Genomic DNA, 121896 nt, shown 5'->3' with positions numbered 1-121896 from the left:
GCTTAACAAATGCCATAATCATCATTATTATTATTATTATTATTACAGTGCCTGGCACATAGTAAGCACTTAACAAATATCATAAAACGAGTCTAACACTTCATCAGAATTATACTATACTACTGCTCCTTCAAAGGATAAAGCACAGGTCTGGGACTCAGAAGGACCTGGATTCTAATCCCAACTCCACCACTTGTCTGCTGTGTGACATGGGCAAGTCACTTCACTTTTCTGGGCCTCTGTACCTCATCTGTAACATGGGTATTAAAACTGTGAACCCCATGTGGGATATGGACTGTGTCCAACCTGATTAGCTTGTATATACCCCAGCACTTGGTTGGCACATACTAAGTGCTTAATAAATACCATTGAAAAATGAAATAAAACAAGCTTTTGCCTGAATGTACAACAGGAATGTTGGCCGACACCCCTAAGAGGGACAGCCAAGAAGACTAATGGACAGGCAAACTCCTAAGATGGGCTTCTGATTTCCAAGACTGAAATATCTCTTCGTCCGGGGGCTACCTTTCCCCCTAAATCCTAACCCCAAGCTCGGCTCCAGCCCCCAGTTCCAGCCCTGGATCCAGGCCCTGATCCAGCCCAGGCCCAGTCCAGCCCTATCCCTTAGCCCAGCCCGCGTGGGGATCCTCCTCGAGGGTCCCTTTGGCCTCGTTAATTCCCCCCCTGGGAAGAGACTGGGTCCCAGAAATAGCATCAGCATGAGTTCGGGCTTAGTCTCCTCTCTGTCTTCATTCTCTCCCCTACCAGACCTCAGGATCATTTTCTGGAGAGAAGGGGACAAATGGTGCAAGGCGATTGGGAGCGGGAAGGTGTGGCACTGAGGCTCCTATTTGGGCACTCCAGTCAACTCTGAGGCTACCTACACCTTCGGGACCGCTTTGCTTAGAAGGGGGACATGATGAGAGAGAGAAAGAGAGAGAGGGGATTCATGCTAATTCGAGTCCCCACTCTCTCTTTTCCTCTCTTTCTCTCTGTCTCCTGTTCTGTCTCTCGGTCTCTATCCTGTCTCTGTTTCTCACCTTCCCTCCTTCTTCGCCCGCTGCCCCTTTATCGGGGAAGTATATCCCGGGAGGCAGGGGCCCGTCCCGCCAGAAGAAATGTCTATATTAATGAATTATTAACTCAGCCGCCCGTGACCTTAAAACTGGAACCGGGAGGGAGACGCCCAGGGCCGGGAGAAAAGCTGCTGAATCCTTTATCGGACTCCTGTCAAAGGCAACCGACCATTTGTCTTCCCCCCATCAGGAGAATTAATTAATATGAAAGGCAAACTTTTTAATTGTGTGTCAAACGAAATCAGATAGACGGCCTCCCCTCCGGCTCCGCTCCCCGCCGCCGCCCCGGGCTCCTCCGCCTCCGCCCGGCCCCTACTCCCAGCCAGCGAGGGACCAGCCTTTATTTGTAATTTTTCCCCGAGAAAATGATGAATTCGGGTAGTTAATTTATCGATCCCGACGGCTCCTCCCGCTTGCTTTATTTTAGAGCTCATTAATCAATGAAGAAAAACACCACCAGCCGTCCCCACTTATGCATTTCATACACTCGCGCGCCTTATTCATCCGTTTGTTTATTTATTTATTTCTGTATTCCTCGGGAACAAATTCCCGGCAAATACACGCCCATCGATTCCCGGGCGATGGATTTTTATACAGGTCTGATCGCTTCCTAAGTGGTCGAAGTGATTTGTTTCCGTGGTCTTCCTCGGAGTAATGAAAAACCACGGAGACTCGGCGAGACAGAGACATCCAAAGAGAGACGGAGCGAGACACGGACTCGAGGAGAGACAGGGATCCATGCAGAGAGCCGGGAATGGGAGTGGGGGTGGGGTGGGGCAGGGGGAGAGGAGAGGAGAGGGGAGGTAAAACAAGCCAAACAACTGGCAAAATCGGATTCCCTTCCTCTTAGTCAGTGAGGACAACAAGGGGTGATTTCATAGCCCCTTTGTCCCTAGCCAAGAGGGAGTCCCGCGGGAGCAGAGACCCGCAAGCAGGGCCGCGCCGCCCTCCAACCCTGCTTTCCCTCAAACCCAGTCAGTAGACACGAGTGGGCAACAGCGCCCACCCCTGACAGCAGGACAGCTCCGTTTTAAGGCCATCCTGGGGCTCAGGGTTTCAGTGTCCGCCCCCCGCCCCCGTCCGCCCCCCACGATACACACACGCACACACACGCGCGCGCGCACACACACACACACACACACTCCTCTTGCCCCGGTCCCAGCCCCTCCCCTTCGTGAAAATATCCCCTCCAGGTCCGCCCTCTCCGCCCACGGCTATCAGCTCCCGTCCCTGTCCTTCAACCCCTATTCCGCCGCTTGCTCAGATCTTTCCCTTCCCGCCGCATCTCTCTCTTCTCCGGTTCTCTGCCTGCCTGTCTGTCTGTCTGTGCTGTCTACCTCCTCTAAGTCAGCGTCTGTGTCTGAGTCGATATGTGTATATGTTTGTGTGTGTGTGTGTGAATTTATCTCTCTGTGGCTGCCTGAGCATCCCTTTGTGCACGTCTCCATCTCCTGCAATTGTGTTATGTCTGTATCTCATGAAATTGTGCCACGAGTTAAACTGGTTCCGTGATTTCCATCCGCAAAGGTCCGGTGAAGGAGCGTTTAGATGGAGAGGAACTGCATGCCTCGCTTCTTCCCAGCTTCGCCCCTCCCCGTTCCCCGGTCCGAACCGTCTCCTGTTTCCCCACTGAAGCTTGGACTCAGCCCAAGGCCCCGGCAGCGGCTGACAGAAGGATGCCAGCACTTCGAATCCTTAGTTCTTCTCCCTCCCATTTAAACTCCCTTCTCCTCTGCCCCGGAGGAAGGGATGCCCGCCCTCGTCTTTGCCCTCTCTGTGCGTCCTCCGCTCCTACCCTTGAGAACCGTGTGGGCGTGAGGGTCCAGGGGGCCAGGGGCGTTCTAGTCTCACAAAGCTTGGTCTAGGTTCTCGCGGCGCAGAGTGCCCGGACCGGGGAGTCCCGTGAGTAGTTCTGAGTTCCATTTGTCAGAAACTTCCCGGAGACACGGATCTGGGAGCCAGGATGTGCAGAGGAGATCCAAATGAGAAAGGCTAGTCGCCCGGCAACCCAGCAACCCGTTTCCAAGCCCGGGCTAGGAGGGCGGGCCGGGGCGGGGGGAGGGAGGGAAGGAGGGTCTCCCGGGAAACTGACCCATCTTTTGGAAAGGGGAGGACAGGAAAAACGACCTCTAATCTGTAAAAACGCAGATGTATCCCTCCGTCCCCTTACACCTCAGGTGAAGGGAGAGACAGAGACAAAAAAGGGAAACTTTTCCCCGGGAGAAATGGTGTCTATTTTTAATTCGCTAACCCCTCTCGCCCCTGTTCTTCGCTCCCTGGCCCTTGGGAATTACGAGTTTGCTTAACCCTGAAGTGAAAATGGTAGCCGCTGGAGCCTCGGAGGGTCCGCTCCGACCCGGGACCCTGCGGGCTACAGCAAGCCCGGGCCGGAGCCCAGCCTACCGAGCCCCTCTCGGGCCGCCCTGCGGCGGACACAGGTCCAGGCCAAGATTCTTCCCGCTTCCTACTCTCCTCCAGTTGGGGCGGGGGCGGGGGAAGTGTTAGGTCCCCTAGCAATTTAGGACCGTAGGAGAGAGGCAGACTAAGTCGGGGGTAGAGTTCGGTTCTGCGTTACAGCTGTCCTCCCCTTCCCCCCCACCGTCTCTCCTCTTTTGGCTTTTTTTATTCGGCCTTCCCCTCATCTCTCTCTCTCTATCCCCCCCATCTCTCACTCACTTACACACACACACACAGTCCCTCTTACACACATAGTTCCTCATTACACACATAGACACAAAAATAGAGTCTTGCTCATGGACACAACCCAGTCGCGCGCGGACACACACGCTCACACACGGTCTCTCTCTCTCTCTCTTTCTCTCTCTCTTTCTCTCTCTCTCTCTCTCACTCACACACACACAAAGTCGCACACAGTCCACTACCATACAGTCAGATACATGCATATGGTCTCCCAGGCGCACGCAAAACAGTCTCTCACTCACAAGCATAGGCATACGCGCGCGCGCACACACACATAAACACATTCTCTCTCACACACGCACACAGGCACGCAAACACACACACACACACACACACACACACACACAGAGCCCTGTATTTTGCGCTGTCGTAAAACCCACGTGTCCAGCCGGGACGCTGCCAGAGCTGCCGGAGGAACCGAGCCAGGACGCTGCTGCCGAGCGCAGCCCCACGGCGGGTCAGTCTGGGCGGCCCGATTCTCCCCCCGCCCCGCCACTGCCCCCTCGGCCCCGCCGGCTCCGCCGGCCCCGCCGACCCCGATCCCGCAGCCCATTGGGCTGTCTCCCCAGGTAAGGGGCGACCGACAGACAGCTCACTGAAGGTTGGGAACCTGGGTCTCCGGTGGCCTCACTCCTGGACCGGCCCGGCTGGCCCCTGGCGGTCGAGGCACCTGGTGGGGGCTGCAGGCTGGGTGGCTGGGAGACGATTGTGTGTGTGTGCGTGTGTGTGTGTGTGTGTGTGTGTGTGTGTGTGTGTGGCGGGGTGGGGCGGGGGGTTCTCACGGGGCTGGATAGCGGGTCGTGCGGGAAAACCGCGGCTCTGCGCTGCGCGGCTTCTCTCTCGGCGGAAAAGTTTCAGCCGCTGCCGAGTTGCGGTGAGGGAGTGGGGGGAGGGGTTGTGGAAGGCTGCGAATCCTCGGAGCTTCTTCCGCCCTCAGATCAGAGGGGGGTCCCGAGCCCCGAAGGCAGGATGCGGTGAAGAGGAGGAGGGCGCGCGGGAGCTTGGCAGTCACCCACCTTCCCGGGCTGGCTCCCTTCGGGGCGGGTCCCTCGGTCCCTCGTGCCTCACGCTGTCTCTGTGTGTGTGTGTCTGTGTGTGTGTGTATATGTGTCTGTCTGTCTGTCTGTGTCTGCGCCGTCGCTGCCTCTGCCTCGGTCTGTCTCCCGTCCCAGCTGCTCGATCGGACATGCTGAAGCCCGGGGAGCGCGGCGGGGGCTCGGCCTTCCTGAAGGTGGACCCGGCCTACCTCCAGCACTGGCAACAGCTCTTCCCGCAGGGAGCACCGCTCAAAGGCAGCGCGGGGACCGCCCCGGGCCCCCCGCCCCCGCCGCTCCCGGCCCCGGCCTCCGAGCCCCCACCGGACAGCCTCAGCCTCCGCCCGCGCCCGGCCTCCCTGGCCCCTGCCCCCGCCCCAGCCCCCATAGCCCCCTCGTCGTCGTCGTCGTCCTCCTCCTCCTCCTCCTCCTCCCTGTCCTGCCCCGCGGCTACCCTGCCCGGGCCGCCGCCGCCGCCGCCCGCCTTCGCGCCACTGCCTAGTGTCGAGCCATCTGCTCCCGAAGCTCTTCCAGGCCGGGATGGGGCAGGAGAGCGGGCGGCCCCCCGGCCCCGCTGTTCGGCTGAAGAGCTGGACTACTACCTGTACGGCCAGCAGCGCATGGACATCATTCCGCTCAGCCCCCATGCCGGGGACCCCAACACCCGTACGTACTGCCTAGGGGCTGGGGGCTGAGGGGCGGGGGCGGGGAGAACCGGTTTGCTGCCCGGATCCCTGGCCCGGCCCGAGGGGAAACGCTCTCCGCCGCGGGCCTGTGCTACCCCCTGCCCCGTCTTTGGACTCAGCCGGGGCCAGAGGGAGGGATACCCTAGACGGGGATGTGCGATGGAGGACGGAGAGGATGAAGGGGGAGATCTGTACGGCCGAGCCCGGGCTTAGAGCCGGTGGCGGCTTCTCTGGAGGCCTAGGGACCCAGGTGCGGAACGGGTTGGGGGGAGGGAGCGGTAACAGGGCTACCGTGGGGCGACAGAGAATCCCGGACAGCCGCTGATATGGCCTCGGGGCACATCCCTACGGGCAAGGTACTATTCTGAATCCTCTATAAGGAGGGAGCGAGGGAGGAGCGGAAAGGCAGGGAGAACGCTCACCGCTAGGCTCTCAGGCCGAACACAATTTTTGTTTTCGCCCGAACGGCTGCGATCGTACCCTACCCTCGCACCTCAGGATACCGCTCGCCTCGCATTCGTTGTGAACGGCTAGTTGTTATTATCTCTGGTGAGTAGGGTGGCAGAGTCTTTAAGCAGAAAACGTTTGTTCCGCTAGAATAGTGGTAGAGAGACCTAATCAGGTGTCAGGACCAATCTGGATTTCGGGTAGGCACTTTTTTTCTCCTGTTTTTATATTCTATTTACAACCAGTTTCTCTCCCAGTATCTCTACATTTTGAAATTTGGGAATTCAAATCTAAATCACGCCCCAAATCTCAATGGAAAGAACGCAATACAGGCTTTAGTTGGTTTAGAAGTTTTGCTTTGATTAGCCGACCCACGGTTACGGCCTTTAAAAGTGCTAAAGCCACTTTCAGTGACCTCTGGTGATATACTGAAATCGGATTAAGAGGGTGTCGGGAGAGGGGTTGAGGATCTAGCTCGTCCTTTCGTTACCTGCCGACGTTGCTGCTTTTTGAAACACGTTTGGAACGGGCTTTTGGAAAACCTTTTCTCTGCTGTTTCAAAATATTCCAACCAACCCGGCTAAAAGAACGGACCCTTACGGTTCCTTTCCCCAGAAGAAGCCACTTAGCCCCCGACTAGGTCGGGAATAGGGCGGGGCTGGACCCCTTCTCCTTCCTTGAGCAGGGCGGAGGTCAGGGCAGGAGGAATTGGTATTGTCCTTGTCCACAGAATCCCTTGCCAAATTCGTTTTTCAGAGTCGAGGTCTATATTTTTCGGGTGGTGGCGAACTCTGTTTGCTCCGCGAAAGGGATTTGGGCTTCCCGGATAGGGGGCTTAGTAAGACCGAGGGGTCCGCGGGCACGAACTCGAGGCAGGACCAGCTGTCCCCCGTGGCTCGGGCAAGATTGTCCACGGGCGGTGGGGGTGGGGGTTAACTAGCAAAGTGATCTAGAAGAAAAAAACCCTGGTCGGGTGGGGCCTGCGAACGGCCGCAGGGCCCCGTGGTTAAATGCCCCTGTTGAAGACCGAGACCAACCGGGCCGAGTAGCCGTCGAGTCATCTGCCCTTTGCCCTTTATTGTCGGCCCTGGCTGATGGCTGGAGAAAGGGTGGGTTTCTGGTTCTAGTACCGGCTTTCAAGATCTCATCGAAAGGAACGACCTGTCGCTACTAATTAATGACAATAAATTAATAGAGGAAGCGGGGATAGCGGATGCAAAAGGAAGGCTATATGAAGGCGCGGGGCATCAGGCCCAGGGATGGGGCGACCGAACGGAGCAGCTCGGGGTAAAGTTGCTCATCGCCCTGGTGTAAGGGGTTTTTTCACGGCCTTCTCCGCTCCGGCGTGTCCTCAGTGGCAGCCAGCAGTGTGAGCTGCTGAGCCGGCTGTGCCCGTGACGGTTTGGAAAGGGTGGCTGTTCACACCGGCCTTCCAGCCACATTCGGGATTAGCGGTGAACCAGGCCTTTCGGTCAAGCGAGACACCGCTCCGGGAGAGGATTGGTTCCCATTTTTTTCGGGGTCGGGGGTCTTGACTCGGGACCCTCAATCCTCGCCAGAGCTGGCCCATGGCCACCAGTGTCTAGGGCTCTGGAGGAGAGAGAGAGTCCCTGGGACTCGCCAGCAACAGGTTGCGGCTTCGCCGAGTGGGGACTTGGCCACCCCTCCGATTCCTTAGGAAACGAGGAAGATGCTTCCGAGTTATTCAGTCCGGAGCGGAAAAAAACACGGTAGCAGAAGTGCCAGCTGTTGGTTGTGAAAGCGGAGGGAAGTCGGGGTTGGGCGGGGCTTTGGTTGGGGGGAGCAAGCGACGGGGGTTTGGGAGTGGCAGGCAGGTTAACAAAAGCGAATTGTCAGAAGTGCTCGCTTTGGGTTCTTTTCCTCCCCGCTAGAAAACTCTCAGATCTTGTCCGAGACCCGAGGTGGGAGAGGCTGGGAGTGTAGTCGTGGGTGCAATAATAGTTTTATCCGTGTGGGGCAGCTACCCCCATCGCCCCAGTGGACTTGGTAGCCATGGCTAGAAGGCAACCCCAATCCAGCCCAGCTGCCAGTCTTGTCCCCGGGGTCAGGCCCACACATTCCGAGCCCGGAGCGGAGCGTTCAATTTCTAGCAGGAAAACCAGCCTGAGTACTTAGCAGGATAAGATCGGAGCCTGGTCACTGAGCCAGGAACCACCTCACCACTCAATTAGGGTCCGGCCGCCCCCTGGGAACATCCCCAAGCCGCAGCGCCATTCGGTCACTGCCGCCCCGCACGTTTTGCTGAGTGTCTGGTCTTGGGCAATGCGGGAGGCTCGACAGCCGCGTTGGGCTGTCTGCTGCTGCGATCCTCCCGTGTCTGAACCTCTGTCCCTCCGTCTCGCTGTCTGCATTTTCCCACCCACTCCAGATCCGGTCCCGGTGATTTCGCTGCATCACTTTGTAGCAGCGCCTCGAGCCCAGTCCCCTTCATCTGGGGCTGGGGCTGGGGAGGTGGCTGTTGGCGGTTTCGGGGGATAAAACGGTCCATCAGCAAGACTCCCCGTCGATATGTGCCAACAGGAGATGAAGGATGAACGGACGAGACACAATTAATTGCCTCTGGCTGGGTGGGAGAAGAGAGTCGGAGAGGACCCACCTTCGATCCCCTCCCTGCCCGATCTATCATTTCCCCGGCGGCAGCGACTCTGTTCGCCCAGGGGCAGGGGCCGGGACCCTCCCGGAACCCAAATGCCCTTCATCCTTCCCGCAGTCGCCCGAAGACAAATGCAGTCGGGTCCCCCGTCCGGCCCGACGGCGGTTTTTCCCCTATTATCGGGGCCCTCTCGGCGGGGAGCGTGGTCGGCTGGGTCCCTCCCCTCGACCCTGGCCGGCACCTCCGAACCTACCTCATTCATCCCTTATAAGCAGACACCAGAAAAGTCCCCCACCCCAGGAACACGCCCAGCACACACACACACACACACACACACACACACACACACTTTTCATGTACACGTAGGGTACCCATTCAAAGAACATCCCGGGCACCCGGGACTCTCAGAGGACTCTCACACAGGGTGCCTACCCTGGAACAACACCACCGCAACACACATACCCTGTGTTCATACACCCATCGGTCCCCGCTGCTGCTTTTCACTTGTTGCAACAGCTTGTTTGGGGGTACTTTGTCCTCCGGGCTGGGACCGAGGCTGGGATTGGATGGACTCGGTGTTGGGTGGGAGCTGTTGCTGCTGCTGCTTACATGAGCTGGAAGAAAGTCCCCTCAACTACCCCCCCACCCCGGGCCCAGGGAAGGTATTTCTTGACGCTTCGGTGATCTGTAGCTCAGTTGCTACTCACCCCTCCCGCAGCCCAGTCCCTCGGGGAGTCCGCCCACTTGCAGCCAGGGGCGGGGTGCAAAGGTGTGTTGGGGGGTTCCATTCCCGGAGAAAGAGACTACAGCTGCCGCCCACTCCTAAATGTCCCCCTCGCACTGCTCTGGGCAGCTGCGAACTCCCTCACGGAGCGGGAGGGTGATGATTTCGGAGGGGGGTGCGGTCCTGTATGAGTAAGTGTGCATCTGCGTCTGTCTGAGCGTGCCCCTGAGTGTTGTGCCTGAATGTGGGCACTTGTACGTTCACACACTGTAGGTTTTTGGGTGTGCACGGGCGCCTTGCACGACAGACAGGACGCAGAGTGGAAGCTCGGATTCTGAACACGTTCTAGTTCGTCCCTCCCCTTACCTTCTTCAGGGAAGACAGAGCTCCCCGAAAAGGCCAATTGGGCTTTTTATGACACTTAGACAGCTAATATGGCTCTTTTTGAGTTGCGACCCAATTGGTTGAGGGGAATGAAGCTCTGCTAATCGTCCCGCCCGTTCCTGGCAACAGAAGGCGGGAATTGAGGTTTCTGTCAGTCATTAGGCCTCGAGATGCCTCTCTGGACAATGGGATTATTTAGTCTGATCTTGAGCCTTGTGATTTTAAAGCGCCAGGTAAATCTGTTAGCGATTGGCTCCTAGTTGCTTGGAGACCCCAGATGAGCTGTTGTGATCAAACGTTTCTAGTACCGACGGGTAGGGGGTTAGTGAGGAGCAAGCAATCAGTCAATCAATGGTATTTATTGAGAGCTCGCTGCGTGCAGAGCTCTATACTAAGCACTTGGGAGAGTTCGCTATAATAAGGTTGGTAGATACGATCCCCGCCTTCAAGGAGTTTACAGTCCAGTGGGAGGGTCAGCCCTTAAACTAAATTAGTCTTTTAGACTGTGAGCCCACTGTTGGGTAGGGACTGTCTCTATATGTTGCCAATTTGTACTTCCCAAGCGCTTAGTACAGTGCTCTGCACACAGTAAGCGCTCAATAAATACGATTGATGATGATAAATTACAGATCGGGGAAGCGGTTGGGGGTAGGGATACTGACCTAAATGCTGTGAGCCAAATGACTTTGCCCGCGGGGCCCGTGGGGACGGGCTAAATTGGTTTAGGCGCGCGTGGGAACGATGCGAGGGGCCGGAATGAGCCGATCCACCGGCCCACCCGGTCTCAGTAATGGCAGCGGACAGGAGACCCGGCGGGATTTTCTTTTATTTTCAGCGACACATTCACTGCTCCTCCATCTTGTCAAGACCGGGGCTATTTTTTGCTAGAGTGCTGAAAGGCCTTCGGATTTGGGTTCTAAAAAAATTAAATGCATTAATGGTATCTATTTACTTTCCCTTGGAATCTTCCCATCCCTGATGTGCGGGAACGAGGCGAATGGACTCTTGGGTCCAGCCGGGCTGCAGACTTTTCATTGGCTGGGGAGTGTCTGAATAGTTAGCCTCGAGTCCCAGGATCTGCACTACTCTCCGGGTCAACCGTCCACGACCTTCGTCCAGTTCTTCGATGGCCGAGGTGGTGTCTTAGATGCAGGAGAAGAGCGATTCTCTTGGCGCGTCTGCTTGGTCATAGCTGTAAACTCCAGGCCCACGGTAGAGTTTAGGATGCTGCTGAGGTTATCTACCTCTGGGGGGGCTGACTCCCTCCCCCCACCGAGTTCCCGATCATTAACTGGCCATCATCTGGGGAAAAGAGGAAATCCTCCGTCAGTCCCAGGAGTCCATCTTCTTGGGGCGGACTCCCAGGAGTGTAAAATTTGCTCGGAGCAGCCCAGCTTGGTCAGCTGAGAGCCGTTGGCCTGGAGCGGATCAGGCCATCGGTCTGTTCCAGCCGAGCGGCTTCGGTGCTAATGAGTGGACTCTACTCCTGACCTCCCCTGGAAGCAAATGTCTGAGGCTTAGGTTTTCCCACACCAGCTGGCCGTCTGGCGTGGTCGGATCCATACGGCCAGACGCGCGCACACACAATTCGGAAGGAAAGGGTGAGGAGAGGAAAATGGAAATTGGGCAGCTTTTGCATCTTCGGGAGTAAACGCCACGATCGTATTTTATTTACATCGTCGAGAGGAGACTGGAATGTTGTGGGGGAAAGGGAACGGGAGGAGGGAGTGACGAGGGTTAGGTTTGAATGGGAAGAGCATTATCCGGGAGCGTTGGAGGAACGGACCGTTGAGGGAGATTAGCAACGGGGCCAGCATTAGAGACTATGGAGGAAGGATGAAAGCTGGCCTGGCGGTAAAGGGTGACTCCGAACTCCACGATGGTTCTCTAGACTTGGGGGACCTTCCACCTCTCTTCCCAGTCAGCCGTGGCCTTCTCCAGGGGCAGGGGACTTTGGCACCATCCTCCCGCCACGGGGAGGGCGTTTGGACCCCTGGCGAGTGGCCTGCGGGCCCCGTGTGGGCATTGGCCTGGGTTCCCCGAGGATGGGTGGCATCTGGATTTAGTCTGGGGGCGGGACAGGGGAGGGTAGCCGGGCGCAGTGAAGCTAACCCTCTTTCTTTCTCGGTCCCTCTCTCCCCGTCCCACAGGCTGCGACATGTGCGCGGATCACCGGCACGGGGAGTGCCCCATGCATGGGCCCCTGCACTCGCTGCGCCGCCTTGTGGGCACCAGCAGCAGCGCGGCGGCGGCGCCCCCCACCGAGACCCCCGAGTGGCTGCGGGACCTGCCCCGGGAGGTGTGCTTATGCACCAGCACCGTGCCGGGCTTGGCCTACGGCATCTGTGCCGCCCAGCGAGTCCAACAGGGCACCTGGATCGGGCCCTTCCAGGGAGTGCTTCTCCCGCCCGATAAGGTGCAGGCGGGGGCCGTCCGGAATACCCAGCACCTCTGGGAGGTAAGTCTGCGTGTCCCCCCGGCCCCGTCATTTCCCGTGCACACCGGGGCGTCCGGCTGCACCCTCTCCCTGGCCGCCGCCCCCCATCCCCCCGGGCTTGGGGGGCTGGGACTGGGGCCTGCGTTTTTCTGGGGGGTTCCCTCATTGTAAGGTTTCTTGTGTGTAGGAAAACATTCCGGGGGGCGGGAAGGGGGGCGCGGAGGAAAAACCGATCAGGAGTAATTTGTAGAAAATCCACTTCAAAGAGGAAAAACGGGGAACACCTCCGCGCTCGAACGAATGGCCAGCGTGGGAGCAGGGTCAGGGCGAGGGGCTGCACCCACCCGGGTCCTCAGGCAGCGGAGTCGGGAGCGGGCGAGGATGCAGGCCAGGGGATTCGGGCTACTCCCCGTCGGTCTCTTAAAGCCAGTTGGTGGCCTCGCTATAGATAACCTACTGCACCTGCTCTTTCCCCCCCGGGTGCCGTGGGTGGGGGTGGGAGGGACGAGAGGCAGAGGGAGCGAGAGCCTTGCGGCCTGACCTGTTGCCCCCGGAGCTCCCTCTGGGTCCAAAATGCGGGACGCCTCTGGCTCTCTTGGAGCCCCCTCGGGGCTAGGCGAAATGCATGCCCCAGCCCCCGGATCTGACTTTTCGTAAATTCTCCGTGGTCGGCGAAACACTACTCATCAGGCCTGGACCCAACATCCTCGGAAGCAGGCGCGTATTACGGGTTTAGGCCACCAAATGGTCTTCTGCTCTACAGGATGCTGCGGCCAACTCTGGGACTATTAGAGGGATTTTGGAGGATGGGGGTGGACGGGGAAATTAGACCCACTACAGAGGAAGAAGTGACAATAAGTGGAAAATGATCGAACTGTCTGGTTTTGAAACATTTCCTTGGTTCTAGTTCCTGACTAATTAGTTGCAACCTCCACTTTGGCTTAAAGGTCATAAAACACTTTCTAGCACGCTTAATGTTATAGTGGCATCCACGAGGACCCAGATACTATAGTTAAAGGTCTGCCAATATTTTTTCGGAGGAAGCATTTTTAGTGGTAATAATTCAGCTAAACAGATTTGCCTCACACCGAAAATTGGCCTTTCCCTTTCACAGTTTAACGCACCGCGTCTTTGGTTCCCAGCTTTATTCTCAGCTATTTTTAGCAGGCCTGTGCAAAACAATAAGGACGAGACAATCCGAAGCAAAGAAGAAGTTGCTTATTTTTAGACAAGCCTTTTCAAGGAAAAATGCTGTATAAATCGAATCGGATAAATATTCTAAAATGCACCTCCTTCTTCCCATGCTTTTCCTTGTTAAATGAAATGAAGTTTTTTCTTCTGAATAAGAGAATGAAGGTTCTGTGAGTTTTCCGTACCATTCTTACTGGATTTTTGTGATACGACTGTGTTGGAGGGTTTAGAATTGAAATGGCAGCATGCGTGTGAGTGGGTGCCCCTTATTCTTAAATACTGTAGATATTTCTGGCACTTAATTCTTTCTCCCCGAGTAACAGTAAGACTAGCCACTCATTTTTTTGTGTTCATAAGGATAGCTATGTTTTGCAGACGCTGGAAGTAGATCTGTATGCGCATAGAAATGCTCAACAAATACGATTGAATGAATGAATAGAAAGGCTTAAAAATTCATTCATTCATTCTGAAGAAAGAAAATTCTGGGAGACCATGTAAAGAGGCAACCTACCCTGAGACTAACAGCATTCTCAGTTGTACCCGGGTGGTAAAATGGCAATAGCCAGTATTTTCACCACCCCCAGGGATGGTTGGGACTGAAGATAAATGTTATTTTCACAGCATACACCTGTTTCTAAAGTACCCTTTTAAACTAAAAAAAATTAGAACATTAGGACACTGAGACACTTTCTTGTCTTTTCTTCTTTTATTAGCCTGATGATTTCTGTACATCCTGATCATATGAATGAAGTTGTTTTTATGTTGGTCATCAAATGCCTTTTCCTAGGAATTTACTTCTTGTATGAAACATATTACATTGCAATAAAGAGGGAAGCAGTAAGCACCTGTAGTTCACTTTCAGAAATTTCTGCCAGCAAATAATAACTATTGAAATAATTCAATTTTAAGCATTTTTTAGGACATCTCCCAGAATATCAGGTCAATATTAGCAGACAAAAAAAATTCAAAGGAATTGGATCATGATTGCTTCCTTTTAAAAGTCAGGCCAGTAGTTAATTCCCTTCCTCACATTTTCTCCAGTCACTTGCAGATGAGAAAGCATATTTAAAGTACCAGTTCAATATTTAAACCCTGATATATCCTTTGGCAGTAACATATCTTTATTTCAGTACCATAAATGGATTTCAAATATTTTTTTCATCCAGTGTTGCAAAGTTGATAACGGATTTTTGTTTCAATTTACAGATCTTCATTGTTTTCAGAATGATGTGTTTGGTTACTTACATTGAGAAGTTATTGCAAATGTAAGCCGATTCCCTTTGGCCCTTTTCGTGTTTGCTTTCTCTTATTTTCCAGGCTGTGGCAAAAAATATTTATTTGACATAGGGATACAAACTGTGAAACCTCCTTGGGCTGTTTGAACTGATCATGCTCAGCTTACACACAATATTTTCTTTTCCTATAATCCTTGTGTTTAGCGAACAGCAATTTAGATAAATTAAGTACCATTTCATTACCTCACATCATGCCTTGACACCTATGGGTGTTCATAAGAAATTTTAAGGGTTTTTAGTAAGAGGCAAAGATCATTTATGGAGGCTTAGAAAGAGAAGTGAATTATTTAGAAAGCCAAAATGTTAGTCACTTGAGCTGTTTTTCTTCTTTTTTTCTTTTTGGCCCATTTTTATCAGAGTCAGGGTTTGCTTGTGTTTTATAAAAAAAATACAACAAACTCAAGATTGTTTAAAACAAAAACAGTACAGGGTGTATTAAGTAAACATTCACTTTGGTAATATAGGCATTTATTCCAACAATACTTAAATGTATGATAACATTTCTGGTCATTTGGAAGTAATGGGAACAATCTTTCCTAATGTTTTGCAAAGAAAACAGAGACTTTCTCAGCAATTAGGTCTTATTGATGAGAGTGAGATAATTTCCCCTTAATGTGTTTTCTAATAAAGAAGTGAAAAGGCACATTTGATTCCAACATATATGAAAACATTATCTCAATTATTAATGTGTCCTTATTCCCTAGAGATAAATTAATCTGGTTGCACATGGTTTCCCCTTTCTGCTTAACATCAGAATTTAATAAGACTAGACTTTAGGAATGTACACAGGGTCCATTAAATTCCACTGGAATAAAATATGGAAGTTTAAAATAAAGTTACAGTTTAAGATAGACTAGAGACATTGAATTTTTCAAACTACAAGTTTAGTGTAACAAGAAATTGTAGCAACTGTGAGAAAAGAAATTGCACTTTTTCACAATCAGAAATGTGGATTCTGTCAATGATGAGGAAGCCTGTTGGAATTAGTCTTGTAAATAAATTAAAATAATTTAATTTTTAAAGAAGCGTACTTAGGTTTGCATAGGTAAATTAGAAAGTTTCATTTTCATCTGTAGTGGTGTAGGAAGTCTCATTATTCCTTCTTGAGAAAATCAAAGGTTTATATAATGTAGCCATTTCTTGTGGTTTGATTTTGTGCCATAATATTTTATATCTGATTTAGAGGTTTGCTTTCAAGCAAATGGTTTATTTTTAATCATTATCCATTAGCTTTGATTTTAAATTTAGAACTGAATGAAAACCTACATTTAAAAATATATCTTACAACTACAGAATGCTAACAAAAGCATAACGGCTTTAGTTTAAAGCTGATAGTTAATTGGTACCAGTGTGAGGGAAAGTGACTTCATACAGCGAACATGGTATGTATATTGATACATACATCAGCCAGATTCCATAAACAGTGCCATGCCTATTTGCATTTATCTGTCAGTAGATAAAGCACCTTGAAATTAAGAGCTTGTTCCAATGATAGTAGCATTACAGCTTTGCTGGTTATTGGCTTGATTCACCCAAACTCCGGAGGCTATCCCAGATATACCAATGTGTGAATTATGCTTTTTGGTCATTTTTCCTCTAATATTCAAGAGTCTCCATCAGCTCAGTTCCACGTAGGCCGTGAAATTCAAATAATCACTCTCTAAAAGTAAAACTTAATAATATTACGATCAACTCTTAAATTATACCGTAGAAGGGCTGGTGTTGCATTTTAGTTTGTCTCATTTTTGATGAGACATCTTATTTTGATGATGCCCATTTTCATAGTGTGTGAGCATTTTGTATTTTAGCGTGGGCTGTAAAACCATCTACTGCCTTTTGGAAAGCTTTCCGGAATTGTGTTGGACAACTTAGTAAATAGGAGACTTAGAAATATACCTCTTAGACCCTGCCTGGGAGTTTTGGAGGAAATAAAGCTCCTATTCACCATTGAGCATGTTATCATTCATAGGATTTTTTGGAAACACACTCCATTCATTTATTGCATTTTTACTTATTTGGAAATTCCTATCTTATTGGAACTTCAACCTAAATGTCTTTGTGGAGCAGCTAAAATTGGAAATACGTGGCACTGCAGCCCTACAAAATTAGCCAATTACATTCAACCCCGTTATATTTTTGAACTGTGATTGTTCCATATGCAAATCATTTTTTGAAAGCTGGTGTGCATGGCTGCCATGGATCCTTTTGTCTTGCCATTGGTATCATTTTACAAGCTACATCACTTAGCAGGATGGAAGCAAGATCCAACAATCTCAGAGGTTCTCCATAAGGTTTCATTTGCTGTCCTAAATCAGCCCCCAAATGGTTGCACCCCGATCACATGCCCAAAGGATTGTAGCACAGAAGCCTGCGACCCTGGAACTCTGGCTGACAACCAGTTTTTCTTCCTAATTTGGCCCTGTAAATGAAAGTAATTCTTCATTTTTGGCAAAACCATATTTGGTTTCTGCAGATTACTCAGGATATATGTTACCTGATGAATCACTAAACCTTGGAGTCATCCGAATGAATAAAGGTAATACTCGCGTGAGGCGTGTCGTGGCCCCAACAGCAGCCAGAGGCGCAGTTGGTCAGTAGTATTTGGGTAACAACTGATAGCGCGTATTCCAAATGAAGGCGTCCCGTGGTTTTAGGATGGAAAAGAAGTTATGTCATTTTCGGGAATGCCATGCATTTCACAGAGCTGTCTTGAGACCTTCGTATTTTGGATTTTACACACTCCAAGATTTCATGTGTTCAGACATTCTTTGTGTATTTACACAAGAAATACAGACGCTTGTATAACTACTTAGCATAAAAGCCAGAAAATCTGGAGCAGCATATACTTTTCCGTGTAAGCATTTGCCACCTTTCCCAGATAAGTTACCGAATTCCATTATCCCAGTGGTTACACATGTGTGACAGAGGTTGACCTTTAGTCATGTCAATCCTTTGTGTGTAGGCCTCAGGCTCCAGCCTAATGGCTCAAAGCCTGATTTACTCACTGTAATAAGGGCAGGAGGTCGAACAATTGTCAGCCTGCCTGTGCGGACTCTTCTCAGAGCCCGGCTGAAGGCTGTTAACACAAAGCTTTTCAAAGTGAATTTACAACCACTACCACTGACAGAGGCCAATCAGTACACCATAAATGTCAGGTTAGTGAGATTGAGCAGTAAGTAAAGTACTGACAGCACACTATTGGCTGAAATCAATTGCTTAAGATTTAACTGAGAATAGCAATCTATGTGAAACTGAGTTTATGGAAACAGCTAAGTGCGCAGAGCAAGTTTCAGGGTGGATTACATAGATTTCCCTGTTAGCGGGTCCATCCGGGAGAGGGTTCCTTCTTTGTGCCTTACCAACCCTACTGTTGTCGCCGTGATATGATTCATGATCTGGAAATTTAACGTTCTAACCTGTGTGCTCTCTGGAGCTTAGTTGAAAAAGGAGGCAGTGTTATGCTGAAAGGAAAAAGAAAAAAAAGAAAATATGGAGCTGTCAAAACAAACTGAACAGGGGTTGTGTGCATGAGCAACGATTCAGTGTAAAGGAAGGAGTTTCGGCGGTCGGTTATTTGCGCAAATTCCCAAACTGTAATCGGGGATTTCCGTAAAGGTGCGTCCATGAATAAATGTTGCCTTTCGCTGCTCCTGAAGCTCAACGAGGCAAAACTTTCACAGCAGTCACCAGTGAATGACTGTGGACCGAGGATCTGAATATCCATGAGACGTAGTTACCCGCAAGACTGAATGTTTTTATCATTTTGTGTAATGACAGCTTGGACAACAATTCATTCAGCTCTGAAGGCATCAGCATTAAAACGTAAGAATCCATTAAAATGCTGTATGCAAGGATTTATAAATTAGGCAATTTCCTTGATTATTGCAATCATTTAGGGAATTGATTGTCCTGGTGTGGTATAGACAGATTTCAGCACTGATCATTGACAGCAAGCACGTTCTCTGATATCTACAGCCTCTGGTCACTAAAATAGACCCCATTACTGTGCCGCAGGTCTCTGTCTCAAGGTCAGTCATGCACTGAGGTAAGTTTATGTCCACAGAGACTTAGGTTTCCATAAAAACGAAACCCTCATAGGTTGGGGTGCTACTTGGAGTTTGTGGTAGGAGTCGCCATTTGTTTGTTGACTTTGAAATGCATTCTGTTGGTAGCACAGATTCTCTTTGTGATCCAGTTAGAAAGGGAATCGGTTTTGCAAATTACAGTTGTAAATATTTATTTGAATGAAGATATAAAAGTCAATAATGTGTTTTGTTTCGTGCCTCTTAGAGTTCTAATTAACCAATAGATATATTGCAGAGTAACTTGATTTTTGGTCATTTTTTTTTCTGCAAGGTAGAATAAAGACAGTGGGTTACAGGGTGAACACCATCCTTGAAACCCTGCAAGTTTTCCTATACTAGAACAAATACAAAAAATCTGCTCAGTGCTTAATCACTAACCACAAACCACAAGGATCCTTTAATGCTGGAAAAATCAGATTGGCTAGGCAGGAACAGCCAGGCCCTGTCACCTTAAAAACAACTCTAAGATGGTGCAGGTTTCACCTCTTCCTCCCCCAGCCCCCATCCCCCAAAGAGGGTTTGCCCCAAATATCATCCCACGGCCGAGAGGCCGCTACAGTACGGCCATGCTTACTTTCATTACTGTTTTCAATGAGCGTTTTTCCTCGTTGAGCAACATGAGCCAGGGGAAGGGAGCTAAATCTAAGGAAGAAAATCACCCAACACTGGTGAGACAAGATTAGGGCCAAATCATTTTAAGGACACTTTGATTATGGTTATGCTGCAGCTTGACCTCAGGCTATCTCTTCGGTTTGGAAAGAGACTCCACTGGGGCTTCAGTAGCAGCTAAGCCAGGCAATGCCTGATTTTTATTCATCTCTGGTGGTATCTGAGGAATACATTGGATTTTTTTTCAGGGCCGACAAATTTGACAGTAAGGATCGGTTACGTAAAATCCAGTGTTGTCGGGTTCAGAGGGTTCCTCAAGTGCTCCTCTCAGGCCTTCCTTCTTTGATGAATGTGTACGAGTCCCATTTTGGGGACAGCGTGTTTCTCGGCTGCAGCTCTGGTTTTAGTTCAAGGCATAGAAGCGAGTGAAGCTGACCTGGGAACCTAGGAGCAAGGTTGCATTTTGGGTGGGTGGCAGGGAGGGTTGTCGTTTTTTGTAAAGAAAAATCCAAACTTAGAACAAAAGTGAGAGATCTATTTTTTTTGAAAACTAAGAGTACTTTCACTCTCGAAATGAAACCACTTCTGTTAGGGAAGGGCCTCCTCTAGGAATGTTCAGTGGAAGGAGCCAATTGAGGAAGTGATTTTAAAGGGCTTTTTGATTGGAATCAAATTAAAGATAATCAAGTCATGTCTTCTGGGGTTTGTAAAGCACTGAGACCCTCCTTTGCACACTTGGGGGATTTTGACTTTTGCCATAAGTAGTAAATATTTCATAATAGGCATCTATCCAAATTCAGTATCACATTATTTGTGGTAATTATATTGTTTCCACTATTTCCCTAAAACTGCAAAACACACTTTATTACAAAAGGTCATTTTCCTGAAAATTCTTTAAATTGGGTCAATCGTGAATAGATTTGCTTTACGTTTCATAGCACTACTCTTGGGAATTTTTCCTGGAAGTTCATTTTCATGCAGTTCATCTGAATCTACTGTTATTCTATAAACGGTTTAACTGGGATTTTCAAAAAAGTTCCCTTCATTTTGTGTGTGTGTGTGTGTGGGGGGGGGGTTGTTTGTTTTTCTAAAACCAGGTTTTCCAGCGGCTGTAGAAAGGGAAAAATTTCAGCTACCATATTTTCAGACTTTTTTACAGAGCTCTAACTCTGTAAGTGACCAGTGCATGACTTTGAGAAAGCTATTTAATTATTGTGTGCCTCAATTTCCCCATGTGTAGACAAGGATAGGATTATCCTAAGGGGTGTCAAAAAGATTAATGAAAAAAAAGTTCCTAGCCACTGATCAGTGGCAAATGTCCTGCATTTTGTTAGTGTGGTGCTGCTAAACTATCAAATTCCTGAAACCTAGAATTGTAGAGTTGTAATGAGATAGTGATGTATACATCCTAAAAGGATTCATATTTGCCAACAAATGTCACTGTGGAAGCCAGGGGGACAACTGCTTTGCATCAGCTCATAAATTCCATGTGGCTGCACTCATGGCACTCGGCATGGCAACCACTAACCACTCCCTGCTGTATGTCAGTCAGTTGTATTTATCGAGCACTTACTGTGTACAGAGCACTGTACTAAGCACTTGGGAGAGTACAATATAACAATATAACAGACCCAACCCCTTGCCCACAGTGAGTTTAGAGTCTAGAGGGGGAGACAGATATTAATATAAATAAGTAAATTACAGATATGTACATAAGAGCTATGGGGCTGGGAGGGGGGACGAATAAAGGGAGCAAGTTGGCGACACAGAAGGGAGTGGGAGAAGAGGAAAGGAGGGCTTTGTCAGGGAAGGCCTCTTGGAGGAGCTGTGCCTTCAATAAATCTTTGAAGTGGGGGAAAATAATTGTCAATCAGATATGAAGAGGGAGGGCTTTCCAGGGCAGAAACAGGACGTGGGTGAGAGGTCGGTGGTGAGATAGACGAGACTGAAATGCAGTGAGAAGGTTAGCATTAGAGGAGCGAACTGTGTGGGCTGGGTTGTAGTAGGAGAGCAGTGGGGTGAGGTAGGAGGGGGCAAGGTTACTGAGTGTTTTAAAGCCAATGGTGAGGAGTTTCTGTTGATGAGGAGGTGGATGGGCAACTACTGGAGGTTCTTGAGGGGAGGGGAAACATGGCCTGAATGTTTTTGTAGCAGAGAAAAGCAGAGTGAAATATGGACTGGAGTGGGGAGAGACAGGAGGCTGGCATGTGTACATGCACCCGGCACTGGTAGCTGACTCATTTAAAAAAGCAGTATGCCTTAGTGGATAAAAGCACGGGCCTGAAAATCAGAGGATCTGGATTCTAATCCCAGCTCTGCCACTTGCATGCTTCACTTCTCTGACACTCAATTACCGCATCTGAATGTTGGGGGTAAAACACCTCTTCTCCCTGCCTCTTAGACTATGAACCCCTTGTGGGACGGGTGTGCTGTCTGACCTGGTTATCTTGTATTGACATCAGGGCTTTGTACAGTTCTTGGCACATCGTATGTGCTTAACAAGTAACCCAGTTACTATCTGGCTGTCTTCTCAAGTTTGGCATTGATGCCAACTGAAATGAGCTTTCAGGTTCAAAAATGAGGTGAGGGGCAGGGGACTAGGCAGGGAGAAATGGGCAGTGATCTTCAGGATGTGGGGCGTTGTGTGTGTGGGGGGGTAATCTGGCCCTGCATTCCTACACTTTGGGACCCAGATTTGCCCCTGCTACCGATCTATAAGTATAGCTATTTTTCCAGCACAATTTTCAAGACTCTAGTGCACTCTAGCGCACATGGATATAAAGAAACTGAGATTCTACACATATAGCCACCAAATTGTATTTTAAGCTTAAATCAGAAGGCCATAGTTGATTTTGTTGTTTGTCACACTTAAAATGCAGATTTATTTAGCTCTCTTCACAAATTGCTCCAGTCAAAGAATTGTGTAGTAAATGGAAAGATCCACCCTTTCCTCTCCATCCAAACCGCTACCCTGCTCGTTCACGCTCTCATCCTATCCCGTCTGGACTACTGCATCAGCCTTCTCTCTGATCTCCCATCCTCATGTCTCTCCCCACTTCAATCCATACTTCATGCTGCTGCCCGGATTGTCTTTGTCCAGAAATGCTCTGGGCATGTTACTCCCCTCCTCAAAAATCTCCAGTGGCTACCAATCAATCTGTGCATCAGGCAGAAACTCCTCACCCTCGGCTTCAAGGCTCTCCATCGCCTCGCCCCCTCCTACCTCACCTCCCTTCTCTCCTTCTACAGCCCAACCTGCACCCTCCGCTCCTCTGCCACTAATCTCCTCACCGTGCCTCGTTCTCGCCTGTCCCGCCATCGACCCCCGGCCCACGTCATCCCCCTGGCCTGGAATGCCCTCCCTCTGCCCATCTGCCAAGCTAGCTCTCTTCCTCCCTTCAAGGCCCTACTGAGAGCTCACCTCCTCCAGGAGGCCTTCCCAGACTGAGCCCCTTCCTTCCTCTCCCCCTCCTCCCCCTCTCCACCCCCCCGTCTTACCTCCTTCCCTTCCCCACAGCACCTGTATATATGTATATATGTTTGTACATATTTATTACTCTATTTATTTATTTATTTATTTTACTTGTACATATCTATTCTATTTATTTTATTTTGTTAGTATGTTTGGTTTTGTTCTCTGTCTCCCCCTTCTAGACTGTGAGCCCACTGTTGGGTAGGGACTGTCTCTATATGTTGCGAACTTGTACTTCCCAAGCGCTTAGTACAGTGCTCTGCACACAGTAAGCGCTCAATAAATACGATTGATTGGTTGATTGATCTAGCAAGATAAGGAAAAATCAACAGGTCGGGCTCTCAATTTCTAGCAGTAAGCAGGTGGGTCTTCCACAAATGAAGGGCATTTGAGGAAAGAATCTTAGCCACTAAGGGATTCTCCTTCACGATAACCATCCCTCCCCTCCTCACTGGGAAGCTGGTCAGAAGTGCAGGGTGTTCTCTCCCGGGGTGGGTCTAGAAAAATCATGAACAAGATCTGGAGGTGCTCCTGTGCTGGACTCCAAGGCAGGAGCCATATATTCGGTTGGTCTGACACCAAATATTGAATTTTGCATAAGAAAACATTGCAGTGCCTGGCATACAGTGAATGGTCAATAAATATTAAACAGCAACAAATCACCTCGTCTCTTGCTACTGGACATAAACAATTGGGGGTGCGAAACGCTAACACATATAATAAACTATAGTAGCTGACTGATTAGATATTTTGTGTAGAAAATTGGAAAACCAGCCTTCCAAATGACAGTCTGTAATTAAAAATTGTAGTTTTTTAAATGGAAACAGATGGCAGAAGTACCTCAAGATGAGAACCACAAAACAACCAGAACATAGATGTTGCCAGTCCTTTGGAAATGAATATCTGACCTAAAATTGCCTGCTGACAGCTTGGCCATTAAGAATGTCATTTTCTGAGTAAGTGGTGTCTCCATGCTCCATAACAGGCCAGACATTAGCAAAATTGTTCTCTTGGGCTCATGGCATAGGGTGGACCACAGTCCACACATCAGCAACAATTCCTGTAATGAATAGTGGACACATTATCATCATCATCATCATCATCATCATCATCATCATCATCATCATTGTATTTGTAAGTGCCTACGGCCTGCCTCTGGCCTGGAATGCCCTCCCTTCTCATATCTGACAGACGATCTCCTCACCTTCAAAGTCTTATTGAAAGCACATCTCCTCCAAGAGGCCTTCCCTAAGACCTCCTTTTCTCTTCTCCTACTCCCTTCTGTGTCGTCCTGACTCGCTCCCTTTATTTGTCCCCCCTCCCAGCCCCAAAGCACTTATGTAATAATAATAATAATAATAATGATGGCATTTATTAAGTGCTTACTATGTGCAAAGCACTGTTCTAAGCACCGGGGAGGTTACAAGGTGATCAGGTTGTCCCACGGGGGGCTCACAGTCTTAATCCCCATTTTACAGATGAGGTAACTGAGGCACAGAGAAGTTAAATGACTTGCCCACAGTCACACAGCTGACAATGACGTCTGACTCCAAAGCCCAGGCTCTTTCCACTGAGCCACGCTGCTGTATTGTATTTATTTATATTAATGTCTATTTCCCCCTTTAGACTGTAGGCTTGTTGTGGGTGGGGAATGTGTCTGTTTATTGTTACATAGTACTCTCCCAATCACTTGGTACAGTGCTCTGCACACAGTAAGCGCTCAATAAATACGATAGACTGACTTTAGTGCTTACTGTGTGTCAAACACTGTTCTAAGGTCTGGGGTAGATACAAGATAAACAGGTTGGACACAGGCCATGTTCCACATGGGGCTCACAGGTTTAAGCCCCATTTTACAGATGAGATAACTGAGGCACAGAGAAGTGAAGTGACTTACCCAAGGTCACACAGCAGATACGTGGCAGAGCTGGAATTAGAACCCAGGTCCTCTGACTCCCAGGCCCTTACTCTTTCCACTAGGCCACGCAGCTCGTAACTAGTAGCAAACCCAGAACCTTCCCAGCTGGCTCCACCTCTTACCCCAGGTCCAGGACTTCTCTCAGCCTATGTCTCTTGGGCTGAAGCCTGGCCCTCTCCTGCCTGACCTTAGCTTCCTCACTGGTCCTCCTTGCAATCTTCTGCTGTGGCAGCTGCTTCAGACTCCCAACAGTCAGGAGAATGTTCTTGCTCTCCTCCGACCTTGGGGCTGCACTGGGGCTGCACGTGAGGTGTGTTTGATGGGGAGGGAGGATTGTATGTTGTAGCAGAGGGCTAACTTCCCCACTGCTATCTGTGGGTCCTATCACTGCTCTCGCCGCTGATGAGCCAGGAGAAAAGGGGTCCCAGGAAAGGTCCTCACTTCAGTAGCAGCACTCTTCCACTACTCCCAGCTTGGACACAGCTAGGCCTGGCCCTACCTATTGCCAGCATGCATCTGGTCTGACCCCCTTAACAGCTCTGACTTGCTCTCTGTCCCACTTCTAACCCAACCTGGCCACACTTCCCTGTCAGCCTAAACCACCTCACTTAGCTGGGGCATAAAGCAGGCAATTATCATTATTATTTTAAATAATAATGATAGCAGTATTTGTTAAGCACTTACTTTGTGCCAAGTGCTGTACTAAGTGCTTGAGGAGATAGGTCCCACATGGGGGTCACAGTCTAATTAGGAAGAACTGGTACTGAATCCCCATTTTGCAGAAGGGGGAACTGAGGCAAAGAGAAGTTAAGTGACTTGTCCCAGGTCACACAACAGGTGAGTGGTGGAGCTGGGTTTAGAACCCAGGTCTTCTCACTCCCAGGCCTGTGCTCTTTCCGCTAGGCCACATTGCTTATCTATTAAGGAGATTTGGACAACTTTAGATTGTCTGTGCTAAGGAGAACTGGGAGATCACAGATAATCAAAATCCACAGATAATTCAGAGTTCCTATTTTAGCCATTGGCTTGAAACCCTGCCTTTAATCACCATATCTTTACTGAAATGGCCAACAAAAGATGAAAAAATGGATTTGAGTTCACCTTCCCAGCACACACACGGGTGGAGGGGCTGACGAACAGGAAAATTAAGTGCCTCAAAGGAGGACAGAAGGAAGAGAAGACAGGGGTCTGAGTCATATCCAACCCTGATCATTGGGCCCTGGAGAATTGATACTTCTAGACTGCCTCCTGGGGTATTGGCTGGAGTGTGTGCTGAGGGAGTAGCCACCTTGGCTCTGGATGGTGCAGATGGAAAACCGGCAGAGTTGGGCCTATTGTCACCTTCACTCAAACGTGTAAAAGCTGTGTGAGCTTTACAGCCCAGGAATTCCTTACTGGGCAGGCAAATGATCTCAAGCTTTCATCTCCCACTCGTAGCCATGCATAGCTCATTGAGGGCAGGGAATGTGTTTGTTTACTGTTATAGTGTACTCTCCCAAGCATTCATTTATTCATTCACTCAATCATATTTATTGAGCACTTACTATGTGCAGAGCAATGTACTAAGTGCTTGGAAAGTACATACAGGTCTGCACACAGTAAGCGCTCAGTAAATACGAATGAATGAAGTATGCTCACTCCTCCCTTCACTCGCACTCATGCCCCATCCCACGCCTAGTGTCACTCACATCCAGGCTTGAACTGGCTCCCTCTTAAATTGTGAAATCTTAGGCTCCCTGGTTCATGCTTGTGTAAGGACCTGCTCAGAGCAGCAAGGCATGAGGCAGGGTCCTGGTTCTGTCCTGAGTTTCTGCTGCAAAGGCACTGAATCACCATTAATCCGGCTTGGGCTGGGAGGTAATATGATCAAGGAGCTGTACAGAGGAAGCAGACTGAAGTGCCTTAGAAGTGTGGAGAAAGTTGACTGTTGTGAGAGATACGCTTCAGGGAGTTTAGCATCTGTCCTGATTTTAGCCTCAAACTAACTCCCTCCTTTCATACAGTGATGAAATCCTTAACAGATATAGTGACAGCACCAACGTGGGGTTTAATGTTTTTCAAGCCTGGGCCGTTGGATTGAGTTCATTCAGAATTACAGGTCACCTCAATGTGAATGATTCATGTTGTTATTATCAGCTTTGATTTCTCAGAATATGATGGATGGGGAACTTGTGATCTAGCCATAGCCAAAGAAGTGTTGGACAGTTTGCAAAAACTGTTTCCTAGTTTTACCACTTCCTGTGCTCATCTTTGGAAACCCAGGTTTGGCGTGAGCAGAGGAAGCTGAAACATCTTGTATGAGCAGTTAGAAAGGCAGCTAACCATTGGTGGAGGAAAGGGAAAAAATGTGAACAAAATGGCTGGTTCCTGTCAGTACATTTCTCTGGGCACCAATGGGAAACAAGCACTACAGTGCCCAGTTGTTTTGGGAAGGCTGGGGTGTTTGGTGGATGGGCCTTGGAAACCCTGCAGTGCCCTTTGCCCCTGAAGATCTGAATGTCCAGGGTGGAAATGTCCAGATGTGGCAAAGAGAAGTAGGCAAATTATGAAATGCCCAGGTTACATGGAGAGCATGAATGCAATCTGACATTTTGGGACAATGGAATCAGCTTTATCAGAGCAAGACCAGTTTCCAGCTAATGACCTCCTCTCTGCTTCTCCAGCCCTTGTTGACTTCTTTGCTCTTCTCTGTAGCTGCCCACCTTCTCTGATTCTACTACTACTACTACTACTACTACTACTACTACTACTACTACTACTAATTGTGAGCTTCCCCTCTTAGACTGAGACCCCTGAGGGACAGGGACAGTACCTAATTCCCATCTGTGTAGTCTCTCCTAGCATTTAATACACTGCTCTGCATGCAGTAAGCACTTAATAAATACTATTACTACTACTATTACTACTACTACTACTACTAATTGTGGTATCCCCTCTCTAGACCATAAGCTCCTTTTGGGCAGAGAATATGGCTACCAATTCTACTATATTGTACTCTCCCAAGTGGGTACGGTGCTCTGTACCCAGTAAGTGCTCAATAAATAACATGGGTTGATGGTTTAGCCCTTACTATATGCCAAGCACTGTCCCAAGTGCTGATCAAGATAATCAGATTGGACATAGTCCCTGTCCCATATGGGGCTCATAGTCTAAGTGGGGGGAGGGATACTGAACCTGCACTTTACTGATGAGGAAACTATGGCCAGAGAAATCAAGTGACTTGTCCCAAAGTTACACAATAGTTGAGTGGGAGAGCCGGGTCTGTCTCCCCCTCTAGACTGTAAGCTCCTTGTAGGCAGGGAATGTGTTTGTTATATTGTTATATCTTACTCTCCTAAGTGCTTAGTACAGTGCCCTGCACACAGTAAGCACTCAAAAAATACGATTGACTGATTAGAACCCAAGTCCACTGACTCCCAAGCCTATACTCTTTCCACTAGACCACACTGCTTCCCTACTCTCCCTTAACCTGGTCTGTGGCTGCCAAGCTGCAGGTACTGCTTATGCCAGAACCTCAACCCAAGAGAAGCAGCGTGGCTCAGTGGAAAAAGCACGGGCTTTGGAGTCAGAGGTCATGGGTTCAAATCCCGGCTCCCCCCTTGTCAGCTGTGTGACTTTGGGCAAGTCACTTAACTTCTCTGGGCCTCAGTTCCCTCATCTGTAAAATGAGGATGAAGACTGTGAGCCCCACGTGGGACAACCTGATCACCTTGTAAATTCCCCAGTGCTTAGAACAGTGCTCTGCACATAGTAAGCGCTTAATAAATGCCATAAAAAAACACCCAATTTCCTCTTGTACCTACCCAGCAGACTGTAAAGTGGATTGCAGCTGAGCTTCCTGGAGTTTACTCTCTCGGCATCTAGCAGTTCATTTAATCTGGCACCAGACCTAGCAGTGTCATTTGGGACACAGCTATTTTAGGCTTCTCCCTGAGGATCCCAACACACCCATCCAGGTCAGGTGGTTTGGGTAATGAAAGAATTCCAAAGCCTCACACGTTACTTTGGCAGTTTCCTCCCAGTATAAAAGTGAGGAAGGTTCAGGGCAATACTTTACCAATGACTGTGGATTCTATGAATAACAATAATAATAATAATAATTGTGGTATTTGTTAAGCACTTACTGTGTGCCAAGCACTGTTCTAAGCATTGGGGTATATACAAGGTAATCATGTCAAACACAGTCCCTACCCCATTTGGGGTTCACAGTCTAAGTTGGGGGAAGCACAGGGAAGTTAAGTGAGTTACCCAAGGTCACACAGCAGGCAAGTGGCAGGGGTGGGATGAGAACCCAGTTATCCTGACTCCAAGGCCCGTGATCTTTCCACTAGGACCTGCTGCTCCTCACACACCACACCACCAAGTGACCTCTATTTTTCCTTCCTACAACCCCAACAGTTTCTTATTAAAGTCCATCCCAGAGCCAGAACCTAGGCAAGATACCAAACCATCTGGGTTGGCATGCCCTGGATGTGATATATGTTACCATGACAGTTTTTAAAAAGGTGCCAATCCACTTTATAGCCAACTGGATGATAATGAGGTATGGGGAATTGAAAAAATGAGATCTGGGAATAGCCCAGAGCAAGTGCTGTTTTCTATTTGCATCAGAAAATACAGTAAAGGAGAGCAGTAAAGATTTAAGGGAGTAATAAGTGGCATAGGAGAGGAACTACAGGACACTGGAGAAAAAGAGAAAAGTGTTAAGGGAGAGTGGAAAGAAACAGGTAAAAATGGTTAGAGGAGAAGGAAAGAGAAGAGGTGAGAAGAAGTGGACAGATTACAACTCAATGGTTGAGGGTTTTCCTATTGCTGTGCATTTTACTGCCACCATCTATCCATCATTCAATCATTGGTATTTACTGAGTGCTCACTGTATGCACAGCACTGTTCTAAGTGCTTGGGAGAGTACAATTCAATAGACACAATTCCTGCCCTCAAGGAGTTTACAGTTTAGTGGACTGTAAGCTAACCCTAACCCTAACCTTAATCTAATTCTCATCTTTCGGAGCTCAGTTTTCTACATCATTCTGGGACTAGTGAGTTGCATTACCAATTTCTTTGCTCTCGTACACCTCCACAGAGACTTAGACCCTCTTTCCCCTGAACTATGTTTCCCCCGGAATTGCAAGAATGTGTTTTGCTTGGGAGCTGGAGCCGATTAAACCCAAGGATGCTGCCCTTAACATAACACTATCTTTTGGGGAACCTTGTCAACCCTGGACTGACAGACACTTCAGAACTTCCTTTTCTGACCAACTGGAATTTTCTGGTTTTAGAAGCACATTGTCAGCTGAGTGGGCGACTCCTTACTGAGAGGATTCATTCATCTCCGGGTAGGAAAGCAGGATGCCAAAGGGACTTGGAGGGTTCAAGTTGAGTGGGGTCACTTAAAATTACAAGGAATTCCTGGTTTGCTCAGGGAGCTGAGCTAGCCTCAGCAGGACCTTAAAGCTTAAAAATATAACATAACAAAACAAAACAAAACAAAAAATGGTCTCTCTGTGCCTGGCTAAGTACAAAATTTCAAACAATTTATATGTTTGAAGCTGAGGTCTATTTTCACATTTTGAGTATTTTTCAGCTTAAGATGAATTTAATCAGAAATGAACTTTTGGAAAAGATGGAAATATCCAGAAAAATGTAAATGAAAAAACTAAATGCTGTAAGTTTCTTAATATCTTACACAGTGTTTTACCATCAAAATGCTGGCTACAAGTTAGCAAAGCTAACAGGGTGACAGGGAATACATCATTGTAGTTCTACCCTAAAATGAATAATTCTGTGTGAACTTGTGGAAGATCATTTCCAGTTTTCTACAATTTCATGAAATGGGATCTAATTGAAATGTGATGAAAAATACTGTTTTTTGACTTCATACAGGATGTTGTGAGGATTTATGATGGGGTTGATAAAGGGCTTTGGTAAAAAAATAATTTAAAACTACTTAGTATATAAGGGGGTTAAAGATTCTTCCTATAATTACTTATTTACTTAGAATACTAATTCTTCAAAGTTGGTTTTCCCTTACAAGAGTTTTTGCCCCTTCTGTTTCCTGAGCTTTCCATTCTCTGTTCTCTGGATTGTCCTACCCTTTTCTGGTCACGCTTCTCTCAATCTGTTTTCCATTCAATTTGACAAATTGTTAAACACTGCTCCTTCATTTTACATTCTTCCTTTTCCCTGATTCTTGTCTCTGCTGTTTCCCTGTTTCTTTCTGCTACTATTTATATTGCATCTCAGTTTTGGTGGAAGCTGGAGGTTCAGAGTTGGGGACTTTTGAGACCAAAGAGCAGAAGACTCTACACAGTGCCCTACTGGGTCAGTCCCATGGCCTATCCTGCCCAGGACTTGTTCTCTGCACTGGCCTCAGAACACTTGGTGAAATTGTGTGATGGTTACATCTGTCTTCACGGACCATTAAACATCTTTAACTTTCCCTCTAAAATCCATTGTAAACCTTTTGGCTCTAAATCTATTTAACCTTTCCTGAGCCTACTAACACCCCTGACTTTTCCACCAAGTACTCTTTGCGGGCCTGCCTTCTATGAATCCACAGAACCTTCTAACTTACTGATCTTTTTTCCTCTAATGCCCATAACTTTCTGTCTACTATCCCATTAAAGACAGCCCATATGAATTTATCCAAACCCTTCTGGAACCTATTGATATTTTCTGCCTTCACAACTTTCTGAGTTCCATCTGATTTCCATCCACTGGACAAAGAAGTGTTCCTTTTTGAGTGTTTTGAACACATTGCCCAAATCTCCAGTGAATGCCCCCTTGCCCTGATGCGTATAGGATTTGGGGTGCCCCAACTCAGTATTCCCCTTTCCACACCTTGTGGATGTCAATTTTGTCCCCTCTAAATCTGCATCTTTCTAGACTGGAGAGCCCAAATCCTGTCAGTTTATCTTCACGGGAAGCTTGCCTCCTGAGTCTTCCAAGTCAATACTAAATCAGCTCCCTGTCAAATGGCTAGGAAGGCACTTGGGATAATTCTTGCAAGGGTGAACAGTCCCCTGATAATTTACATTTGCCAATTTTTTTGTCCAGTAATTTCATCTTTCAGTGCTTTCCTGACCCCCTACTTCTTCTCCCCAGCTACTAAATTATCTGATCCTAGACAGAGTTGCATTTTAGGGAGAGGTGAACAAAATTCCAGGAAAAATAGATGAATTTCAGCATAATGTGTCAACTGTGCTTGTTTCAAAGGCTATCCCTAGGCCTCTGTTTTCTTTGGTCTCCCATTCAATGCAGGCTTGGACTACTCATAAGGTGAAGTAAGCACATGCTCAGGAACATTTGCATTCTAATGTTGCAGTTTTTTTAAAGAAGTAAAAATAATTAAAATAAATATACATATATGATATAGACTGGGACAGTGAGTGGTGCATCAATTCCCATGATACACACTTGAAATCTTCCGTTAGAATACCCGCAGGACAGATAACCGCAAGATCAGGGGAATAGGCACTTGGAAAAAGTCAGTCGACATCATTCAACCTATCAGATAGTGCCGCCAGAAAATGTTGTTATTTTAGAGAAACTCTACATGTAAGAGTCAGAAATGGAAAAAGAGAAGCAAATGCTTGAAACCTGATGTTACTATTCACATCATACAATGTGAATACGTTTATGCTGCCCATATACAGCATCCATTTGTTTCCAACTAGATTTGCCAACACATTTTACCAACAAGCCTTACAATTCGAGTGACTCTACTAATACAATGAATTAATGAGAAAAAGGCGTTTACAATTGGGCTTGCATATATTTTGTGGAAAAATGAAGGAGAGTGCTGAATATCGTGTGATTTGGCAGTGAGCTGTAAATCTAACTGGCTTCAGTGTAACAGTCTCTAATTTCCCTACCAAATCATGCCACCCTAACCACCATTGCCAGCAAAGCCTTTCTGAAATCACATCTCCCCAGGAGGCCTTCCTTGATTAATTTCTATGTCCCCAACTTTCATACCCCAACTCCCACAGCAGCACTTTGCACAAATCAATCAATCAATCAGTTGCATTTACTGAGTGCCTACTGTGTGCAGAGCACTGTTCTAAGTGAATAGGAGAGTTCAACAGAATTAGTAGACATAATCCCTGCCCTCATGGAGCATACCATTTAGTGCCATCTAAGAACTTAAGTAAACACTCACAAACTCCTGAAGCATGAGATGTACACATTTCATGTACTTCTTTATTACTTCCTCCTATCTGTATTGACTTTAGTATCCGTCTCCCAGCTAGATTGTAAGCTCCATGAAGGTAAGGATCATGTCTACTAATTATACTGTACTTTTTCAGCTAGTTAGTACAGTGCTCTGCACACAGAAGGTGCTCAATAAATGCTTTAACAATCAATCAACCAATCATTCTTATTGAATGTTTACTGTGAGCAGAGCACTGTACTAAGAGCTTAGGAGAGTAAAATACAACACAATTGGTAGACACATTCCTTGCCCACAAGGAGCTTACAGTCTAGAGGAGGAACTTACAGTTCTAGAGGCTTTAGATCGATTGATTAGGAAAGCGATAGAGCCCTAAAGTCACAAATGGGCTTGGATTTCTCAACTCCATGTGTTGGGGGTCTGATAGCTTTAGGCACAAGAAATACAGACAACCTCATTGTAAATGACCATAGGACATTTCGGAAGACCATAAGTCTTGGATTCATGGGGTGACAGGGGCGATCTGCCCCCTCAGGATGGGAACTGGTCCCCAAAATGGCTTCATCCCCATAGCTGTTGGGGTAGGGCAGGCATCCATGACTAGCCCCACTCACCATCCCTTCAATAAGAAAGGTATCAGAAGTCGAGCCAAGTTGGTGGTCCCCCCTTTTGCCTTCTTCTAGTGAAGGTGTATGAGGAAGAGGACCTTGCCATCACTGCCTCTGCTGCTTTGCAGATCCTCACTGGGCATCTAGGCCCAGCATGAGCAGTTCCTCCCTGAAACCCTGTCTCGAAGCGCCACGCCTGCTCAATCTACTTGTTCAGTCAGCCTGGGGAATCTGTTGGGGATAGGGCAGAGGTCAGAGCCCTGTATCAGCCTCCTTGCTGATCTCCCTGCCTCCTGTTTCTTCCCACTCCAGTCCATACTTCATTCTGCTACCTGGATTATTTTTCTACACTTATGTACATATCTGTAATTTTATATATTTCTATTCATGTCTGTCTCCCCCACTAGACTGTAAGCTCATTGTGGGCAGGGAATGTGTCTGTTATATTGTTGTATCATACTCTCCCAAGTTCCTAGTGCAGTGCTCTGCACACACTAAGCACCCAATAAATACGAGTGACTGACTGACTGACTGATTTACTGGAGCCTCCGTGGTGCAGGCCCCTCACAGGGTCACACAAGTGCTTTGGGTTAAGATCCATAGCCGGCAAAGCAAAGGGAAGCTGAAAATATCGGGGCCCAATTTGGCACTAGAAGACAAGGTTAACAGTCTCTCTTGGGTATCCATGCCGGATCTCCACAGTCCTGATCCTGGGGTGTGGGACTGGCCCCAGAACAGTTTCACAGCCCAGAAGCAACATCACCACCTTTTGAGCTAATATGGGATCTTTTGTTTAGAGACTTGAAGACACTCACGGGCCAGAATTAGGTGCGGTTTCCATGTGGGGAAAGAGGCTTCAGTTGGCACATATATCCCCCTCCTCAGAATGCCGACTATTTCCAGGGCGCGTTTGCAGTAGCCAAATCTCTTCAAAGAGCAGAGCCTGAGTCTGAAGGGGCATCCGCTCCCTTGGTTTGTCTCCACCCCAGAGACAGAATCTAATTCAGGAATGCTGCCGTGCTCACTGCAGCTGCTGGCAATCAACATCCTCAATTTAGGTGGGATCGAGATCAAGGTTTCATACTCTGTCCTGCTCATAGAGGCAGACAGGTTTGGCAACAGTTAAACCATGATATTTCCATATCCTGTTAATTGATAGTTGAGTCTAGCGAAGTCCGGAAAAATTAGATGCTCTGCTATTTATTCACCATAATTCACTTTAAAAGATTGATCTGTGGCTCTTGAAAAGATATAGCACCAACCCCTACAGTAATTCTTGCCCAACCTGGGGACATGTGTAAATGTGCCAATAAAGGCTCATTTTGTGCCTCTGCAGCTCCAGTGCCAGAATCTACAAGCAGAAACCTTGGAGCTTTCAACTTTTTGCATGGGACTGACTGCAGGTTGTGCGGAAGAGTCTGCCCCCTAGCTCCAATGTGCAGAGAGTCCTCCCCGTGGTCTTGCCTATCCCATCCCAGCCTCTCCTGCACGATGGTGCAAAGAGTGGCCGTCACGCTACTAGGCCAGGTCACCTGGGCTGGCCTCCTTTTTTCCTCTTGATGCCCAGCTCATTCTCTGTGGTGTTGCCACATGTAAATTGTTCTGTAATAAATCACTGCATTTTTTAATCATCGGATCAGCAAATCTCCAAAAGCATTAAAAGTTAAACAATGTTAATGGGGATTTCATTTGGGTGCCATTGTTTCAATATGACAAATGGCCGGGCATCCTGCTGCATAGCACAGTTTATTTATGCAGATGTAATTAGGCCTTTGGAATGGAATGGACAGTGAGCTATTTGCCAGACTTTCAGTTGGCTTGTCAAGGTTCCTCATCCCAGTTGCCTCCTGCTGCTTGATCAGCTCTGGATGAACTGTGCACTGGAGCTGTGCTGTTGACTTGGGCCCCGGGGGTGGGAGGGCATGAGGGAAGGGGTGAAAGCCCTTCTCATTTAAACAAGGAAGCTAATGTGGGCTGATATTCTGAAAGAAACCCCTTCCCCAACTTTCTCCTCTGAAGTTTTGGGAGTCCTAGGCCTTGAGCCTTGAAAGGGAGAGAGTCTTGAAGGGAGGAGGGACTTAAAGTGGCATTGGAGAAGCAGCGTGGTTTAGTGGCAAGAGCCCGGGTTTGGGAGTCAGAGGTCGTCGGTTCTAATCCTGCCTCTGCCACTTGTCAGCTGTGTGACTTTGGGTGAGACACTTCACTTCTCTGGGCCTCAGTTCCCTCATCTGTCAAATGGGGATGAAGACTGTGAGCCCCCCGTGGGACAACCTGATTACCTTGTATCTACCCCAGTGCTTAGAACAGTGCTTCTAGACTGTGAGCCCATTGTTGGGTAGGGACCGTCTCTATATGTTGCCAACTTGTACTTCCCAAACGCTTAGTACAGTGCTCTGCACACAGTAAGCACTCAATAAATACGATTGAATGAATGAATGCTTGGCACATAGTAAGTACTTAACAAATGCCATCATTATTATTATTGTTCTTCTCCTCTTTGGAGTACCAGGGCCATAGAGAACGGAGAGGGCATGGACTGGTTCCCCTGGAGAGAAAGGCTTTAGCTTAGGGTGGGATACTGGGCCCTGACTGGAGCAGACTCCAAGGAGGTTTTGGAATCTCCTTTCGAGAACATCCTCAATCAGGAGAGATTCTCAACTCCCTGGGATGGGTTGGAATGGGGCTGTAGCAGGAAGATGGGCCTCACACCATCAGTGGAGAAGCAGCATGGCTCAGTGGAAAGGGCCCGGGCTTTGGAGTCAGAGGTCATGGGTTCAAATCCTGGCTCTACCAATTGTCAGCTGTGTGACTTTGGGCAAGTCACTTAACTTCTCTGTGCCTCAGTTCCCTCATCTGTAAAATGAGGATTAAGACTGAGCCCCCCGTGGGACAACCTGATCACCTTGTATCCTCCCCAGCGCTTAGAACAGTGCTTTGCACATAGTAAGCACTTAATAAATGCTATCATCATCATCAGTGCACACAATGTACCAAGCTTTTTGTCTCTCTGGTGATAGGGACCTGGTAGCCAGAGCTGGATGGTCCCCCGCTCCCCACAGATTCTGCCCCAGGTGGCTGATTTGGCTGAAACCACAACAGCAGCCATATGGAGCAGGATAAGCAGCAGGAGTGTTCCCCATTTGCCCTCTCACTTCTCCCTGATGCAGTGGCTAGTCCTTGTTTCTGACTCCAGAGAACCTTCTCCAGTTGACACTGGGGTCTAGACTGTGAGCCCACTGTTGGGTAGGGACTGTCTCTATATGTTGCCACATTGTACTTCCCAAGCACTTAGTACAGTGCTCAGCACACAGTAAGCGCTCAATAAATATTACTGATTGATTGATTGAAAGTTGGGATATTTGCTGTAGGTGCATGTGGGTGTAGGGGGAGAAAGTAACTGGTGATACCTGTGAGTGAGTGTGTATGTGTATATCAGGGCCTGGTACGACAGGCTGGGATGGCAGAAGTAATTCAGACAAGAGGCCGGGTGGAACTGGGACATGGGGAAGGAAGAAAAGGGAGGAGGTGGAGGAGGAAATAGGGAACGAACTAGGAGGAAGGAGCAAGAGTACATCTGAGGGACAGGAAAGAATCAAAGAGAGGGAGAGAGGAAGTGGGGAATGGGAGAGGAGGAAACATCAGAGAATGATGTGAGAGCAAAAGGGATAAACAGGGAGGCAGAAAGGGATGAAGACGAGGGCAGAACACAAGCCCCCCATTACATTTTTGAGGGTCCCCGTAATACCTACAATAATAATAATAACCCTAGCCTTCGGTGAAAAGTTGGCCTTTTAGATTTCTCGTGTGTTTTAGCCTAGTCCAAGCTAATTTTAGGCTTGGGAAACCACGATAAGGGTTATAAAAGGTACATCATGAGAGTCCTAAGACTGACCAATATGTGGAAACAGTAAGCACAGGGTTCATATTTGTTATAGAAAAAGGAAAAGCAAATGTGGCCCTGGCTTTTCAGTTGTGTTACAGATGTTCTGCCTGGCAGCTTTGTAGGGCACTTGGTTTGCCAGAAGGATAAAGGTTTGAGCTGGCTCTTGCTGGGAGCCATGCCAGGAGGAGCCTTTTAGGGAGTTCAGTCATTTCAAACCTGAGCCCTCACCCACTCACCAGGTCCCCCAGAGAAATAACATCTTAGTGCAGCCCTATCTTTTTCTTCCCTACTATGGTTTGATATCACCCTCTTCTGTAACCACTGGCTATCTGTCCAATTGTATGTGAGCTGTCGTATCTTGAAAAATCAGCTGTGACGCAGGCCTGGTCAGTAGCTAATTCCTCTATATGTACTGCAATGCATGTGGCTGTGGGTTTGAAGCCAAGCATGGAGAATTTCTTATTGCAGTGTTTTCCAGATTCATTCAGACAATTACTGCCATTTGTTTGGAGATGTTATTTGATATTGTGGGAGAGTGAATGATAAACCACATTTTTCCCATCAGAAGGCTTATGGAATTTAGAGATTAAAAAGACCTAGCTGAGGTTCCTTGACAGATAATTGCCCCATGTGGTTTTAAATGTCACAGTAGTTGATAGCCTTCTACTTTCCTCAAGAGACAATTTTACAATTTGATACAGCGTATTATTGTTGCAAAGTTTCTGTTTTTTTTCCCTTGAGGTTCAACCTACATTTTCCTCTTACTGTCAGAACACATCATTCCTACATATGGAATATTCATTTCTGTAATGCTAAATGATTCTTCCTCAGATTAATGCTTACATCTGAAACATTGGGGCATGGTTAGTGTAGCTAAACTCATGGCCTCACTAATCCTTATAGAAGACATTTCCCCCTCTTGGAGAGATGTGGGTGTCTAATATTGAGTTTACTTCTATTTTGCTAAATTATATTGCAAAATCATCTGTCATTTTTGCTTTTGAGGTTACCTTAGCTCATTGGGTTCTTTTCCCTTTCAGTTTATTAGTTTACGACCCTCCAAACTGAATTTCATGTGATTTCTCTCTGATTTTCCAAACCTTTAGATTTTGTCTCTAGCCTACCTACAGTTTGTCACTCCTGCCCATCCACTACCATCTATTAAGGGTTTGAAAAGGGTTATTTGCTTCCTGGCCGTGACAGAGGCGGTGTGATTCTCACTGTAAGTATTTTTTGCTCTTTCACAAATGATGGACGTAAGCCTTTAGGGGACAGTAGCTTGTGATCTTTTGCTCCTGAAACTGAATCAGAGTCAAAGCCACAGTCCATGCCGAGAAAAAAAATAATCCTGGAAAGTGATTTTATTTCCCCGTAAAAATCCTTCTGCATCAAAAGCAGGAATTAGCATTGCAAATACTATCCAGAACCTCCAGAGCTGTCACTTTGGTGAACCTTTTGATAAATTGTATCTTGATATTTACAGAATCTATTAAAATACAACCAATCATGTGTTTGTTTATATGTTGACAAGATGATGTACACCCTGCAGGTCAAGGGTGATGTGAACTGTTATGGTGTTCTTGTCAAAGTAGCTAAAAAAAAAGAGCATTTAAATAATTTTTATGGAATAGAGGCTTGGCTAAGAGTGTGATAGCAGCATGCAGGGTTCTTATTTAGGGGGAAATCCTTCTGGTCTGAAACAAAAATCTGTGAAGTTTATTCATCAAGAGGAGTTTCCCCTTTCTCCTGAAGTGTGCTAGAAAACTGGCAGCTGGAGGAGAAACAAAGAGTGAAATGAAACAAAAGGGTATTGATTGAACTACTTGGGTGGTTTATCAAATACCACAATGAACTTTTCATTCAATCTTGTCATTTATTAAGCTGGTACTTTTAATCGGACCAGTTAAAGATCAGTATACACAGTTTACGAGCACCTCAATAGAAATAGTTTCCCTAACCAAACTACTTTGTGCCTGTTTAAAAAGCTCTCGAATTGTCAGCTGTGCTGAACTCCTAAATCACTTGTAAGACTGTAGAACTGAACTGACAGATAAAGCCAAGGGTTTTAAGCTCATACTATTTTTCCCAGCATGGTCCTGCCACTCAATTTGAATACCTCCTTCCATCCATAATGTTCCCGATTTTTGGATATTTTCACTCATAAGAATTTCCACCAAAAAATGACTTTGGAAGTATTGGCCGCAGATGCTGACATCAATGAGAAAGGCCAGACAGGATTTCCAATATAAACCTGTATTTTGGGGGTGACGCTAAATGCTTGAGATGAAACACAGTACAAAAAGTCACAGATTTGTCCTCAGGCTATTTGATTCAATTTAGTCTTAACTAGGTACCTTGAGTTTAGGATCCAGTTTTTCCTGTTAAGAGCATGAAAGGGCATGGAAGGACATATTTGAACATTTAAAACATTTTTTATTTTTATTATCCATTTAGAAAGCATTTCATTATTCAATACACTTTGAATTACAGGAGACCAGTGCAGGAAAGGTGATTTATTTGCATTATATAAACATATCCTTGATTCAAAAAGAAATTGATTGCTGCATGCAATTAGGTCAAATTAATTATGAATTATTTGGGGACATTACAGAGAGAAATTCTACTGTGCGTTTAAAACATTGGTCCCTGCACGGAAACCCTAATCAATGATAGTACAGAGATTTGGTTAAAATGGTGTAATAAATGGGTCTAACCTAGGGCTGGGCTTAAATAAACTACAACATAAGGCCTCACATGAGGCCTCTAAGAGGAAAGCAATGCACTTATTCAAGATGACGATGATGATGGTATTTAAGTGCTTACTATGTGCCAAGCACTGTTCTAAGCTATGACAAATTTCCCCAACATATGAAAAGTATCCATGACCAAGACAGGATGAACCTGAATTTTATCTTCCAAAAATTATATTGTATTATTCTTCTGTTTTTAATGTTCTAAGAAGGGGACTTCTTGTGTAGCTTAAAGCCACAGCAGATTAAAGTCCTGGTCTAACCTCCCAAGCACATCTCAAGAACCTGTTATGCCATAAAGACCCTTGAAGTTACAGCAGCACATTATGTGAAACCCATAACATTTTGCTAGGCAACCCTTCACTCCAATGGGGTCAGTGGTATTATGCCTCCCCAGCATAACTAGGACTTATTAATGTTATGGATTCAAAGGGCATAACCACTGCCTCATTTAACTTTTAATCACACCGATCCCTGTTCTGACTGCATGATTTTGAGTTTGCATTAAATACAAATTGCTCCCAAAAGGAAACCCCCAGACAAAAGGTCACTTGTTTCCTAATAACTACTTTTAAATGGCTCACATTGTCCAAAAATTCTAAAGTTACAGCACACACTCACACCCACCCTCATATCAACCCTTATATGCACCCACACAATGCTTTCTAGATATTTTCCATCCTCTTGAAATCCAGTTGAATTCCTGACAATTCAGACAAATGCTAAAAAAAAAAACCTGGTTCCTAAGGAGTTAGCATTTGTGCAATTCACGAAGCTAAGAACCTCAAGTCTGTTCCTAGAATACTACTAGCAGCAGCCGCTGCCACCACGGTGTTAGCAGTACAGTTTTTTATGTCCAAGAGCCTCAGTGAAACACCCAACCAGATTACATTAGATTTGGGCACCATTTTCCCTATCTCTCGTCCTCCCCCGACCCCAAACTCATTTAGGCCTTAGCCTCCTAAGGAGTAAGTGGGGTTTTTTTTGTTTGATTGCTTTTTTTTAATGGTATTTGTTAAGTGCTTACCATGTGCCAGGCACTGTTCTAAGTACTGGGGATAGATACAAACTAATCAGGTTGGACACAGTCCATGTCCCACGTGGGACTCACAGTCTTAACCCCCGTTTTTCAGATGAGGTAACTAAGGCACAGAGAAGTTAAGTGACTTGCCCAAGTTCACACTAGTAGACAAGTGGTGGAGGCATTGTTAGAACCCAGATCCTTCTGATTCCCAGGCCCGTGTTCTATCCACTCGGTTACGCTGCTGTAATCTTGTCAATCCTACTACCTGGTTTAAAATTTAATAAAAGTCTGTCCTGAAAGAAAGACTAAATTCCCAAGAACAGACTTACGTTTAGGCTTGATATGTTTGATTCTCCCAACACCAATTCCTTGCTCATGCGGTTTCCTCCAGCCAGGAACTCCTTCCCTGCCAAATCCACCAGATCACAACTCTACCCACGTTTCAAAGTCCTACCCACTTTTCAAAGTCCTCCTAAAAAAGCCCACCTCCTCCATGATGCTTTTCCCAAATAATTCACACTTCCCCCTTAGCACATATGCATCATAGTCCTACCATCAGCCCTTTCATAGCTATATGTATTTTTATTTGTGTACTAATTCATATATTTATTTATATATCCTATTGAGCTATTTAATCCTCAAATAGTTGTACTGTCCTGCTTTATCCTTGGTTCTTCCTCTTGCTCCCACTACTTACAAATGTTGTCTGTCTCTCCCCTTCGGCTGTAAGCTCCATGAGGGCACGGAATCTGTGTCTTGTTTCCATTTTTTCTCCCAAAGGCTTAGCACAGAATTTAGCACTAAACTGCTGTTAAGTAAATACTGTTAATTGATTGACTCATTTGAAAATAGTGAGAGTCATCCATTCAGGATACTCTCCCCTCCCCCACAACACACAAACACACACACACACACCTTCCAGCTGAAGCTATGCTCACCTTAATGCAGCTGTGATGGGTATGATATGTGAGGAGAAGGAGCGATAGCAGGATACCCAAACTGCTGAAACCAGGAAACTGAAAGCAAGGAGGGCAAAAGAAGCATTTTTAAAGACACAATCAAACGAAGCCTAAGACTGCTGCATCTCAGCCGAACACTGGGGGTCAGTTGCTGAAGCTGGACCTGTAAGATACCCTGCCATCAAGAACGAGTGACTCTCTTTGAGAAAATGCTTCATAAGGAGAGATGAGGAGTTAAAAGAGAAGACAGTGCCTGGTGCTATAAGCATTAAGCACAACACATAGGGCAACTGTTTTGAATCCAGTGTAGCCAGGAATGTGGATCCTGTAATGACCTTTTCAGTCACACACTCATAAACACACACTCACTCATAGGCAAACCATCAGTTGTGTCTTTGAATACAAAGGGCAACCACACATACACACATATGTGGAACAAATGGTTTCAATACTTCACTCCTTCAAACAGTGGGTGGGAAAAATGGAAGTTACCTGCCACAGGAAGTTGTGCAGCCTAAAATATCAGTAGGCTTAAGAGAAGTTTGGATAAATTAATGGATAAACCATCTATAATGGCTTACTAGAGGGAAAGTTAGGGGAGGGAGGGTTATTAGATGATTCATATCTAACCAAGAGGGTGGAGGAAAGCAAGGTAACCATCACCCACTTCCATTCTGTGCATTGGTGCCACTGTCATGGACAGAATCCTTGGCTTAATGGATCACTGGTTTGACCGAGTAATGGAGTAGCTTCTGCTCTTATTAAAGCTAATTTTTTTTCAGTGCATATACAGTGACCATGTTACCAGTGGCAATTTATCCAGGCTTGCTAGTAACATCAAACCTAAACAATTCTAATCTTATTTATGTGCAATTTTTTTCTCTTTATATTTGCCCACAAGTGGCCCTGAAGAGGGAGGTGCTGTGCCTGGATACAGATTTTTGTAGCTGAAGTCATCGAGATGTAATTGAATGCACATTTTCCAGCACTAATGGCTGACTCAAGGCAGCTGCTTTAGGTATCATCCCTAGGTTCAGTGGTTTATTACTGCATCGATGGCGATTGGAATGGGCTGTCACTGGCTAGAAAGTGGTCAGGACATGGAAAAGAAGCGGTGGGGGGTGGGTCAAACAAAACTCATCTCTCCTATCCCGGTGCTGTGGGCCAATGGGTAGCCCCCCTTGAAAAGGGACTTTTCTGACTGGGAGCCTTCTAAGAAGCAGGGAGAGTGGAAGTATGGACTGAGCCCAAGCTGCCATACCTTTGGGGCCGGGTTCACCACTGGTCATTACCACTTCACTGAAGACAGTAAAATTTGTCTTAAGCAATTGGCAATTTAGAGGGACTTAAAATTAAAAGACAATGGGAAATAATAAATTCAATAATTCAATTAACTGCATTTGAATTTGTATTTCATAACCTTGTAGCTACCATAGTGATTTAGTGCCTAGTAAGCACTCAATAAATGGCATAATTATTAACTCTGTTTGAATCAAATCTGAATCAGGGATCAGATTTAGTCATACAATAGCAAGGGGTTTGGATTTTTGGCCAGACCCTAGCTATAAACCGTTTTACTGAATTAAGGATGAGCAAAAGGATCTTTAAGCAGTGAGTGATCAAAGATGCATATTTCTAGTACTTTGTGTCCAAGCTGTAACTAGTTTGAAAGTTAAATGTGAGATGCGGTTGGCGAGTTTTCTAGGGTTACATACATGCGGGATTGTAACCCAAAGGCTCCATTTGCGAGTGTTTCTGATTCTTAAATCAGACCTTTAACCCTTGTCAGATGGTACTCCAGGGGCTTTAACTACAGTAACAAGAATAGAACCTTGGGACCTGACTTGAATGTATTCCTTGGCTCACAATATGACTCAGAGTGAACTTCACATCCTTGAAAGGAACAAATGCTAATTTTAGTTACTTGGTTTTTCTTTCTTTTTTAAGTTGCAAGCTGCATTCTGATTACATTTATGCAGTTGCAGGACTCAGATTTTTTTTTTGGTGATACAATAAACTGGTTTATTCCTCCATGCATCTAGCAAAAATCCAAAAACTAGGCAGTTTTAAGTGGTCACTGAACTGTATGAGGGAGGCAGAAGAAGGGTATTTGCTACTAGAACAATATTTTGGAGCTTTTATCAATCAATCAGTGGTATTTACTGAGCATTTACTACATAAAGAGCACTGTACCAAGCAGTTGGGAGAATGCGATACAACAGAGTTCCACGCCCACCAGGAGTTTACCTCTTCTCTCTCAGTTAGCACTACACATTTTGGAACATCAGGGCCACATTTTTGCTTTAAGCACCTAAACAGTTTGAAGTACAGATTATCACCCATCTGGCTATTAATATAAATGAAATTTGGGGTAAACAACTTAAAACAACCAACAATGCTAGTTCTTGTCTGTACCACATTGCCTAATGTATTTATATATACGGTAAACATGCAGTATTTGCATTTTCTCCAGGCATATTTCTGTCATTCCTCTCTCCTTTTTGTGTCCCCAGGATTCTGCCAGCAATGCACACACATAATTATTGGCAGGCTCAAGATATACTCGTTTCCATAGCACTCACACATTATCTTCAGGCTTTCAGAAGCTGATTGCGGCATCATGACCAGTCAAGATTGGAAATTAAAATGGAGTGCATGTGGCACGTTTTTAGGTTCCCATGATTTAAGATATGGGAGTCTGCATCTGAAGAGCTTGCCCCTCGATGTAACCCCTTCTCAGGAAAAAGAGGCGAGGCTACCGGTTAGTCCTTTCCCTCCTGGAACCGCATCACGAGGAAGAGGGGTCGTTTGAAGGAAGCAGGCTGTGGCAGTCTGCCTCCCACCCGTTTCGCACACCTGCTGCGATCGGGTCTGCCCTAACGAAATCCTCAGGGAAGGCAGAGGAAATAAAAGGAAAAGATGGGTGTGAAGCGAAACCCCACTCCTAGCCCCAGAGCATGCCTGTGCACATGCATGCCCCTTCTGAGTATGGAGGAAATAAAAGGGAAAGAAGGGTGTAAAACGAAACCCCACTCCTAACCCCAGAGCATGCTTGTGCACATGCATGCACGTTCTGAGTGCAGAGGAAGTAAAAAGGAAAGAGGGGTGTAAAGTGAAACCCCACTCCCAGCCTCAGAGGATGCATGTGCACATGCCTGTACATTCTCTCTGTCTCGGCCTGTCTGTTCTTGTGGCAGAGATGACTAGGAGGCAGCATCCTTTTCCTTCTTTCAGAGGGTGCGTGAATTTCTTTCCTTCCATTTCCCTAAGCGTTCATAGATTTTTTATCCCTTCCCGGATCGGAACCAGGCGAGCCCTCAGTCGGCAAGGAGAGAAGGAGCAGGGAACGGTGCCCTCTGCTGGCGATGGGGAGGACCATTTGGGCAGTGATCGAGGCCGTGGCTGCGCGAGTCGGGGGGAGGGAAGAGAAGCTCGGGTATCCTTTCGCCTCGATGTCGTTCAAGCCCTCATCGTACCCGCGCTAAGCAGGGCGACCGGCCCGAAGCCGTGCCCCGCCGAAGACCCGGGAGGAGCCGGCAACAAGCAAGCGCTTTCCCAATCCGTTCTTTGCGAGAGGCCGAGGTCGCGCAATCCCCCACTGCGGTCCCAGCCCGCGTTGGGGGAGCGCGGGCAGTTGGGTTGGTGACTCTACACCGAGCCATCCGAGCGGGTGGGAGGGCCATCGCCGGCTTACAGGCTTTCGAGAAACCACCCACCATTATTCAAACCATTATCGGTGTAGGGAACTTTCCTAAGCGCTTAGCACAGTGCCCTGCACACAGTAAGCGATCGAATGAATGAATCAGGGCCCAGTTAGGCCCTTCCCATCCTCCGAGGAAGTCATTTTAGAACCCCTATATTTTCCGCAAGGCCAGACCCATATTTTTAGGGTAAAATTAATGCTGACTAATTCAAACATTATCTACATTTTGCCAAATAGGCTGACCTGGATTTTCTCTCGCAAAACATTTGTTCTCAATTGTAGCTCTCTTCCCTCAAAAAAAAAGGTCAGAAAAAGTTCAAAATGACATGATGGAGTGCATCTATTTGTTTGGAAAAATGATCTGGTCACTGCCATAGCAAAGTTATATTAAATTCTTTGGGTTATGTAATATAGTTTTTATATTAATACCATATTTGAAATTTATTTGTGTGATGTGACAGTTTTGCTACATTATATCTTTGAAAGCAAAACTGTACAACCTAGTCAAGATTTGTGCAGAATCTTAACAGAAGAAAATTATTTAGTGTTTGCTGCTTTTTAATAAAGGCATTTTAACCGTTGAAATTGAGGTGACCCATTCATTGCAACTGAAGCACTAACTTTGTTTTTAAATAAAGCAAAATCTTGACGGTCTTTATCCTGAGTCCACATATGTATATTGAAGATGTATGACGAGATGCATAAAATGATCTTAATCCCTATTCTGTATCTATCTTGGTGGGGCTGGATATTTTTGCTTTCATAATAAGAGCAATTCAGATCCCAGAACTCAACTGGCTAATGGATTAAGATGTTCCGCGATTTTCCGTTCTGCTTTCACCTAGTGTTACTAGTGTTGTCTCTTCTTTCATCAACAAGGAAATTGACTCGATAAAAATCTCAATAATATTTCATGCGGAAACTCTATTTGTCCGACGAAAAGGATGAGATTTGTTCACTCTACTGCTATCATGCTGTATTTGATCTCCATTATCATTATATCCTAAGCATTGATTTATGAAGAGAAAATCAAAAATTGGGGGAAAATAATGTCATTTTTGATTTTTTAAAGTATGTAACCAAGAAAGCCAAAACATAGGTTTTTTTTCAAATTTGATTTTGCTTTGCATTTCATAAATCACTCTTCATATGTTGTATGGTTAAATGTAGACTGTCTCTGGTCATTAAAAAAAGCAAATAAACAGGAATGTGATATATTTTGTATAGTTTTGTTTTTATGGCAAAGGGGTTTTTTTGTTTTGTTTTTTATTTTTGTTTTTTTCAAAAATAAGTTTTGAAGTCCTGGGGGATGGATGGGACAACTCCACTACTTACATTAGTGTATGCCACAGCCTGAAATAAGTGCAGTGATTAAAATTTCAGATGTACTTCAGCAAAGCAAGCTATTCATTTGACCCTTTTTTCATCTGTTTTCAATTGTCCACAATTTTTTTTAAAAAAGCCTTTGTTTTTGTGGTGGGGGAGGGAAATTTATTTTGGAAAGTAAAATGAAAATCCATGAGTGGGGAAAATGTACTTTTTCATTAAAAAAATTAAAGGCACTCTTCTGCGAATGGATGATTCAAAATGGACTTCAACCTTGCCCTTAGAGGTTACTATTTCAGAAAGGCAATCTTCTACTGGTTTGAATGAGACATTTAGAAGGAGAGATTTGAAACCAGAATCTAAAAGAAGTGTAAAACAATGTAACGATAGCTTTTTGATGGGTAAAATATGAATTTGACCAAATTTAGAGATCCTGAATATTTTAGTTTCCATGGATTGGAAATAATTAATATTGGATTTTTCTAGTCTTTTAGGAAAATTTGGGGTCACATTTCCTTATAGAGTGTTGGAGCACATTAGGCTTGCTTTTGGGCAGAGGGGTTAACCTACTGGAACAATCAATCAATCAATCAGTGGTATTGAGTACTTACTGGGTGCAGAGCACTGTATTAAGCTCTTGGGAGAGTAACGACAGAGTTGGCAGACACATTCTCTGATGTGTTCTACCTGACTGTGGAAGGGGAGAAGGGACTGGGTTTTTTTTTTTTCCTCTGCAGTGGGAAAGTAACCCCACCTACCCTGGGAGTTTAGAACCCCGTGGTCAGCCCTTAACTTACTCTGCCACCACCCAGCCCCTCCACTCCCCGGTGGTTTTCCATTGCAGCTTTGAGAAGGTATTACAGGGCTCTTGGGGGCTTATATAGGAGCTGTATGTACAGCCCCCATAGCACTTGTGTATATCTATAGATATATAAAAATAATATGTTATTTAAATCAAGTGATGATTTATTAATCACATTTTTTCCATATACTTGGGGTTATCAGTTGCATCTCTTTTTTTCCAACTACTCCCTCTGTAAGCAGTTGGTGTCTGTCTGCATCCCACTTGTGCTGGCTCCAAGGTGTAGAAGGGAATGGGTTTCAGCTCTGTCTTCTTTAGGTTGTAAATAATAATAATAATTAATAAATAATGTAGTATTTGTTAAGTGCTTACCCTGTACCAGGTACTGTACTAAAGCGCTGGGATCCAAGCAAATCGGGCTGAACACAGTCCCTTTCCCTGTCATTCATTCATTCAATCATATTAATTGAGTGCTTACTGTGTGCAGAGCACTGTGCTAAGCACTTGGGAAGTACAAGTCGGCTACATATAGAGATGGTCCCTACCCAACAACGGGCTCACAGTCTAGAAGGGGGAGACAGACAACAAAACAAAACATGTAGGCAGGTGTCAAAATAGTCAGAACAAATAGAATTAACACACACAGCACATCGTTAACAAAATAAATAGTAAATATGTACAAGTAAAGTAAATAGAGTAATAAATTTGTACAAATATATATACAGGTGCTGTGGGGAGGGGAAGGAGGAAGGGCAGGGGGAGGGGAAGGAGGAGAGGAAAAAGGGGGCTCAGTTTGGGAAGGCCTCCTGGAGGAGGTGAGCTCTCAGTAGGGCTTTGAATGGAGGAAAAGAGCTAGCTTGGAGGATTTGTGGAGGGAGGGCATTCCAGGCCAGGGGAAGGATGTGGGCTGGGGGTCGACAGCGGGACAGGCTGTCCCGCCTGTACACAAGGTACAGTGAGGAGGTTAGCGGCAGAGGAGCGGAGGGTGCGGGCTGGGCTGTAGAAGGAGAGAAGGGAGGTGAGGTAGGAGGGGGCGAGGTGATGGAGAGCCTTGAAGTCAAGAGTGAGGAGTTTTTGCTTTTCTTAAGTCTTAATATTCATTTTACAGATGAGGAAACTGAGGCACAGAGAAATGAATTGGCTGCCCAAGGTCACACACCAGACAAGTGTCAGAGTTGGGATTAGAACCTACAACCTGACTCCCAGATCCGTGCACAATGCCATCCTGCTAGCTGTCAGCTGTAAACTCCTTGAGGGAGAGGTGGTGGTTTATCTTTAGTGTATTCTTCCAAGTGCTTAGTACAGTGCTGTACATTCAGTAAATGCTCAATAAGTACCACAGAATGAATGCATGAATGACTGGATGAATTGGGTCCAGGAAATCAGTATCAAGTTTAATGACTAGGGTTTTGTTTTGGAAAACATTTGAAATCATATGCAAACAATGTTCAAAATCTGTTTCTCCAAAACCTAAAACCATTTCAAAGTTATTTTCCTAATAATGTCAATGAACTCACACTGAAAGCAGATGGAATTCAATCAAAGTTTCCATAAATGCTCCCTTAATAGAAAATCAGCATGGTTAACAGGAAATTTATATATTTCGCTTTCTGTCATTTGTAAGTTTATAGCTTAACTTTTGGCTTAATGGAATGTGACCCCTTTTCTTCTTCAGTGGATCGTCATGAAACAAACTTTTCTATGAAATCCCCAAGGTGGATTTCATTTCAGCACAGCGGATATTTCCAATTTCTATTCACTCATTCTGGGTGCAGATCTCAGGGTGTTTTCAACACACACACACACACACACACACACACACACACACACACACACACACACACACACACACACACACACACACACACACACACACACACACACACACACACACACACACACACACACCACCCCCCCAAATGATTGACTGAAGAATATGCTTGAGAACACAATGCAGAAACACTATCTGGCATATAGTAAGCACTTAACAAATACCATTAAAAAAATACCACAAATAGATGCTTTGGACGTGTTCTTAGTGACCAACGACACAGAGTTTGGGAGATGCTGTGACAGGATCTTAGCATTTGTGATATTTGGTGAATTTGCTCACAAGCTACTGCAGGGTCTCATGCACCTCCAGAAGCAACTTCCTTAAGCCCTTGAGGCTAATTCCAAGGAACTTGTTTTGCCAAACATTAAGTGAAACAAGGTAATTCATATGCTTTGCTCCATTGGCTGGACAGGAAAGTCTCTCAAAATAAGCTCCTTCTCATCTTCATCTCATCTTCATCTTCATCTCATATCATCAATAAATAAATATGATTGAATGAATGAATCTTGCCCCTCCCCTGATGTTTCAATGGATTTCCCAAGTCACAACAGCCCAGTCTGACATTTGTGAGATTTGGTGGCTCTCCAAGACAGGAACGTTATCATCTCTGTGTTTCTACATACAGTCCATTTCTTCAACAAAGGAAGCCTTTAGACGTACTGATCGTAGTGCTGTGTGACTTCCCCTGGTCTGTGTCTCCTTGCTGTGGCACAAACTCAGGATGCAACAATGGGCTTCCACTTAACTGTGCTCTTGGGACTCAGCAGCCCCCTGAGTTCCCTTTGTAGTGTCAGGGCCTTATCTAAGTTGGCTGTGACTCCTGTAATATCAGTGACTCACCAAAGCTGTAGTCCTACCTCATTGTTTTTTACCTTGCCCTGTGAGCTCAGCAGATGGACAGAGGGGGTTCTGGAGTCCAGTGTGGCTTTAACCAACCACTCAAGCTTAATCTGAAGAATGTCTTCCAAATGACTTCAGAATCTAGAAATATATGTTACCCACAACATTCAGAAGGTCAGTTTACCCTTAAAACAGAGTGTCTGACAATCACGTTTATTAGTGTGTGTTAGGAAAAGAATGTAGTAGACTTGGAAAAGCATAATAATTTAACAAGTGACACATTTCAACAAAGAAATAAAACTGTAGGCTGCACCATAAAGTAAACCATAGGAAACCATTACTTCTGTGGGGCAAACATTTTATGTCTTCAAAAAAATTCTCATAAAAAGCAAGGGAGTGAGTTCTGAGACATTGTGTGGCATGCATGTTTGTGTCAGAACCACTGCTAAAAGAGTTATTTCTTCTTACACAAAGAGGTATTCCACTTTGAGGTCCACTTACTTCCTTTGACAATACTAATATGATTGGTAACCTGGCAGTCAACATATAGAGTCTTGGGGCAGTTGGTGATGGGGGAATTGGGTGAAAGTCTAGGTATAAAACAGGTCAGTACTAGGTGCCAACAGATTTTCGGGTTCATAGTACCTTTTCTTCCTATTCAAGGAAGTGGGTGATCGAGAAGAATTTATAAGCCAAGAAATTCCATCTATAGTGTCATATTGATCTTATGCTGAATTTACTGATAGTATGTTAAACTTCACATGAATTACTTCCTCTTTGCTCTAGACTGTAAGCTCACTATGATCAGGGAACACGTCTACCGACTGTTCTATTGTATTCTCCCAAGCACTTAGTACAGGCTACAGTACAGTACGGTAAGTGCTCAATAAACATGATTGTTTGATTGATTACTCTATAAACTACCAAAGACTATGGTGATAGCATTGATGGGGCTGCATGACTGCAGAGACACTAGCTAATTTATATCTATTGTATTTATAAACATTTTACAGTTTCTCAACTTCATTAATCATAGTCAGCAGATAAAGCCACATCATTAGATTCTGTTGTTATTAAACAGGGATAATTTTCAGCACACTAGCACACCTTTCCTTTCTGGCTGGAAATTTGGTTTCAGAAGGAAGGATGATAATTTGTGATTCATTTTATAAAATACCCCCCCCCCCCCCCCTTTTTTAACCAGTAACACCTCTGGCTCTTTGGCTTTAACATTCACAGTCCACTGACTTGTGATATGCATGCATTCTCCATTCCTTCCAAGTTCACCTTACTCTGCCTTGCTCCCGTGCTCCCACTCTGATCCCTGGCTCCCACCCTTTCTCTTCCTTGGAACTCCCTCCCCCTTCAAATCCACCAGAACGCTATTCTCTCCCCATCTTCAAAGCCCTACTGAAATCTCACCTCCTCCAGGAAGGTTTCATCGATTGATTTGGCCTCTCCCCAGGTTGCATCTTCTCAATGATTTTAGCATTTTTGCCTCGCCTCAGCATTCTTTGCACTCATCAATTCCCGTTGCACTTTTGTACATTTTGATTTGTCTACTCGACTACTGAAACATTTCTTCCTCCCATCTGTAAACCATTATGTCTCCCTCATTAGATTGCAAGCTCCATGTGAGCAGGAATCGGTGTCTCCTACATCTGTCATACTCTCCTAAATGCTTAGTGCAGTGCTCGGCACAGAGTAAGTGCTCCATAAATACTACTGACTGATTGATTGATTGATTGAAGAGTTACGCCAAATTGCTTGTCATAGTCAGAGATAGAGAGACTAGGATTTCTGATTGGTGAATATGCCTAGATCCACTGAACATCGATCCTGCTCCAAATTAGAACCTGTTGGGTTCCAATAGATGGGAAATCCTCAGTAATGATGTGGCCGGACCCTAGTTACAGCACACACAATTCGTGACATTGGGTTTTACAGGTCTAAAAATTACACTTAATAAATATGAGAAGATACAGGTTTTTTTGATTACTTAAACCTAAATGTTTATTCAAGCTCTCATGAGAAGTTTGTCTTAATTTAAACAGAGCTCGGCCCACTGAAGTAATGCCATTTTTTTTATGTGGACTTAGTCTTCCCAGGATCCAAATGCATTTCACTTGTAAATGCATTCACTAGAGCCCTTCCTTTAATCAGAACTGAACTAAAGTTAATTTTTCATAGGTGGATTGGGTTTAAGAATTTTATGCTTCATGAAAGATGGTGTTGCTGATCCTTTAAAGAGAAAGTCCCAAGGAGCAAATGTAAATATTTCTTAGGTCATTCCTAGCAATGCAGGATTACTTGTATTTTCCTTTTTGGTGTTGATGTTACATGGACACTGGAGACATTACGGTAATGTGGATATTGTTGCTGAGGCGCGGGGGAAGAAGGAAAAAGGTTTGCAACGCAGGCTGCATGATGGCACCGAGCCCAAATGCTGAAAAATGGCAAACATGTCACAGTTAACAGCTGGATGCAGAAATATTTCTCTTTAATTTGGAAGGATAAAATTTTTTTCACAGCAGGGCACTCTCAAAAGAGTACAACATCAAAGAGGGTGGGTCTCACCAGTCAAACATCATCTGGCTCCAGGATGGAGCAAAATGAATGAACTGTCAGGACTTTTTTCCAGTATATATGTTTTTGCCAAGTGAAAAGTAAAAGGTTCAGTGGCTTGTTCTGATCACAGACCAAATCCTGATAATGGAAAGCTGATTCCCCAAAGTCTTGCTCTGATCAGCTGACAGGAGATGTCTGAAGACGACTCCGGATTGATTGATGGTTGACTTTGTATTGATGGCCCCTGCTACCCTTCTAGATAAGTGAGATATGCCAAATGCTTAACAGGTCTGGAGGACTCCAGGACTGCACTCGAACATGCTCTAATCTAACACTCTAATCCTCCCAGCAACAAAGTATCTTTTGAAGAAACTTAATGTAATACTTAGCAACAGCTGACCTACAGTGTGACCAAAATAGTCAGTTTAGTTTGTCCAAAGAGGAAACTTTCTGCCCAGGCTAATGTTTTACTGTTTATTGACCCCTTTCAACTGTTTTTCTGATTTCCATATTTCACCCTTGGCTTATATGCTAGCACTATCTGCAAACTCAACATAAACCTAATGATTTTCTAATATTTCTCAACCTGACAAATGTGAATTGACAAAGTACAGTATACAGCTTTTATCAGCATTACTAAAACTGTAGCAACCCAAGGTTTATAACCATTTCTCAGTTACTTTATGGGGAACTGAGTGCACTTTTCTATCATATTTATTACTTGACCTTTGAAGCATCATCTTGGAAACTTGGCATTCCAGACATTCCAAAATATTCCCAACTAGAGTGGGGGAAGAGAGGGTTTTCTTAATGCAAACGAAAAAGCGAATTGCTGCTACAGTGACTGAAATGCTAACTAGTTTCATTGCAGAGACCCATCTGGAAGATGATGAGTTGCCAAGTGGTGAAGTCGCGTAGTTCCTTTTCGCTCAGGCCAAATTTCACAGCCCAACCTTAACGATGCAAAGGTCCTGTTGAGAAAGTCCTCAGGTAGCTCTCTTCCCAGAGCTAGGCATTCCTGCTCCTGCAATATATTATCAGAGAAAGGCAGAATCACCCATCTTTCCCACTATTTGTCTGAGTCCTCATCCTGAGTCTCCTGTGTGCTTGTTGTTTCGCTTTGCACCAGTGAGCCACTTTGAACAAAATATCTCCCTGCTTCATGAGGACTTGGCTTTTAGACTTCAATACTTGTTTTCAAATGCCCCGAAAATAGCCATCGGCCACATAAATACCTCACATCACTCATTGGCCCTCTTCCAATCCCTTTCAGACGCTCAGGGACTCTGGGATGACTTGAAGAAGAAATTCTAGCATTTCTCTGTTACCAACTAAACATTAACTGATGAATTACAGCCCTTTCCCGGCAGCAACTGGAGGTAGACCCGGCAGCCATTTTAGAATCATTATTTTCTTCGGGCTGGACCGTTCCTGTACTGTTAACTGGTCTCTGTCTATTGAATAGGGATGCCATTTGGTAAAGACGTGGTAAACCTGGGATTGCTGCGCCTACTGCTGGTGAGAGCTTAGAGATCTAAATAATTAACCGTAGGGAAAAGGCATTGCCGCTGGTGCCTTTGGATAATAAAGAACTTCACCGAGTGCATTTGTCAGGGAGAGAGCAATATGCAGACTCTCCCTGTGGAGCGGAGCTGGGGCCCTGGCTGAAAAATGGAGCGAGGCGAGTTCCAAGAGGAAGTGGTGCACAGTTTTCCAGGGAGGAACTTTCTTCCCATTGCATAATTTTCCTCATGCTTGCTTGGCCAGGACCATGCTTCTCTGCTATCTCCCAAGTGCTTAGTACAGTTCAGTGTACTTGGTGGGCACTCAATAAATACAAATACTACTGCAGATGTGTACCCCTGATTCCAAATGACCACAAGACATATTTGTCATGCTCTAATTGATCTTGTAGCCCAGGGTCTGTAAGCCCCTTTCAAATCTGAAACCCCCAGGCTGGGTTCCAGAGGGAGGGTAGCACAAATGGGGCAGGAATAGAAGGGTCAGAGATGTCTTCTCTCCTGTCCTGATTCTGTGCCACTTCTGGCCGGAGGTATAGAAAACCCTGTTTGGCCATTCCTCTTTTCTCTTGCTTCCCAGTCATTAACTGCAGTCATGCTACACCTTCTCTACCACCTTAATTATGCGCTGCCTTTGGTAAGGTCAGGTGAGGGAGGAAGGAGTGTGGCTTGAAGAGGAATTGCTGTCCCTTATTACAGCTAGAAATGCCTCTGGGTTAAAGTGACCCCCCAGTCTTCATGGTGATGAAAGCTGACAGACAGCTAAGAGTAGGGACAGAGGTGCTGAAGGGAAGAACTTGGAGCTGAGCCAATGGAGAACAGATAGACGGAACATGGCCAGGTCAAACTGAACCGGCTCCCTACTGCTTGGGGCAAGGAGGTGGGGCTAGGACTCAGGTATTTGGGCATCAGGGTCCCAGCTGGACCCCTCCCCCCACAATATTTTCCTGCCTCTTTCCTGCTGAACTCGACAAGGGCATGTGGCTGCTTGAATCCCTCGTTTACCAAAAAAAGAAAATACTGCATAGGTGGGTAGGGTGGAGGGTGGCTGGGTAGATGGGTGGAGGGGGCAATGTTAAAATGTATATGGGGGTCAAGAAAGTTCCTAGTGATGGTGGAGAAAAGGAGGGTGGGAGAGAGGGATCTACATATAAATTTTAATTACCTGTGGGGTTCGGTCATCAGGTCAGGGTTGAGTGGAACAGGAAATGAAGAAATTACATTTAAGTCTATGGGAAAGCATGTTCCACAATAAAGCGGTCCAAAATAACTAATGTTTTCGAAGAACATATTATGGACGTATCCTAGAATACACCTATAGCAATCAGTCGATCAATCAGTTGTATTTATTGAGCACTTACTGTGTGCAGAGCACCGTACTAAGCGCTTCAGAGAATACAATATAACAGAGTTGGTAGACATGCTCTCTGCCCACAAAGAGCTTATAGGCTAGAGGGGGAGATAAACATTCATATAAATAAATAAATTATGAATACATACATAAGTGCTGTGGGACTAAGAGAGGGGTGAATAAAGGGTGCAAATCCAATTGCAAGGGCAACATAGAACGAAGTGGGTGAAGAGGGAATGAGGGCCTAGTCGAGGAAGGCCTCTCGGAGGAGATATGCCTTGATAAGGCTTTGAAGGTGGAGAGAGCAGTCATCTATCAGATGTGAAGAAGGAGAGCATTCCAGGCCAGAGGCAGGACATGGGTGAGAGGTCGGCAGCGAGATAGATGAGATTGAGGTATGCACTGAGTCGGTTATCATTAGAGGAGAGAAGTGTGTGGGCTGGGTTGTAGTAGGAAATCAGAGAGGTAAGGTATGAAGAGAGCAAAGTGATTGAGTGCTTTAAAGCTGATGGTAAGGAGTACCACTCTGTCTGATGTGTGACAAAAAATCATGTCCACTATGGTTTACGGGCACACTGCCATTCTTGGAGTGCATGGACAGCAACATTCTTCAGTAGCTCGTCTAGGGGGACTCTGGTTATGATCTTGCCAACTAGAAGAGCAGTGTGTTTCCACTACATACATTTCCACATATATATTTGATTGAATGTTCAACTTTATTCTGATTCCACTGCTTATGAATAATTCTATCTTCCCTTTTCAAGTGTAAGCTCTTTTTGAGTAGGGAACATGCCTTGTGCTTCTGTTGACCTTCCCAGGTATTTATCACAGTTCACTGCTCTCAGTAGGTGCTCAATAAATAACATTACTACTATTACTAGTTCTGTGGCTTAGGGTGGAATTCACATAGTTTTACAAGGAACAGTCTGGGTTTCTGCTAATCTGTTCCCTGTTCAGCACAAGTATGGAAGTGCATGCCTTTTTGTGTGGTATTTTCATTTTCAGTACAGAGAACCCCTTTGCCCCAGCTCATGCCACGAAGTGCTGCAGCTCAGATGTGATGTGCCACATTAGTACCAGATTTGGCACCAATCTCAAAAAGGAATGTGATGGCTCTGGAACAAATGGGAGATGGAGAAATATTCTAGGTTTGGGTGAATTTGGATGGAAAAAGGTGGACCTCTATCATCATGTCAGTATAAGGCGATTGTCATCATAGGCATCCTGGGGTCTGGTATTTTGGGGTGCCTTTCCTGGCCACCCTATCTTGACTATCCCTGGAGACCATGGACTAGGGATACAAAAGGAGCTAATGTGTCTCTTACTGCTCAGTATAAAGGCCCTGAATGGTTTATATGTTTATGTTGATGGTCTGAACACTATCTCCAAGGGGTATTCCATTTGAATAGCCTGATACTCTTAGAACAGAGAGATAAAGAATGAATGTTGTCATGCATGCCCCCTGAATTCTTAGAGCTACCAGGAGAGCAGGGAAAGTCATATCAGGCAGAGAGGAAAGTATTCCATTTATAGTGTTTGCATTGACGTTCATGGGTCATGATCCTTTGAGGTCAAATGATTCCAAATATTTTTTGTGTTATGGTTAGCCAGGTGCCTCTTTTGTTTCCCTTTGGCCCAAGGTTGTCGCTAGCTTAAGGGAAAAGTTGATAGACAACCATTGCAAGATATGCAGTTGATTTTTGCCAACTCTGACTAATAGCTGGCCTGCTCTGGACAGCATGAGAATCTGCAACACACGGAAATATCAGGATAATTCCTCTACACTTAAGAGGAGGGTTTGTTTGGAAGCTGCTGTAGAGGCCGTCCAGCGAATGGGAAAGAATGTTTCAGTTTCAGTTTTGTTTGATGAGACCTGACCCGACATTCCCTCTGTGTTGGGTCCATCCTGAGCCATACGTCCCCATTGTGCAGTTAGGTAAATGTAAAAGGCTCTTCAAAGTGTTTGGAAAACTAGGAGCTGATTACAGAGCTGACTTTAACTGTCTGCCTCCCAAATTGTAGACCTGGGTACGTATCTGAATGTCTGGTGGGGAGGGACTAGTTGAAGGGGGGAAGAGGGAGGAAGTGTGTGTACGTGTGTGTGCACATGTGTGTGTGTGTGCATGCACATGTTAGCATGTGTAAATCAGCCCTTGGAATTCCTGAAAGAAGTGAGAAGCAAATATAAGAAATAAATATTCTGTGCTGCAGGCACAATAAATTGTATTGAAGTGGTGTTAACACTGACTGTATTATGTTTTCACATTTGGAAGGAAAATTGGAGCTCTTTAAATTCCATTCTTAAGACCTTTTTCAGTTGAAAAAGACTGCATTCATCTTTGTTAAAGAGCATATCAAGATTCATTGGTTTTAAAGTTAAATATAGTGTAGTCCTCTCATAAAATGTTTAATTCTTGAGGAAATAAATCTTTATATACACCAAAACAAGAAAGTCAAGGTATCTTCAAGAAGGAGCAAGAAAACATTATTCAGAGAAATGCAACCTAGATGGTTAGGAAAATGGAGTCAGAAAAGGTTAGGTCTCTTTGGGTCTGGAAAGATGCAGGCTGAGAGGGAACAGCCATTGAAGCCTGAGGGTGGTAGGTTCAAAACAAACAAAAGGAAACACTCCTTCACCCAGCAGGTGGTAAGCATATGGAATTTGTTACTCTCAGTTCTGCCATAACAAGTATTTTCAGCATGGGTTTTGACTAGAACATTGTCAGAGAATCAGGGAACATTTGTCAGACCACACGAGCCTATTTGGGTATAGCACAATTATGGGGTTGGAGGAAACAGTCTATGGTCATGTGACATGAGTTCAGGTCAGCGTACATATGCATGGTGTCCAGCACAGTGGATATGACCATGCGAGTTTTTCTTAATGTGGTGTTCTACAAGAATGTAACCTCCATGTTATAGTAAAACTAGGTGTACTTCCGCAAGTTGTTCAGTCAGAAAATATCAGTAAGTCCAAGCAAGGCTTGGAAAAATTTGTGCACGGAGAGTCCATAATGGATTACTAGAGAGAAAGTTAAGGATTTAGAGGAGAAGTGTTAGGGAGCAGCATGGTGTAATGGAAAGAACACAGGCCTGGGAGTCAGAGGACCTGGGTTCTAATGCCGGAGCTGTCACTTATCTGCTGTGTGACTTTGGACAAATCACTTAACTTCTCAGTTCCCTCATCTGCAAAGTAGTGATGCAATTCCCGTTCCCTTTCCTACTTAGACTATGAGCCCAATGTGGGACCTGATGATCTTGTATCTACCCCAGCATTATGTACAGAGTTTGGCCCATAATAATAACAATAATTGCTATTATTATTATTAATTGTATTATTATTATTATTCTTAATATGATGTAACATCCCTGAACCTTAGGTTGGAAATCAAAGAGGGCAATCATCTCCCTGTTCCCCCATGCAAGCTGTTACTGCTGTCGGAGGCAGGACACTGGGTATCCCCATCTAGGCTGTAAGCTCCTTGTGGTCAGGGAATGTGTCTACCAACTCTGTTATATTCTACTTTCCCAAGCACTTAGTCTAGATGATTGATTACTGACTTACTGAAATTTGTGGCCAGAGACAAGTAACAACATTCAAATCCAGCAGAGCGTGGAGCTGATCCCTCACCAGTGACTAAAGTTTACAACCCTCCTCTATCCTCTAGCACAGTTTGCAAGGGCCTCTGTTAGTCTGTGGAGTTTGTTAGGTGTCTCTCCTTTAGCCATTCTAACTATATTACTAAGAAATTAAGGTCCCTGTGGGAGTGGAGCTTTCTGATGGCCCGAACTGCAGTATCAAGCCAGTTTATATAGTGGTTTTTAGCTTATGCCATGGTTTGTAATACACAGGAATTTATATGATCGTTATCTTAACCACATGTGTGGTGTCACCGTAAATATTATTACATTACAAACTGTAAAAATCCCCTTAAAAAGGTAAGAATTAGCTCTCAGTTATTTATCTTTAACCCCCCCCCCCCACACTGGTTGAAAAAGAATTATGAACCAAAACGTGTATTAAAAAAAGGAACAGAGGTGATCACTGAAGGAGTAAGGGAGTAAGGGAGTAGGCCAGTGACACCTATGACAGTGCTTTCCCAGAAAGTGAATACCATCGTAGTTTGTAGAGTTTAACTCTTGGGAAGAATGCAGATCTGGAATGTTTCAGATTTTCTTCTTTTAGGAAAGCATAGCCCAGTGCAAAGGTCAGTCTTGTCTCTTGTACAAGCAAAGGAGAAAAAATGCTGAAAATGAAATGCAAGCAGATTTTCTAAAGTTGGAGTCTTTCCTTGGCCCAGATGAAGAGAACTAAGTGTTGACCTGTGGAGAGAGGGGAAGAGAAGAAGCTGCTCAGTGAATAGCCTTTCCATTCTCTGAGAAAGGGCCTCTCCCCAGCTATCATCCACGTTCCTGGGGGCCAATGTTTTTCTGAAATTACATTCTCCCCCATTGGGCAATCTGGTGTATGTAGTGGAACTCCTGGGTCCTCTTTTGCTGGTTGTGGCTGACTTGAGAAGCATCCATCAATTTCCAAACTACAGAGTCTCATCAGGGCACATTGGTGCTCATTGCATACCCAAGAGGGTTTTGTAGCAAAAGTGTAGCTACTCAGGACAGGGCTGGAAAGACATGATTCATCTAAAAGCTCAGCGTCTTTTCAAACTTCTATCACTGAGACCAGCTCAGGGAGAAAGCTCTTTGGACCATTTGTAAAGCAGCAATGGAAGAGTGCTTCCCTTTAGATTGTAAACTCTTTGGGGCAGGAACTGTGTCTTTCACTTTTATTATGTGCTCCCAATCCCCCAGTAATGTGCTCTGCACACAGTAGGTGCTCATCAAATGCTGTTGAATGGTGTCCAAACCATCCAGGATTTCTAGAGCAATTTTGAGATTTGACACACTTCATTGGCTCCAAATCTTAGGGAGGGAGGAAGGAAGGAAGGAAGGAAGATAGAGAGGGAGGGAAGGAGGCAGGGAAGGAGGAAGGGAGGAACGGAGGGGAAAAGGGAGGAAGAGAGAGGAGAGGAGGGAACCGGGAGGGAGGGAGGGAAGAGCCGTGGTCAGGTAGCCAAGCCTGGCTGCCAGCTCTAATCTTCAGTCAGTTTAGGTCATAAATGAGTGGGCTATGAGATTCCCGCATTATCAGCCCTGTGTGTCGATCAAGGGAGAATGATTTGCTCAAACTGATATGAGGTTAGAATAAAAGGTTAAAATCTGACAATCTTTATTGATCTAGTCCCTTGAAGAAGCAGGCTCCGCAGCCAAGTGAGGGGAGTAACGTGACCAGAAACCACCATAAAGAGACCTGAGGAGAGTTTAAGCAAACCCGGTTGGTTTGGGAGAACCCAACAGAAAACATTGCATACATCAATATCGGTGGGACTTGTAAACCATGGCTGATCCCAGGTTGGAGATATCTTGTCCCAGCCACAGAGATTGTCAAGGCAGAAGATTACTAGACCCAAAAGATCCCAAACAGAAAAGACTCCTCTCCTCTTTCCAGAGATCCTGGGATGGTTTGTTTGGAAGCTGTTTTCCTTTTCAAGTGCTCTCGAAATGATCTTCTCCTCAGTCAGACTTCAGTTCTTTGTAAAATTTTAATTTTAGCAGACCTTTAGAAAGGAAATCTTAAGGAGAAATCCAACAGGTTTGGCTTCTCCAAACTTTACACAGTGTCCAAGAGCTGATTCCTGCCAGGGTACGGGTTAGATTTACAAGATCTTCAAACCCAAGTGGGTCCCTCTCTTTATTTAAAGTTGCTTAAACTCTAGTGCACCCACACCACAGATTTTTCTCTCAGTCATACCCTAAGCTTGAAACCATTAAGAAGCTTAGAGAAGCAGCATGGCTCAGTGGAAAGAGCCCGGGCTTTGGAATTGGAGGTCCTGGGTTCAAATTCCATCTCTGCTAATTAGAGAAACATGGCTCAGTGGAAAGAGCTGGGGCTTGGGAGTCAGAACTCATGGGTTCTAATTCCGCCTCTGCCACTTATCAGCTGTGTGACCTTGGGCAAGTCACTTGACTTCTCTGGGCCTCAGTTACCTCATCTGTAAAATAGGGATTAAGACTGTGAGCCCCTCATGGTACAACCTGATCACCCTGTATCCCCCCAGCGCTTAGAGCAGTGCTTTGCACGTAGTAAGTGCTTAATAAATGCCATTATTATTATTATTATTAAGCCATCTATGAAGAAGGGGTTTCTGGGCCCTGCATCTATAGGGGGGATCACTGGAAGCTAAACCACAGGGAATCCTGAGTGGATAATAATGATAATAATAATAATAATGACATTTGTTAAGTGCTTACTATGTGCAAAGCACTGTTCTAAGCGCTGGGGAGGATACAAGGTGATCAGGTTGTCCCATGTGGGGCTCACAGTCTTCATCCCCATTTTACAGATGAGGTAACTGAGGCACAGAGAAGTTAAGTAATTTGCCCAAAGTCACACAGCTGACAAGTGGCGGAGCCAGAATTTGAACCCATGACCTCTGACTCCCAAGCCCGTGCTCTTTCCACTTAGCCACCAGTTTGCACAGCATCTACTGTGGGGAGGCCAGAAAAAATTGCACTTTCAATCAATGGTATTGACTGACTGCTTACTGTGAGCAGAACACTATACTAAGTGCTTGGGTGAGTACAATACAGCAAAGTTGGTAGACATGCTCCCTGCCAATAATGAGCTGACAGTCTAGAGGAGGAGCAGTTTGGGCTCCCGATGAACTTAGTGTTACTAGTAAGCACTCAGTACAGTGCTCTGCACACAGTAAGCACTCAATAAATACGATTGATTCAATATTGGGGAGGAGAATGGGCTGTTAAGAAATCTGTGCACTCTGGTGGATATTTGGTACTATTTCTTGGTAAGGCTGGATGGAAGTGTTGGCACCCAGGTCACCTTGGGTTACAAATCAAAGACAACCTTCGGCTGTGGTTGTAATCAGACATTTGTGCAAGGTAGTGAAAGAGTGTTGTGGCAGAGACCAATATTTGCTGTTTGGGCATTACTTTCTGTTTGTTAGCTATTCCTGACAGGATCTGTGAGAAGAATATCTGTAGATTGTAGGCTCCTCCTCTAGTCTATAAACTCCTTAAGGGCAGGGATTGAATCTACCAACTCCACTGTATTGAACTCTCCCATTTAGTACAGTGCCCTGCAAGCAGGAAGTGCTCAATAAATGCCATTAATTAATTGAATGATTGAGTGCAGTTGAGGAGATTAGACAATAAAGAGAAGTGACTTGCTATGACTGCATGGCAAGTCAGCAGTAACCCAGGATTCAAACTAACAGCTCCAGGTCAGGGCGAGGAGGACTGTGTCCAATCCTATTATCTTGTATCTATGCCAGTGCTTAGTGCAGTGCTTGGCATGTAGTAAGTAACTAATAAATACCATTGTTATTACTTACCCATCCTCACGGTTACCTTACATGTCATTTGTAAAACAGCCGTAATCAGCGAGCAGGAAAATTATGTTTAATCTGAAACTCCATTCAATGAGTGAACCTCTCACTAATTATTTTCAGTCCTTACTACCATCTAAACTGGGAGTTCAAAAAAATCATCAATCTTTTGAAGTCATTTACATAGCTAAGGTGGTTTAGAGTTTGAAAGGACCAAAACCCAAGGATTATTTTCATTCTTTGACAGAACTCTCCTGGATTTGTGTGGGCTTTATCTGTGAAATATCTCCTACCCTATTTTCAGGACAATTGTGCCATCCTCCTTGTCTTCAACATTAGTAACTAATTTTTCAAACAATTCATGTTTTCTTTTAATATCCCTTCAGTTACATTTAAATAATTTGGATTCTAAGAAATGACAATCTCCGCGTAAAGAGAAATGGCAGAATCGAAAGTGCCAAGAACAAAATATTTGAAATCCACGGATGCTCTTTCAAAGGAATTGTTCTCCATTGTGTGATAGCTGTGGAAGTTCAGCTTTGCAAGATTATCTGGGACAAAGGGATTGTAAACCTAGGCAAATTGTCATTATCGTCTAGTATATGATATTCTGTGACACACAACTCACATAAATAATAACATTTCCCTCCTTTCCAAATATGGGAGAATCAATCAATCAATCAATGGTATTTATCATTCATTCATTCAATCATATTTATTGAGCACTTACTGTGTGCAGAGCACTGTACTAAGAGCTTGGGAAGTACAAGTTGGCAACATTAGAGATGGTCCCTACCCAACAGCGGTCTCACAGTCTAGAAGGGGGAGACAGACAACAAAACATATTAACAAAATAAAATAAATAGAATAATAAATATGTACAAGTAAAATAAATAGAGTAATAAATCTGTTCAAACATATATGCAGGTGCTGTGGGGAGGGGAAGGAGGTAGGGTGGGGGTAATGGGGAGGGGGAGAGGAAGGAGGGGACTCAGTCTGGGAAGGCCTCCTGGAGGAGGTGAGCTCTCAGTAGGGCTTTGAAGGGAGGAAGAGAGCTAGCTTGGCAGATGTGAACAGGGAGGGCATTCCAGGCCAGGGGGAGGACGTGGGCCGGGGGTCAACGGCGGGACAGGCGAGAATGAGGCACAGTGAGGAGGTTAGCGGCAGAGGAGCGGAGGGTGCGGGCTGGGCTGTAGAAGGAAAGAAGGGAGTTGAGGTAGGAGGGGGCGAGGTGATGGAGAACCTTGAAGCCGAGAGTGAGGAGTTTTTGCCTGACATGTAGGTTGACTGGTAGCTACTGGAGATTTTTGAGGAGGGGAGTAACATGCCCAGAGCGTTTCTGCACAAAGATGATCCGGGCAGCAGCATGAAGTATAGACTGAAGTGGGGAGAGACAGGAGGATGGGAGATCAGAGAGGAGGCTGATGCAGTAATCCAGTCGGGATAGGATGAACCAGCAGGGTAGCGGTTTGGATGGAAAGGAAAGGGCGGATCTTGGCGATGTTGCGGAGGTGAGACCGGCAGTTTTTGGTAATGGATTGGATGTGAGGGGTGAACGAGAGAGCAGAGTTGAGGATTACACCAAGGTTGCGGGCTTGTGAGACGGGAAGGATGGTAGTGCCGTCAACAGTGATGGGAAAGTCAGGGAGAGGGCCGGGTTTGGGAGGGAAGATAAGGAGTTCAGTCTTGGACATATTGAGTTTTAGATGGTGGGCAGACATCCAGATGGAGATGTCAATCAATCAATCAATCAATCAATCCATATTTATTGAGCACTTACTGTGTGCAGAGCACTGTACTAAGCGCTTGGGAAGTACAAGTTGGCAACATAGACGGTCCCTACCCAACAGTGGGCTCACAGTCTAGAAGGGGGAGACAGAGAACAAAACAAAACATATTAACAAAATAAAATGAATAGAATAGATATGTACAAGTAAAATAAATAAATAAATAGAGTAATAAATACGTACAAACATATATACATATATACAGGTGCTGTGGGGAAGGGAAGGAGGTAAGGTGGGGGGATGGAGAGGGGGGCGAGGGGGAGAGGAAGGGGGGGGAGAGGAAGGAGGGGGCTCAGTCTGGGAAGGCCTCCTGGAGGAGGTGAGCTCTCAGTAGGGCCTTGAAGGGAGGAAGAGAGCTAGCTTGGTGGATGGGCAGAGGGAGGGCATTCCAGGCCCGGGGGATGACGTGGGCCGGGGGTCGACGGCGGGACAGACAAGAACGAGGCACGGTGAGGAGATTAGCGGCAGAAGAGCGGAGGGTGCGGGCTGGGATGTAGAAGGAGACAAGGGAGGTGAGGTAGGAGGGGGCGAGGTGATGGAGAGCCTTGCAGCCAAGGGTGAGGAGTTTCTGCCTGATGCGTAGGTTGATTGGTAGCCAATGGAGATTTTTGAGGAGGGGAGTAACATGCCCAGAGCGTTTCTGGACAAAGACAATCCAGGCAGCGGCGTGGAGTATGGATTGAAGTGGGGAGAGACAAGAGGATGGGAGATCGGAGAGGAGGCTGTTACAGTAGTCCAGATGGGATAGGATGAAAGCTTGAATGAGCAGGGAAGTGGTTTGGATGGAGAGGAAAGGGCGGATCTTGGCAATGTTGCGGAGTTGAGACCGGCAGGTTTTCGTGACAGCTTGGATGTGAGGGGTGAACGAGAGAGCGGAGTCGAGGATGACACCAAGGTTGCAGGCTTGTGAGACGGGAAGGATGGTAGTGCCATCAGCAGTGATGGGAAAGTCAGTGAGAGGGCAGGGTTTGGGATGTCCTGAAGGCAGGAGGAGACACGAGCCTGAAGGGAGGGAGAGAGAGCAGGGGTGCTTGCTGTGTGGAGAGCACAGTACTAAATATTTGGGAGAGTACTATACAGTAGAGTTGGCAGACACCAGGGGCCCCTGACCACCAGGGGCTTAAATTTCTTAATTTGAAAAGAAAAAACAGAACATTTGGAAGGCAAAAATGGCAGGCCGGATATTTCCGAACATGCTTGAGAGAACCTTTATCATTTTTGGCCGCTATGAAGGAGCCATTGCTATCTGAGCTCTCCACAGGCCTGTCCCAAAGAGGGGTAGAAATCCCAAGGTGCCAAAGATCTGCCCTGGTTTCTTAGGGATCCTCTTGAGCAGAAAGGCTGACTTGGGACAGGTTGGACTTATGAAGCTATCCACAGCTGCTTGGCCAGGCTTGGACTCCAACTTGACCATTTTATCTGAAACATTTCTGACTAATCTGACCTGAGTGGCATCTTCAATGCCATTTTCCTTCAATTAAATTCAGTTAAGAAATTTAAATCCACCAGCAGGACAACTATTCTTTTATGCTCTCCTAGATCCTCTCCCCTAATAGCTTCAGTACTTGGCCTGCAAATATCCTCATGTTACTGTGAGGGGAGCACCCTTGTTTTCTGAACCAGCATGAGAAGCAGGGTGGCCTAATGGATGGACCATGGACCTGGGAGTCAGAAGGACCTGGCTTCTAATCTGGGCTCCACCACTTGATTGCTATGTGACCCTGGGGAAGTCACTTAACTTCTCTGTGCCTCAATTAGCTCATCTGTAAAATGGGGATTAAGAATGTGAGCCCCATGTAGGCTATGGACTGTGTCCAACCTGATTAGCTTGTATCTCCCCCGGTGCTTAGTACAGTGCCTGGAACTTAGTAAGCGCTTAACAAATACCATTTTTAAAAAATTATTATTTTTTAAAAAAAAACAGCATCCTTACGCTCCATTGTGTTAGAACCGGCATCTACTACTTCCAGAATGAGTGTGTGCTTAGGGCTGGTGAACTCTTGTTCTGCTGTTCCAGTCATGTCCATGTTAGCACAGCCTCTCTGCCCAGATGGCCTTGTTTACCCAGCAGCTCATTATTTAGGGCTAGCCTGTCAAAATAGGTTAAATATTCTTTGGGAAATATGGTCACATCTTCGAGACACCACAAATATGTTTAATATAAAAGAGATTGGCCCGATAAGAGAACCGTGATAGACTTGCATCACCAAAAAACATTCCCCTGTTATATCCCTGTTGGGTTTCTGAGGCATCGATCAGCCCTGACAAACCTTGGGGCCATAAATTTCTGCAACAGACACATAAAGACACCAAGCAAGGCCGCGAAATGATTGCTGATGATTCGTTCTAACTACTTGACCTTCTGACCTCTCCTCCAGATATATGACCAAGACGGGACACTGCAGCACTTTATTGATGGTGGAGAGCCCAGTAAGTCGAGCTGGATGAGGTATATCCGATGTGCGAGGCACTGTGGGGAACAGAATCTAACTGTAGTTCAGTACAGGTAAAGTATGCCTTGATTTACCATCTGTGGTAACCGAAACCCCCGACTTGTTGGTGAAAACTCACGCCTGCCAAGTATCACAGCCCTCGATGGAGTTTTTGTGGGAAGTGCCTGAGTGGGGCCCAGTTTCACGGCTGCAGTTTCACTACTGTTCAAGGGTAGGACTCCTGTAGCAAATTACTCTTCACTCAGTGCACAACGGAGAGAGCGCTGGTCCTGGTGGAACCTCCTGGAAAGTGTGCAACATGCCCTGCCACAGACACACTAGCGGCTCTAGGCTTCCACTGCCACCCCTCTGGGGAGGGGATGTGAGTCTGGCTCTGGGCAGTCCTGGTGGCGACCGCCTGAGGGACTGGCCTGTCCCGACTGGTGGGTACATTGCCGTGGGGCAGAAATTTGCTCTGGGGCCTGGTGGGGTGCTGCAGTTCCCACGTGGTCCGGGTGGATCCTGCTATGCACAGCCACATCTGTTCTACACACCTGTTGGCCAAGTGTTCATTCCCCACTTGCTGTCAGAGGAGGGTGGAATGGACTTGAGAAGGAGAATGCAGACCAACTGAAAACCTTCACCAGACTCCTTCTCTCCCAAATCCCTCGAAAACATGTGTCTTATAAATACATGATCTCAGTTGTAAACAATTGTGTTCCCTTCAGAATCAGGAGCAATTGTTTAGCTTTATTAGGCATTATAGACACATCAAAGAAAACCGAACAGGCTTGACAACTTGCATTCCAGATTTTGGCTATTTATTTTTCTTTTTCATTTTTTCTTTCCCGATGGGACATTCCGAATTGATTTCTGACACAGGTTGAAAGCTGCAAGGGACTGGATTGCTTGGGACTCTGCACCTAGGTTTCCCCTTCAGATTAGTTCTGTAAAATCATGACTTGTGGGGGTGGGGCGGGGGAGTGAAAGAAGGAAAGCTGGTGTTGGGTGCCAGGGATATGTACAGCTCCAGCTTGGTCGGTTGGTGCTGCTGCAGACTCTGGGGGGAACCTCCCAGCCAAAGGCTGAATCTGGAAAACAAGCAAAATCTAAGAGGAAGGTGGGCAGGGGTAAGTCATTACATATTTGTCAGTATTAAGTGGATTTTACAATTCTCCTTTCATGATGGGGCTTTTACTCAGAGTTCCCTCCACTGATCTGTTTTCGATTACTTCAGATCTTTCTAAAATGAAGTACAAAAACACAATTTTAAAAACTGGCATCCATCATCGGTGACTATGGCCAAGTGTAAGAAAATAGAAAAGTTGGATACTGAAGAGCTAGCCTAATTTTTATTGTATATGGCCGTCCTCTTCACAAAAAGTCAGCTGGTTTAAATTCATTCTGTTATGATTTGTAATATCTAAATGGAATTTTCTTCAAAGCACTCTTGATTGATTGACCCTTAGCTGAACGTTTTGTTTTTATTTTGAGGCTGACAATAATGTTTGTTGGCATGTGTTCTGCTTCAACTGCGTTGGGACGCCATGAAGCTATCTTTATGAGTCACCCAACCACAATACTAAATACATGTCAGCAAAGGAAATATTATCTGAAAAGGGAAAAATCCCTTTGATGTGCTTCAGCATGCAGAGATTTCTGCGAGTTTTGGAAGCTCTGTCCGCTTGTAAGGAACGGTGTACACTTACACTTTTTTTTTCCGGTCTATTCCAAGCCTCAGAAGACCACCCATTGCTCGAAAACAGTTCTGCTCTTTCAGCGGCAAAGTGTGTCATTTGGTTTTAGCACATTCATTTGCCGGGCTGCTGTGTTTATATTAAAGGAAGCCAAACTGAGAGATGAAATGTTACAAGGGTGAAGTACAAAGTAGACTTGATTTTTCTCAAGTTAGGAGATGCTGGTGATTTATAACTCAGCTCCAATTGGGATTTTTTTATGTAACAGTGGAAAGAATTAATAAAATGCATAGCATTGGGAATGCGGGAGGGGGAGGGGGCAGAGGAGGGCCGAGCCCCGGCTGGAGTTTTTGTCAGATATTCATAGAATGTTGGGAAAAACATTCTACTTAGCTAGCAGTGCCCTCCTGAGACAGAATGGCAGCAAGAGAGAAAATAACAAGATAAATGAAATTTTTGCAGCTGCAAGTAAAATATTGAGAATCTGCACTTTTTTATTGATCTTTATGATCCTGTTGCCAAGAGCCACTTTGCGGTGACAAAATATGTTGACAAGTGCATATCTCACTGCCATGAAAAATGTGGTGAAGGATTCTCCTTATGTCTGCAGTGTTATACGGGAACAAATTACGCTTTACAGAAAGGCTCAATTTAAGTAAGGCCTACCAACCCTAAACCCTTTTATCTTCAACTTCAGTTTAACATTTGTAGCAATTCTTCATTGAGAAAACCAGTTGAGATCTCACCATTTTTTCTTTTTAGTCTATAGATATTTTTCTCCCCTACACAAGCTGTTATAAAAAATGGTCATTTCTTGGTACCTTGACTGTATCACTTCAGTGTGTAATCTTTCAGCCAGAGTGGAGTGCTCCTCTTGTATTTATTGAATTTCTATCCATCTCCCAGAAGGGTTTTTTACTCTTCTCCTTTACCCAACCTAAGGGAAAAAACAGCTAGCAGGATTTTTATTTCACTCAGCTCTTAGATGGTCAGATTGTTGGTTTTATTACAAATCTGGGAACTTCCAATTCCAAGGCGTCAGAATTCCCTAAATGCTTTTCCTTCAAAAGCAGAAGTCAATAGCACTAATTTATACATTGGGCCGGGGTACCAGGGCCTTTACCATTTTCCATGAGAGGGAGGATTTTCTCATTAGCACAAGATGGAGCGTCTTTTTACAAGCCCTTGATTTCTGGCCTCTCCTGGGCCAAATAGCTACCTGATTCAGTGGAGAGCCTCTGTTTGGAGATGGCGTGGAAATCAGATTTCAGCGGTTTATTCTTTTACGTTACAGGTACTAATTGGAGCCTGCGGATGATGAGGTGGATTCAGATTTACGATAGGCAGGGATGTTTATGGAGAACTCTTCAGGAGTTTTTTGTGGTTTTTTTTTTTGGGGGGGGGCAGAAAAATATATTTGGGCCAGCAGGCCTTCCAGTAACCTAAACTGGGTTTTCTTTCGTTCTTACTAGGTCAAATATTTTCTATCGAGCTTGTATAGATATCCCCAGGGGCACTGAGTTGTTGGTGTGGTATAATGACAGCTACACGTCTTTCTTTGGAATCCCTCTCCAGTGCATTGCCCAGGATGAAAACTGTAAGCCTTTATTTCAGATCTAATTTGCATGACCTGTACCTCATGTTAATTGAAGGGGGCAGGGGAGAGGGTTCGGTGAGATGGGGGAGGAGGGAACTGAGGAGAGAGGGGAATGTTTGTTGGAGTTTCTAAAACTTGGTTGCCAGAGATGTGTTAGTGGGTAATGTGAACATGTGAGCATCTGTCCTCACTCATTCTCATTTTTCTACATTTCCTTACCTGCTTATCTGCAAGGCACAGACACCACCAAATATCTTCCCCTGCCAGGCTGGAGACTACTTACTGTTTTCTCCTTAATAGTGCTGTTTCCCCTTTGTCATGGTCATTTTCCCCATTGTGACACTTGGCCTCTGAGAAAAAGAATGAAACACCAATCTCAGTCCTTTGCCAGGAACAGTGGGGAAAACTAGACTGTAAGCTCATTGTGGACAGGGAATGTGTTGGTTTATTGTTATATTGTACTCTCCCAATCACTTAGTACAGTACTCTGCACACAGTAAGTACTTAATAAATATGAATGAATGAATGATATTACTCCCATGGAGGGAGAGGGCTAGAAGGAAGATGGAGAAATGCAGCCTGCCTCCCCGAAGGTGGATATTTGTTTCCTGCTAATGCCAAGTGAGAACAATGGCATAACAGAGGATAGTTGTTCCCCTAGGCCCAGGGAAAAGGTGGCTGATAATGATCACACAGCAGCTGCATCAGAGAGCCCCAACACCCATGTGTATAGTTCACTGTCTGAGGTGGTACCTTCAGATGAGGAGGACACCTCTAGTTTCAACCATACCCATCTACCCATCATAGGTGAAACCTGATATGGCAAAAAGCTGGATGTAGCCAAAGATAATCATATAACTGTGCAGTGTGTTGATAGGTCACATGATTATTAACACTTTCACCCAACTATGTCACTATATCACACACACATACAGAACTCTACATTCACCTCCATCCCTGGAGATCTTTTTGGAAAGAACAGAGAAATCGCAAGTTTGGAAATGATCAAGATTTCAGGAGATACTGAATAGAGGGACAGCCCTGAAAGATGTTACCAAAGTGGGAGGCTGGTAGGTGGCAAGATAGGGTTCTGGGCAGTAGCCAGAAAGGGAGATGAAAAGATGGATTGGCAAGAAAATCATAACCACAGCATTGATCAATCAATCAATCATATTTATCGAGCACTTACTGTGTGCAGAGCACCATACTAAGCTCTTGGGAGAGGACACTATAACGATATAACAGACACATTCCCTGCCCACAGTGAGCTTACAGTCTAGAGGGGGAGACGAACCCAATTCTCCCCTTGATGCTTCCAGGGGCACATATGTTCACCCCAGGAGCTGCACAGGAGAGCAAGCACACAGTCTCACCCTGTGCCTCTTTTTCTGAGTTTCTGATTGAAATCAGCATTGGGTTTATCCCAGGGGATGGGAGGAGCAAGTGACGGTTGGGTCCTTTAAGAGACCAGGACTGGTATTTATCATATCTCAATTTCTATGGAACTCTTTTAGGACATGAGTTGTTTTTGTCAGCTAAACAGAAATTACGATTTCATCTAGCCCACAAATATTTTTTGAACTGCCCTTCTTTTTTAGTCCTGTGATATTACTCCCATGGTCCAATTAATATTTTAGTTTGAGCCCCACACTAAATGGTGACACTACAGACCTTAAGCCTGTGTAAGGGCCTGGCTCCTTCGGTGGTGGGAGGTGATCAGTCTTTTACAGTTATTCACTGAACAGGCCATCTACAGTTGCTGAGTTCAAAGAGAAGCTGGGATTTCACACAGACATTTTTGCTCTGGAAGCAATTCTTGTGAGTGCTTTTTGAATCGTTATAGCTGTAATAGCACTCTAAAGAGAGAACCCCTTCCTATCCAGTGCGGCTCTTTTGAAAGAAGCAGGCTGTTTCGACAGATTGCGTCCACAAGAAAGAATGAGTTAATCAGAAGCCTTCAGTACTGTATTAGCTCCTGCAGAATCCAAAGGCCAGCATGTATTCATATTCATTGCAGAGGAAATTAAAAGAAAATCTTGGGGAATAAATGTTAAACAAGTTTCCCTGCTGTTTTTTCTGCCCTGTTACGTTAAGTTGATGGAGCATAATGTGACATTTGTGGTGACAGTGGACCTGCCTCGGTGGATTATATCCTCGGTCTGCCAAGGGTCACCCCCGTCTGTGGCCTTGAAGAAACAAGAATAATCCACCCCTTTCTCTCCTGGTCAACCCAGGACCTTAACTGTGAGAAACCAAACATGGGGAAAAGATATCTCCCCTTCTCTCTATTGAGCCAATCATCTACATCCAAATAGATGAAACGGGAACATTTTCAGGTTAAACAGTAAACTGCCCCCGGTCATCACTGGACCACTCCTTCTGGAAACCATTCCCGGGGTCCCAGACCACAGCCTCCTGCTTAGGTCGGAATTGCCTGCAGATGATGCCTTCAGTTTTATCTTGCTAAATTTGATTGCTCATGCTCATGACCTCTCTAATGCAGGGTCCTGAAAGGAGAAGGTCCTCCCTCCCCCTCTGGCACTAGGCATGCAGTTTTATCATTTGTATTTACCAGTGAAGGTACTGGGGTGAGAGAGAGAGGGAGACAGAGGGAGGTCATAGAGTAAGTTTAAATTGGAACAGGATTAGAACTCGCAGTCCATTTAGCTAAGCTATCGGAAATAATATGAAAGGCTTTCTTTTCCAGGCTCAGTTGTGTGAATTTCCATCCTTACTATCTATGGCCATGTGTCATACCAAACTGTTCTCATTTCCCTTCTTTGGAACCTTTCACAAATTTGTATTTCTTTGGTGCCAAGAGAGTCATTGGACAGATGAGCATTAACAGTATCACAGCTGTTTCCTCGCCTGCTTCCCCTTCTCTCCCTCTCTTCCTCCCGGCTCCTCTCCACCCCCCTGGGCCCAGCATAGGCGTTTTGAGCATTTTAGAGGTTTTACAAAGATAAAGTCAAGAAATGCAGCATTTGCTCCAATGATAAATAAAACTGATCTCTTCTTTTTCTTCTTTTTTGCCCAGTGAATGTCCCTTCTGCTGTAATGGAAGCCATGTGCCGACAAGACAACCTTCAGCCATTTACCAAAAGTACCAAGCTCCCCCCGACCACTCCTCAGCGCTCGATAGTTTTCCCGCAGACACCATGTAGCAGGAATTTCTCTCTCCTGGATAAGTCTGGGTCCATCGAGTCAGGATTTAACCAGATCAGTGTCAAAAACCAACGAGTTCTTGCAAGCCCAACCTCAACGAGTCAACTAAACTCTGAGTTCAGTGACTGGCACCTATGGAAATGTGGGCAGTGCTTTAAGACTTTCACCCAGAGGATTCTCTTACAGATGCACGTCTGCACCCAGAACCCGGACAGGTAAGATGTGGGAGCTCACCAGTGCTTTGGGTGGGTTTAATTGGACCTAGGGCCGAGTACTCGTTGGATGTTGCTTGAAAAGAGCAATTTGAGGGCCGGATAGATGAATCAGAGGAAATATCTAGGAACTTGTGGTTGTTTCCAAAACAATTCTGTGCAGCGTTCAGAGGGAACAAAATAGAAGGAAAAATTAGGAGTCCCATTGATGGAAAAATGAGGTCAAGATAATTAAAATCCTCTCTGTCTTCTAAAGAGACTCTAACTTGCTGCTCTGCTGCTGTGATAGGGTTCAACTATAGTGTGCAGTGTGTATGAACTTAATTAAGGACTAAGAGGTAATGAATTGGAATTTTTTGCTTAGTACTATTTTTCTTTTGAGCATGCAAACCCATAAATCGTGCAAAGCTGTCAAAAGGAAATACCTACTCCACTAGTGATGTGGAGGAAAACAGATGCCACTTATTCAATAAACTAATATCCACACAGAAGAAAAATGTTGACTAGATACCTCAGAGTCAAAGTTGGTTTGAAAGTTTGTCAATAAAGAATTTTATGGCCATGAACTGAGGATGAAATTTAGCTGAACAAGTGAATTAAAATTTCAGGTACTCTGACCAGTGGCATAGTAGATATAATGGAACCATTATTTATGAATCAAAACTGGTTTATTCGACAATCTTGATAGCTGGCAGCACAAAAGACAAAAATCAAATTAATTCAATAAGAAAGGATTGCCTGTGTTTTCTCTCTCCTTCATCTATTATGAAGATTGGACTAAAACAATTGAATATCTGAGGAAAGCTGACAAGAATGGGAGTCTCTCCCAGTTTACGGTCTCTATTCTGCTGTTGATTTGCCTTCAAGGCCAGGGACAACTCTCTTTAACAGCCTAGAATCCCATTCCTGGAGTTGCGTCTCATGCTGGGCTGGGGTTCAGGAGTTCTATCTTTTAGTCTTATCACTGACCTGTTGTGTAACATTGGGCAAGTCATTTCACCTCTCTGGCCCTCAATTTCCTCATCTTGTGAAAATGGAGAGAAATAGCTCTGCTACTTACTGCTTCTCAGGGATGTTATGAAGACAGTGTGAAAACACTTGGGGTGATAGAAGGGTTCTATAAATTTAATGTCTGATTATCCCCCTGGACGTGTCTCTCTGGACAGGCATTTCCTAAATCATCTGTTTCAGTGTATATGGTTTTTTTTTGGTTTTTTTTGCTAGTCATGCCTCCTTAGCAGCTAAATGTTTAGCAGAAAACATTTCCCAAAGAACTGACTGATTCACTGTGGCCAAAGCAAATATATTATTTGGGATGATCTTTAAAATGTTTTTCCATTATTTTCAATGGAGTGTCCCCTTCTTCCCCGCTTTCCTCCCTCCACTCCAGGAAAATCTTAAGAAACCTTTGTGTAACATATTTTGGCTGTTAAGATGACCAGAATGTCTTCAAAATTGTTTGTTTTGTATTTGTTTGCACAAACAAGAGTGTAGCACAACTCCCTAAATAAAACTTTTAAAATACCTTCTTGCAAGGCCCCAAACAGCCTCAGAATGCTAGTGTGATCAAACTGATGAACCCCGGCTGTCTTCACTGCTCACTGCTTGGCCCACTGACATTGCTCAGTCTCCTGATCAAACAGCATAAATGGTCATTTCTGGCTCCGAGCAGTAGCACAGTCTGTGTTTTGCCATGGGCAAAGACACCATATCCCTGTAGCCCTTAAATAAATGGCAATCCTGAGTTAAAATTTCAATGACGGTGGGTTTGTGAGATGGACAGTCTCTTTACCTTCTTAAAGCAAAGTAAATCAATAGCTACCAAAACAGACTACTTTTGTCACCCACAAGGAAAATAATTTCCTTAAAGAGGCCAAGATTGTGTTATCATCTTGAGTTCCTCTTGTGTAGGCCCTGGAAAGTAATGGTGACTGGAATCTCCCTCCTTGGTAGGGGAAGAGGTTGGCTGTCTCCCCCCTGGACACTATACAGTGCCCTTGCCTGGGTGTGTCAGAAAGGCTTGGGGGTTGTTTGTGGGTGGCAGGAATTCTGCCCTCAGTACAGAAGCAGCAGCAGCAGCAACAGCAGCAGCAGCAGCAGCTGCAGCCTCATATCCCTCTGACACTCAACAGCGCCGCTCTCAGAACCCGGTGGGAGGGAACTGAGTGGAGCAAGAGCCTCTGCAGCTTGCAGCCATTGGGTCAGTGAACTGCTTTAGTCAGAAATTCAGCGAGGGGCAGAGGGCCCTGGCTCTCTTCTCTGTGGCTCCTGAGAGCCTGTTGCTCTGTCCTGGGGGCCCTGGGGCCAGAAAGCAGTGCTCAGTTTTTTCTGATGGGTAATGCATTCCCAAAGGGTGCCTGAAAAACATGCTATCAAATTGAAAACCGTGAATTTTCTAAGCACCATGGCACCCAGTCATTCAAGGCTAATTAAACTATGAGCTCATGACCAGATGGAATCAGATCTCAGAGTTCCACTCCATCCCAGAGCCATAATTCCTTGCTGAACCCTGGAAGTCAGTGAGATCAGATCTCTGTTAGCCAAACAAAGGACAATTACCTAGTCATTCAGCTCAAAGTCCATAACCTAGCCAATGGACTTACCTTCTCAGCTGCCCAGGTATGGCCTCAACCTCTTTGCCGTGATTTTGACTGGGGACTCCTGGCTAGGGCTCCAGGGGAGTGGTGCTACTACATTTATTCAAACTCCCAGTGAATTGCAGTACTTGGTGTGTGAAATTCTCCAATTTCCCACCCCCAGTTCAAAGTACATTACACCAATCTGAATCATTTAGAGGGGAGGAATTCATTCCAGGGTTATTTTCCTAGGGTAGACCTGTCTAGAACCTAGGTCATTTATTAGTATAACTCTGAGTTTCCTTTTGCTGTCCCAGAATCAGTCAATCTATGGTATTTATTGAGCACTCATTATGTGTGGAACACTCTACTAAGAGCTTGGGAGAGTTCAGTACAATAAAGCTGATAGGCATGAACCCTTTCCAGAAGGTGCTTACTGTCTGCATGGGGAGACAGACATGAAAATAAATTACAGAGAGGGGGAACTAGTAGAATATAAGGATATTTCATCTACCTCACTGCTGACCTCTTTCCCAAATCCTCCCTTTGGCCTGGAACTCCCTCTCCCCCCCAACCCCCCCGCCCCATATACACCAGATCACCACTCTCCCTACCTTCAAAACCTTATTAAAGTCACATCTCCTCCAAGACACCTACCCCAATTAAGCCCTCTTTTCCCCGGCTCCCTGTCCCTTCTGCATCATCTATGCAAAGCACTGTTCTAAGCACTGGGGAAGTTACAAGGTGATCAGGTTGTCCCATTGGGGGGGGGCTCACAGTCTTAATCCCCATTTTACAGATGAGGTAACTGAGGCCCAAAGTCACACAGCCAACAATTGGCGGAGCCGGGATTTTGGATCTGTGCCCTTTGAGCAATTGATATTTGCTCCACCCTCAGCCTCATAGCACTTGTGTACAATCTATAAATTAAATTAAATTATGTATATTAATTTCTTTCTCTCCCTCTAGACCGTAAGCTCATTTTGGGCAGGGAACGTGTCTACCAGCTCTGTTGCACTGTACTCTCCCAAGCACTTAATACAGTGCTCTGCACACAATAAGCACTCACTAACTACCACTGACTGATACGTACCCAAGTGCTATGGGGCTGGGATGCAGATCAAAGTGCATAAAGGGTACACAGCCTAGTGCATAGGTGGTGCAGAGAGGAGGACTGGTAGCGGAAATAGTTGCTGCCACAAAAGAGGTGGCTTGTGGTTAATAAGATACCTTCATCAGACTCCCAAGTGTTACTACTGTTACCTGGAGAATCTCTCAGTGGGTGGAAGCTTCAGGCTCTCCAGAAACAGTTGGTAAATTTGGTTGAGAGAGGTATGCTTTAGGGTACTCACAGTTTGGGGGTTCCACCTTTCTTTTCCCAGCTGATGAGCCACTCAACAACTTTTCTGGGCTCAGCAGTTTAGAAATCAAGGAAGAGTCAGAGAAAGGAAGAGGCAATCCAAGCAAGAAGAATACAGCAATAAGGAATGGTTTATCCTAGCAAGAGAAAGGGAGAGTTGTACTAATGTTATTTATTAAAAGGCTTATTATAGGCAGAGCACCGTGCTCAGGAATGGGAGAAATACACAGTGGATTGTCACTGTTCATTGTTAACAATAATAATAATAATGATGGTTTTTGTTAAGTGCGTACTATGTGCCAAGCACTGTTCTAAGCACTGGGGTATATACAAGTTCATCAGGTTGTCACATGTAGGGCTCACAGTCTTAATCCCTATTTTACAGATGAGGTAACTGAGGCACAGAGAAGTTAAGAGACTTGCCCAAAGTCACACAGCTGACAAGTGGCAGAGGCAGAATTAGAACGCATGACCTCTGACTCCCAAGCTCGTGCTCTGGCCACTAAGCCATGTTGCTTCTCTAGCAACAATACAATTGTTGTACTGTACTTTCCCAAGCACTTAGTACAGTGCTATGCACACAGTATGTGCTTAATAAATACAATTGAATGAATGAGTAGTCAGTTCAGGTGCAGTCCCTGTCCCACATGGGACTCACAATCTCAGTGAGAGCTAAGTTGAAACACACCAAGGCTAGGCAGGGATTCTGGTCCTAGGATTGGTTCCATGGGATCTGAGGTCCCAAGCTCTGGCTGGCAAGAGGTTAGGCATTTGAAAACTCTTCCCCACAGTCACCCGCTGAAGTGGGGGAGAGGCCAGAGCAGATATGTTGAGGCAGAGACTGTGTGCTCCGGCCCTTCAGATTTTCCCATTGCAAGGAGGGGAATGAATCACCAGAATTGATGTCAAGGTGGGTACTTAGAAATGCCCAGCACCAGAGAGGGTCTCTGATTTTCTGACTGGGAATGGACTTAAGGTCCTACTAGCAACAGGAGCAGCAGTAGAAGGAGTAATAGTAGTAGTCAGTGCTTTGCACAAAGTAAGCACTTAACAAATGCCATCATTCTTCTTCTAGTAGTAGTAATAGTAAAGACATTAATTGAGCCCCCATTTGGTGCCATGCACTGCACTAAGTGCTTGAGAAAGTGCAACAGAAGCATGACAGATTCCCTGCCCAGAACTTCTTCCCCTCTCTTTTCCCTGCTTTACATCTTTCTCCCAGCATTCTCCAACAGGGTAGGGGGAAGACAGTCTATAGATCCATTCAGATTGGGTCCAGGGATTCCTGAGATTTGGGGTTCCCATGAGGTCTTGCCTAGGCCAGGACAATTTGATCCACTATTCCTCGAACCAGGAGTCAGAAATCCCTTTTCTCTTCTGTTTTTCTGCTGCAGAAATTCCCAACAATCCTATTTGGGGGGCACCAAGAAGGGGTAAGCAAAAGCCTTCCATCATGGTGAATCATTTTTCCAACAAATGCGTTTTCATTCTTTCCACCAAAATGTTTCTGAGAACAACCAGCTTTCTTTTTAGTTTTGCATCTTTCTTTTCGGTTTTGTTTTTTCTTCCCTTGTCAATTGTCATGCACAGTGTGCAGCATGCTGATGGAGGCTGGATGGTGGTTAGTGTTCCCCCCCCACACACACTGGCCCCCAACCTCTGCCAGCACCTCTTCAGTGTTTATATCTGTGTACTTGATTCCTTGTTGGTTAGCACGTATGTGACTGGATGTAGCATTGATGGAGGGAAGCAGAGGCCATCAGGGGAGAATTCTGGAGATTTTTCTGTCCGTACTGTTGCTCTTGGGAATGTAGCGAAGTGGTTGGGGTCACGGTGGAATGTCAGAGTGAAGGCTAGCATCTTCCCAGTCTGTACTCTCCACTTAACCTAGCACAGTCCCATTGTAGCTTACCTGAAATATTTTTCTCCTTTCAGAGGGCAAATTCTTTTCTCGCTGTACAGCCTAGTGGTGTGCCTAAAGGTGGAGCTCCCTTTGAAGGAATTGGGAGATCAGCCTTGGGTTTATCAGATGTGCAGCAAGATGCAAATATATCTAGTAAATGGGTTCAGATGAAAGCAGGAGAGATTGTGGCTGGGCATGAAGAAGAACCTCCTGACTCTTGGGGTGATAAACAATGGAACTGGCTGCCAAGGGAAGGTGTGGAGCCTCCATCCCTGGAGATCTATAAAGGAAGAAAAAACATTGTCTGTCCTGGCTAGATTAGTCTTTTCAGCTCTGGGATTCCAGGAATCTATGATCCATTATCCTTGGGGATATGACACTGTAAAATAAGCTTAAAATGGGATTAAAAGTACAAAACCAACCCAAATAAAATTGGGTACATTTTTCAAACCATGTGTGTGTGTGTGTGTGTGTGTGTGTGTACTGCAGAGTCTTGATCTATCTAACTAGAGGAAGAAATAGCACCAGATACTGTGGGTAACAAATGCAGCAAAAGGCAAGCTTTATATGTACACAATTTTGAAGGGTTTTATGATCATGCACTGGCTTTATCAGCCACACCCACACACACTGGTAAAATCTCACTGTTAGCCGTGGCATTTTCCAACCTTACGGCAGATATTGTGTGCATTTGTGTGTGTGTTTGTGTGTATCTGTCCCTCAACAGTCAGAGATAGTAAGGTCAATGGGCACATTTAAAGTAAAATGAGTGCCACATTTTAAGAAATGCCCTGAAGTTATTCTTTGCAAAAGAATGATTAGATTGGTCCAGCAGTAGTAGATAATGCCACAGAGTGTACAAAATGAGACTGGCCTCTTTCCGCTTAAAATTTTTCCTCACCTTGTACTGGATCGCCTCCTTAGTTGCTTCTCTAGGGAAGAAGAAGGGAAAGCTTCGGTGATGCTGTTGATGTCTTTTTGGGAAATGGGCTTGATCTGGTAGATAATTGGTCATGAGGCAGAAATAATTCCCAATGGCTCAGAAACCAAGACAAGGTTTTTAGTGCTAAGCCACAAACCCCTTTCTTCCAATCCTGATGTCAGTAATTGCACACAGATACAGTTTGAGAGCTGCATGCTGGAGCTGAGACATTTCAGTCCCCCTCTCCCCCAACCCCCTATTCTCCAGACCTTTCCCTCTAGCTTTGGGCCAGAAGAGGGGCAGAGACCAGCATCAGGAGATCGAATACTTGGGGGAAGCATTTCTTCCCTTCTCCCTTTCACAAATATCTGCTAGAAGACCAGTGTAGCCCAGCACCGAGAGAGCTTCATTGCAGGTGGAAAAGCAAGAAGAGGTTTGTGTTTGCTTTATGCTCTCCTGCTGTGTAGCTGAGTGCTTCACCCTTCCCCTCTATGTCTTCTTCTCACTCCCTGACACTGTATTCTGGTATGTCTCTGTGCACATGATGAGTCCCTCTCTATATCTCTGCCTCCCTCGCTGTCTCTGAGCTTTTACCTCTTTCTTTGTATCTGTGTGTCTTTCTTTCTGGGTGCTTCTCTGAACGTCTTACATCCCAATTCCACCTTAAGCTAAGCTTCTGGCTGCCATCTTCCCTGATTACTACAGGGTTGTGGGAGATCACCGAAGAAAAAAATAGAGAAAGAGAGAGGCGAACAGTAGGATGATTTTCAGAGAGAGGGGGCAAGTGGCAGGCACTCAAAAGTTCAGGAAATAGTGTGTGTGTGGGTAAATTATTTTTCAGTTATGAAGCATCAAATTGGTGGCAGGGGTTATCATTTCCAGGGTCACCTTGGTTTCAGAGCAATGCAGTATTTTTGCTGTTGAAGTATAGGAAAAATAGCCTTTTTGCAGAAAGTAATCTGAAGGGAATGGGGAGAAAAAGATGAAACAGAAAAGTGCTGCTCCACCCAAAAAGTGGGTTACTTATGTTAAATTTTACTAATGTTTGATTCAGAGGAGTGTGGAGGGGTACGGGGGTGAGGGCAGAGAAGAAAATGAAAAGACTTGAAACTAATTTGTTTTGATTATTTCATCTTTTAAATTCCCTTAAAATGACCTTCTTATCTTTTAAAACAAGCAACAGGTATGGATGTAAAGAACAACATGAAAAGAAAAAGGAATGTTTTAAGAGGTAAATGCCAGGGAGTTAGATGAGATAATGGAAAGAGTAAAGTCGAGGAATGGTTTTTCCTAGGTCATGATTAAGTGCTCCCTTTGGTAAAACTCACTAAACCGGGAGGAAACTCCTCAGACTCTGTCCACTGAAGATTCAGTCTTGAGGTTGAACTGGCCAGAAGTTGACTGAAAAATCGATTGACATGTTAGCTGGCAGTACAAGAAGTCTGGGACTGGTATCTTGCTGCCCCCCTCACATGTTCACTATCGCTCCCAGGACTGGGGTGGAGGCTGAGGTGAAAGATTTGCCCTCCCCCAACAGTTCCCTGGCAAGTTTTCATCCATGACACTCACCTGCTGGTGAGCAGAGGGCTAAAACCATGTGGCTTTTCTCTGTAGGGAGTTCAGCAATGGAAGCTCACAAGTGGAATGGGCAGCCTTCCGCTCAGTCACCTGATCCAGAGGGAAAACATGGACATTAATTCACCACATCTTTTAAGTTCCGCTTTGGAGTTTAGCGAGCCAATTTGGCTAAATCAGGTAGCCATGATGAAAATGCTAGGTACACACTTCTATTGTGGTGGAAGCTTCTAATCCTGACACCTCAGAATGAAGGCCTCTATGTTGATAGGTTTTTCTGGGATTGACAGGGTCTGCTGTTATTCTGAATCCAGAGGGGGCTGCTGAACACTCAAACACATATTCTGATCTCTAAAAGCAAATCATGAGAGCCTAGCCACCTGGCATCAAAGCCAGCTCACCGAACTAAAGAGATAGACAAGAAATTGGGTTGGGCTGGACTGAAGCAAGGGGATAAGAATCAGCTAGTTGGTGCTTCCTTGATTAGGCCTGGCCTGGGAGACTTGGGAAAGGCCCACTCATAAAATAGGAACCAGGCAGAATGGATAAATTCTGGAAAGCGTTAGCAGATATGAATGTTATGGAGCAGGGCATTCTGGGTAACATCTGAATGATCTTTTAGGCAAGAAGTATTTTAGAGCCAATTCCTGCAATCCCCCTGATATGTTATTCTGCTCAGAATTACAGGATTAGAGCCTCTGTTGGTAATTTCTACTTTTTGGCTTGTGAATGTTCTGCTACTGTGACTTTTTACTTACAAAAGGAGACCTTGACTTCTAACTTTAGGAAATTAATCTCAGAAACTTTTGACAGCATAGTTTGGGGAAAAAAAAGAAAAGATGAAATGGTTTTAGTTCGTGGCTTATTGTTTATTGTGGTAGCTATTAAAAATAGATAACCAGAGGCTAATAAATGTTAATGGTCCCTTTCACTATTAGAAAAATCAATTGTCAGATGATGTAGCATATATTAATATATTGTTTGGGGTTAAAAGTGCTTATTCTCTTCAGTATAATTAAAAAAAATTCCCAAGAGATTCATATTTTCCTAAGGAATCCTTTAAGCTTAGTGATAGTTTTGCAGAAGCGGAGGAAAACAAAAGAGCATCTGGTCTTGTAATTTGAACAGAACCCATCCTGTTTGCTATTGCATTTAAATTTATAGGTTTTTTTCCATATCACCCATGCTATTATGATTTTGAAATGGAAAAATCTCTAATTTGTTGAGTCTATAGAAACTTTACATATGCATGTGTGAGTGTGTATGTGTTTGTGTCTGTGTTTGTGTGTGCGTGGGTATGCATGAGTGTGTATAACACCTATTTATGTATACAACTTGTTTGAGAGTGGTTAGATAGATTTCCAAATGTAAGTAATTAAAATTATATAGTATTGAGTTATTGACCAATCCTAGGCTATTAATCAAGCTAAAAAATTCTACAATCAGTGCTCAGTGCTCTGAAGCACTGTAAAATAATAGTATTTGTGATCAGCGATGCAAATAGCCACAATTAAGCAGTCAGTTGACAAATGAGAGGGTACACTTTATTTCGCACTTAATTGAATTGTTGTACATGCTTGGTCACCATTGTCCGCTGCCCCATCATTTGCTTTTCCAGCCATTTGAGCATTCACATTTGTTAAAGAGAGAGCAATTAAGTCTGCCTTGGCCATTGGCTGTAGAAATGCAGACAGTGAGAGCAGAGCTGCAGGCGGGGCTTTCATGCAAAATCATTAATATTCCCCAAGACAGATTTCTAATTTTTTAAACAAAAACTTTGATAAACGAATTAGACTCTGTCAGGCAATTATCCAAAATGTCATAGGAATATGAAAACTCCACAGGTTTCATATCACTCATCAGCTCCTGCTTAAACAAGCAGAAGGACTCTCATAATGGAGACAGAATTTTAATCTATTTTATGAAAACCAAAATTGATTTGCTTTTCTCATGCTATGCAGGACATTCTTTGATAATTTTGCTAATTATTAGTTATTGGTCATGACTTCCTCCCATTTGCTCTTGCAATAAAACCAGTTTACTGCTGTAATAACAGCATCCTACCTCTTTTCTGTGGTTTAAACCCAACATTATCACTTCCTTGTTAGATTAATCAGAGAGATAAAAGCCAGAGGAGCAAAGATGCTAAAACTGAGTCTTGGAGTTAGATTTCCAAGGCAAAGAGGAAAGAGGGTAATGTTTGGTCTATAAATGTTCACTTGAGTTTTCAGACAACTCTGGAGACAACTCTGACCCCAGCACCAGGGAACCTTGGAGACACATAAACATGTCGAGCTGCTTACGGAGCAACTCCTCCATACACGCAAGGATTATCTGTGCATTTGGATCGTGGGCTTTCCAAAGAAAGAAGTTGGGCCCCAAATATCAGTTTTAATCTTTGCAGCTCTGGACCCCTGCGGACTAAAATAAAAGTGAATCCTTATCCAGTGCCCGAAATGCTGGGAAGCACAGCTCCAGCCGGCCCTAGGCTATTATCTTCCCGAGAGATGTGCTGCTTGCAATTTCTGCAGAGCCAGGGTGTTTGTGAGGAGTCCTCATCCAAGTCACATACCACTTCACAAACCTGGGGGCTACAACCAAAATCTTTGGGCTCCCCCCTCGAGTCATGTACTCCTCTGGCTGAAGTGGGAAATAATCAAGGAGTGGTGTCTCTGTTTGTTTCAGACCTTACCAGTGTGGACACTGCTCCCAGTCCTTCTCCCAGCCTTCTGAACTGAGGAACCATGTGGTCACCCACTCCAGTGACCGGCCTTTCAAGTGTGGCTACTGTGGCCGTGCCTTTGCTGGCGCTACAACCTTAAACAACCACATCCGGACGCACACCGGGGAGAAGCCCTTCAAGTAAGTAACCGAGATAGATGCCAAGCACCTTCCTCCTCACCGTGTATTCCTATCCTGCCCTCTGAGAGGGACAAAAATGTGTAGTAGCTCTCAGCTACCTACTCATATAAGCCAGGAGGTCAGGTCCTGCGGAAGCTCCAAATCTAGGCTCCCAAAAGATCCATATATTTGGTGATTGACATTAGGTCATTGTGACTCAAACAGGCCTTCTTGTAGAGTCCTATCCAGCCTGAATGAAGGCATACTTCTTTAGCTCAACAAGGGCTGGGGAGCCTTCATTTAATGGCATCTTAATAACCATTAGGAATCATCTTTGAGGATTCCTAGTGGAACAAAGAATGGGTTAGGCTGCCATTTTGCAGGTTTGAGGCTATCCTCTATCCCTCACCTTTCTCCCCCAACAACTTTCTGTTGAAATGATCTGAATCCTTCACAACAATTGTCTCGTGGCTGTTCAGTGGGTCTTTCAGATTTAGAATCATTATGCTGATGGAAAAAGCAAAAAACAATCAATCAAAACCCCGCCTCCCAACAACATAAAAAATTAAACCCAAAATCCATCACAGTTCTTGTGGGTAGTGGTTCTGTTGCTTGCAGAAGAGGTGGCTCTGAATATAGAGAGACAGCAATAAGGGAACTGCTGAAAATGGAGGTATCATGACTCCCACTTTTACTTAGAGATCAAACAGCTGCCATGGAGACCTGGAGCATGAGTTTAAACCACCAGTCAACCCGTAGAGTCCACTGAGCTGCTCTTCCTATCTGGACATAGAGTTCCTTGTTTTCTTCCTCATCCATAACTTGGCCATCATTCATTCATTCATTCATTCAATGGTATTTATTGAGCACTTACTGTGTGCGGAGCACTGTACTAAGCGCTTGGGAATGTCCTTTCCAGACTGCTGTCCCTGATCGGTCTTTGAAAAAGGTGAAAGCAAAGACCCAGAGGCCCATGGATGGCTCCCCTCTCACCAAAAGACAAATGGCTGAAGGGAGAAAGAAACTGGTTTATGGGATTAAGGCCCTACTCCCTCTCCCAGGCCTGATGCAGGAAAAACCCAACCTGAACCATCCAAGCAGGGTTTCTCCCATTGAATCTTCCTGCCTCTGAGCCAGAAGGCATGGAACCAAGTAACAGTCAGGGACCAGCTAAAGCAAAACCTCTCTCTAACAAAAAACCCATTTAGCAGTTTTTCATTCACTTCAGCATCTCACCATGTAATTTAATGATAGAGTAGTAACGTTTATTGTGTCCACTTGATGCAGCACACTGTACTAAGTGCTTGGAAAATACAGAATAACTGACATGTTCCCTGTCCACATAGAGCTTACCCTCTCACCGGGGACACAAACATAAAAATATTTACAACACTGTCCAAGTAAAGCAACCGACAGGACATGTACACATGAGTGGTATGCCCTCCCCACAAAGATCTTCCATAGAATGTTATCCAGAAAATGTCCTCTTCTCCCGTCCCCCAACCCCCAACAAAACAGTGGTCCTTTCCATTTCCTTAAAGTGGTCTTTCTCTGTTTGGTCCAAAAAAACTGGTGGGTAAATGCTAGTGTAAAGGAGCAATGAATGGAAGCTTTTGCCTTCACTAGCATCAACTCAAGAACAGCAAATCTTCTTTATACCCTATTTCTCAGTTTGGTATTACATAAAGCACTAAGGCACATATAGGAGAAACAAATCTATACAATAATTAATATTTCCTGGATTTCCTGAAAGGAAGAAACAGACACAGAGTTTGGTGAAAGCCATTTAAATCCCACATAGTCAAAAGACCTACCAGTGGCTTGGCTTGGATAGCTTGGGTAGCTACCAACCTGGGTATTGAACTGTGTAGACCTCACTGTGGGGAAGAAAACACAGCCCCTAACTCTGAAGGCTAATGGCCATGTTGCTTTGGGAATAAGTTCTGTCCATGTAATATGGGCCAGGCTGGGGAATCTGAAGAGGTGGGCCTGGGCCCCAAAAGTCAAACAAGGGCCAAGGCTCACAAGCTCATTGATTCTGATCTAGCTGCTGTGTAAATAGATTTTAGTAATTCATTTAAAACGTTTCAAGGTGAACATGGAAAACAGATTTCTATGAATGTCCAGGCATTACTTTTTGTGCAATCTTGTTGACTCCATTCAATATTTCTCCATAGCATCCGGTTTTTGTCATGTTTCCAATATAGCTGCTATTTTGACTTCATTTGAATTCATTTATAGTAGTATTTTGTTGGTTGCTGGCTGTCGTTTTCTCCTTTTGCTGATGTTTGGGGACGACATTTGTTTACTTGGAAAACAAGAGGGAAATGGGTAGCAGGAAGCAGATATTTCCTTTCCTCTTTCTCTTGCATGGGTCAAGCTGAGCATTTGTCTTCTACTGCCGTGTTTTAAAGGAAGAGGGGTAGGCTCACGCCTTTGAGCAGTGCAAATCTGAAAGGTCACCTGGGAAACTACAAGACCCTTTTCTCCTTCTGCCCCAGGGTTACTGAAAGGAAAATCATTCCCTTAATATAGAACTGCCCTACCAAAAGGATTGCCTGAACGCTTTTCCTATGGGCAGTTCCATATGTTCAGAAGGCGTCTTTTTGCCACCCCATAAAAACAACATTCAAAACAACTGTTCAATTTTTAAAAAAATTTTACTACCTATCGTATTGGAGATTGGTTTGAATGGTATCACAAGAGAAGATCACGTATTTGAAAGCCTGTGATTTTTCCCCCAACATTATGTTTTGGTGCCGGAGGCATGATCGGGAGTCACCATTGTCCCATTCCACTCTTCCACCCAGTAAGCAATTGAGCAGACCCCTCTTGATGTGGCAATAGTCTTTCCAGCCACCTGGAAGAAACCATTACTCTTTGCTTGACACATGAGAGAGAACACATTAGCACCCAAGTTGGTCCCTCAACCACAGAAGAGCTTTGTTGGGAAGTGGTTTGGGTCTGTGGATTAGGAAGGTTGGGGATACACGGTGACTTTAAAAGGCCAATTCCTAGCCTGGAAGGCCAAAGAGCTGAATTTCCTATCGAGCTCCGCCCCAGGCTCCCATTCTGATCAGCCCCAATTCCAGCCAGAGAATCCACCTCGCAGCTTCTTGGCCTGGTGTTTTCCAAGCCCAGCCCTTGGGTTGGAATGAAGTTTTCAAACAAGATAGCCCCAGTGGAAAGCTGGGGGAGACTGACCTGTTTTTGCTGCTGCTCTATTTCTAAGGGATTTATCATAGCTAGGCATCCAAACAGCTCTTTCAAATGGGCACCAAGCCCGGGTGTCAGTTTGAAAAGACCCTGCACATCTGCCCTTCCTCCATTCTCTGCCATTCACACCATGCTCCTTGGGAAAACCTCAGTTGGCTACTTGTATTAGAGTGGTCAAGGCTTGTACATAACCTTATACACGGCCAGATGATCCGGCTGATACTTATCTTGCAAACTCAAAGGGCACAGAGACCGATCAGGGTAGTGGCCTCTAAGCACAGCTTCTGTCTCTGAATCTTGGTCAGAAAGACCAGTTAGAAGAGAACTTAACAATTCAGACCCTTTCAAACGAGGCAGGATTGAGGGCGGCTCTATAAGAAGAGGGAGGCGGGGTCTTGTTTCCTTCCAGTGAGATAGTCTTCTCCTGGGGAGCCCTTCTCATGTCCTGCTTGCTGTGGCAGATCCCTACCCTCTCTTTGCTAGTAAGATTCCAACCCCAATCACCAGCCACTCACAGTTAAAGATGACAAATCGGTCAGATACACCTTTCATTTGGGCAGGAATCAGAGACTCAGTTTCCTTTATGTCTTTGCAGATATGTTAGAAACTTCTTGCTTCCATCTTCTACTTATTCCCCCTGCCAACCAATTCTAGCAGCTCTTTCCCTAGTCAGAATTTGGGGGTTATTGGGGATCTCACAGTGACATTCCACAGGTCCCAGGCCCCTCTACCCTGGATCGTTGTTGATGAGCCCATGAGAAAGGATTCCAAGGAATATTTCTCTCCTCCTCACTGCTCTCCTTAAACATTATTTTCCTTTTCCACGTAATCTGTCATACCTGTGTGAAATTCAGGAACAGAACCAGGTCTGGGGCCCATCTACTGGGGATGGGGAGGGGTGTGGCGGGTCGGGGGTGAGGAGGGAGGAGTGCTGTTCACTAAGGGTCAAGTACCAACCCTAAAAAAATTCTGCTCATTTCAGAGTTTGGTTTTTATCCTTCAGGGAGTAGATATTTTAATTTTCTTTTCTTCTGAAGACAATAAACTATAAAGACATTTTCACGAAGGAGATTTCTAACATCTGGAGAAGGTAAAACTTCTACACTGAGGCCTTATACATAAGCAGCATTTTCGGGAATATCTAACTCATTCCACAGCCAAACATTTAAGGCAGCAGTGGAACTAGTAGAAGACTACTACTACCCAGACTACTTTACCCAGCCTGCCCTCCTCCGGGGAGACATTGTGGTAATAAAATGGAAAAAATCCATAATCTTTTTTTTCATCTGGCATCAGTTGTAACCCACCCTAGGTAAGTAGAAAGAAGCTGCTCCCGCAGCTGTACACAGATCACCAATTTTGACAATGTTTTCATCTCACATCTTTCAGAATGGCCATAGATCTCTTTTGAGAAGTAACTGTGTGCCTAGTGTCTGCACAATTACATCGATGAGATCCTTACACCTGTCTTGTAGGGAAATCCACATCTACTTACCTTGAGCAGAAGTCAGCAAATGGCAGGTTTATGTGAGCTACCTGTAGGGTACTTTCTGCTTTCTTTGATGCTGATACTGTGAGTTCTATATATACAAAGATATGGGGAAAGCAAACTTCAGGTCTAGGTTTATTGCTCTGCCTCAGAATTGCCCAAGCAAACCCTCACACTGAAATTGATTCTAGTGCCTTCATGATAAAAAAGGAATATAATAATTTGAAAGTTTGTCAAGCAATGAAAGGTAGTATATTTTGACACACTAATCCAGTAACTAATCAGTTTTCTAATAAACAATCAGGAATGCACTAATGTGTCATCAGCACTTCAGGAGCTCTGGAGAGAGGACGCTCCCCTCAGAGACCTTAATGAATACACCAAAAATCATTAGGTAATCAATACTTCTGAGTTATTTTCATTGAGCTGATAGGCCTGATACATTAAAGTTGACATTCTACATTTGTCAAGATCACAGTGCAGTTTTTAACAGTGGAACAGCCTGCTAAAAATATTCCTGGAAAGACAATCAAAGAAACACAACTTATGCATGCTGCCACCCTCGTCAGTTCCGGGAACTTGATGAATGAACACAGTGTATAATATCTGTGCTCTAGTCCCGTATTGCCCAGCTCTTTCCTAAAACATCCCAGAATCTGGAGTGCTTGATTTCTTTCTGTTAGACAAATCATGACTTCTGTGGCCAAGCACTTTCTGTAACGTAATGGAAGAGGAGAAAGGCCACAGGACACCTGGGTTCCCTGAACCTGAGGTAGAAGATGAGGGATTGCCTCCTTCTTGCTGTGTTTTTTCACTCCACATGAGGCCTAAAGCCCGGGGGCTACACCGAAATGAAGCCTTGGGCTAGTGAAGGCTCTCGGGGGCTTGGACCAGCACTTGTTTTCCTCTGTGGAATCCAGGTTGGCAGTGAAGTCCAGTGAAGGAGGGAACCTGCAGCTTCGTCAACCTGTGTGTGTGGGTGGCGATGAGGGAATAGCTGCCTCCCCGAGCCTGATGCCCCACCCCGCCGCAGCCTTGTCCCCACTTGAGGGTGCAACCTGGGGCTGGTTTAGCCCAGTTTGTGCTTCCTTTTGGATTGCACATGGAACATGCATCCAGGCGGTTGGGTGTGGCTCCTTGAGTGAGGACCGAGGGAGGGTGCGACTCTCTGAGTCATCCTTCTTGTTTGGGTCAGGATCGAGAGACACCCCCAACTCCGATCCCATCAGAAGCATCAGCCCATCATTGCATCGGTCGTTAACATCAGTGGGGCCGTGCTCTGCTAGCTTTTAGGAGGCCCCTAAAATCCTGTGAACACACTGGACCGTGTTAATGTCACCAGCTGCTGTTAAAACAACCACTCCCCCCCCGGCCCCCAACGACCCCGATCAGTACAAATAAGTGCAGTGATTCCTCTGGTTTCCACATGAAGAGATGATCCTTCTGTGGCCCAGGTGCTTGCAGGAGCTGAATTCCTGATTTGAAATTAGCAGAAGGTGAAATTCTATTTGTCATCAATTTCTCCCCGGGGTTACAGAGCAGAAAACTGCAGACAAGCTGCTGCTTTGATGGCTCACTCCTAAAAAATCTCTTTTTGTTCTTTATCTATTTGAACTGACAGTGATCAGAGCTCCAGCAGGACAGGCCTCTCTGGAGAAATCACCTTCCCTGCCTATTGACAGATCCCTCTGTTCTGAATCAGACAGGCCTTGTCCCGTCATAGGCAGCAAAGGCCTTGGATGGAGCCACCAATTAAACCTCTTGAGCCGGTAAAATCTGGAGCCACTTTGGAGTGTCCATTCTGATTAGGCACGGTGAGACAAGCCCTCCCCCTCCCCAGGAGTAGCTCCTAGTCTCAATTTTCTCTCTTGCCTCCACCAGGTGCGAGAGGTGTGAGCGGAGCTTCACGCAGGCCACCCAGCTGAGTCGACACCAGAGGATGCCCAATGAGTGCAAACCAATAACAGAGAGCCCAGAATCAATCGAAGTGGATTAACTGATTGACTGGCTGGAATTAAACTGCAAGGAAAGTCATGATTAAATGTCACGGACACTTAAGCAAAACCAAAGATTTCCTCTGAGCAACTTTCAATCAGCCCCAGAAAACCAAAAGCAGGAATAAAATAAGTAAGATGTTAAGAGATATTGATCCTGGCATGGAAGGGAGACCAGGAAAGAGATTATTTATTTATGACGAGGGATGAGACTTCTTTCAGTCAGCTGAGAGACTAGTTGGACAGCCAGCATCCCCAATGCCACCATGTTTTGCTTTCCTTCTAAAATGCTTTTTAACTGTTATTTAATTCCAAAGGCAGGATTTGAAGGGACTCTTAAGCCCACATCTGTGACTGAGCATGTCCAGGGGCTAATCGGTGGCCACCTCCATTGTCTAGTAGCCCAACTCGAAGTTCCCTGATGAAGTCCTGCTCTCCGCTAGCCCGTGGGATTAGCCAAGCCCTGGCTAGCAGCTGGAAGGCCCGAAAGAGGAGCTGTAAGCGGATGCAAGACCCGTAAACTAAGTCAGAGCCAGCATCCAAACATGGGACATGACATTTCCCTAGCTCCTACCCACCCCATGGGGGCACTTCTTTCACTTGACAGCTTGGTCCCAGGGTAGGAAGACCTGGAAACAGAAGATTGTGCTACGTGAGAAATAAAAGGAACTAAGAGGACCACCTTTTGTCCGATCAGAAGACAAACTCATTGAACTTGCCGAGCTTTCCTAACCCGGTAGTGGTGTTCAGAAACACCTAGGTGAGAAACTTGCTTTTCAGTGACATTTTAGCTTTTACCGCCCGAAAGTAAAGTTCTTCAGTATGAAGCCAAATGGAAAGTAATGTCACAAGTATTGCTCATCACTGGGGTTCAACGCCAACCCAACCCCAAAGCAATAGCTCCTTGCTCTCTTCTTCTCTCCCTCCCCCATTATCTGTGTGTCGGCCTTTTCAAGGCCACCTAGTTAATCTCTCCGAGAGTCGGAGTAGGCATTATTAATGATGGGTTGAAGGAGGAAGCCTAGAGGAGAACATGCTCTATTTGAATACAGTGGCCTGGAAGTCTGGTACATTCAGTAGTAACTCATGACATCAGTGGGAACAGCCTGAAGCAAATTCTTCTTTCAGGACTGAGTCATGAAAAAGAAAAAAAAGAATCTTTTTTATAGGGGTGAAATCCCACACCTTCAAGGTTGAAGGAGATGCTGTTCACATCTAGCTCACTGGGAAGTGAAGTGAATTCTCCTGACCCTGTGGGCTGCAGAGCAACGGCATCTTCTGTGGACCATGTGGTAGCTCTTTGGGGTGTGGGGATGGGGGGGGGGGCAGGCGGGGAAGGGGGTGTCTCAGCAGTGGCTTTCCTCTCAGTTACCATCGAATGTGGCAAGTTGGGTATTTCATGTGGGCTCCCATGAGAGCAGTCAAGAAGCAGGTATCTGCTACAGCTTTTGTACCCATCTATCCAGGAAGCTGAAGCTTAACAATCTACCTCTGCCCAGATGCCAAGGCTCCATTCCAAGCACCTCTTCTGAGTCTTTCTCTCAAGGATTCTCTTGGTGAAAATGACCTCTGTGCAACATTTCATTATCATTCAGCTCCCTAGTGTTAGCAAGAATTCAACTCCTGCGGTGGATCATGATCATTGCCTCTCCCCTTCCCTCCCCTCAACTGAAAAGTCGAACACTTTGGCGACCTGGGTTAGAGAGGCAGAAAGTTGACCTGGTTTCAGTTTATGCTCTGTGTCACTAACGCCTGCTTCCATCCTCATTTACTCCTCCCCCTAGAACATTGTTCCCTTGCCCTGTGCCACAGTTGAAAGAGAGTTGGGTACAGTCACTGCCCTGCCCCATTACATTTCTGGTTGTTCTGAAGAAACCATCCTGCTGTCGAGAGCTGGCCGATTCAAACATTCTGGCTCTTGATTGTTCAACTTTCAGATCATGGGTGGCTTTGTAATCCTTCAAGCAGATTGTTATGCTTCTGTTTCTGTTTTGGAAAGGTTCAGCCTCCAAACTCATGGAGACTCAGAGGAAGAAGTGTTTTGACGTGGGGCTCCCTCATTCAGGGAGGTATTAACCTTTGGTTAAAACAGTCTGTCTCTGGTGGAAAGAGCAGTTTGGAGGTCCCCTGAAGACTGAAAGTCAGAGGAGAATGAGACAATTACTATCTGACCACACACTGGCCAGGGGCACTGTCTCACAGGATGAAAATGTCAGATGAATTGTTGGAAGAACTAAGGGAGCTGAAGAGTTCCTGAACTTGTGTCAGTCGCATTGTTTGTGGACTCCAATGGGCAAAATTTGCTTCAGCCAACCTCGGAACCTTCTCTCAGCCTCCCCCTCTCCACTGTTCCCTCCCAACATGCTGCTGGGGGAATTGGTGGGGAGAAAGAGAGAGAGAGAGAGGAGAGAGAGAGAGAGAGAGAGAGAGAGAGAGAGAGACTCAAAACACGATTCATTTTGAATTGTTCTTGCCACAGGATGCCTTGCTAACTTGGCGACAGCAAACAGTTTGGCCCCAAGCGACTCTTCAAATGTACTGATTCCATAATACCTTATTTTCCCTCTGTCATTAATTTAAATTGTTGGCATCCCCTCCAACAACCATTGGAAAGGAAATGTCTTCTGCTTAAACAAATAGAAAATGGTAAAGCCCAGCATTTCAGGCATGATCACATTATGTAACTACTTCCCAGTGGGTGGCTGACTGCATTCTAAGTGGAATTTAAATGTTAACTTGGGATACCAAGAGTTTGGGGAAGGAGCAGTAAGAAAGGCAATGGAGGGCGGATCATCTTGGTGAGCATTTTTACTAATAACCCTAGAGGCACTTAGTCATTTGAGAAAGACCATCCCTGAGCTAGGAAAGCACATGATGAGGGGTAAAGCCATCTCTTACCTCTTCCAGAATTCAGCTGCATAGCTGCATCCATTCATCACTACAACTAATCTCTCTGAAATCATAGATGACAGGACAATAACCCCCACCCCCACCCACACACTTCAATCTAGGGCTCAGTGTGCCAACCTAAATGACTTCTTCCCATTCCCTATTAACCTGGTTGGCCCAAAGGCTGATAAGTGAAGTAAAGAAGGATGGTGGCCTGTTGGGAGCTGGACAGCAAGTGCCCTGAAAGGGGCATGCCCAAGTGGCCTTCTTCCCCTAAACCATATTTTAAATCGTGTTGCTTTTTCAAAACGTGGAAAAATTCCATTATTTTGACAAGAATAATCTTATGCTTGGTCAATATTTGGAGCATGCAGAACAATCCTTGAATGCCAGTTTGACCCATATAACAGACTAATGTGAGAAGCAGCCTGACTTAGAAGCAGCGTGACCTAGTGGATAGAGCATAGGCCTGGGAGTCACGACAACATGGGGCATAATCTCGCGTCTGCCACATGTCTGCTGGGTGACCTTGGCCAAGTCACTTCACTTCTCTTTGCCTCAATTACCTCATCTGGAAAATGGGGATTAAGACTGTGAGCCCTATGTGGGACGTAGACAGGGACTGTAACCAACCTGAGCAACTTGTATTTATTCCAGTGCTTAGTACAGTGCCTGGCACATTGTAAGTGCTTAACAAATACCATAAACCCCCTCCCCTCTAAGAAACTGAGGTTGGGACTGAGGACTCCAGGGTAGTAAGGGCTGATAATCATAACCACACACCCAGGTTAGGTGGGCCAAGATAGGAGTCTTACTGCTTCCTGGCCACAGCAGGGTTTCCCCAGTTTGGAAGTGTGGCTGGCCCCAAGGGATTTCCTCAGATCATTCCCTTTCCAGGGGCACCCCCTACTCTTTGTAGCAATTTCCTAACAACCAGAAAGGGGGAGCTGGTCTCTTTCTTCCATTTCCCCTGTGGCACACAGTCTCTGGCTTAATACAGTACAGGAAAGCCAGCATTGGGTTCCTGGAATGGACCTGTGTGGCATTTTTAGAAGATGTAACAGTCCACCATTAGTTTGGTTCTCACATTTAAAAGTCAGAACTGAACAGCACAGGAAATCACTGTCTCTCCCTCAAAGTGGAGCCTATGCTCGGACCTGCTTCCTCTAACAGAGCCCCTGAATTCACACATTCTTTAACATGCATTCTCAAACATTTAAAATCCAGAAAAGAGAATCAGTCGACCAGTGGTATTTACTGAGTGCTTACTGGGTGCAGAGCACTGTACCAAGAGCTTAAGAGAGTCCAGTATGATAGAGTTGGTTGATAAAGGTGGCTCACTGGAAAGAGCACGGGCTTTGGAGTCAGAGTTCATGGGTTCAAATCCCGGCTCCGCCAACTGTCAGCTGTGTGACTTTGGGCAGTCACTTCACTTCTCTGGGCCTCAGTTCCCTCATCTGTAAAATGGGGATTAAGACTGTGAGTCCCCCATGGGACAACCTGATCACCTTGTAACCTCCCCAGTGCTTAGAACAGTGCTTTGCACATAGTAAGCGCTTAATAAATCCCATTATTATTATTATTATTATAAAGACTGTAATTTTGGTTCATCTCACCCAACCAGGAGACAGCCCCATTTTGTAATTGAAACCCTCACTTACTTCAGATCAGCGATGATGTATTTTACAAGAAGGGGAGCTCCAGAGCATTTTGAGCAAATGCTACCTCTGTGGTGGAGCATGTTCATGGATGCAGCAGGGTGATTTGGACAGAGATAGTGAAAAGACTGCATCCATTCAGATCACCGAACATTCCCATTGAGGCAAGCCAGGTCTCTATTGGAAAACAGTGAGCAGAATCGAGGCAATTATCTGAGTATTTCAGACCCTGCAACAGCCTTGGACTGAATTACCTTGATTTGAGGGTTCAATGATCTGCATTGATTGTCTGGTGGAGATCTGCTCTTGCTGTCCTGAAGTTACCCCAAGACTCAATCCACCAATCAATGAGTGGTATTTATTGAGCACCTACTACACACAGAATACCAAGTGTGTGGAAAAGTACTGTAGAATTAGTAGATATGACCTCTTTCTTCAAGAAGCTTACAATCTAGACAGACACTAGATCCCTCCAGGGAATGGATCCCATCCAATGGAGAATGTAAAAAAAAAAGTCAAAAATCTACTCCAGGAAATGAGGCTTTGTCAACAGCCTATCTGCTCAGTTCAGATTACATCTTCCCCTAATTTACTGGCCAGAACTATCCAGGTTGGCTGTCACTCCCCAAATTAATTAGACTGTTTCTACTTGGCATCATGTGGACCCAGCCCCAGGAGCAAACTTATTCTTATACTAGAAATAAACTATGCTTGGAGGAACCAGGGAGAGAAAATGAAGGAAAAAACAAACTTACTGAAGCTGGAGAAAATCATTTTCCATAAAATGTTGGGATAATTTTTACTTTTTCATATGGTTTCAATTTTATTTCTTTTGCTCTTCTCCCACTCCTGAAAAATAATGAGAAAGATATTCTTTAGGTATTTACAGGAGACACTGGAAAGCTTGTTAGATGGCTAGCATTCTTCCTAGGTTCCTCAGATCAATCCAAACTGACTTTTTCAAGATATGCTCCTCATTAACACTTACCTCCATCGTCCCCATGGCCAATGACAGCCAGGCCTCCAGGATAAATAGGATGCTGGCAGCCCATCCAAGATGATATACCATCCATTAAATGGTTAGCTGTCAGGATTTCTTGCCTAGAGAGAGACCAATCAATCAATGGTATTTATTAAGCACTTACTATGAGCAGAGCACTGTACTACGTGCTTGAGAGAGTGCAATACAACAGAATTAGCAAATCGACTTCCTGTTCTTTCAAAATGGCTAGTGATAACACACTGAACAGACGTCACTTTTTCAGTAGGGGAGGGCAACCACAATCCTGTTTGGCATTCAAACAAAAAGGTAATCCTCAACTTCTTAAGCAATTGGAGTGGGGCAAGTGGGCTAGAGGGTGCCGTAAAGCCTGCACTTCATGTCTTTTGGGGTCTGAGTGTGAGTGCATGCATGTGCTTATGATTGGGAAAAGTCCTGTGCCCTGTGCAGCACGAACTCCCCTCAGGACTGTGCTCCCCCAAGGCTGATACACTCAAGCATTATAGTGCCCAGGAATGTTACGGCACAAGAAGATGTTGCCAAGCCAAGCCAACCCAACCCAGGTGGGACCCACTGCCCTAGACCCTCTGAAAACCTATCAAACACCTAGTACCATGCTTGGCAAAGAGTATCAATCAATGGTATTGATTGAGTGCTTACTGTGTGCAGAGCACTGTAGTAAGCACTTGGGAGAGTACAGTACAATAGTGTTGGTAGAGATGTTCCCTTCCCGCAAGGTGCTTCCAGGTGCTCATCCAATATTGATATTGTTTTGCCAGAATCATGCAGAGCAGGGTAAAAGTCTTCTTGAAGCCTCAAGTCTTTTTGTTGAGAATGCTGTCTCAGAATCAGATTTCCAGACACAACCATAATTTATTTGTAAAACAAGTTTGTAAAAATAATATCAAACACAACTCTGAAAATGCCTGGTGTTATTGGCTCTGAATGTGGGGATCATTGTGCAACCCAGGCTGCTGGCAAACAAAGTTTCAGATATTGTATTGCTTTGTATGAGGCAGCTGCACAGTGCATTTTTAAAAATCTGACACTAACTCCTCAAAAAAAAAAAACCCCAGCAAAATCCTATGATCCACTTCCAGATCTGATTGTCCAGGATCTGAAGACACAATCTTCTGGAATACAGCCGCTACACAACCGGAACTTGAAAAGCATAAGCAAGTTATAAAGCATCATACATCAACTGAACAAAATCTAGAACTTCTCTGCTCTGACAATGCCAAGGGAGAGTTCCTTTTCAGGCACCATTGTAGTCACCATGCAGCTCTGCCCATTATAAATAGTCGCTTATGGCTTGGATGTGGTACAATTGTGAGTATTTCAGTCCTCAGCAGACGTAATACTCAAAGAACTAGGTAATGTTCTCCAACTCAGCCTGGGGCCTAGGCAACATACAAAGAGTGGCCCACATTTCTCCCAACATGGGGACCCAAATATATTTCTCTTGGGAAGACCTGGGTACTTCATGAAAGAGCATACTCAATAGTGTCTCCTCAATGACCACTGGGAGATTTTGCTCCCGAGGAGCAGACTTGGCGAGGTGACCAGATGTCACCAAACTGATTTCCTCTCTCTCTCTCTACCCAGGCTAAGGTGTGGATCCCCTTACTGGTCCTGTCTTTGGGGCTCCAAATGACCCACATGTGACGGTTGAAAAAAAATGTTTAACCCTCTATGGCTTTGGAAAGGCATGCTCAGCCAGGGCTTTCTTCAAACAGCCTTTTTTGGTTTTGTTGCACCAAAAGTACCCTTCTGTACAACTTTTCATCCAAAACAACTTTCGAGGAGCGGTGGGAGGGGGCAGGGTCTGGTCTCCTTTCCGTCTTCTCTACTTCTGGAAGCTGGGGCTTAGTCAGCCCATCTGAAAAGTGCCAATGTTCTCTCTGGGGACTGGTTCCTGGTGTGTGTAAAGTTTGCTGTCAGAGTGTCTGTTGTGATAAGAGAAATAATGATGCTGTAATTAGAACGGTAAACAGCTTGCTTGCATTTTTTTACTTCATAAAACTGCATCTTTGTTTTCCTGCAAAGGACCAATTAAGTCATGGACATAGCTGTATTCTTGAGATATAAACTGCAAAGATTACATTGTGTTTCAATGAGAACTAGGCACATGTTTAAAGGAAAATGACAAAGAAATGTAAATATATTTGATTAATAAAACATTTCTATGAAGACTTGGGCTGCCCTCTGGTTGTGTCTTTTAAAATACACATAGACCAGAAATGCAGAAATGGAGGCGTGACCAGCCATTTTTAAACCAGAACTCTGAACAGCCAAGATTGGAAAAGGCTGCCCAAAGAATGCCAATTATCTAAATAAACATCAGTTCTCCAACTGACTGGTTTTCTGCAGTTTTGACTATCTGAGCTAGCCCCAGTCTTCCTTCTTTGAACAATTGGCTTTCTCAGATTTGGTTGAAATGCCTGGCTGGGCCTTTTCTTGTTTCATTTGTGGGTTTTTTTATGGTATTTATTAAGCACTAACTATGTGCCAGGCACTGTACTAAGCTCTGCGATAGATACAAGGTAATCAGGTTGGACACAGTCCATGTCCCACATGGGGCTCACAGTCTTAATCCCCATTTTACATATGAGGTAACTGAGGCCCAGAGAAGTGAGGTGAGTTACCTAAGTTCACACAGCAGACAAATGGTGGAGTTGGGATGAGAACTCAGGTCCTTCTGACTCCCAGGCCCGTGCTCTCTCCATTAGGCCACACTGCTTTTCTGGGGAGGGGGGAAAGATCCAAATTGAAAGTTCCCATTCTCCTACTAGTTTTCCCTTTCACCTCCTCAGTGGTAGTACTTTGGCCCTTAACTTTCTTGAAACCCCATCTAGTGGTCCAAGCCAGAGTATGCCACAGTGAAGATTTATTTGATATTTGATCTCTCTCTGCTCTGCAAAGGCCTCCCTGTGTCCTCTGCAATAAGATCGTGCTACAGTGCGCTCCACCAAAGAGCCATGATTAGCCCACCAGTCGCCCCCTGTTCCACTTGAAAAAAGATCACTTGACTATGAGACAAATATGTCAGTTTGTGTTGGTTTTTAGGTTACATGACCTTTTCTATAAGCACCAGAATCACCACGGTAGAATGATTGTGCAAAACTACTGTACTTGAGAAAATAAGCAGGTAATTGGCCAGCAGGCTGCCTGCTGGTTTGCAAGTAGCGTGGATAGTCAATCATCTGCAGCGCGCTGCTGCGTGTGCCAGCCGAGTTCTTTAAAACAAGAAATTGTATTGAATCCTGCTGCTTCCACCCTACACCCAGTATAATCTGTCATGAGCTAATGAGATACAAATGTTTCTTTGAAAAAGAATTAAAAAAGGAGGGGGACCTCTGGGGCAGGAGTGTGGTAGTAGGACCTGGGAGGAATATGAATTTCATTCCCAAGATCTGTGCAGATGAAATTGCTTGGGGGTGGGGTGGGGAAGTGGCTTTCTCATCTTGATTCCAAGCACCCCCAAAATGAGGCTCTTGTAACAAATCACTTTCATCCTGACAAGAAGGACTAGTGGCTAGGACTTTGGGTGTGTGTCCCCCCCTTACTCTCCACCGCCCCCACCAACATTTTCTTGGGTCCCGCCAGGTAGTAGTGATAGATTAGGAGATTGGGTCTTGCCAGGCCAGAAGAGTTTCTATCCCAGACTGATAACCAATTCCACCTTTTCAGGGGTCAGATCTGAACCCCAAAATATGAGAAGGTTCACCTAGTTATTTAGTCTGGATAGTTTCAGAGATTAGTGGTCTGGAATGGGTCACTGGAAGGCAAGTTTGAGAATCAGAGGGAAAAGGTAAGGCCGTTAGATGGCCCATCTCTGAACATGAGGATGGATGGCCAAGAGAGCAACCATCAAAGAGTTCCTCCACGTGTCCTGGTGCCACTGTCAGGGACAGAGTTTTGGTTTGCTGGATCATTGGTCTGATGCATTGATCAACTGACCCAGAAACAACAATGTCTTATGACCCTAGGACAAATGTCCATTTTAGCCTCTCTTTTGGTTTAATGCCCTCCCTATGGGGCTGAGGGAGGAATGTGGGCCAAGACCCAGATCCACTGGAGAGTTGTAGTTCTGGGACTGGGACAGGCGCGGTGGGAATTGCCTACTTTATCAACAAGCCCTAAATACAGAGCACTGGGAGTCTTCTAAGCAGCTCCATATTCACAGTGATTTCAAAATATGGGATTTCCTGAGACAGAGCTCTCCTGAAGCAGCATGAAAGGCCCTTGGATTGCCTGGACAAGAGCTGGGCACCTGAATTTTTTTTAAATGCATTTGTTAAGTGCTTACTATGTGCCAGGCACTATTCTCAGCGCTGGGGTTGATACAAACTAATCAGGTTCTACTTGGTCCAGGCCTTGGTATCAAGCTGCGGCAGGGTAAGACCCAGAGCCATAGAAGGGTTCAGTGATAAAGTGGTAAAGGATCGGATCCCTCTTTCTCATTTTGGCCAGGCTGTATGTTCAGACATGACCGTGGCAGGGCCAGAACTGAGATACTGATTTGAGTGAAATTGGCAACCAATCAGAAACATTGTTACCACAAATAGCCTGTTGCTTGTTCCAGTGTCTGGAACACCTTCTTCCTTCTCTTTCCCATTCTGTGCCAGTGGAAATGTACCCTCCTCCTTGGTACATAAACACTTCATATTCCTGTCATGGTCATCTCTCAGTCTTCTCTTTTTCAGACTGAACTACATCAGTTACATTTATCTCTTCTTTCAGGCAATATTTCCATCCCTTAATGGTCATCATGGACTACTCTGAGCCTCTCTAGCCTCTCCCAAGAAGTGTCTTGGGGTAAATGAATCTCCAGAAGCAGAGGTTTGGCAATACCGGGATACACTCAGATCACAGAGCATTAGCCCAAAGAGCAAGAGTGCTCTGGAGTGCTGGGACTGAGGCCTCGGCCTGGGCATTCAAACAGCCACCTGCCCCTAAAGGTCTGCAGATGGATTTGGCAGTTTCAGGGAACTGGGCATCCTTGGACCTTTCAAGGCCTTTCGGTCATTTGTCCAAGGCTGCTCTTCCAGTTGGCTCACCAGACTTTCCTCCTCCCGACCTGGACTAGTATCACACAAGGAAGGCCTGTAGAGAGTGAAATGCTCCTTCTGCTGCTCTACTGGTGACCACTATGCCCTAAAGTCAGGACAGGAGAGCTCAGGTTGCCAGGCTCTCCCCATCTTCCCCTCGGGCCTGGAGGATGAGCAGACAAAGATGCTGTCACTTTCTTGCAAGGAAAATTTGTTCTCAGATGAGTCCTTGTGGAGAAAGTCCAAAATCTGCAGCTGGAGTAGTTCTCTTGTCAGGTCTGAAAATAGTTTTGCTCTGAACATGCTGACATTCTGCATGGGACTGGAACATCTGGAATCTCCCTGGGCTACTGCCTGGGACCTCGCTAAGGCTTGGGAAAAGCCACCAAGAAGCAGAAGGTGACTGGATCACTTGAGTCCTTTCATTGGAAGCTAATGGAATTGAACCAGGGACCTCAACAGCCAGGGCCCAGCCAGGGAGCCAAGGGAAAGTGATGGCTGGAGGAAGTGGCGCTGGTCAGAGTTCATTTTCCTTTTAAATATGCTCTTTGTGCTCAGGAACCTCCCACTGGCATGTCTCCCTTCTGGCCCTCATGCTTTTCTCTTGAGCAGGAGGATGGGCGTGGCATGAGTCATATCCCAGCTTTTTACTGGCCTTCTGAGTCTAGTTTAGTGGATCTTCAGACTGCTCACAGACGGCGTCTCCAGGAGTGTGACTCAAGCTACTGTACTTGACAGATAGGAGAGGAACCTAGACCTGGATTTCCCCCCATTTGCTGGCCAGGAAAACTGGAACAGTCGGTCCACCACACTGGACCAGAGCACCGGGCTTTCACTGTGAACACTTTCCCTGGGGCAGACAAAGGACAGTGTTTTGGGCCAAGCCTGACGCCTGCTCATACTCCCTAGATCTGGGGCTTGGAAACAAATCTGAGTCTTTCTGGCCAGCCACAAAGCCCCAGGTGGAAGGGGAAAGCTGAGGCTTTCTTGAACCCCAAACTACTCTTCAAAACCACAATCTTGAAAGTACTATTGATGGCATCTACATTCCCTGAACCAGACAAGGGTTTCTCAAGAACCTCAGCATTCATGCAGGCGAGAGAATTTGGGCCACCCTACCCCATTTATTCTTTGTCCTATGTGCTTGTTCCCCCCAACATTTAAATTGCAAGTCCCCTGTGGACCAGGGATCCATTTTAACTGGTTTATATGTAACCACCTCAGTGCTAACTACAGTGCTTTGCACACTGTAAAGGCTTAACAAGTATTAATAAAAGTAATACTACTAATAATTTGAAACATTTTATTGAAGCCCAAATCCAGACAGCTTGAGCTCGGCCCAAGTTAGCAATGTCAAGTAAATGGCAATCATTTCCCGCCAGCTTTAATAAAAAGGAGATTTGCTCTGGGGTTATGAGCTAGGGGCTTGTGTTCATCATAAAGCAACCTTAGTTAAGATGAGCAGCAAGGCAAGCGACCTCTTCTCCAGGCTGTTCCTGGTGGTGTTTGTCCTCTCCCTGTGACCTAAAAGGTGGTCTACTTCACCCTCTGCCAGGCCCCACCAAGGCTTGCATTGCTTCATGGGTAAAGACCCAGGGGGAAGTCCATGAGTAGTAGTATAACAGTATTTATTGAGGGCTCACTGAGCACTATGGACTGTATTAAGCACTTGGGAAAGTGTGAGACACATTCCCTGCCCACAAGGAGCATACATTTTAGTGGAGTAGGCAGGCATCAAATGTTTACAGGTAGAGTTATAAGAATAAATGAGAGGTTATACAATTGACTACACACCTGTACACAAGTCCCAAGGATGGTTATAAATATGTATGTGAGTGCTCACGGTGGTTCATGGATTGTTATGGCTCGTGATGTTGGGAGTTAATCGGGGAAGATGTGTTGACTGTGTAGGGTTTTGGGAGGGCTGAGGTCTGGTGGATATTGTGGGGGAAGGAGTTCCAGGCCTGGGAAACACTGTGAGTGAAGGGATGGAGGTGGGAGAGTTGAAAAATTAGAAGGGGAATGGTGAGTGGGAGCTGGGGACTGGGTGAAGAGAGACGATAACGTAGGATGGGGAGAGTTGGTAGAGTGTGTTGACTTGTTGGCCATCATGGGGTGTCTTTTTATGCCTCACAGAAGTAATTGCCAGATGGGCTTTGATGAGTCTGAAAGGGCTATCAGAGAGCCTGGTGGGACTAAATAGTGCTCTGTTTTCACTCCAGCTGATTCCTCCTTCCAAGCCAAAAAATAACTAGGACAAAAGCACCCATTAAAGAACAAATGCATGTCTTCCCATCAACAAAGAATCTCCACAAAGAGAAAAAAGATATTTACTCACACTCCTCTATGCTTTTTAGCTTCTTATACTGTATCTACCCCAAAGCTTAGCACAGGGTAAGCACTGAATAAATATTAGTTTTTAAAAATAATATCCTCCTTTTCCCCTCATTCTCAAGTCTAAATTCGGAGTGAGATCACTAATGGCTGGACAGGAGGATCTCTGCTCTGACTGGAGGATCTCTCCTCTCACCCAGTCATTGAAAACAATGAATGCTATCAGCCAGATGGGAGTTGCTTGATGTGCTTTCTGATTTTCCCTGGGTCTTGAGCCCTAGTTGATTTTTCATTCATGATGCCCTCCTTCAAAGGAGATGGGCAGTGAAACTAATGAAAAAATTTCACCTCATGGGAAAAACCCAGTCCTTTAAATAGCATTTGTTTGTCTTCTCCCACCATAGGGTTTAGTGGCTTTTTAAATAAACACGTATGATTTTTTTTTTCAGAAAAAAGACTAACTACTTAAGAGGCCAGCCCCAAACAAAACTCCCTGGTTTAGGAAGTTGTTTCCTGTGAAGTATAGATCTTTGAATCCATGTTTGTTCATACACAATTTTCAGACTGCAAGGGCTGGCTCAAAAAATCCCCTCAGGAGATAAATTACATATCTTGGAAATGAGATTCTGCCATTTGTTGGAGTCACATTATGAGATGTGAATTTTTGGGAGAGAGGAAGAGTCAGTTTTCTCTTCAACTGCTTTGTGTTCCAAGACCTCACATGGTGTGAGGAGAATAACTTCCTGAGTGAAGAAAGAATTTGAGTGTCTGTGTCTAGAGATACACAAGCCCAAAAACTTCAGCGGGGGAGGAAGGAATGAAAATAGAAAAAGATGCACAGTTGCATAGAGATTAGAAACCAAGCCTCTTTTTTTTAAAAAAAAAAAACATTTCTTGGCTCCACAAAGATCTCTGTAGATTAAAAAATGTTCAAATTTATTTGATTTGAAAGAAATGCTAAGTTTTTTTAAAGATCTAGGTCACTGATAATGGAAATCATAAGGAGGAATGTTCTTAAGAGGGGTTATGCCAATAAATTCTGTTCTGACTTATTGGGCTGTAAAATGATAAATTCTATGAAGACAGATTTTTCTTCAGTTTCAACTTTAGTAAGTTTTTCCAACTGAAAATACTCGGGTTATCCACAAATGAACAATAGGGTGGAAAAGGTGGGAGAAGGGTAGGTAAAGAGTGAGGTATTCTCTAGACCACAATTAGCAGGTTTCCCAGGAAGGTTATATATCTCTCACTGTGCAGTGCATTAAAATGACCTTTCACTTGAGTCATTTGTCAGTCTATTCCAAGTCAAGTATCATTGGGCATGTCTTCCTGTATTCAATTAAGGTACTCTATCAAATCATTAGATACCCTTCACCTTCCTCTCATCGCATGATGCAGAGTTTTCAAGAGTCTTTTTCTCGGAATCAAAGATTCAGTTCAATGCATAGGACTTTTGCAAATGAAGGACTCATTTTGCTCAAACTGTATTTTGTTCTGATTTTTCTATGCAGGATTTACCTCTTCCTCAGAGAGTTCAGTCCTGCTTGGGTCTGAATTGGGATGAATTCCACAGCTCAACCCCAGGAAAATCAGCGGTAATAAACGCAACCCTACTTAGCTACCCTCCTGGACCAAGCTCCATATTGGCAGAGAATGTGACTAATCCCCACCTAATCCTGATTTTTCCACTCTTGTCTCAAAGGCAACTGTGCTATCACCACAATCCCACTACTATGATCTGTATTGGCTCTGTGTTCTCCTCCTCCGGGCAAAGGAGAGGCTATTTTACGATAAAGACTTCACCGGGAGGGAAACTAGTGTTTCATGAATTTCATGCTCTTTAGTGCATTAAGGCCCTATTGGATTTCTGAACCACCCGTGTCACCATAGGCTTCCAGTGTTGCCATGAAAATTTACCCACCACCAGTTCAGAGACCACATGTGGAACATAAATTATGTTCTTAATGCTCTTCCCCAGTACCCCTTGTTTCTAAATGCTTAATGCTGCTTTGAGTAAATGATTTCTTTCCACTACTGCTTAAAGTGCCAGAAGGCAAGAGAAATTTAAACACAACTAAGATCAACATTGTGAGTTTGCTTGGCCTCCTCATCTAGCAACACTGCCATAAATTTTTTAGGCTTCTTGGTTGGGAATTTAAAAGGCCCTATAGACTTGGCAGGGTTTATGTAACAATGTTTCTTCTATATGGATTATAAACTTGCCAAATCCCCAGCGGCAGTGTGGGATCACATTTGGTCAGTGGGTCATTCTGAGAAGGCAGCGGGAAAGCTGATCCCAATGTTCAGCCAAATATGCTCTTTCACGACCTGGCTGGGGGGATGTGGATGGCTTTGCCCAGTTCGAACAGCCTCGTTGGCAAACCCCAATAATTGAATCCCAGAGGCCTCCCCTCAATCCCTACTTCTAAACAAGGCAGCTGATGGAGGTCCGTAGGAATACTGGGGGTCTGAATCGCAGCAAAGCAATCCCCTGGTTCCCCTCTAGGCCACTTATGGGACCCAGTGCTACCTGAGTCACCCCACGTTGGGTGGCCAGGGATGGTGGTCACCAGCAGCTTGGGGAGAGCGAGCCAAGTACACCAGCTTGATTTGGTCAAAGGAGCCTTTGTTACAGTGAGGAACTACTCTTTTTCCTCCTAGCTCACATTTTCCTCCTTGAAACACCATGGCTGGAGTCAGAAGAGGCATCCTCCTGAGGTATGTTCCTGAGGCACATTAGTCTACCTAGAAAGTCCTTAGAAGAGAGTTTGCTGCCGAGCCCTAAGAGCCTCCCATGGAGAGGCAGGCCTCAATGATTGAGAACCACATGACAGGACTGTGCAGGCCTCAAAGTAAGGCACTGCCACACCTCACCAAGGGTAAGGGTGCACAGGATCCCTGCAGAGTGGGCTCTGCCTCTCTTCTGACCTGTTTTTTTTAAGGTATTTGTTAAGCACTTATGTCTCAAACACTATTCTAAGCACTGGGATGGTTGCAAATTAGGTTGGACACAGTCCCTGTCCCATGTGGGGCTTACAGTCTAAGTAGGGGGACACCAGGAGAAGTGAGGATTAATCAGCTGGGTGACCTTGGGCAAGTCACTTAACTTTTCTGTGCCTCGGTTACATAATCTGTAAAATGGAGATTAGACCGTGAGCCCCACTTGGGACAAGGATCTGTATCCAACCTGATTAGCTTGTATCCCTCCCAGTGCTTAGTACAGTGTCTGGCACATAGTAAGTGCTTATCAAATACCATAAACAACAACAACACATTCTCATATGGAAATTTCTCCATCCCTCTGATAACCTCAGTTGTCCCATCCAGGTCTTTAAGGCCCTTCCTATGATGCAGCAACCATCTCTATTCCAAGTGATGGCGCACCACGATTGTACATTGTGACCAAGTTATACCTTTTGTTTCATTTTCTATTTCCCTTCCTGGTGATGCCCAGCATTTAGTTGGCACTGATTTAAAAGAACAGTCAATAATGTCTCCAAGATCACTTTTGTGCATCATGACTAATAGCTCCAAGCCCATCCTGGACTTGTAAGTTGGAATTTTTCCCCTAGATGCAATCCCTTGCACTTGCTCACTGTGACACTTATTAACCATTTTTGGCCCACTCCCTCAGGTTTCCGGAGTCTTTAATGCATTTTCTTCCCCACCTGCATAACATTTCACCATCTGGAAGAATTTAGTGTCATCTGCAAGCTGCGAGATTTCATTGATCACTCTTTTTCCTCCTCTCCCACTAGACTGTAGGCTCCTTGTGGGATGGGAATGTGTCAACCAACTCCGTTATATTGTACTCTCCCAAGTGCTTAGTACATGCTCTGCACACAGTAAGCACTCAATAAATAGGATTGATTGTTGATTGATTAATTATTATGGCATTTCTTAAGCACTTACTATGTGCCAAACACTGTTCTAAGCACTAATGAAGATGTACATTGATCTCTGGAGGACCTCATTCTTTACTCTTCACAGTCCCCCAAAGAGGTCGTTTATCACTTCCTTCTGTGTCCTATCTTTTAGTCTGTTTTCTAGTCTTCCAATCCCATAACTTTTTAAAATGTTTGATTTATATTTATCAAAACCTTTGCAAAATTTAAGGGGGATATTCGGGTTTATTCTTGGAAGAAAAATCCCTTTCTGTGGAGAAGGTTGCTTTAGATTAATCTGGACAGTTGGAAAGCTAGCTGCTGACACCTGGCGCTGATGCCGGGGGTGGGGGAGGGGGAGCGGAGGAGGCTATTGTATAAGAAGGAATCATAAATGTAAATAAATGAAAACAGGTCAGAGAAGGACAATAGAAAAAGGCCAGGGTTTATCTTGGAAATGAGCAGTGTGTGAGGAGAGATGGTAGAGTGATGGACAATAATGAGTGACTTTTAGGTGTCCCTCTTTGTCCTCTCTCATAATTTAATACTGTGACAGAACTCTATTTCCATATAGAAGGAATCTAAGAGAACCCTTAATCTCAGGGCTGTTAACCTGGGAAACTCCCTCTATGGGGATTTACATAGTTGCCCAGTTGAGTAAATTTAACAAAGGATTAACTCTGCCTTACAACTAAGTAGAAAACATTTACCCCCTCACTTAAATGCTTTACCAGCCTGCATTCCATGAATGCCTCAACCAGAACTTTAAAATGAACAAAATCCATATTTCTGGCTCCTCGTCTGGCTTAACTCGAAAGGGTGGAGGAAGGGATGAAGGCAAGGTTGGATTAGATACTTCGGGGGGAGAAAAGGCAATATAGGGTGGAAAAAGCAGAAATAATTATTGTGACATTGTCTTATGTGCCAGTGCTTTGCACAGTGCTTAGCATTTAGTAAGTGCTGAACAAATACCATTACTATTAAAAAACAGCTCGGCCTAGTGAAAAGAGGATGGGCCTGAGATCCAGGGGACCTGGGTTCTAATTCCGGCTCTGCCACTTGTCTGTTATGTGACCTGGGACAAATCACTTAATTTCTCTGGCCCTCAGTTTCCTCATATGTAAAATGGGAATTAGACACCTGTTCTCCCTCTTCCTTAGACTGGGAGCCCCATGTGGAATAAGGACTGCGTACAATCTGATTAACTTGTGTCTAGCCCAGTGCTTTAGCACAGTGCTTGACACATAGTAAACACTTGGTAAAGTCCACAATTATTATTAAAGGATCTTGTTTTTAAAGGCCTCAAATAGTTCCCTGAATGATGCAGTATTCCAGACATGGTGCAAGACAACTGGCGATGTTGCTTGAAAATGCTTTGTGTCTCCATTGTGGGCTATGACTTCCCAGTTCAAATTCCTCATATTACTCTATCATGTGAAAACTGGCAAAGAAATCAATTTTCAGCAAACAATTCATGACCACATACCAAGGGAGAGGGAGAATTTGGAGCTGTTTATCCAGGATGAAGAAATTTGCTGAAATGCTAGCTAAACTCTTTCTGGAAATTAGATGGTAAGCTGTGTTCAATTATTAGCTCCTTGAGAACAAGGAACATGTGTTTTTCATCTCCCAAACATGTAGTGCAGGGCTTTACTAGTAGAGCACCAGGTAGATGCTCAATAAATACCATTGATGATAATGAAATGGAACTAGTGATTCAGCAATGTTAGGGTCTTCTGACTCTGGAATTGGTTCCACATATAACTACCCGAGGAGTACTAGATTGCTTCATTGACAGAATCTACAACAGAAGCAGTTTCTTACCTCTAGGAAGCATCTCCTTAAAAAAAAAAAACCCTGAAACATCAACAGCAACACACATCTTTCTTTTTAATGGCAGTTGTTAAGCGCTTACTATGTGCCAGGCACTGTACTAAGCACTGGGGTAGATACAAGCTAATCAGGTTGGACACAGTCCATGTCACATGGGGCTCACAGTCTTCCCTCCATCTTATATATGAAGGAACTGAGGCACAGAGAAATGAAGTGACTTGTCCATGGCCACACAGCAGCAGACAAGTGGCAGAGCCGGGATTAGATCCCAGGTCCTTCTGACTCCCAGGACCATGCTCTATCCACTAGGCCATGCTACTTCTCATTAAGCCTTGCTGCTTACTGAGTGCTACAAAGACGATCATCATAGACTAAACATCTTTGGCTTCACTATAGCTGGCCCTCCCTGACCCCCACAGAGCTATAGAGTGGAGGCCAGTCTAAGTCCAGGTCTGAGCTGCCCACGTTGGCTCCCGGGAGTTGGAGTCCAGACAACCCCAGAAGATGGTGAACCTTGGGCACCTGCACTTCACACACTACACAGCTTGGACCCGCTTCCAGGCCAGCTCTCCCATTGGCCACACTTCCCCCTAAATCAGAAATGCCCCCACCAGGTTAGCCACGGGGTTCCCAGATGAGAGTCAGAGCCCAGTCTGAACCTGATCGGGTTTGCTTTCATGATGACACAACCTGGTTCCATTGGCTCTGCTGGGCAGGATTCTAAACTGCCACCCTATGAAAAGCCCTCAGTGATGGGCAGACAGAGCACAGCTCAAAACCCAGAAAAAAGAGGGATTTGGACTGTGTTTCTGAGGATGTGACCCGTTCCAATGGTGTTTATGCATGAGCATGACCGTGCTTCCGTCCCTCCATATGACAGTCTCTCCTAATCTAGGATGCTACTAAATTAATTGTTTTAAAAATCGGTCATTTGTTTTGTGGATTTGAATTCCTGATTATTGGGTTTTGAAACAATTGCAGTAGATGGCAATAGATAATTTACTTGGCTTTACTCAACAAGCCTTCCTCAATTAATTCCCAACACCCCGGGGAGTATCAACAAATCACATCTGGCATTTACACATTTATACTCATCCCCAGCATTTGTGTTTCTGTATTTATTCAGTTCTATAGTCAAGTATTTATTCTGATTATTCTATATCTAAATATTTTTATGTCTGTCTCCCCTCTTAGAATGTTAGCTCCTTGAGGGTAGGGAATGTGTCTCATGCTTCTGTTACACTTTCCCAAATGCTTAGTACCATGCACTGCACCCCTTCCCCTCCATCCAAATGGCCACCCCATTATTCAAACATTTGTCATATTCTGCTTTGATTATAGCATCACTCTTCTAGCAGACCACCCTGCCTCCAGTCTCTCCATACTCCAGCCTATCTCACTCAATTGCTTGGGTCATTTTATTAATAATAATAGTTATAGTACTTGATAATCGCTTACTATATAAGCGCTTAGTACAGTGCTCTGCACACAGTAAGCACTCAATAAATATGATTGAATGAATATGTGCCAGGCACTGTATGAAGTGCTGGGGTGGATACCAGCAAATTGGGTTGGACACAGACCCTGTCCTGGGGCTCACACTCTTCATCCCCATTTTACAGATGAGGTAACTGAGGCACAGAGAAGTTAAGTGACTTGCCCAAGGTCACAAAGCAGACAAGTGGTGGAGTCAGGATTGGAACTCATGACCTTTTGTGCATGTCTCCCCACTGGTTGACCATTCCTCTACACATCAAGCAGAAACTCCTGACCACTGCCTTCAAGGCACTCAATAACTTATCCTACTTACTTCTCTTACTCATCCTAGTTCCTTTTCCACTACACCGCAACTCACAAGCTGTGTTCCTTTCAAGTCGACTTACTTACTGTGCCTCATTCTCATATCTCTCTCACCACCTACCTGTTGCTCATGGCCTCCCTCCTGCCTGGAACTCCCTCCCCCTTCACATCTGGCAGACCATGACTCTCCACATCTCAAAGTCCTTCTGAAATCACATTTCCTCCAGGAGGCCTTCCCTGATTATTCTCTCATCTCCCCATCGTATTTCCCCACCTTCTGCCACTTCCATATCACCTAAGCACTAAGGTACTCCTACCTCCCCAGTAGCAGAGATATATATATATATATATATATATATATATATATATAAAATATAATAATAATGATAATAATTTTGGTATTTGTCAAGCACTTATGATGTATCAAACATTGTTCTAAGCACAGGGATAGATACAAGTTTAATCAGGTCAGATAGTTCCTGGCCCACATGGGGCTCACAGTCTAAGGGGGAGGGAGAACAGGTATTGAATCCCTATTTTACTGTTGAGGAAACTGAGGCACAGATAAGTTAAATAATTATAATAATGATGGCATTTGTTAAGCACTTACTATGTGAGAAGCACTGTTCTAAGCACTGGGGGGGGATACGAGGTGATCAGGTTGTCCCATGTGGGGCTCACAGTCTTAATCCCCATTTTACAGATGAGGTAAATGAGGCTCAGAGAAGTTAAGTGACTTGCCCAAGGTCACACAGCAGATGTGTGGCAGAGCTGGGATTAGAACCCATGACGTTTGACTCCCAAGCCCGTGCTCTTTCCACTGAGCCATGCCCAAGGTCATACAGCAGGCAAATGGCAGAGATAGGATTAGAACCCAGGTTCTCTGACACCCAGGCCTGCACTCTTTCCACTAGACCATGCTGCTCCTTATGTATCTGTATCTGTAGAGAAGCAGCATGGCCTAATGGCAAGAGCATGGGCTTGGGAGTCAAAAGACGTGGGTTCTAATCCTGCCTCTGCAACTTGTCTGCTGTGTGACCTTGAGCAACTCACTTAACTTCTCTGTGCCTCAGTTACCTCATCTGTAAAATGGGGGTTAAGACTGTGAGCCCCACGTGGGACAGGGACTGTGTCCAACCTGATTACTTTGTGTTTACCCCAGCGCTTAGAACAGTGCTTGGCACATAGTAAGTGCTTAACAAACACCATAATTATTATGTATCTTAAATGTCTTAAAACTCTGCCACCTCCCCTTAGTTGTAATCTTTTAGTATCTCTCTTCCCTTCTAGACTGTAAGCTCCTTGTGGGAAGAGATAGTTGTCTTCCAAAGCTACTGTACTCTCCCAAGTGCTTAGTAAAGTGCTCTGCACACAATAAGAGTTCAGTACATTCTACTCAGAACATACTATTGATTGATTTGCACTCAGTGGATGCTCAGAAAATACCATTACTACTACTACTCTTGCAAAATTATATTTTAGACAGGACTGCAATAAAGGTTTGTGATTACAAATACACATTACATCAGCAAGAAACAGCAGACACGGGAATAAATTGATTGCTGTGGATGTCTGAAATAAGGGGCCCAAATCTCTTAATGTCAGTAGGACAGTTGCTACTTGCTTCTTTAAGTATTTCGGGGTATGTCTGGGACCTGATAAACCCATACTTACCAATGGCCAACAGAAGCATGGGTATTTCAGCAGATGGGAGGAGTCACATCAGGAAGGAGCTGTGCACTCATATTGTCCTACTCTTCCTCAATTTCCTTGCAGCTCTAGTTGACCCACAGAAAGGAGAAGCCTGGCAAAAGAGGAGCTAGGCACATCTCTTATGGTGGCTCTGGAGAAGATTCCAGTCGAGACAAGCAAAGAAGGCAGCATCTGAAACTCTGGTCTGAGGGTGTCAGCGGGGGTGAGTAAACTGGATTGGGGATTCTGGGGTGAGAAGGCGGGGAGAAGGAAGCAAACTTGGTCCACAATCCGATCAGGAAGGAGATGGTTAACCGGGGCTGGGGTTGTTGGGGGGAAGGGGGAGAGTTGGTATCAACCCCTCCTTACCTGAGGGCTGGGCCTGAGGGGTAGACCAGCTCGGGCACCGATCGGTCTGGAGGAAGGGAATGCTCTCTGCTTCACAGGTCTCTTTCAGCAGAATGATTCTTCGACTGAGAAATTCCTGTCCAAACAGTGAGGCCGGGGAATCAGGATGCCTTCTGCTTCCAAGGGGGAGGCCGTGTGGTCCTGCTCCAGCTCCAAAGCACCTGCACCTGGGCCCACCCCGAGTATTTGGTGGTCACGGTCCTTCACTGTGACTCGCATGGTGCCGGGGCCCTCTCTCCAGGTGGAACGTAAGAGAATCAGCATTTGCCCTTCAGTTTAGTTACTGAGTGCAGCATACATCCTTCTGCCTTTTTTACAGGTTTTGGCAACAGAATTCATCTATGGGAAGTCCAAAGAGTGGCCCGAGAAAACATGGGCCTATTAATGCCAGACCAAGACCTGAACACTGGACCATGACGTCTCTCTTTCTGGTAGTCTTAGCTTCTTTGAATTTATGAACATTTTCTGGATCTGGCCAGACCTGAACTCAAAGGTCCAAAATTCAGGGACCAAATCATCAACCCTCCTGCTAAAAAGGTTCAGTTCAAGGGAATTACTGGTGAACTCAAGGGTGCCTTTCTCTCTTGTTCCTGAAAACAAGGTAGTTTGAATAAACAGGGAACCAACCAGCAATGGAAACCCCTGATACTTATCTGAGAAGACCCTCGGAGTCTCTCCATCTGCCCCAGAGATTCAGAGAGGAAAATCCACCTCATTAGGCAGATCTATACAGTGAACTGCCTTCAGAGAGGCAGGCATTCAATAAGAATAACTTTGGCATTCTTCTGCACCAGTGTCAACTTTGGGTGGCCAATTATTTAGTTCATGGGTTGTTAGGAAACAGTTTAACTAACCTACTCCAGCTCCTCCTATTGTTGTCCAAGACAGATGGTTTTCCAGGCAGTCTGTGCATCATTTTCAAATGAAGGTCCAAAGAGAAGTCTCCTAAATTGTATCTCCAAATAAGGGGGAAACTCACTAAAACCTAGGAAAAATCAGTAGCCTGGGCCCAGACTACTGGAATTTTCTTGGCGAATGAGCTGCGGTTACTATATTTTAAGATTGTCAGTGGCTACTGGGCATTTCAGTGGATTTTTAATGGGTGCCTTCAAAAGACGTAAAGGTGTTGCTCATAATATATGGACCACTAAATAAAAAACATGGAACATAATCTTCAGGGCACACTGATTGATGTAAAATTGACTCAAATAAATGCAGTTTATGGCTATCTTCCAGCAAGCGCTCTCAGTGCTAAGGAGTTCCATACAATAGATTTCCATTTTCAAAATCACATCAATTTTGATTTACAACATTTCTGAAATCAGGTTCAGTGACTTCCAATCGGCTGCCCAGCTATAATTTAAGACTCCGCTCTCATTAAGTTGTAAAAGTTTTCCTGAGCTGTGACATGAGGATAATACTTCTGTTTGCTCATCTGGGTATCCTTGCTCCCCAAACTGCCAAGCTACCACACTGTCGGCTGCTGAAAAAAGACAAACATTATGTAAGTCACTCGAGAAGCATGAACACATGGAAGGGTTTGCTTTCACAACTAAAAACATGACGTCTCAAGGCACTTGCTCTCCTCTTTTCAAAAGGTATTCCATCTTGGGGGCAGTATACCATGTTAGCTCTCACTGTTTACTCCCTAAGAGAGCATCATGAGATCCTTGAATTCCCCAGTCTGGAGTTGGTCAAGGACTCCTGATATTAGCGTGAGCTTCTCTTGGATTGAGAGACTCTTGAGGGCCAGGGACTGTGTCTAATTTCCACCTCTGTAAACTCTTTCCCAGTGCTTAGTACTGTGCCTGGCACACAATAAGCACTTAATAAATGCTATTACTACTACTTCTATCATCACCCCCAGCAGCGATGGATAAAACCGTGATCTGGAGGATCACTTGGCTTTGAAGGAATGATCAGAAGAATGTGTGGCCTGACTGGCCTTCCTCCCTTTATAGAGCAGCCGTGGTCCTGTTTAACTCTCTCCACCAGCTGTAGCCCAATTTCTCCTTGACAGGTCAGTTAGTCAATCAATGGTATTTATTAAGTGCATATTCTGTGCAGAGCATTGTGCTAAGCTCTTGGGAGAGTACAGTGCAACAAAGTTGGTAGATACGTTCCGTGCCCACAAGGAGCTTTCGACTGACCTATTTATGTCCATCTGTGATGGTGGTTGAGAAACTGAGCTGGGTTCTGTTACCAGTTCTTATTTACCTTAAATTCACTGGTAATAATGATAGTAATAATGATAATAATAATATTAATGATGTGTCATATTTTTATGCACTTACCTTATGCCAAGTACTGTGCTGAGCCCTGGGGTAGATACAATACAATCAGATCAGATGATGTCCCTGTCCCATATGGGGCTTCCAGTCTAATCATTTAATCAATTAATTAATCAATCAGTAGTACTACATGCAGAGCACTACTAAGTACTTCAGAGAATACGGTAAAGTTGACAATCTAGGGAGAAGAGGTATTGAATCCCCATTTTCCAGAGGAGGAAATGGAGGAACAAAGAAGTCACTTGACTTGCCCAATGTCACACAGTAAGCAAGTGACCAGTGGCAAAGCCTGTGCTCTTTCCACTAGACCACACTGCTTCTCTGGTCTTTCATTTAGGCCAGTAACAGGGAAGGGAGGGACCACATCATCCAACCCCTGCCTCCAGGCCGGACTTTCTTAGACCATCCCTACCAGGAAGGACACTCCAGAGTCTCCCCTGACATGCAATTGCAAGTCTAAACTAGCCTCCCTGGAAGGAGAACCTGTAACTTAGTCCTGCTGAATTTTCAATCCCTTCTCATGCATAAAATGAGATTGCTAGTGACTTTTCCCATCCTCTGCCCCCACTCAGGGAAAATTCTGACAGGCTCTAGCTCTAAGAGAGAGCTCTGTGAGACAAACCATAGTCTGGGGATTGTTTCAGTCAGAGAAGTAAGGCAACAGGATGGCATACACATCATTTCCACTGGACAAATTAGGTGTGAGGGGGTGGATAATATATCATTTCAATTGGAGAAATAAGGCAGTGGAATGGTTTGTGTACATTTCCACTGATGAAATAAGGCTGTGGGAATATTTGGATATGTTTCAGTTGGAGAAACAAGGGAATGATTGGTGTGTTTCAGTGTGAGGAGTAAGGTGGTAGGATTCATTAATTCAGCCAGTCAATCGTATTTATTGAGCACTTACTGTGTGCAGAGCACTGTACTAAGTGCTTGGGAAGTACAAGTTGGCAACATATAGAGCCAGTCCCTACCCAACAACGGGCTCACAGTCTAGAAGATGATGGTTTGGATATTGGATACTGTTTTAGTTGGAGTATCCATACAATCCAGAGGCACGGGTTTCACCCTTGAGAGAGAGCAATCTCCCTCCATTCCTTTCCTGCTTTTCCTGCTTCAAGAATCACTGTCTGGGGTGCTCCTGCTCCTGCATATCCCAACTGTCTGTCTGTCGGAGCTACCAGGACATCTGCCACCATGGCCCTGAATGTGCTCCAAACTGCCCTATAGGCCAGACAGGGTATGCCCAGGGACTGTCTCTATATGTTGCCGATTTGTACTTCCCAAGCGCTTAGTACAGTGCTCTGCACACAGTAAGCGCTCAATAAATACGACTGAATGAATGAATGAATGAATGAATGGAGTTCATATAGTGTTCTTGAGCATGGGGGAGATACACTTCTTCTACTTGTGAAATCCTGTTTCCCTATGCTGCAGGGGAATCCAGGAGAATGTCATTTATAAAAGTATGGGCTTTAATGTTATGCACTGGGCATTCAGTAAGCACTCAATAAATACCATTGATTGGTTGACCAAATTTCAAATGGCATCTATGAATTTACCTGGCACGCAGTAAGGCTCAGTAAATGCAGTGATAAAAATAATTTAAAACATAATTGCACCTTCAATAGAGCTCACCATTATCTGGCCTCATATACTGGGGAGTCAGGGACATTCAAACCCATATCTCGACTGCAAGCTGAAAAGGGTGAAAAACCAAGATCAAGCCGGCTGAGGTAAAAATGTCCATAGTTCTTGTTCATTGGAAAGGAGGTGAAAATCACCTTCTGCTTTCATTTTCACAGATCTGTGGCTCTCTGTGAGGACTGGGTTTCCAGAGCCACATTTCTGCCAAACCTAATCAGGGTGTAAGCCATGCACATGCCCAAATAAGGGCTTGGCTTTAGGGTTCAGCGGTCCCACGTGGTTGGGCCAGGCTGTCCAACCAGCACAGGCTTTCTAGCCAGGGTGCTCCCAGACATAACAGAGACGAGCATTATGCGAGGCATAAACAATGTAGGCTGAAACTACAGTCCGGGAATAGTTTAGCTGGCATGTGTATGGACAGGGAGTGCAATAGAGCATATTGTAACTGTCCTGAAAATCAGATTCTATTTGTATTTGTCCAGCCCTTACCCCAGCCCCCCTCACCTTTGGGTTACCATCTGGTTTCCAGGCCAAAGGCCGAAAGAAACATCTCATTGCATTGCCATCCTCTAGGCTGCTGACACTTCCTGACATTTCCACCCTCAGAAAGAAGCCCTGTATTTCTGACAAAGTCTGGGCTGCTCGTTCAAGCTCTCATCCTATCCCCTCTGGATTACTGTACCAGCCTCCTCTCCGATCTCCCATCCTCTTGTCTCTCCCCACTTCAATCCATACTTCACGCCGCTGCCCGGATTGTCTTTGTCCAGAAACGCTCTGGGCATTTTACTCCCCTCCTCAAAAATCTCCAGTGGCTACCAATCAACCTACGCATCAGGCAGAAACTCCTCACCCTCAGCTTCAAGGCTCTCCATCACCTCGCCCTCTCCTACCTCACCTCCCTTCTCTCCTTCTACAGCCTAGCCTGCACCCTCCGCTCCTCTGCCGCTAATCTCCTCACCGTGCCTCATTCTCGCCTGTCTCGCCGTCGACCCCTGGCCCACGTCATCGCCCTGGCCTGGAATGCCCTCCCTCCCCACATCCGCCAAGCTAGCTCTCTTCCTCCCTTCAAGGCCCTACTGAGAGCTCACCTCCTCCAGGAGGCCTTCCCAGCTGAGCCCCTCCTTCCTCTCCCCCTCTTCCCTCTCTCCATCCCCCCCGCCTTACCTCCTTTCCTTCCCCACAGCACCTGCATATATGTATACATGTTTGTACGTATTTATTACCCTATTTATTTTACTTGTACATATTTATTCTACTTATTTTATTTTGTTAATATGTTTGGTTTTGTTCTCTGTCTCCCCCTTCTAGACTGTGAGCCCACTGTTGGGTAGGGACCGTCTCTATATGTTGCCAACTTGTACTTCCCAAGCGCTTAGTACAGTGCTCTGCACCCAGTAAGCACTCAATAAATACGATTGAATGAATGAATGAATGCCACTTTCCCAGGCTGAGCGGGGGCCCAAAGGATGGCCTAGCAGGAGGGTTTCTCCGAAAGAAGCTGCGGGCAGGCGCCCATACAGCTGGAGTGTCGGCCTAACCTGGGATCAGAATAGCCTGTGTTGAGTCACAGCATTTCACTAACCCAGGACTCCGGCCCTCCTGCTCTTGGACCTTCCTTATTCTTGAGCATCAGGGCAGATCGCCAATCCTCAGGAAAACTTGTTGTGGGCAGGGAACTTGTCTATCAACTCTGTTATCTTGTACTCTCCCAAGCGCTTAGTACAGTGCTCGGCACACAGTAAGCACTCAAATTCCATTGGTTCATTGAAAGCCGACTCATTCTGCAGAAGGAGAGGACAGTGAGCACAGAGAGACCCAGTAGAAAATATTTGTTCTTTTAAATTTATTTCCCACGTTTTTCTTCCCTAGGCTTGAGGGAAGAGGAAAAAAAATTATGGCGTGGATTGTTTCAGTCAGAGAAGTAAGGTAACAGGATGGTATTCACATTATTTCCACTGGACAAATTAAGTGTGTGGGGGTGGATCATTCATTATTTCAATTGGAGAAACATGGCAGTGGAATGGTTTGCGTTCAGGAGAAGCCGCGTGGCCTAGTAGAAAGAGCACATACCTGGAAATCAGAAGCAACTGAGTTCTAATCTTGTCTGCTGTGTGACCTTGGCAAGTCACTTCTCTGTGTCTCAGTTACCTCATCTGTAAAATGGGGATTGAGATTGTGAGCCCCATGTGGGATATGGACTGTGTCCAACCTGATCAACTTGTATTTACCCCAGTGCTTAGTAAGGTGCCTAGCACGAAGTAAGTGCTTAACAAATACCATTTAAAAAATCTCCACTGATAAAATAAGGCAGTAGGAATATTTGTTAATGCTTCTCTAGACTGCAAGCTCATTTTGGGCAGGCATCATGTCTGCCAACTCAGTTGCACTGTACACTCCCAAGCACTTAGGACAGTGCTCTGCACATAGCAAGTATTCAATAAATACCACTGATTGACTGATTGATTGATGTTTCAGTTGGAGGAACAAGGGGATGATTGGTGTGTTTCAGTTCTAGAAATAAGGCGACAGGGTTGTCTGGATATTGTTTTAGTTGGAGTATCCTAAAGAAGAGAGGAAAGCCTCCCACCTCATCTTGGATACCACAAACCCTGCTCTTTTTCTCTCTTTTTTTATATTTGTTAAGCGCTTACTATGTGCCAGGCACCTTACTAAGCACTGGGGTAGGTACATGCTACCCAGGTTAGACAGTCCCTGTCCCACATGTGGCTGACAGTTTTAACCCCCATTTTACAGATGAGGGAACTGAGGCACAGAGAAGTTAAGTGATCTGCCCAGGGTCATACAGCAGACAAGTGGCAGATCTGGGATTAGAACCCAGGTCCTTATTCTCAGGCCCATGCTCGATCCATGAGGCCACAGACTCCCCAGGTGAAAATAATAATAATTATGATGGCATGTTATGCACTTATTATGTTACAAACACTATGCTAAATGCTGGGGTAGACACAAGATAATCAGACCAGACCCATTCCCTGTCCCACAAGGGGTTCACAATTTAAGGGGGAGGGAGAATTGACCCTGAAGCTCCATTTTACAAATCAGGAAACTACAGCCCAGATAAATGAAAGGAGGTTTTGGGTGCTACTTCAGCCCTGCCCTCATGGGGCGACTCTCTCTTCCCGCTGATCTGAGCTGCCACTGACCACAAGATGAGTCAAAATTCCCCTGCCAGGGAGGCTTCTTTGTCCCCTACTCCTTACACA

The 121896-nt window shown here is 45.2% G+C and overlaps 1 protein-coding gene across 1 annotated transcript; it reads left to right on the top strand.

Annotated features, from left to right (window-relative positions):
• The first annotated feature begins 4962 nt into the window (after positions 1 to 4962).
• On the top strand, positions 4963 to 92184 carry PRDM6 (PR/SET domain 6). The gene is made up of 7 exons (XM_038770069.1): positions 4963 to 5476; positions 11816 to 12123; positions 67582 to 67709; positions 70805 to 70929; positions 73967 to 74309; positions 85328 to 85504; positions 92070 to 92184. The coding sequence occupies exons 1-7, from the start codon at positions 4963 to 4965 to the stop codon at positions 92182 to 92184; spliced, it is 1710 nt and encodes a 569-aa protein (XP_038625997.1).
• Positions 92185 to 121896: the final 29712 nt, after the last annotated feature.

Source organism: Tachyglossus aculeatus, chromosome X4 (assembly GCF_015852505.1).
Source record: "Tachyglossus aculeatus isolate mTacAcu1 chromosome X4, mTacAcu1.pri, whole genome shotgun sequence".
Lineage (NCBI taxonomy): Eukaryota > Metazoa > Chordata > Mammalia > Monotremata > Tachyglossidae > Tachyglossus > Tachyglossus aculeatus.
Note: the sequence above shows the minus strand (reverse complement) of the source record. Positions and strands in the feature narration are given on the sequence as shown.

Coding starts and splice junctions, on each gene's coding strand:
- PRDM6 (XM_038770069.1), top strand. CDS start 4,963: ATGCTGAAGCCCGGGGAGCGCGGCGGGGGCTCGGCCTTCCTGAAGGTG. Junction 67,710..70,804: donor CTAACTGTAGTTCAGTACAG/GTAAAGTATGCC, acceptor CGTTCTTACTAG/GTCAAATATTTTCTATCGAG. Junction 85,505..92,069: donor ACCGGGGAGAAGCCCTTCAA/GTAAGTAACCGA, acceptor TGCCTCCACCAG/GTGCGAGAGGTGTGAGCGGA.